Genomic DNA, 111394 nt, shown 5'->3' on the forward strand with positions numbered 1-111394 from the left:
AGTTAGCTTGTAGGAAGATGGTAACACCAGCTGGTAAGATGGGCAGTGCAATGGCAGATGGAAGTGCCCATTGCAGGACAGACACAATGAATGGTAGAGCTGTCGGGAATATTCAGGAAGAGACCAAAGATACCAGAGGAACAAGATAGACCACTCAACCCTAAAAACCGTAGTATGTCACGGCGCCATTTTAGTAGGCAGAAACTTGCAGAAAGATTAAAAAAGAATGATACTAAGCTGGGGGGTAGTGTGAATTGTGAGGAAGATGCAATAAGGCTGCAGGGTGACTTGAACAGGTTGTGTGAGTGGGCGGATACATGGCAGATGCAGTTTAATGTAGATAAGTGTGAGGTTATTCACTTTGGAGGTAAGAATAGAAAGGCAGATTATTATTTGGATGGTGTCAAGTAAGGAAAAGGGGACGTACAACGTGATCTGGGTGTCTTAGTGCATCAGTCACTGAAAGGAAGCATGCAGTTACAGCAGGCAGTGAAGAAAGCCAATGGAATGTTGGCCTTCATAACAAGAGGAGTTGAGTATAGGAGCAAAGAGGTCCTTCTACAGTTGTACCGGGCCCTGGTGAGACCGCACCTGGAGTACTGTGTGCAGTTTTGGTCTCCAAATTTGAGGAAGGATATTCTTGCTATTGAGGGCGTGCAGCGTAGGTTCACTAGGTTAATTCCCGGAATGGCGGGACTGTCGTATGTTGAAAGGCTGGAGCAATTAGGCTTGTATACACTGGAATTTAGAAGGATGAGGGGGGATCTTATTGAAACATATAAGATAATTAGGGGATTGGACACATTAGAGGCAGGAAACATGTTCCCAATGTTGGGGGAGTCCAGAACAAGGGGCCACAGTTTAAGAATAAGGGGTAGGCCATTTAGAACGGAGATGAGGAAGAACTTTTTCAGTCAGAGAGTGGTGAAGGTGTGGAATTCTCTGCCTCAGAAGGCAGTGGAGGCCAGTTCGTTGGAAGCTTTCAAGAGAGAGCTGGATAGAGCTCTTAAGGATAGCGGAGTGAGGGGGTATGGGGAGAAGGCAGGAACGGGGTACTGATTGAGAGTGATCAGCCATGATCGCATTGAATGGCGGTGCTGGCTCGAAGGGCTGAATGGCCTACTCCTGCACCTATTGTCTATTGTCTATTGTCTAAAAATAACAAAAATCTGTGAATTGATAGATGAGATATATTCTGCATTTTAATGGTATCATCACACATACTGTTCCCCCACAACACTGATTACACTGCGAGAGGCATAGCGAACGGTGGGTTTAGCTTACTAAAATGGCTCCTTTGCGTACTACACTTCAGTATAGGCAATTTCAATGGAGTGGTCCATCTTGTTCCTCTAGTATCTTTGGAAGAGACGGACCTTGGTGTACGAGAATCACTACAGGTGACAGAACGTTAAAGCAGACATGTGGGTACTTGCCTTTGTTAACCGGGGCATTGAATGTAAGAGCAGGGAGGTTGTGGTACAGATTTATAAAATTGGCTCAGGCTGCTGTGTGTTCCAGTCACCATACTGCAGGGAGGTGTAATGGCACTGGAGAGGATGCACAGAAAAGCCAGAAGCATGATCCTTCCGTTGAAACATTTTACTTACAAGAAAAGACTAGGATTTTTTTCCCCTTGGATGTAAGGAGGCCAAAGAGGAATGCAAAATTGTGAGGAGCACAGACAAGGTAGTTCTAGTACAGCCCCACGATATGGAGAGTTTGCATTCCTAGAATCTGTCCGTGTTGTGATTTTCCGCAACGCAAGCCCTTGATAAAAATTAACATTTGTCGTTTTTATCAACACATTCATGATTGAATGGAGGAGCAGACTTGGTGGGCCGAATGGCCTAATTCTGCTTCTGTCGATTACGATTCCTTTTATTTCTATGGCGGTAGAGCGGTGGATGTTGTCTACATTAATTGTAGTAACGCATTTGATAAAGTTCCTTATGGTAGGCTGATCCAAAAGATTAAGATGCACAGGATGAACAGTGATTTTGTCATTTGCAATCAGAACTGGCTTACTGATTGAAGACTGAGGTTTATGGTCAAAGGACAATATTCAGGCTGGAGGTCAGCAACCAGTAGAGTTCGGCAGAAATCTCTGCTGGGACCTCTGTTGTTTGTGACATGTATAAATGACTAGGATATAAACATAGATGTGTTGATTAGTAGATGACACTGAGAATGCTGAGGGCTTAGGCTGTGAGGAAGGCTGTCAAAGTATACGGTGCGATAAGGATCAACTACAGAAAAGGGCACGGTGGCGCAGCGGAAGAGTTGCTGCCTTACAGCGAATGCAGCGCCGGAGACTCAGGTTCGATCCTGACTACGGGTGCTGTCTGTACGGAGTTTGTACGTTCTCCCCGTGACCTGCGTGGGTTTTCTCCGAGATCTTCGGTTTCCTCCCACAGTCCAAAGACGTGCAGGTTTGTAGGTTAATTGGCTGGGCAAATGTAAAAATTGTCCCTAGTGGGTGTAGGGTAGTGTTAATGTGCGGGGATCGCTGGGCGGCGCGGACTCGGTGGGCCGAAGAGCCTGTTTCTGCGCTGTATCTCTAAAAAAAAAACGAATCCGAGCAAGTGTGAGGTGCTGCATTTTGGGAGGTCAAATTAAGGGAAAATATACAATTACCGACAAGACCCTTAACAGCATTGATGTACAAAGGGATGTTGGGGTCCAAGCCCATAACTTTCTGAAGGTGGCAACGTAAGTGGATGGAGTGGCAAAGAAGGCATGTGGTGTGCTTGGCTTCATGTGCCGGGGCATTGAGTTATGACGCAGCTTCACAGTAAGTGTGAGGTTATCCACTTTGGTGGTAAGAATAGGAAGGCAGATTATTATTTGAATGGTGTCAAGTAAGGAAAAGGGGACGTACAACGTGATCTGGGTGTCTTAGTGCATCAGTCACTGAAAGGAAGCATGCAGGTACAGCAGGCAGTGAAGAAAGCCAATGGAATGTTGGCCTTCATAACAAGAGGAGTTGAGTATAGGAGCAAAGAGGTCCTTCTGCAGTTGTACAGGGCCCTAGTGAGACCGCACCTGGAGTACTGTGTGCAGTTTTGGTCTCCAAATTTGAGGAAGGATATTCTTGCTATTGAGGGCGTGCAGCATAGGTTTACTAGGTTAATTCCCGGAATGGCGGGACTGTCATATGTTGAAAGACTGGAGCGACTAGGTTTTGTATACACTGGAATTTAGAAGGATGAGAGGGGATCTTATCGAAACGTATAAGATTATTAAGGGGTTGGACATGTTAGAGGCAGGAAACATGTTCCCAATGTTGGGGGAGTCCAGAACCAGGGGCCACAGTTTAAGAATAAGGGGTAGGCCATTCAGAACAGAGATGAGGAAAAACGTTTTTAGTCAGAGAGTTGTGAATCTGTGGAATTCTCTGCCTCAGAGGGCAGTGGAGGCCAATTCTCTGAATACATTCAAGAGAGAGCTAGATAGAGCTCTTAAGGATAGCAGAGTCAGGGGGTATGGGGAGAAAGCAGGAATGGGGTACTGATTGAGAATGATCAGCCATGATCACATTGAATGGCGGTGCTGGCTCGATGAGCCGAATGGCCTCCTCCTGCACCTATTGTCTATTGATTTATAGGACTTTGCTTAGGGTTACCTTGACCCATGGGTTATCTCTGGCTGCCCTGGATTCCTCCTACACTCCAAAGACGTACATATTTGTAGGTTAATTGGCTTTGGTAAGTTGTAAACTTGTCCCTAGTGGGTTAGTGTGCAGGATGATCGATGGTCGCCATGGACTCGGTGGGCCGAAGGGCCTGTTTCCACGCTGTATAACAATGCTTACACATGAGAGATAGACACAAAATGCTTGGGTAACTTAGCGGGTCAGGCTGTGTCTCTGGAGAGAAGGAATAGGTGATGTTTTGGGTCGTGACCTTCCGTCAGACTGCTTACACACAATTCTGGTGCTGGCTCGAAGGGCCGAATGGCCTACTCCTGCACCTATTGTCTATTGTCTTACACTGTTCATAATGCTCACACATAACTGACTGTGTCTCTTTTTGTTGATTCTCCTCACGACAGAGTGCCCATTCACCATGGCCACGTACAATCGAAGGTTATCTGACCACGCCTTCCGGGTAAAGCAGGACAAAGTGCACCGTAATACCTTGGAACCAGAATGCTTCCCGCTTTCAAAGAGCTCCTCTGACACCCTGTTTCCTCGGAAGGAAGAGAGGCAAGTGACTAATCCGCATCGGAGGAAAACTATCAGCAGCGTTGTCTCTCCAGTGAACGCAGTTGAAACGGGCAGTGGGTACCCGTGTCAGTCTTCGTGTTTCATTCCACAGAAGAACTTCACTATCATCCCCTTGTGTGGCTGCTTCCACATGAAATCCATTCCAGATCCCAACCGGGTCTCGGAACCGGCAAAGCTTCAGGAGAATACAAAGCTCTACGCCCACAGTCACACCAACAGCAGCTCAGACATAAGAAGGGACGCGGAGACAATGTTATACAAAGACGCACACTTGGGGATACTGCAATCAAAGTTGGTGTACAGGAGTTGCTCAGACATCATCTGTGGTTACAGGGAGAACTGCTGCCAGGACAATATAGCGCCCAGACAGACCACGGCAGAACATCGAGTTACTGTGCCTGAGAGTGAGCCTGGTGAAATGATAACTAAAGATTCTGATCAAAGGATAGTGATAAATATTTCAAGCAGTGAGACTGACAATGAAGATCATGGAATCATGGGAGGTGATCCAAACACCCCTGAACATCAAGTGAAGAACATGGTCAATAATGTCTGCACTCCCATGCATCAGTGCCATTTCATGTTTACAGAGAGTTCCCACAGTTACCCAGGTATCGTGATTGTCCAAGAGTCTGGCAGGCAATGTGCAGATAATTGTATGAAAGGTGGGACCATCACCAGGGATCGGGACAAGGCGGCATCGAAGGAAGGAGATGGTTCAACGAGCACTCACAAGTGTGCTGGACATCAAAGCCGTGTGATTCCTGGCCTGAACATAGAAGAAACCACGCCAGCTTTGTGCCATCCTCTGCCAATCCCAGCCATTCATCTCATGCCAAGGCTAGTCAGTTCTGTCAGTGACTCTGGAAGAGGAGACGGCGATGCATTTTGCCAGTCGCTGCCAGTTTCAGACATTCTGGCATTCCCACGCTTGGTGTCTTCAGTGAGTGAATCTGGTTTGGACACAAGGTATCTTCGGAAATGCCATGAAACCCTGGGAGATAATGTGGTCCCCACTGCCACCGGCGGAATCCCTCAGAACGCTTCAGGTGCAATGAAAGCGGGACTGGATCCTTCTCACTCTTTTCAGCAAAAGAGTCCAAATACTAATATGGAAGTGAGAACACGAGACATGTGCACTATGACCTCTATACGGGATCTGACCCTTGGCTTCCACTATCGACTGAAGCTGAAAGACGCAGAGGTGCAGACGTCCTTTACAGCTGACTACACGTCGGTGGGCACCAGCCCAATGTCTCCAACTGATTGCTGCTTGGCTCATTCCTTCCCAGAAGTGGACTTTGAGGAGATTCAGAAGTCCCCGGTCTATGACGTGAAGTGGGATGACAAAGGGATGACGTGGGAAGTCTATGGGGCCTCCGTGGACCCTGAGGTCCTAGGGCTGGCCATACAGAAACATCTGGAGATCCAGATCAAGCAACATGAAAAGGACAGAGTGGCCGCTGCTGAGAAGACAGCCAGACACTCGGATCCTCAGTTGGACGCCACATGCGTGCTGGAACATCAACCAAAGGAGAAGAGACATTTGCCAGGTTTTAGGAAGATGCTATGCACACTGAGGCACCCTACGTGCTGTGTGAGAACCACTGCAGTGATAGACTAACTGCTGCACCCACTGTCAGGGGAGTAAATCACATTTTTATCTGGGACAATGTATAGAAGCTGCAGTCACAAAACGTAAATGCGTTTTCTGCTCTAGACCCAACCCCCCCCCCCCCCTCTCTCCCCAGCCCCTCTTCAAACACACATTCGTAAATTCAGAATAATTATTTAGCGAGAGTATTTTTTTTTATAAATAGTTTTGCTTTCAAGATATTTACGGCAGTAGCTGATTGAGAAGTTGTGCAGCTGTCAGAAATTATAGGTTCAGGTACTGAGATGGGTGTAGGGAAGGAGGGGGTGAACCTGGTTGTCCAGGTGGATGAAGATTACAAGTGTTGCTGCTGGATGAATATCGTGGCAGGGGCAAAAGGATGCCCTGGGTGCAATGTTTCTAGGTATCGTGCTTTTCAAGTTTGTCTTTTTGGTGCTGTGAAAGATTGATTAGTAGGACTGGCTGTTACAATCCCTAAGGTTTTGCACTACAATTGACTAGTGTTGTTCTTGGGGGTGAACACTAGGTGATGTTGCTACCATTCAGACACGTCTTCAGTTGTGTACCTCAACGTCACTGGGTGTTTCGGCCTTTTATCACAAGACACCCTCAGTCGAGGCATGCCCACTGCAGGGTGATCAGATCTGGGAGTGTATCTTATGGTTAGCCTCTAGATGGTCACATGGCAGCCCAAATAGTAATCTTGGAAGAATGACTGATCCTTGCAAAGATATTGTAATGTGAGTCAGTTAGTTGTTGTAACACATAACAGCGGCAGATCGGAAATCTAAATGATCAATGGTAAATCTCGAAATAAACAGGAAATCTGGGATGGGGGAAGAGAAAACTAACAACCCCATAGTAAGATCGTGTTAAACGTCAACAAAGGGGCAACTCATTCAAAACATCACTGGAACTCTGGCAGAGATTCCCATTCACTCCCACACCCACCTCATTTCCCACAGTCATCATTTTATTATTTTAATTATACGTTTATCTAACTCTTCATTAAAGATTACTGGCGAATCCATTATCACCAGCATTTAAGACAGAGCATTCACTGGGTAAAATAATATTTCCTCAGGTCACCTCAGGAAATTAGATTTTTTATTGTGTTTATCCAACTCTTTCAATGAAGGTTACTAATGAATTCACTATCACCTACCTTTGAGATGGAAGGATTCACTACGTAAAAGAATATTTCTTCAGGTTCACTCAGGATCTTAAATTTTGGTTGTTGATCTATCTGCCACTGGAAACGAAGGGCCTGTTTCCGCGCTGTATCTCTAAACTACACAAACCCTGTCAAATCTGTCCTAATCAGCTTCTTCAGCCACTCCACATTATTGAAATCTCTCATAGAAACATGGAAAATAGGTGCAGGAGTAGGCCATTCAGCCGGTTGAGCCAGCACCGCCATTCAATATAATCATGGCTGATCATCCAAAATCAGTACCCCGTTCCTGCTTTCTCCCCATACCCTTTGATTCCGTCAGCCCTAAGAGCTAAAAGCAAATGGTCATCTCTAGGACCGTTCTAATAAATCTGCCTTGTGCTCATATTAAGGCCTTGGTATCTGCACCAAAGTGTGGTAGTAAGAATTAAGCTTAAAATTCCCAGAAGGGGGTAAAACAATGTTTTATAATAATTTTCCAATTGCATTATATTAAGACTTAATATTTGCAAACTAGTTTTGACCTGGATTAAAGACAGGAATTTTAATTAAATAAAGTGGCACAGTGGTGCTGCTAGTAGATCTGCTGTCTCACAGCCCCAGAGATCCAACTTGGATCATGACCTTGGGTGCTCTCTGTGTGGAGTTTGCACGTTCTCCATATTTCATCTGGATGCTCATGAGGTTTTTGAGGAATATAAAGAATGTAAAAGGAATCTTAAAAAGGAAATTAGAAAAGCGAAAAAAAGATATGAGGCTGCTTTGGCAAGTAATGTAAAAGTAAACCCCAAGGGGTTCTACAGATATGTCAATAGCAAAAGGATAGTGAGGGATAAAATTGGTCCATTAGAGAGTCAGAGTGGACAGCTATGTGCTGAGCCGGAAGAAATGGGGGAGATATTAAACAATTTCTTTTCTTCGGTATTTACCGAGGAGAAGGATATTGAATTATGTGAGGTAAGCGAAACAAGTAGAGTAGTGATGGAAATTAGGAGGATTAAAGAAGAGGAGGTACGGACACTTTTGAAGAATATAAAAGTGGATAAGTCTCCAGGTCCTGATAGGATATTCCCTAGGACATTGAGGGAAGTTAGTGCAGAAATAGCAGGGGCTATGACGGAAATATTTCAAACGTCATTAGAAACAGGGATGGTGCCGGAAGATTGGCGCATTGCGCATGTTGTGCCTTTGTTTAAAAAAGGTTCTAAAAGTAAACCTAGCAATTATAGACCTATTAGTTTGACGTCTGTGGTGGGAAAATTAATAGAAAAGATACTTAGGGACAATATATATAATTATTTGGATAATCAAGGCCTGATTAGAAACAGTCAACATGGATTTGTGCCTGGAAGGTCATGTTTGACTAATCTTCTTGAATTTTTTGAAGAGGTTACCAGGGAAATTGATAAAGGCAAGGCTGTGGATGTTGTCTATATGGACTTCAGTAAGGCATTTGACAAGGTTCCACATGGAAGGTTGATTAAGAAGGTTAAATCGTTGGGTATTAATAGTGAGGTTGCAAGATGGATTCAACAATGGCTGAATGGGAGATACCAGAGGGTAATGGTTGACAATTGTATGTCAGGTTGGAGGCCAGTGTCTAGTGGAGTGCCCCAAGGATCTGTGTTGGGTCCACTGTTGTTTGTCATTTACATTAATGATCTGGATGATGGTGTGGCAAATTGGATTAGTAAATATGCAGATGATACTAAGATAGGTGGAGTAGTTGATAGTGAGGTAGATTTTCAAAGTCTACAGAGAGACTTGGGCCTTTTGGAAGGGTGGGCTGAAAGATGGCAGATGGAGTTTAATGCTGATAAGTGTGAGGTGCTGCATTTTGGTAGGACAAATCAAAATAGGACGTACAGGGTAAATGGTAGGGAATTGAGGAATGCAGTGGAACAGAGGGATCTGGGAATAACTGTGCATTGTTCCCTGAAGGTGGAATCTCATGTGGATAGGGTGGTGAAGAAGGCGTTTGGTATGCTTGCCTTTATAAATCAGAGCATCGAGTATAGAAGTTGGGATGTAATGTTGAAATTGTACAGGGCATTGGTGAGGCCGAATCTGGAGTATGGTGTGCAGTTCTGGTCGCCAAATTATAGGAAGGATGTCGACAAAATGGAGAGGGTACAGAGGAGATTTACTAGAATGTTGCCTGGGTTTCAGCACTTAGGCTACAGAGAGAGGTTGAATAGGTTGGGTCTTTATTCTTTGGAGCGTAGAAGGTTGAGGGGGGACTTGATAGAGGTTTTTAAAATTTTGAGAGGGACGGACAGAGTTGACGTGGGTAGGCTTTTCCCTTTGAGAGTGGGGAAGATTCCAACAAGGGGACATAGCTTCAGAATTGAGGGACAAAGGTTTAGGGGTAACATGAGGGGGAACTTCTTTACTCAGAGGGTTGTGGCTGTATGGAATGGGCTTCCGGTGGAAGTGGTGGAGGCTGGCTCGATTTTATTATTTAAGAGTAAATTGGATAGGTATATGGATAGGAGGGGATTGGAGGGTTATGGTCTGAGTGCAGGTAGATGAGACTAGGTCAGGGAGAATGGTCGGCGTGGACTGGTAGGGCCGGACAGGCCTGTTTCCATGCTGTAGTTGTTATATGTTGTTATATATATGTTTCCTCCCACATCCCAAAAACAAGTGGGTTTGTAGGTAAGATAGACACAAAATGCTGGAGTAACTCAGCGGGTCAGGCAGCATCTCTGGTGAAATGGAATAGATGACGTTTCGGGTCGGAAGAAGGGTTCTGACCTGCAACGTCACCAGTTCCTTTTCTCCAGAGATGCTGCCTGACCCGTTGGGTTACTCCAGCATCATCCAGCACTCCAGTCTATCTTCTGTATAAACCAACGTCTGCAGTTCAGGTTTGTTGGTATGTGTGTAGGAAGGAACTGCAGATGCTGGTTTAAACCGAAGATAGACACAAAATGCTGGAGTAACTCAGCGGGACAGGCAGCATCTCTGGAGAGAAGGAATGGGTGATGTTTCGGGTTGAGACCCTTCTTCAAACTAGTTGGGGATAAGGGAAACGAGAGAAATAGACAATGATGCAGAGAGATAAAGAACAATGAATGAAAGATATGCAAAAACGTAATGATGATAAAGGCCATTGTTAGCAGTTTGTTGGGTGAAACAGCAGCTGGTGCGACTTGGGTGGGGGAGGGATAGAGAGAGAGAGAGAGAGGGAATGCCCGGGTTACTTGAAGTTAGATAAATCAATATTCATACCACTGGGCTGCAAGCTGCCCAAGCAAAATATATATTGGCCTCTGTAAAAATTGCCTGTAGTGTATTGGGAATGAATGCAAAAGTGGGATCTCAGAACAAGGTAAATGGGTGATCGATCATGTACTCAATGGGCCAAAGGGCCTGTTTCATGTTGTATCTTTAATCAATCAATTAAAGTTTTGGTTCAAATAATAGGAGATTGAAAAGTTATTCCGGAAATGAAATTTGAAGCTCACAGTTATGGCAAAGCTAAGGCTTTGGTGAGGAAATAGTCCATTCTCAGGAGGCCAGTCAGTCGGTCGTTGAAGCCTTGAATTGAGTTGTTCACAAAAGACGGCTTCTGACTAATCCATCCTTAGTATGGCAATAACATTGAGCATCTAAAACAAGATCAGAAGGGAACAAGCATTGTTCCATCATGTGAAGGCACCAATAATTAAACTTTTCAGTCATTTTTTTTTCAGAAGTAGAAGTAAATATTAGAATGTTGAAAATAAATTAATGGAAAATTGGGTTTTGATGGTAGACAACAATGAGAATTATTAGATGCTCATGAAATAGGATGAAATTTAAGTACAAAATCTCTGTAAAGCGTCTTTGAGTATATGAAAAGCGCTATATAAATAAAATGCATTATTATTATTATTATTATAAAAGAACAAAGGTTGGAAAAAAGGATGGTTCACTGCTGATTTAGGAGATAATCAGATAAAAAGATAGGGAAATTAAGGAGCAGATTAGGAAGATTAAACGGGTCATAGGAATGTTTTTAGAGATTGTAGTTCATGGCAACAGTTGTTATGGCAGAAGCAAATATCAAAGAGAGCGATTCAGTCAGAATTTGGCTGCAGAGTAACTTTACTGGAAAATCCACAAATCTTGTTGATCAGAGACATACTGTAAATTAATGAACAGCAAGGCCATCGGTGATCACCAGGCCTTGGAAAAAACAGGCTACAAATATTTGAGGATCAAACAGATAAATCAAGGAATTCTAATGGGAAATTTCTTCAGGAAGATAATTGTAATCTTGGAGACAACGTTGACTGTGATGAATAAGAATTTCTGAGAGCCACTGAGGTCAGGCATAAAATCTTCAATTATGCATCTCTTGTGTCTGGGAAAAGTATTAATTTCATCTGAGACTGAATGCTTAGCCCAGGACTTGGGAAGAAACTTCAATGACTCAATAAATGTTTAGCAATTTTGGTTCAGTTAACCAAGATTTAAGGTCTGCACCATCCCGAACTGGCATGGTGCAGAGAGCTAGTCAGCTTATGGTTACGATCTCCTTAGACCTGAATATCCATACCATTGGATATCATTCGAGAATGTCAGGCTAGTCTTGAATATGGTCCACTTTAACATCAATCAGTGTGCAAAAGCTGCACACAAGACGCGTGGACTTCTTGAAAGATACCAGGATTTACAGAAACTGTTAAACATTCATGGACAAGGTTCATAAATGATAGGAGCAGAATTAGGCCACTTGTCCCATCAAGTCTACTCCACCATTCAATCATGGCTGATCTATCTCTCCCTCTCCCATTCTCCTGCCTTCTCCCCATAGTGCCTGACTCCAATACTAATTAAGGATCTGTCTATCTCTACCTTAAAAATATCCATTGACTTGGCCTTAATGGCTTTCTGTGTCAATGAATTCCACAGATTCATTAACCTTTGACTAAAGGAATTCCTCCTCATCTCCTTCCTAAAGGAACGACCGTTAATTCTGAGGCTGTGACCTCTGGTCCTAGACTCTCCCACTAGTGGAAACATCCTCCCCACATCCACTCTATCCAGGCCTTTCACCATTCGGGAAGTTTCAATGAGGTGCTCCACGAGGCCCTAATGGGGAGCTCCACAAACTAAACCAGATAAACAAGCTTCATGGTTTTACTTTTATGCTTGGGGTAAACGGAAATAAATCAATCAGGTCTGGGGAATCTTACAAGACCAGATACTAGAGGTTCATAGTGTACAAGGGCCATTAGGATGGGGAATTACAAGAGGAAAAATTGTAAATAAAAGGCACAATAAGAAGGGGATCTTTGTAAACAATAGACATTACAGATCTTTATGTTGTCGGAAAAGGGCCTTTATACTTAAGATTGCCCGAGTTATATAATCCTTATGACTTGACACTAGGCAAAACATAAATGGAAATTAGTCCGTATCTCTAAACCTGGAAGAGTTGAAATGAAATTAGATAAATTAATAAGCCTTCCGAACAGCCAAAGTTGACCTGACTAAGCAAGATAGTGTGAATGGTTATCAACTCTTGCACTTATAGACAAATAGAGAGAGAGACTGCTGAGAAGTCCATGGCTATCGACTGGGCTCCCTGGACTGGAAACTATTTTGGCATTACTCTATTTGTCATATCATCAGGAAGATAGTTAGAAGAAGCTTCTCTGACTGAATTCCATGACCCCTGACATCCGTGGTATTGGAGAGAGCAGTGGGAGACAGTTTACCTGCACCAGCAAGGTAATGCTAGGACTTGAGAAAGCACTGTTCACTTTAGTTTATTGTCATGTGCACCGAGGTACAGTGAAAAGCTTTTGTTGCGTGCGATCCAGTCAGCTGAAAAAGAATACATGATGACTATCGAGCCATTTACAGTGTATAGATATATGATCAGGGAATAACGTTTAGTGCAAGGTAAAGCCGGCAAAGTCCGAACAAGGATAGTCCAAGGGTCACCAATGAGGTAGATAGTAGTTCAGGACTGCTCTCTGGTTGTGGAAGGAACTACTCTACTGTGTAGGAAGGAACTTCAGATGCTGGTTTACACCGAAGATAGACACTTTGTTATCTTGAGAAACTACTCACATTCTCTTCCATTTTTGATGTGGGCATGTTCCCCAAAGACACACAGGTAATTTTCCTTTCAAGAAGGTCTCAAAAAAATACAAAGTACACGATTACAGAGTTGACTTTCATGTAAAAGCTAGGAATGTCCAATAACAAAGCCCCATTTCATTTGTAATCCCCTCCATGGGCGAAGGCATTGTCAGTTTAATAGTTATAGCTGAAAACATTAACTAGGATCCATAAAAAGTTTAGAGATACAGTGTGGAAACAGGCCCTTCAGCCCACTGAGTCTGTGCCGACCAGCGATCACCCCTTGCACTATCACTATCCTACATACTAGGGACAATTTACAATTTCACTGAAGCCAATCAACCTACAAACCTGCAGGTCTTTGGAGTGTGGGAGGTAAGCGGAGCACCCGGGGAAAACCCACGTGGACAAGTGGGGAACGTACAGACAGCGCCCGTAGTCAGGATCAAACCTGGGGCTCTGGCGCTGTAAGGCAGCAACTCTATTGCTGCACCACCGTGCCTCCCTTATTGATATGGTTCAGTTCAAGCAAATTATTCAATTTTTAAACTGTCTTGACAGCATTGTTACTTTCTAAAGGTACCTAGTCAAGGTGCAGCAGGATAACATGGCGTAAACATATATCTAGACAATAGGAAACAGAGAGAAAAATGACTTTAAGCTAAAATAGAAGCAGAGTAATGGCAACACAGCCAGGAGGATGAGTTTAAATCTGGGACAAAAGGGAATAACTGGGGGTTTGTGTGTAAGGAATAGCCGAGTGAATCTCAAGGGGAAGATCTCGGTAATCACTTAAGGCTCTTAAATGGTATAGACGGATCTTTCTATGAGACTATAATTATCACCATCTCCTGAAGGCAGTGCAGTGGAGATGAAGGCCATCTTAATTAAGGGGCTCTTTCGTAGTCAGATATCAATCCAACAAGCAGGGAACTTGATTTGGCTGTGGTACCATATACTTTTGATTCCTCCTTAAAGGCAAACAACTAATACATTTTCACTCTCTGCATATTTGTTCTGTATTGATATTAGTTTAGTTCAGTTTATTGTCACGTGTGCCGAGGTACAGGGAAAAGCGTTTTGTCGCGTGCTAACCAGCCAAAGGAATGGCTATCTGATTACAATCGAGCCGTCCACAGTGTACTGATGCGTGATAAAGGGAGTGATGTTTAGCACAAGATAAAGCCCAGTAAAGTCTGATTAAAGATAGTCTGAGGGTCTTCAATGAGGTAAAGTAAGAAATACTGCTGTTGGAGTAGAGGTTTAAAAGAGTGGAGCGATTGCAATGAGTGATTGCTGATCCACTTCTGGGACCGGCACGCAGAGAGTCGCCTGGATTGGGCGCCATCTTGGAATTTTGATATTGTGCATCAGCAAATGTTTGTGTGTTCATTAAAAAATTCATCATTGATTCCTATTTTTTCGTCATTCATCCAAATTCATTTCATTTTGGACATGGAGTGTTTTACAGATGGGGTTGCCAACTTTCTCATAGAAAATAAGTGCAGGAGGAGGCCATTCAGCCCTTCAAGCCAGCACCACCATTCATTGTGATCATGGCTGATCATCCACAATCAGTAACCTGTGTCTGCCTTCTCCCCATATCCCTTGATTCCACTAGCCCCCAGAGTTCTATCTCACTCCCAAATAAGGGACAAAAGGTGACGTCACTGCCTGCACCCCACGTGACCTCACCTAATCAGCGGCCACGTGCTCTCGCTCCACCAATGGCGGCCGCCCGGGCCGGGAGGCGGTTGCTATGCAACCCTCCATTAGGTGGCACCCGGGCCTCCGGACCTACACTGTCGGGGCCTGGCATGGCCCCTGGGCCTACACTGTCTGGGCCTACACTGTCTGGGCCTACACTGTCTGGGCCTACAGTGCCCCCTAGGCCTAATAAGGGAAAAAGGCAGTCCCGTAGGGGACAAACCAATTTAGCCCAATATATGGGATGTTCCGGCTAATACGGGACAGTTGGCAACCCTACTTACAGATCACGTGCAGTCCACCTATTTTACCCCTCACCACAGATCCTGCACCCAGTGATCTCACAGACCATTCAACGCCGCTATTCATTTATGCCTCCAATCGAATAAATAGTCGTCTTGGTTTTCGTAGAATTAAAGTTCTATTTTTATAGTAACTTTGAAAACGTCACAATGTCCCAAAGTATTTGCAACCACAGAGGTGTTTTTTGGTGGAACATTCGTTGCCCTAACGCAGAACACATCAGCCAACTTGTGCTCAGTTAAGTCCTAAAATGACACAAGTTCCAGGGATATTGGTTGAGGGATAAATATAGGTCAGGACACCAAGGGGAGCGCGACGGTGAATCTTTTATATCCACCTGTGAGGTCTAATGGGTCATTGATTACTATTTCCAAAAGACAGCATCCCTGGCAGTACCGCGCTGAATTATCAGTCTAATTTAACGAGCTCGGGTCCCCAGGGAGGAGTTAAGCCCACAACCTTCTGAAGGTTGAGCCAAATCGATCCGGTGTGATCACTGACCATGGCTCATTGCCAAAACCTAGCTGAACAGGTCTGAGTCCCATTGAAATATAGATCCAGAATTTCAATGAAAATTTAACCCACGGATATTTTTTCTTTCAAACAGGATGTGTTTTGAGCAGGATGAGCACAAGCTCGGGTTATACACCTGCAATGTGAAAGAAAGGTAGCAGCCACCTTTGTAACAGATGCAGAGATAGGCAGCAATGCACGTTATATTGGTGATCTGGGTTTTGATTCTACCATAGGGCAGGCACTTGGGCAGAGCTTGTGTAAAGATGTCCTTATCATGACAAATTAAAGTAGGAACCAGTAAAGTTTACTGATTGAGAATGATCAGCCATGATCACATTGAATGGCGGTGCTGGCACTCCTCCTGCACCTATTGTCTATTGTCTATTGAACCATTTCCACACGGCTTAGATGAAACTGTAAAGGACTGAGAATGGAGATTGGGGAGCCTTTCAGGATAAACACTGCGATCTATGTTTAAATCCAACATGAAGGATGGAACGGTGTTGCATGACATGGGTTTCTGCAGTTTAATTCCAATTCTCTGAGAGCTTAAGTCCCTTGCAAAAATAGCACAAAGCAACATAGTTGTACCTCAAACCTCACGGTACATGACACATACTATTTCCCCTAGTGTATTAGTGATCACCACAGGGCCGGAACAGCAGGCAGTATGAATGCACATGTTGCTGATAAGGACCTCTCCCACTGTACGACCAAACTCCATTATCAAACTCATGATCGAATGGCGGAACAGCCTCGATAGGCCAAATAGCCTAATTCTACTCCTATGTATTAAGAATATGAACTTTCCCACTTTACAATCAAACTCCTTTTGGGTGGGTTTCTGGAGGCTCCCTGCAAAACGGCCAGATTGTGACTCGAAGAATTTCCGTGTACAATGTAGAATAAGATTTTGATGCGTAGTTTTTCCTCTTCAGTCAGGCAGCATACATGATGGCTGTGATTTTGGCAATCGGTGTGATTTGCTTAACGTCTAAGCAAGACCCCGTAAACTGCACTGGCCAAAGTGGTCAAACTAAAGGACTTCTTTGTGAGCACAGTAAGACTCGGCTAATCTGACACGGTGGGAACTTTGGTGCTGCCAGACTGCAGATTTTCCAGAATATTGGTTGGCGTTTCTATTAATAATCCAGCAGACCTTAATTGATTTTTTGAATATGTTACACAGCAGTGCAGCTCAAGTTTAAAGAGAGAACTGGAAATGGGCTCCTTGGGATGAGAGAGTGGGAAACTATGGCCCTGTGCGTCTCACCTGCTCTCTCACTCAGCTACCCTCCCTCCTGTGTTTCAACGGGGGTGCTACAACCAGGGCCGTCTTAACGCATGTGCCTGATGGGCACTTGCCCGGGGCCCCACGAGCATAGGGGCCCCATGCTGATCTGTGTATGTTAAGTGACTTGCAATAAATAAATACTACTTTAAAAATGTAGGTTCAATAAGTGTTTTTTTCGCAACATTTTCGGTCCCTAAGTGCTTCTCACAGCGATCTGTTTCGCAACAATTAGCTCCCTAAATGCTTTGCTTTTCCATCCCTAAGTGCTTCTCACAGCGATCTGTAAGTGCTTTTCACAACAATGTAGCACCCTAAGTCCATCGCTAAGTGCTTTTCGGTAAGTGCTTTTCGCCGGCACGACAGGGGGGGGCTGGTAGGGAAAGGGGGGTGGGGGAGAGTAACGGTAGGGGCCCCAGTACACTGCTTTGCCCGGGGGCCCATTATGCTGTAAAAACGGCCCTGGTTACAACCAGTGTGTCGAGGAGCATACAGTGGGAACCACGGCCCAGGGAGGTTAAATGGAGTGTGGAAGCTGCAACCAGTGAACCAGATGAATCACGGGATGTCCAAACAGTGCGAGGGCAGATTAGCGGAGTTTTACTGTATCTTAGTTTTATAGGATGTTTAGCATTGGCAAAGTCTTTGATTGTCATTGATGATATCAGTCTATGTTTTGTCTGTTTTAAAGAAAGATGCCATCAATAAAAAAAACGTGAAAAGTGTGAAGTGCTGCACTGATACTAAGGAGCGGCAACGAACGGGTTTTGCACAGACGACCAGCAAGGAATAAAATGTGATACAAATGTTAGGAATCAACATGTAGGAACGGAAGAACTGGTGAATCAAACTTAACACTGAAACTTTGATTAACACCTATACATAACAATTCACACGTCCACCACCCTACATGTGATCCTGCTCAATGCTCACACACTGAGATACTCCCACTGCCTCCTAACATAAACCCATATCCACTTCCTCATGCACCCACCCCTCCACAAGCCCACCTGTCAAATGCTCATCTACTCTCCTGTTACAAAAACTGCCCACACAATAACCTACCTTCCACACTAGCACCCACTTGCTCTCCTGCTGATTTACCTATCTGCACACCTGACCCCTCCTGTCCACGCACCATTCACTTTGCCACACCCCTACATAATCTGCTCACACACTCATCTCTTCATTTGCCCATATACCACCTACTGCCCTGCCCACACATGCATCTGTTCACCTGTTCCCCCCCTCCCCTATCTTGTGTTCACACCTATGCACTGTCCTTCGGCCCAATGAGTCCGCGCCGACCAGCGATCCCCACACATTAACACTACCCTGCACACACTAGGGACAATTTTACATGTATACATTTATACCAAACCAATTAACCTACAAACCTGTAGGCATTTGGGGAGTGGGAGGAAACCAGAGCACCCGGAGGAAACCCACACAGGTCACAGGGAGAACGTACAAACTCCGTACAGACAAGCACCTGTAGTCAGGATCGAACTCGGGTCTCTGGCGCTGCAAGGCAGCAACTCTACCGCTGCGCCACCGTGCTGCCCTTTTGCTGAGTATTTTCAAGACATGCAATCAAAATAATTTGAGATTATCAGGTTGTACACTGGCACAGTGGTAGAGTTGCTGCCTTATAGCACCAGAGATCCAGGTTTGATCCTGATTACTGGTGCTGTCTGTACCGAGTTTGCACGTTCTCCCCGTGGCCTGCATGGGTTCTCTCTGGGTGCTCCGGTTTCCTCCCACATTCCAAAGAAGCATAGGTTTGTAGATTCATTGGCTTTGGTAAAGATTGTAAATTGTCGCTAGTGTGTAGGATAGTGGTGGTGCACAGGGATCGCTGGTCGGCAGGGATTCAGTGGACCGAAGGGCCTGTTTCCATGCTGTATCTCTAAACTAAACTAAACAAAACTAAAGTTGTAGGGCTAATGCAGGGGAGTGACTCTGAGGTGCATGATGGCGATCTCTATAGTAGGCACAACAAGCTGGCTTATTCCTGCTTCTTTTTTATTCTGCTCTAATGGCAGTGAAATGAGAACATCTTTTGGAACTCAGTCACTGAGGTCAAGCAGGCTACTCATTCATTAACACAACAAACACACACTTTTAAGAATGCTTTAAAAATGCTCTAAGGGCCTAATCTATCATAACTCTCAGCACAATTTTAAAAAAATGAACAACCAAAGACGTATCCTCAAAATGACCCAAGATAAATTTGGAATCCTGGTGAATGTTGCAGAGTGTAAAGTGACCTCTTTTTGCTTTCACTTTATACAAGTTTCCCCCCCCCCCCCTAAAATACCTTCCAGAATGCAATACATGATGTCTGAACCCGTTGTTTGTGCATGATCAGTCAACCCACGGCTGTAACTAATCTGACTGACTATGGGATCGGCTGACAAGCAGGTGAACAGACCACCCAGAAGAGTCTGGACCCATTCTAGTTCATGTTTTGATGTAGCGCTGTGGAGCAGGCTAATCCTGGAACAATGGAGTCACATGAAGGACTCCCCGTGAACTCTGCACATATAAATTGCGGACGGAGGCAGGGGGTGTTTGGAGTCACACGATGGATGGTTGCTGAACATGTCGGGTCAAAGTCTGCCTCTGATTGTCCTCCTACTGACTGTATCTCCTGCCTTTTATTTGGGGTATAGTCTTCAGCACAAAATTGGATACCTAGGTAAGAGTAGTGAAGTTGTCGTCTCGATGAAAAATAAACTAATTTCCGAACATAAATAATGCTAATGTGGATTAACGGTCAGGTAATGAACTTTGAGTGTTACTGCCGCTGGCTCACAGCTCCAGGAACTCCGGTTCGATTCTGACCCCCAAGTGCTATCCGTGTGGAAGGTACAAAATGCTGGAGTAACTCAGCGGGTCAGGCAGCATCTCGGGAGAGAAGGAATGGGTGACGTTTCGGGTCTCGACCCGAGACCCTTGGGTCTCGACCCGAAACGTCACCCATTCCTTCTCTCCCGAGATGCTGCCTGACCCGCTGAGTTACTCCAGCATTTTATACCTTTGATTTAAACCAGCATCTGCAGTTTTTTTTTCTTCAGAAGGGCCTCGACCCGAAACATCACCCATTCCTTCTCTCCTGAGATGCTGCCTGACCCGCTGAGTTACTCCAGCATTTTGTACCTTTGATTTAAACCAGCATCTGCCGGGTTTTTTCCTATGCTATCTGTGTGGAGTTTGCTTGTTCTCCCAGTCACCACACAGGATTCCTTCAGGTGCTCCAGTTTCTTCTCACATCCCAGAGAAGCTGGTTGGTCAAGTCAAGTGACTGCTGCGAATTGCCACTTAGTGGAGGTTAGTGGGAATGGAATTAAAAAGAAGGAAGTTGGTGGACATGTGAGAGAGAATATGTTGTAATGCTACAAGGGAATAAGATGAGGGGATAATTAACTGATGGGATTACTCTGTTTAATGTCTTGCATACGATGTGTCAATGGTCTTTCCTCTGTATGGTAATAAATATGTCAAAGAGAGATATGGTACAAACAGGCACGCTGCCCACCGAGTCCACACTAACCAGCAAACAGATGAATCTTATTCTAGCACATTGGATTCTCCTCACATTCCCATCAACTCCACTCCCATCTCCAAAGTCTACCACTCACCTACAGAATTGGAGGCAATTTATGGTGGCCAATTAACCGACCAACTACCATGCTTTTAGGATGTGAAGGGAAAACTGGAGCATCCAGAGATACTCATTTGTTCCCAGGGTGAATGTGCACAGACAGCTGAGTTACTCCAACTTTTTGTGATGCCTTCGATTTGTACCAGCATCTGCAGTTATTTTCCTACACAACTTGCCGCTCCACTGCGATTTCTCCTCAAGGTATGTCTACTTTGAAAAAGTTCTCCTCCTCTCTTCGACGAGAATTTAGCAACATGCTCTCTCACTGCTCCCCCTCTGTGATATCTCCTGCCCTCCTACTCTCTCCCACTCTCCTGTCTCCTACTACATCCTTTGTCCCGCCCCCTCCCCTGACATCAGTCTGAAGAAGGGTCTCGAGCCGAAACGTCACCCATTCCTTCTCTCCTAGATGCTGCCTGACCCGCTGAGTTACTCCAGCATTTTGTGATACCTCAGACAGAACTTGAGATCAGTATTGAACTTAGACTGCTGCAGCAATGAGGCAGCAACTCTACCAGCTGCACCATTGCGCGTAGAATTATTTCACGTTTACAGCACTACCAGGGGTAATGGTGGAAGCAGAAACAATATTGGTTTAAGACACTTTCAGAAGGACATGGTCGTAGGATGCAGGTGAGGTACTAAACGAGTACTCTGCATCTGCATTCACTGAGGAGAAGGACTTGGAGGACAGCAAGATCAGTGTATAAATATGCCAGGGCAGTTTGAGATCGAGAAGGAGGTGGTGCTGAGACGCTTGAAGAACACGAAGGTGGATAAGTCCCCAGGGCCTGATGGGATTTATCTCAGGTTATTGGGGAGGCAAGAGAGTCTCTTGCAGGAGCCATGACGAGGATCTTTGCTTCTTGTCTAGCCATTAACGAGGTCCTGGGTAACTGGAGAGTGGCCAATGTTTTTTCCCTTTATTTAAGAAAGGAAGCAGAGAGAATCCAGGGAACTATAGGCCGGTGAGCCTCAGGCCAATGGTAGGAAAAACTAATGGAGAGTATTCATTGAGATCATATTTAATATAATTTGGAAGAGAATGGGCTAATTAGGAATAGTCAGCATAGCTTAGTACGTGGCAGGTTGTGAATCATTAACGGTTGAGTTTTTTGAGGGGATAACGAGGGAGTATGTGAAGGTAAGGCAGTGGATGTTGTCTACATGGATTTTAGTAAAGCTTTTGTAAAGGTTCCTCATGGTGGGCTTATCCAGAAGATTAAGATATATGGGCATCTCGATGATTTGGTCAGAACTGGCTTATTCATAGATGACGGAGGGTTGTGGTGGGAAGTAGATATTGTGAATGGGGGTCTGACACCAGTGGAGTTCCACAGGGATGTGTGCTGGGACCTCAGCTGTTTGTGATATATAAATGATATATACTGTAAATGACCAAGATATAAATGTAGTTGGGTTGGTGAGTTGGTTTGCTGACAACATCAAAATTGGAGGAGTTGCAGTGAGGAATACTGTCAGATGATACAGTGAGATATAGACCATCTGCAGAAATGGGTGGAGAAATGGCAGACGGAGTTTAACCCGAGCAAGTGTGAGGTGTTAAACTTTGGGTGTTCGAATGGAATGAGAGTATTCTCTTAATGGCAAGACCCTCATCAGCAGTGATCTTGGAGTCCAAGTTCACAGCTCATTGAAGGTGGCAACACAAGTAGATAGGGTGGTTAAGAAGCCATATGGTGTGCATGTCTTCATTCCAAGGTGATTTGAGTATGAGATTCAGGAAGTCATGATGCAGCTCTAGAGGATTTAGGAAAAAAAACTGCAGATGCTGGTTTAAATCGAAGGTAGACACATAATGCTGGAGTAACTCAGCGGGTCAGGCAGCATCTCGGGAGAGAAGGAATGGGTGACATTTCGGGTCGAGACTGAAGACTGAGTCTGAAGAAGGGTCTTGACCTACAACGTCACCCATTCCTTCTCTCTATAGGAATTTAGGTTAGGCTGCATTTGGAGTATTGCGTGCTGTTCTGGTCGCCCCATTACAGGAACGATATGGTGGCTTTGGGGAGGGTCCAGAGGAGGTTTACAAGAATGATGCCTGGATTGGAGGGTTTCAGCTCAGGAAGAGGTTGGATAGACTTGGATTGTTTTCTCCGGAACATCAATGGTTGAGGGGAGACTTGATAGAAGTATATAAAATTATGAGGCATACATAGGGTAGACAGTAAGGACCTTTTGTGGAGGTTTGGTAGTGGCAGATCTGAAAGTGTGGCGTTGAAGAGGCTTTTGGAAGTGCAGGGAATAGAGGGATATGGATCTGTTTAACTTGGCATGATGTTTGGCACAAACATTGTGGGCCTGAATGGCCCATTCCTGGGCTGCACTGTTCTATCTTCTATATGACATATATGAATATGCAGAGAATGGAGGATTATGGATTATGTGCAGGCAGAAGGAATTTGTTTAAGTCAGCATCGTATTTGGCACAGATTTAGATTTAAAAAAAAGATTTACAGCGCAGAAACAGGCCCTTCGGCCCACCGGGTCCGCGCCGCCCAGTGATCCCAGCGGTCCCCGCACATTAACACTATCCTACACACACTCGGGACGATTTTTTTAAACATTTGCCCAGCTACGTCTTTGGAGTGTGGGAGGAAACCGAAGACCTCGGAGAAAACCCACGCAGGTCACGGGGAGAACGTACAAACTCCGTACAGACAGCACCCGTGGTCAGGATCGAACCTGAGTCTCCGGCGCTGCATTCGCTGTAAGGCAGCAACTCTACCGCTTTCCACGGCGGTAGGACGAAGGGCTTGTACTATCATATCATATCATATATATACAGCCGGAAACAGGCCTTTTCGGCCCTCCAAGTCCGTGCCGCCCAGTGATCCCCGTACATTTACACCCACTAGGGACAATTTAAAAAAAAAAATGTTTTACATTTACCGAGCCAATTAACCTACATACCTGTACGTCTTTGGAGTGTGGGAGGAAACCGAAGATCTCGGAGAAAACCCACGTAGGTCACGGGGAGAACGTACAAACTCCTTACAGTGCAGCACCCGTAGTCAGGATCGAACCTGAGTCTCCGGCGCTGCATTCGCTGTAAAGCAGCAACTCTACCGCTGCGCTACCGTGCCGTAATGAGCTGAACTGTTCTATATTCAATGTCACCGTGCTATTCACCTCAACTACTCAGTGTGATAGTGAGTGCCACATTCTTGCCAAACTCCAGGTCATTAAGTCTCTCTAGAATTTACTCGTGGGTTATTTAGTGACTGCCTTGTACTTTTGGCTCCAGCTTTGGGATCGTCCACAAATAGAAATACCTATGTTCTCCCTATCAAACCCGTTCACAATCTCAAAACCCTCGCCAGTTCCTTCTCTGCCTTTTATTACCTAGCGAAGAACCCCTGGCTGTTCAGTCATTCCAGTTTGGCATCATGTACACAGATCAACGGATTGATAAAGTATTAGTCAGACATTTTGAGCGGGTAGACACAAAATGCTGGAGTAACTCAGCGGGACAGGCAGCATCTCTGGAGGGAAGGAATGGGTGACGTTTCGGGTCGAGATCCTTCTCCTGTCCACAGGGTGCCTTGCTGATATCAATATTTATTGTTTTTTCAGATTGGCCAGGGGATTGCGGTGTCTCACTGTTCTCGCCCAATGTAGCTGGCAGGATCGTATCTGGGAACGAGGCACGCCCACATTCCTGGCCATGGCAGGTCTCTCTGCAGGTAAGCAACACAACAAGGCAAGGTGCCACACGGATATGGGATCTTCTTCCAGAGGCTGCTCTGGCTTTTATAACACCACCATTGAGCTCCCCATTGAGCTCATCAGATTCTCTTGCCTAGGTAGATACAAAATGCTGGAGTAACTCAGAGGGTCAGGCAGTATCCTGATGATTAGCCATGATCTCATTGAATGGCGGTGCTGGCTCGAAGGGCCGAATAGCCTACTCCTGCACCTATTGTCTATCTCTGGAGAGAAGGAATGGGTGACTTTTCGGTTCGACCCGAAACGTCACCCATTCCTTCTCTCCAGAGATGCTGCCTGACCCGCTGAGTTACTCCAGCATTTAGTGTCTACCTTCGATTTAAACAAGCATCTGCAGTTCTCTTTCCTAGATTCTCTTGCCTTTTATTTTTCAAATATTAATCCTTTTGAAAAGTTATAAATTCTGCTTCCAAAAGCATTTCTGATTATACTTTGGGGGGAAAAATCTCCTACACTCTCAAGTTCCTTCCGCGGATAATCAATTGGACTGTAGCCCTCAGGTTCCAATGTGGCAACTAGTAGAATTGGACTTTCACTCTTCACCTTAGCAAAACCCTTCATAATTTGGACGGCTTTCTTAATTCTCGTGAGAGACACAAGAAACTGCAGATGCTGGACTTGCTCCAGTTTTCTTAAGATTCTTTTTGTTCCAAGCAGGAGTTAGACAATAACAAATACCCTGAAATATATTTGAAGAGGAACTTGCAACAATGGTAGGTTGTTGTACGTGTTGCTGCATCTGTCGATATGGACCCCCACTCATCACAACCACAGGGCACAGAATCAGGAATACAATATCACCTAGGGATTAGAGGAGAGACATCCTATTTGTTTCTTTATTTCTGGAGCAGCCTTCAAATAGATCCAAGAATCAGAAGGCAAAGGTCTTCTTTGTGGCTTTTAAAGTCAATAGACAATAAACAATAGGTGCAGGAGGAGGCCATTCGGCCCTTCGAGCCAGCACCGCCATTCAATGTGATCATGGCTGATCATTCTCAATCAGTACCCCGTTCCTGCCTTCTCCCCATACCCCCTGACTCCGCTATCCTTAAGGGCTCTATCCAGCTCTCTCTTGAATGCATTCAGAGAATTGGCCTCCACTGCCTTCTGAGGCAGAGAATTCCACAGATTCACAACTCTCTGACTGAAAAAGGTTTTCCTCATCTCAGTTCTAAATGGCCTACCCCTTATTCTTAAACTGTGGCCCCTGGTTCTGGACTCCCCCAACATTGGGAACATGTTTCCTCCCTCTAACGTGTCCAACCCCTTAATAATCTTATACGTTTCGATAAGATCTCCTCTCATCCTTCTAAAGTCGTAGATGAAATAATGTTGTACAGCCTCACAAGAACATAAGAGAATAAGAACAGGAAGAGGGTACTTGGCCACTCAAACTGGTCTTCTTATCGAGTCCACATCACTAGATTAGAAATTGTTCAGCCAGCGTTGAACACACTTCTCGGCATCTGCGTACAATGCAATTCCATTAAAACATAGAGCGTAGAATATTATGACCATGTCTGATCTACCCCAGGCCTCATCTCCCCTCGTCCTTCTAAACAACAGCGAGTACATGCCTAGAGACACCAAACGCTCATCATATGTTAACCTAATCATCCCAGGATTCTGTAAGTGAGTCATTTGCTGAATGTTGACTAGCATTTGAACTGCTCTTGGGGCTGTGATTTATGCCATTGATTCAGTTGGAATTCTGGTCGGCAGTATTCCCAAAGATGTTATTGATGATGTCTCATGACAGTAATGCCATTGTGAGTCAAGGGTAAATGTTCATCAGTCACTTAAAGTTAGCATGCAGGTGCAGCAGGCAGTGAAGAAAGCTAATGGCATGTTGGCCTTTACAACAAGAGGAGTTGAGTATAGGAGCAAAGAGGTCCTTCTGCAGTTGTACAGGGCCCTAGTGAGACCGCACCTGGAGTACCGTGTGCAGTTTTGGTCTCCAGATTTGAGGAAGGATATTCTTGTTATTGAGGGCGTGCAGCGTAGGTTCACTAGGTTAATTCCCGGAATGGCGGGACTGTCGTATGTTGAAAGATTTGAGTGACTAGGCTTGTATGCGCTGGAATTTAGAAGGATGAGAGGGGAATCTTGTTGAAACATATAAGATTATTAAGGGATTGGACACGTTAGAGGCAGGAAACATGTTTCCAATGTTGGGGGAGTCCAGAACCAGGGGCCACAGTTTAAGAATAAGGGGTAGGCCATTTAGAACGGAGATGAGGGAAAGCTTTTTCAGTCAGAGAGTTGTAAGTCTGTGGAATTCTCTGCCTCAGAAGGCAGTGGAGGCCAATTCTCTGGATGCTTTCAAGAGAGCTAGATAGAGCTCTTAAAGATAGCGGGGTCAAGGGGTATGGGGAGAAGGCAGGAACGGGGTACTGATTGTGAATGATCAGCCATGATCACATTGAATGGCGGTGCTGGCTCGAAGGACCGAATGCACCTGCACCTATTGTCTATTGTCTAAATGTTTAGATTTTTTCATTGTTGATGGTCATGGGAGGAGTAAATATTGTTTGCAACTTATCATTCCTCTAATGCTGTAGTTACAAGCTTTTCTCTCTTGCTAGATGCGTGCTCGGGGGAGTCGGTCTTATACTCACGTCTGTGGTGGGACACTCATTCACAGTCACTGGATCCTGACTGCAGCACATTGCTTTCAAAAGTAAGCAAACAAAGGTTTGAGGCAAAGTGTTTGAATAACATACCGTAAAAAGGTCGGTGAAGATTGCCTGCATTATTCAATCAGGCAGAAGGGTGCAGGTAAACATACCCTTGGATTTAACTGCATGCAAAAACTGATTTTAGATGATCAGCCATGATCATATTGAATGGAGGTGCCAGCTCGAAGGGCCGAATGCCCTACTTCTGCACCTATTTTTCTATGTTTCTATGGATGCCCGTTGGTTTGGGAAGCCCAAATAATAATCGATCATTCTTCTGCAACTTCCATGTTGTAGGACAGTTTGTGGTTCTTGCATATGACTGGCCGAGGTTCTTATTTTGAGGAGTTACAGTTGGCTAGAGGAAACAGACAGTGGGGGCAAGAGGTTTCCAAGAATCCAGCATCCTACAAATGAATGTGACCGTACCACATTCAAAGGTCAACGTGACTGAGATACAGTGATCAATGTACAGAAGGTTCCATTTATATTTAGAAATGCAGGATAATTCAATAAAGCTCACTTTAAACTTTATCTTTGAAGCTTTGACTCTTGACTCAAACCATTGTCCGTTACAGAGGGAAAGGAGTGGATACTGCTAATTGGCGGATTGTCCTTGGTAAACACAACCTGCATCATTCAGAACATAACCAGAAGATTTATCGTGTGAAAAGAATTTACAGACATGAACGCTTCCGCTACCAGCTCCACAGTGAGATTGAGAATGACATTGCCGTGGTCAGGTCAGCAGAGGACATTTCACAAAGCAGCTACATCCGATATGCTTGCATGCCCAAGAAGAACAGCCAATTGCTACCTGGTCAACAGTGTTGGACTACAGGTTGGGGTGCCACCAGAGGTAAGCGAGCAGCTTAAGGAACTAGGATGAATGAGTGTCAACAAGATACAATTAATTTGCCTTAAGCAGAACTTCAAATCTACAACAGGGAGAGGAGGGTTTGAGTCATTAGTGTCATTGTGGTTTCCTGGAATTCGTCTAATGGCCCAGTGAGTCAAAGAGAATATTCTTGGATTTTTTTTTGTTCCATGTTGTTCGAGGTTTATTTTTCCCTGTTTATTTGCTTCTTTCAGAGAATGGAGCAGCTGGTTCGGTGGGCAATGTATTAAAGCAACACTATCACAGCACTGACCACGTTTGTTGGGTCTCCTCATGTTTTACCTTTCAATTATTTCCAGAGAGCTATCAACTAAAGAGGCATAATCTGCTGCAAATCAACCTAGAGGTCATTCCAAGTTTTCAAAAATATCCAGCACACATTATTTGATAGTATTACGTCTTTCATTTTTGTCTTTACAAGACTCATTGAAGTAAAAAAGTAAATTACAATTCCAAAGGAAAATTATCAGAATACAAGGCCGTCCCTCCTCCCACTGTCTGGTGGGTTGTAAACCCATCATGATGGGTAAAGTTTGGACAAAAATTATAACAGGGAGCCAATAGATTATGGCAAATGGTGAACAATGGAATTGCCCATTTTCTTCTTTCTGACTTCATTGCGTGATTGTCGTAAAAATCTGTGGAAAAGTGTGGATTTAGAAAACTCAACTTACTTATTAGGGGAAGCACAATGGACTATATATTCGGTATCAATGGATTGCAATTTTTCAGAGTAGAGAATTTCCATGTGGATGCAGACCATTTTGAAGATGTACCAAAAGCAGGCTGACTTGCAATGGGCTATCTTGTGCGAAACTCCAATCTCTTTGGCGTTCTAGATATGGCCATGACTGTTGGTCCACAGGGCAACAGTCCCCTCTTTAGCTAGTCCCCTCCATATAATCTACACGATTTTTCTTATCCAAATATCTTTAAGAAGAAAAACACCACCCATACCCACTTCACCCTCTCCACCACCCACCAACCTTTGATATTATACTAACTCAGCCCATTCCAGTGTTTCAAGCAGTCTAAGTTCAACACAATGTGTTAAAAAAAACATACTTATCACCACCCAAAATAATACTTTTGAATGGTTTATACCCGTGTATCAATCCAAAGGACTTTGTTTCTACATTTCAGATGTACATCATATTGACTGTGGACCATTCAGTCGTGCCAACTAAACACTGGGCTCCGTGAATGTCATAAACCCATCATCTAGTTTGTACGAATTTCTTCATTTCGTATTTTGGAGGTCTAGCGTTTGGGTATTTGAAACAAAAAATATAAAATTCTAGAAATGCTTAGCTGGTCAGGCAGTATCTGGAGCTGGTGAGGCGGGGTTTAGTTTAGTTTAGAGATGCCAGCGATCCCCGCACGTTAACACTATCCTATACCCACTAGGGACAATTTTTACATTTACCAAGCCAATTAACCTACATACCTGTACGTTTTTGGAGTGTGGGAGGAAACCGAAGATATCGGAGAAAACCCACGCAGGTCACGGGGAGAACGTAGAAACTCCGTACAGACAGCGCCCGTAGTCGGGATCGAACCCAGGTCTCCAGAGCTGCATTCGCTGTAAGGCAACAACTCTACTGCTGCGCCACCGTGCCGCCCAAAATAATACTTTTGGATGGTTTATACCCGTGTGTATCAATCCAAAGGACTGTTTGTTTCTACATTTCAGACATGCATCATATTGACTGTGGGCCATTTGGTCGAGCCAACTACATGCCACGCACTTAAGTTGAAAGTTAACCTTTCAAGTCAAAGATCTTTAGCAAATCTTCACAAAACAATGTTCTTTTCAGGTACAGAAAAGAGAGTGATTAAAAAGATGGTATGATGATGTGGATGATAAAGGAACCAGCAGAATCTAATCTGGTTATGGATTGTTGTTGTTGCAAAGACAGTACAAAGTTGCATTTTAACAGTACTTTATTTGTCACATGTACCAAGCTACAGTGAAATTTATTTTTGTATACAGTTCAGTACAGGTATCGCCATACATAAGCACTTAGATATATCTTTGATAAGCATCGCGGACACAGTACAAGTGTGTACTGGTAGTGCATTAAGACAGTATACAGAGTCGCCTGATTTGGCGCCATTTTTAAGTCCCAGTTGTTATAGGCGTAGAGACGTTACCCTGACCATGAAGGCCTGTGGTTCTGGCGGCGTTACGGGGTCGGCCTGGCCAAGCGTGGCCATTGATGTCCCCCACCGCACTCTGCCACTACTGGCCACATCCAGTCCACATGCTAGACCTCTTGGAACGGTGCCCGGTCGAACTGAGCCCCAGGGGACTGCAGGGCCTCCAGCGGCCCACTCCACCGCCAAGGCACCCCATTGCCTCTCGCAGCCGGTCTGCTTTATATATTATCGTTTGGGTTACAGGCGCTTGACAGCTAATGAAATATTTCTAAAGTGTAACCACTGCTGTAATGTAGGAAATGTGCCAACCATTTTACGCAATTATACTGACAATGACTGAGGGATACATTTTGCAGGGAGGCTATGGAGAATCCCCTGCTCTTTTTCAAAGATTTTCCTCCTGAGAAGGAAGGAATAGCCTCAATATAGACTGTGCAGCAAGAGACAGCACCTAACTATTGGCCTAGATTATATGTTGAAGGTCTGGAACAGGAATCGTCAGACCTTTCTTCTTTCTGAACAAGGCTAAATATTGATTTCAACATCAAAGCCCCATGACATAAGAAGGCAAGCCTTTGCAGATAGTCCACAAATTAGTCAGGTCTGATTTGCTCCTTTCTTTTCAGGACAAAGGGAAAATGTCACTTTATCTGAAGTGCTAAACCAAGCCAGACTTCCAATCATTGAACATCAGACCTGCAAAATGAAGAAGTTCTGGGGGGATCGAGTGCGTAGCACAATGATTTGTGCTGGTTTTAAAGATACAGAAGAACCTCCTGCAGCTTGCCAGGTAATTGGAAGGAATCAGGTTGTAGCTTAACATCACCTAATCCCTTCATCTGTGCCCCCTTTGTACTCTCTTATCATCCTTTTTAATGGACCAGACAGGCAAAGTTAATTTGAAGACACAAATTGCTGGAGTAAACTCTGCAGGTCAGGCAGCATCCTTGGAGAACATGGATAGATAACGTTTGGGGTTGAAACCATTCTTCAGTTCTTTGTTTCTACAGTTAAAACAAAAGACAAAGATGTTTTCCAGAGATCTTTTCAATAGATGTTCCTTCAATCTAGCATCGAGCTCTGGGGCCATAGGAATCCCTAGTTAGCTCCCCTGTATGACTAGTCCACTGGTTACCATCTGGGCAGTGTTGGAGAGTTCTCTTATTCTGAGGAGATTTCTTGAGATCAAGGATGACACCAGTTCTGCGCATTCTGGGGTGGTTGATAAGGTTAATGTGTGATCCGTACACTGCTACAGACAGGGCAGGAGATACTTGATGGGGTAGGCACATGGACATTTTGGGAGATGTTGCATTCCTTCTGACTTTTATACTGGGTTTCTGTGTGCTCCTGACAAATGGACTCAAGGCTCTCAATGGGATCTCTAATTCTCCATATCATCTTAAGCAGCCAGGCCCCAGGGGTTGAGAATACCTTTGATTATATTTCCCCAGTCACCTTGCAATCACTTTCTGTGACCAATTTCAGAATGGAGTGCTTGTTTTGGGAATCTGGTGATAAGCATCTGAACAACATGTCCTATTCTCTAGAGGTGACTGAATGTAACTAGGGCATCAATTAGGGTTGTTGACCTAATAAAGGTTGCTAATTTTTCTTGGTTTATCCCACCAATGGATTTGGAAGATTATACAGAGACGTTGGTGGCTATCTCTCCAGTGCTCTGAGGTGTCTGTTAGAGTCTGAGATCAACAAGTGGGTGTGGATCACTGCTGCCCAGTACAACATGAGCTTTGACGATGAAGTCTTGATCTTTTCTGTGATGAAACACTGAAAGCAATGGTGATTTTCATCATCAATGTCTACCTTTGTTGAAAGGTGGCTCGCAAGATATAAGGAGCAGTCCATGATTTACAGGGCCTCATCATGCACCTTTACTGTTAGAAGGAAATATTGTACAGCAGGGGCAGATTGACTTTAGAACATAGAACAGTGCAGGACCTTCAGTGTCTGTGCACAATGTCTGTGCCAAACATGATGCTAAGACCGACTCTTATCTACCTGCACATAGAACATAGAACAGGGCCTTCAGCCTACAAGGTTCACTGTATGCGATGATGGGCTACTGGGATTCACTGTGTATGATTGTGTTGTTCTGGGCTTCACCGCACTGTGTCTTGTGTTTCAGGGGGACTCTGGTGGCCCACTTCTCTGTCAGCATGGCTCGGATAGGTGGGAGGTTCATGGTGTGGTCAGCTTTGGGCCCACTGGCTGCATTGTTGAAAATAAGCCCAGTGTATTTACCAAAACCACTGCCTACTTCCCCTGGATTGAGAAAACAAGGATACGGGATTACTTCTTAGACTGGAGATAAGGCCAAAGGGCCTCCGTTCCCAACTCAACTTCATTCAGAAGAAAAAGAACTGTTTTACATAAAAATAAAAGCTTTTGAAGGAATCTGTGTTGGCTCTCTTTGAATGTATGCCCCAGTGAGCTGAGGGTGTATATTGAAAGCTTGAAGGAAGGGTGAATATAATGCTTCAAAAAGAGTAAAGGGGAAGAAAGACAAAGATGGTTCACAGCACTTACCAAATATGTGTTCAGAAATAGTCACATTTGTAATATTAGAAAGTTAACCAAAGGGACAAAGAATCAGTTGGTTGCAATTAATTTGGAGTACTTCAAACCAGCTCTTAATATTTGCAAACCAGTCGTCATAAAATTAGACTCTACCTCACACATGATCCAATTTAGATCTAATGCAAATATGATACAACACACACAACAAATTGCAAGAGAAGCCTTCTAAGTTTGGTGATAAAATGTTTTGTTATTAATGGCCACTAATAACGTTGCCTTCTTTTTATGTTGCTTTAAGCAGCAAATCTTTTTGCAGCAAATGCAAGGTTTTGTGTTTGGACCTCCAGAAATTATTAAAATCGATCTTGCAGCCACAAGATACGCCGACTAATAATGTAGGGATTGTAGTATGCTGTCAATCCATCGGTATTCATTGCAATACGACCTTCCTTCCCTGTTACCACATTGCATACATGAGCTGTAAGGTCGACTGTTTGAGTGCACACTACTTAAAGGCAGCCTGCAATTCTTAAATAGGTGGTGCAGTGCGGCTGCAATAAATGGTGAAAAGCTGCAGTAAATTGGGAAGTGAATTTGTGCTGAGATACTGAACAGTGATTGAACTCGCAAGTGTTCACTGATAGTGCATTAGGTGCAACATTTTGGAAGATGAGGGAACTTTTGTATCCACAGCAAGACAGATGTACAACTGAACAGCATTAGAAAAAGGTACCAGTGAAGCTCATTGGTGGTAATGTAGCTCCAAGTAACGGAATTCTCTTCAAGAAATTGTTAATAACCTTGCACAAACTGCCAAAGTTGGGGAGTTTAATTTAAAAGAGGCACATCCCACCAACTGCATCACTTACGATGAGTAAATTCACATTACCATCCACTAACAGTCAGTATCAAATCAGTAATTCATTAAATTCAAGACACAAGAAACAGCAGATGCTGGAATCAGGCGCAGAATTCAAATTACTGGAGTAACTCAGCAGATCAGGAAGCATCTCTGGGGGACATGGATAAGTATCATTTCGGGTCTGAGCCTGGAAGGGTCCCAATCTCAAGCATTGTCTATCCATGTCCATAAGAGATGCTGACAGACCTGCTGAGTTACTCCTGCACTTTGTATTCAATTCATTTGCGCAGCAGTAGAGTTGCTGCTTTACAGCGAATGCAGCGCCGGAGACTCAGGTTCGATCCTGACTACGGGTGCTGCACTGTAAGGAGTTTGTACGTTCTCCCCGTGACCTGCGTGGGTTTTCTCCGAGATCTTCGGTTTCCTCCCACACTCCAAAGACGTACAGGTATGTAGGTTAATTGGCTGGGTAAATGTAAAAATTGTCCCTAGTGGGTGTAGGATAGTGTTAATGTACGGGGATCGTTGGGCGGCACGGACTTGGTGGGCCGAAAAGGCCTGTTTCCGGCTGTATGTATATGATATGATGATATGAACTTGTTCTCATATAAAGCTCTGTTGCAAGCCTTGGACCTACAACTCAACACACAGACTATATGCCTTTGGTTGTTGCAGTAAATGTTGTACTTACTTTGCTCAGAGGATCTATGGTGCCTCTGGCAATCAGGATTCAGTGACAGGGCCTTGAGCTTGGAATTGTTTCCTGCAGGCACATGGGAAACATGGCTTTTCCCTCCTCGCCTATTCCCACTTTCCCTCCTCCTCCCTAATTCAATGTTTTTGTTTCAGTTTTCTCTGGTTTCTGTTCATTCTTCTGGTTATGTTCATATCCCCAGAGGAAACCCTTCCTCCTACAGACCAGCCTTGACTGGAAATAAAAATCAAAATATTGTAAATGCCGGCAAACAAATAAAAATAGAAAAAGCTGGAATCACTCAGCATGCCAGGTAGAATCTTAAGAGAGAGAAACAAGAGTTAATATTTTAGGTCAAATGCTCTTCTGTCAGGATCAGCCTGAAATGTTAACTCTGTTTCCTTTCCCACAGATGCTGCCTGACCTGTTGAGTGTTTCCAACATTTTCTGTCTTGATGCTTGTAAATAACTTGCTTCAAAGTTAGCCTTTAAAAATATTTCAAAATATATCCAATAGTACACTATCCAATTACAGAAAATTACCACCATTATGAATTGCACACAGCGACATCCCTACTTCACAAAAGAACATTATAATGGCCAAAGATCTGCAAATATTGATTTTGTTTTTAATCTACAGACACTTCAAAGGCAGAAGGGTCTGACCCAAAATGACATCTGTCCATTCCCTGCCTGACCTACTGAATTACTCCAGAACTTTGTGTTTTGCTCAAGATTCCAACATCTACATGTCTTTCAAATGGCAGAGAACCAAAATAGAGCAAGTAGTGTCCAATATACTGACTCTAAACTCGAAGAGGAATTGTTCACAAGATTTAGTGGCAACATCTCCAGAACAGCTTGATGTTTTTCTGCAGGCAGTGAGGCCTCAAATGAAGGGAAATTAAATGTTGCTTCCAATTTGCCTTTGATGTTGCAGTTGGTGTTTATTGTAAGCAACTTGGTTTTAATTGAGGCAGGGATGAACCTGCAAACTGCATTTTTTATGCTAATAATGAACTGCCTAGCAACGCACCAACGTCATCTGAATTGCTTTATTACGTAGTCAATGGTGAATGCAAATGTATTCAGCAACAAAGAGAATATACTGTACTCAAATAACCATATTTTAGTGTTCATGAAACATTTTGCTATTTTTATGACATTAATTTCTAACTTTTTTATGTCCAGATGCCCCGATCCAAAACGCTGATCATCCGTCAATCTCCAAAGATGCTGCCTGATCCGCTGAGTTCCTCCAGCAGTTTGATTTTTTGCTTCTGAAACTTTAATTTTGCTTCTCTCTCTGCAGATGCTGTTTGAACGACTCAGAATTCTGTAGCATAAAGACACATGATACTGCAGGCGTTGGAATTTGGAGCAAAATATTTATCGGACTTTATTTTTCTTCCAGCCTCCCTGCACCTTTCTTTGTATTTGGTCCTTCAGGTTTCATTTTATTTGTCCTGCTACAATTTTGGTCAGAAAATCTGAGTTTTCAAGTCCCAACTGAAGGGATGTGTGTGTTATTGTACAGAGTATCTTAAAAATTTAATCAAATCAAACACATCTTACAATTAAAAATAATTCACATTATTGTATATGGCTTCGGATTTTTTTAAAAACTTTCATAACATGAGTAAACAACTATTTGTTAAATAATGTGTAGGGACAAACTGCAGATGCTGGTTTAAACCAAAGACTGATACAAAAAGCTGGAGTAACTCAGCGGGTCAGGCAGCATCTCTGGAGAAACGGAATAGGTGTCGTTTGGGGTCAAGATCCTTCGTCAGGGGAAAGGGAAACGAGATATTGATGATACTTAGGACAAATTAATGGAAGATATGCAGAAAGCAACAATAATCAAGGATATGTAGAGCCTACAATGGTACATTGTTGGCTGTGGGATAGGTGATAACGAGTTATACAGATAGTGAAACTCAACAGGACGACCGGGAAACTGGTATGACGACTAGGGTGGTGGTGGGAGAGAGACGGTTACTTGAAGTTAGAGAGATAAATATTCATACTGTAGCGACCATAGAGAATGGTCCAGGTCGTCGAACCCTCGGATTGGCCAGCGAGGTCACGTGGGAACGCGACCATGGGGGATTGGTCCAGGGAGCGACATCGCTGATTGGCCAGCGATGTCATGTGCGCGTTTGGCGCCCGATTTAGTCAGTTCGGCGAAGTCTTCAAGGAAGACAGTAAGTTTGTAATGGTTGTCCTTTACCTTGTTGTTTAACTCTGTATTCGAATATTGCGGCTGCAATAAACTTCTTCTACAACCAACAAGTTTCGGACTCGCCATATTGGTGACCCCGACGTGATCTGGACGATCACCGACTGAGCAGGAACCCGACGCCTCGTTGACGATGACCGAGCCGGGCACACCGGAGTCAAGCGCCGGAAGCGTTCATCTTCCGTTGTTTTGGACGCACGCACCGCAAGCTTGGTTTATCCACACCGAGGCTCAATTTCATATAAAGAAGGTGTCGGACGAATCCACGAAGTACTACTACCTCGTCAGCGCTCTATCGCCGGACACAACCAAGCGCGTGATGCGGTTCATCGTGGATCCACCTGCGGAAAACAAGTACGAGGCCATGAAGAAAGTATTACTGCGAACCTTCGGGTTTAATAAGCATGGTGGTGCGGCAAAACTTCTGCACCTACCAGATCTTGGAGACCAACTGCCTTACGTCCTCATGGCCGAAATGATGATGCTAGCCGGTGAGCATACGGATTGCCCTATGTTCGAACAGGCATTCCGCGAGAAACATCCCGCGGATGTCCGACTGCTGCTCACGGATTGTTCTTTTAAGGACCCCGAAGCATATGCAGCGAAAGCGGACGCGCTCATAGCGGCAAAAAACAAGGCAAGTGGTTCGATCAACAAAGTCTCGACATCAGTGACCACGCCACAGCGACGGCAAGATGGCGCCACGTCTCCCGCCAATTCTCCGAAAGCCCGCCAAAAAGATCCACACAAGCGCGGCTGGTGCTATTATCACCTACGATGGGGTAACGAATCCCGCAACTGCCGTTTGCCTTGTACCTTCGCGGGAAATGCCTCGGCCAATCGTACATAGGGGCAGTTACGATTGGCCAGAACCGGCGCCTCTATGTCCATGATCGATTCACGGACACAGAATTTTTGGTAGACACGGGAGCCATCGTCAGCATAGTGCCGCCGACCGACCTCGAAACCAGATCGGGTAAGACAGGTCCCACCCTCATCGCGGTTAATGGCAGCCCAATTCGCACTTTCGGTACACGGAAGATGTCCCTTGTGTTAGGCCTCCGCACGTACGAATGGCCATTCATCATAGCCGACGTCAAACAAGCGATCCTGGGCGCAGATTTTCTCTGGGCTTTTTCACTGGTTCCTGATGTCCGCGGTAACGACCTCCAACCCTCCGCCGAAGATGAGCACGTCGCTCCGACAATCGCCTCCTCGCCCAGCCCTACTGTCCAGGCCGTCGTCGCGGCCCCCGACTCGTATGCTGCGATTCTGGCAGAGTTTCCGGAGCTGCTCGTCCAAGCTTTTGACACGCCTTCCGCTAAGCACGGTGTGGTCCATCACATCCGCACCGAAGGCCCTCCCGTTTTCGCTCGGGCCAGGAGACTACCGCCAGACAAACTGGTGGTGGCAAGGGCAGAGTTCAGGAAAATGGAGGAAATGGGAATTGTCCGTCAGTCTGACAGCCCGTGGGCCTCGCCGTTACACATGGTCTCCAAGGCATGTGGCGATTATCGGCGTCTCAATGCTGTCACCACGGCTGATCGCTACCCCATACCGCACCTACAGGATTTTTCATCTGGGCTGGAAGGAGCGGTGGTGTTTTCCAAAATCGATTTGGTGCGAGGATACCATCAGATTCCGGTGCGACCGGAGGACATACAGAAAACTGCAACAATTACTCCGTTCGGGTTGTTTGAACGGTTGCGTATGCCTTTCGGTTTAAAGAACGCGGCACAGGCTTTCCAGCGGCTGATGGACCGCGTGGGCCGGGGTTTACCGTTTGTGTTTATTTATTTAGACGACATCCTGGTCGCCAGCCCCTCCGTGCAGGAACACCAGGCCCATTTGCGGACCGTGTTCCAGCGGCTCCAAGACCACGGGCTCATAATCCAACCCTCCAAATGTCAATTCGGCCTTCCTGCTCTTGATTTTCTAGGGCACAGAATTACCCCTGCCGGCGCCTCCCCTTTGCCCGAAAAGGTGGAGGCTATCCGGGCATTTCCTAGGCCCACCACAGTAAAAGGGCTACAGGAGTTCGTAGGCATGGTTAATTTCTACCATAGGTTCGTTCCGGCAGCTGCGCGAGTCATGCGCCCACTCTTCCAATGCCTTGCAGGGAATCCGGTAGAGTTGTTGTGATCCCCGACCGCTGAGTCGGCTTTTACAGCAGCTAAGGCAGCCTTGGCAGACGCCACCATGTTGGTCCATCCGAGCCCCTCCGCCCCCACGGCCCTGACGGTTGACGCCTCTGACGTGGCGGTGGGCGGGGTTCTGGAGCAGCAGGTCGGTGGCCGTTGGCAGCCTTTAGCGTTTTTCAGCCGGCAACTAAATTCGGCCGAGCTGAAGTATAGCGCATTTGACCGAGAGCTTCTGGCTCTCTATTTAGCTGTTCGTCATTTCAGGTACTTCCTCGAGGGCCGCCCATTTGTGGCATTTACGGACCACAAGCCATTAACATTTGCTTTTTTGAAATTGTCTGACCCATGGTCGGCCCGCCAGCAGCGGCATCTGACTGCTATCTCCGAATTTACCACCGATGTCCGTCATGTCGCGGGTAAGCTTAATGCCGTTGCTGACGCCCTGTCTAGACCTGCTTTTCCCCCTATTTCGGCGGTGGACTGCGAGGTGGATCCCCAGGAGCTTGCGGAGGCACAGCTCCTAGCGGATACCGTTTCGACTTACCGGTCCACCACTTCGGGATTGAAGTTGGCCCAGGTAGCTTGTGGGTCGGAGGGCATGAAAGTCTGGTGCGATGTTTCTCTTCCCCGTCCCAGGCCGGTAGTACCGCCCTCCCTTCAGCGCCGGGTTTTCGATGCCATTCATGGGCTGGCGCACCCGTCTATCCGCTCCACCTCTGCCTTGGTAGCAGCGAGGTTTGTCTGGCATGGCCTGCGGAAACAGGTAGCGGGGTGGGCACGTTCCTGCGTGCCCTGTCAGACCGCTAAAGTCCAGCGCCACGTCCAGCCCCCCGTACAGGATTTCGAGGTCCCGGCTGTTCGTTTTTTCCACATCCACGTGGATTTGGTCGGGCCTTTACCTTCCTCCCGGGGCTACACCCACCTCCTCACGGTAGTGGATCGGTTCACCCGGTGGCCAGAGGCTTTCCCATTGTTTGATATTTCGTCCGCGTCTTGTGCTAGGGCTTTGGCCCTTCATTGGGTAGCTCGTTTCGGGGTCCCGGCAGTTATTACCACTGACAGAGGGCCACAGTTCACTTCGTCCCTCTGGGCCGCGCTGGCAGAACTGTACGGGTCCAAGTTACAACCCACGACTGCTTATCACCCCCAGGCAAATGGACTCGTAGAAAGGTTCCACCGCCAACTTAAGGCGTCCCTCAGTGCAAGGCTGGTAGGCCCGGACTGGGTAGACCAACTCCCTTGGGTTCTTTTGGGCATCCGGACTGCTCCTAAGCTAGATCTCGGTGCGTCGTCCGCAGAGCTAGTATATGGCTCGACACTTCGAGTACCCGGAGACCTGTTTCCTGTCCCTTCAGACCAGCTGCCTACCGTCCCATCAGTGTTAGCATCTCTCCGGGAACGGGTGGGCTCCCTGGCTCCAGTTCCGACTTCACGTCATGGGTGTCCCATGGTACATGAACCGTCTTCCCTGAAGGACTGTGAGATTGTTTTTTTGCGTAAAGATGCCCATCGCGCCCCGTTGCAGAGGGTCTATCAAGGGCCGTTCCGGGTTTTGCGTAAGGGAACGGCTACCTTCACCTTAGACATGTGCGGCAAGAGTGAGCTCGTCTCGGTGTCCCGGCTCAAACCTGCCCATTTGGATCCGGATCAACCAGTCCTGGTCGGTCAAACCCCTAGGAGAGGCCGACCTCCGTTAGTTCCGCTCAGTCCAGGACCCCCCGTTCCGACAGTTCCTCCAGGACCCCCCGTTCCGGCAGTTCCTCCTGGACCCCCCGTTCCGGTAGTTCCTCCAGAACCTCCCGTCCCGGCTGTTCCGCCAAGTCCGGAACCTCCGGCTCCTGTGGTTCAGGCTGTCCCTCTCCGTACCCGTTATGGTCGCGAAATCCGGCTCCCTGTTAGGTTCCGCACCTCGGGTTCTGGGGGGGGTCATGTAGCGACCATAGAGAATGGTCCAGGTCGTCGAACCCTCGGATTGGCCAGCGAGGTCACGTGGGAACGCGACCATGGGGATTGGTCCAGGGAGCGACATCGCTGATTGGCCAGCGATGTCATGTGCGCGTTTGGCGCCCGATTTAGTCAGTTCGGCGAAGTCTTCAAGGAAGACAGTAAGTTTGTAATGGTTGTCCTTTACCTTGTTGTTTAACTCTGTATTCGAATATTGCGGCTGCAATAAACTTCTTCTACAACCAACAAGTTTCGGACTCGCCATAATACCACTGGGTTTTAAATAATGTGTTGGAAGGAACTGCAGATGCCCGTTTAAATCAAAGGTGGACACAAAATGCTGGAGTAACTCAGCGGAACAGGTAGCATCTCTGGAGAAAAAGAATGGGTGACGTTTCGGGATGAGACCCTTCTTCAGACCGAGAGTCACGGGAGAGGGAGACTGGAGCTATGGACGGGTAAGGTGTGAAAACGACAGATCAAAGCAGTCGATGTTCATGGAAATGTACGATGGTTGTACAATTGTTGCCTGGGGGGTGGGGGTGGGGGGAGATGTCAACGAGGCATACAACCAGTAAAATTATTCAGGAGGACAGTGAAACTAGTCGAAGAACTAGCGTGGAGGAGGGATGGAGAGAAACCTAAAATGCAAGGGTTACTTGAAGTTAGAGAAATCAATGTTCATACCGCTGGGGTGTCCCGGTTGCCCAAGCGAAATGTGAGGTGCTGTTCCCCCAATTTGCGCTGAGCCTCACTCTGACAGCGGAGGAGGCCCATGACAGGAAAAGCCTAAGGTCAGTGGGAGGGGGAGTTAAAGTGTTTAACAGCAAAAACTGCAAGAACGAGTAGCAATCGATAAAAGGCTATAAATGTATTGCGTGAATATATATATATATATATATATATATATATATATATATGTACAGGGGGCATATCGACCCATGCATTGTATACTTGTTTTTATATTCATGCATTTTAAATATGTATGTTATGTTCTATACTTTGGCAATATAATGATGTATCTTATCATGCCAATAAAGTATTTTAAATTGAAATTGAATTGTGTTGAGCAACCGGGAGATCTTAGTATGAAAGTCTACTCCTCCTCCGATGTCCTTCAAACCTTCACCTTGTAATATGAGTTGTATAAGAAAATAACTGCAGATGCTGGTACAAATCGAAGGTATTTATTCACAAAATGCTGGAGTAACTCAGCAGGTCAGGCAGCATCTGAGGAGAGAAGGAATGGGAGACCCTTCTTCAGACTGATCCTTGTAATATGAGTTACTCGGAGTTAAAGTGTTTGGCAACCGGGGAGATCAGGCAGGTTTAGGCGGACAAAATGCTTTAACTAATAATAATGTGAGCTGATAACCTCACCGACATGGCGGCATCCAGCGGGACGGCAACGGTCGCGTCACGTGACGCGCGCCGTAAAGCGCGACCGCCGGGCTGCTGTAAAGTGTCGCGCGGACGCTGGTTGCCATGGTTTGACGGGCCGGTCGGGTGACAGTGCGGCCTCGGTAGCGGCTCTCACCCTCCCCTGACCCAACTCGACAAAAATGGACAACTCTGGAACCGGCGGAGGACTTCGGGCCGGCTTCGGCCTCTTCGGCGGCGGCGGAGGTGCGGGAGCGGCCGGCGGATCTGTGTCAGACTATTCGCAGCCCGACCTTTCCCGTGTCCCCTGTGAGTATGGCGCTGGCTAGGCCCGCGAGGCGCCGAGCACCAACCCGGCACCGTGTGCTCGCCCTCGCCTAAAGCAGGGGCATGTCACTTGTAAAAACGTTCAAACTATTTACAGCAAATAAATCAGTTATAATAAACTGCCTTTTGATCTTGACTAGCATTAAAAATACAGCTACTCACATTGGAGATAGACACAAAATGCCTTCATAACTAGAGGAGTTGAGTATAGAAGCAAAGAGGTCCTTCTGCAGTTGTACAGGGCCCTAGTGAGACCGCACCTGGAGTACTTATTGTGTGCAGTTTTGGTCTCCAAATTTGAGGAAGGACATTCTTGCTATTGAGGGCGTGCAGCGTAGGTTTACTAGGTTAATTCCCGGAATGGCGGGACTGTCAAATGTTGAAAGACTGGAGCGACTAGGCTTGTATACACTGGAATTTAGAAGCATGAGAGGGGATCTTATCGAAACGTATAAGATTATTAAGGGGTTGGACACGTTAGAGGCAGGAAACATGTTCCCAATGTTGGGGGAGTCCAGAACAAGGGGCCACAGTTTAAGAATAGGGGGTAGGCCATTTAGAACTGAGATGAGGAAAAACTTTTTCAGTCAGAGAGTTGTAAATCTGTGGAATTTTCTGGCTCAGAAGGCAGTGGAGGCCAATTCTCTGAATGCATCCAAGAGAGAGCTAGATAGAGCTCTTAAGGATAGCGGAGTCAGGGGGGTATGGGGAGAAGGCAGGAACGGGGTACTGATTGAGAATGATCAGCCATGATCACGTTGAATGGCCTCCTCCTACACCTATTGTCTATTGTAACTCCGCGGGACAGGCAGCATCTCCGGAGAAAAGGAATAGGTGATGTTTCGGGTCAAGACCCTTGTTCAGAAGAGCAGTCTCAAAGAGAAGGGTCTTGACCCGAAACGTCACCCATTCCTTCTCTCCAGAGATGCTGCCTGTCCCGCTGCATTACTCCAGCATTTTGTGTCTATCTTCGGTGTAAACCAGCATCTGTAATTCCTTCCTGCACATTTCAGTTACTCAATTGTAACTGCTTCTTTACTGTATGTTCTTTATCTTAAAAAAATACATCAACTCACATTGGCTACGAGTAGTTTGCACATGCCCTTGTGCAATTGATGAATTTTGCTAATTGTAAATGAAGGAATCTGGTCATTAACTTTGTATGTAGTTATATGGCAAAACTGTAGATTCATCTGATATTCATCCCTGAAGCCTGATACAAGAGAAATTACTCAAGTTTTCAAATTAATTGTTTTATTATGTTACATGCCTGTTCATCAGCACATCTAGACATGAGGAACTACAGATGTTGAAATCTTATGGATGAAGATGATGAGGCCCAGTACTTAAGGGCAATTGTTCTAAGAAATTGAAGTAGAGAGGTGGTCGAGACCATTTGACTAACCAGCAACAACTGATTTATAATGTGTGTTTTTCAGAGAGGGATGATTGGGGGGGGGGGGGGGGGGGTTGGGATTGATGGGGTTGAGAATAAGTTGTAGATGCAGAAGTGATTTGGAACAAAGTCGAAAGTAAATATAGAACACAGGAATAACAAAATATCCCACTTTTACGAGTATGTTGCCAAGACTAGAGGGTCTGAGCTATAGGCAGAGGTTGAGTAGGCTGGGGCTCTATTTCTTGGAGCGCAGGAGGATGAGAGGTAATCTTATAGAGGTGTATAAGATCATTAGAGGAATAGATCGGGTAGATGCACAAGAGTCTCTTGCCCAGAGTAGGTGAATCGATGACCAGAGGACATAGGTTTAAGGTGAAGGGGAAAATATTTAATAGGAATCTGAGGGGTAACTTTTTCACACAAAGGGTAGTGGATGTATGGAACAAGCTGCCAGAGGAGGTAGTTGAGGCTGGGACTATCCCAACATTTAAGAAGCAGTTGGACAGGTACATGGATAGGACAGGTTTGGAGGCATATGGACCAAATGCTGGCAGGTGGTAATAGTGTTGAGTAGCTTGGACATTTGGCCGGTGTAGGCATGTTGGGTTGAACAGCTTGTTTCCACACTGTATGACTATGGTCCTAGTATCTGAATCCCTGCCCCCTGCACCAATTCCTCAGTCATGCATTCATCAGTCCTATCCTATTGCCACTTTATTAGCAAGTGGCAGCAATAGTATTCCAGAGATTGTCACCCTCAAGGTCTTGCATTTTAACTTTTAGCTTAGCTCCCTATATTCACTGCACAGGACTTCATCCCATTTCCTATCTGTTGTTTGTGCCGACGTGCACAATGACTTCTGGCTGCTCTCCCTCCCCCTTGAGAATGTTCTGCAGCTGCTCAGAGACATCCTGGACCCTGGCATCATTGAGGCAACAGACCATCCTGGAGTCACGCTTTCTGTCTCAGAAATTCCTATCTGACCCCCTAACTATTGTGTCTCCTATCTCTATCGTTCTGCCTGTCCTCACCCTACCCTGCTGTGCCTCAGAGCCAGGCCGGATGCCAGGCCGGCTGCTGCTCTCCCCTGAATGGAAAACCCCCTGAATAATATCCAAAAGGGTATACCTGTTTTGCAGGGGAATGGCCATAGGTGATTCCTCTCTGCCTATTCCTTTTCCTGACCCATCTATTTTCTGTCTGCACCTGTGTGTAACCACCTCTCTAACCCCTATGTATGAACTTCCTCACTCTCCTGGACGAGTCTGAGGCCATCCAACTGCAGCTCCAGTTCCCTAACACGGTCTTTAAGGAGCTGCACCTGAATGCACCTCCTGCTGATGCAATCCTCGGGTACACTGGACATCTGCCTGCGTTACCACAGGCGAGCACCCCACTAGCTTCCATCTCGCACACACCAGTACCAAGTTGTACTCTGAAACAAACAAAAAATATTTGTTGCTTTATATTTTGCATGGTTCAATATCATATCATCATATATATACAGCGCGGAAACAGGCCTTTTCGGCCCACCAAGTCCGTGCCGCCCAGCGATCCCCGTACATTAACACTATCCTACACCCACTAGGGACAATTTTTACATTTACATTTACATTTACCCAGCCAATTAACCTACAAACCTGTACGTCTTTGGAGTGTGGGAGGAAACCGAAGATCTCGGAGAAAACCCACGCAGGTCACGGGGAGAACGTACAAACTCCTTACAGTGCAGCACCCGTAGTCAGGATCGAACCTGAGTCTCCGGCGCTGCATTCGCTGTAAAGCAGCAACTCTACCGCTGCGCCACCGTGCCGCCCTATGTGATTATAGAGGGGAAAAAGTCTTGAGGGAGGAAAGAAGTGTTGTAGAAGTTTCTATTTCTGTAAAATAAGCCTCAAGTGGTTAAGTTTAAAATGGAGCTGGTGCTTGAGTAATGCAGCTCAGAGCCAAGGACAAGGGTAACGTTATTGTTTTGTCGATGTGCAACCAGAACTTGCATTTTCAACAAGAGAATTCTTTTATATCCATAGACAGTCAATATTGAAAATGTATGCAATCGTTCTAAAGAGAATTCATGGTGCAAAAGATAAATGTCTATCTTAGTTTTCATTTAATGTTTTGTGGGTTGCAGTAAGTATAAGTATTATTTATAGAAAAAACCATCTCTGAATTATTTTTAGGAAGTATTGCTTGGTAGGCATAAAGCAGAAATTCTGGGAATAGTCAGCTCATTGGATAGTTTCCACACAGAGATTCAGAGTTTCAAATTGATGATCTTTCATTGCATCTGGGGAAAGTTAGAAATGCAACAGGTTTTGAGCTGCTGCCAAAGATGCTTCCTGTCCTTCAGTGTTTTATATTTTAATTTTTGATTTCCACCCTCTGGAGTATTTCACTTTTGGAATGTTGATAGGCAATTCTGGAAGATTTTGTTACTGGTCATTTTGTTTTCCAAATCCTAAGGAGTCTTTTGTACTGGTCTGGGGAGACCTGCAGTGTGTTGATTTAAACCACCCTCTCTGGTGCTGCACAGTCCACTAGTCCAGAGGCTTCTCTCCTGCCTCTCTGGCTTTTCATTGTTGTCAATGTTGATTTTTGCATGGTACCACAATTAGTGATAGGTTGCTTTGTTGATAAGCATTTGGATGAAACTGCTAACATCCAGGTAAGACGGACAGTAAATGCTAAATTAAACAATTTGGAGATAAAAGGCCAAATGCCAACTAAAAATATAAGGCCTTGGGGGCAGATGGTAGCACTAATTAAGTTTTAAAACTCAACAGTGGAGGATTATAGTCTATAGACTTTAGAGAGATTGCGTGGAAACAGGCCCTTCGGCCCACTGAGTCGAAATCACCCCATGCATGAGCACTATCCTACACACTAGTGACAATTTACAGAAGCCAATTAAGCTACAAACCTGTGTCTTTGAAATGTGGTGGAAACCGGAGCACCAAATTTGAGTGGTAACTCAAATTTCACTGTACCTTAATTGGTACATGTGACAATAAACTGACCTTGAAACCTGGAGAAAACCCATGCAGTCACAAGGAGAATGTACAAACTCCATACAGACTGCAGCATCAACCACCATACATGGCTCTTTTTGCTTATTTACCAGGTTTAAACAACCCTAACATTGTATTGAACTTTTTGCCAATTTTGCATTTTATTTTGCAGGCAACCAATTGAGCATTGGTGCTAAGTACATTTATTTATACTTTAGCACAGCAAAATGGGTGTCATTAAATTCCATTCAGAAATTAGCACAAAAGTGGGTCCTTGTCCAGTATGTCGAGATGATCTGGAAACCATTCTGGAAAAGTGGAAATTTTCAAAGGAAATGTGTGAAAGCTATGGATTATTTAAGTGAAATGTCATTCAACAATTTCTAGGTGTGAGTGTGAAAGAAATAAATACATGCGTTGGTGCAGAAAGGGAGGGTCAGGCTGTGCCTGAGAGGAAAAAGAGAATGAAGAATGATGCTGGGACTAATTGTTGCCGTTTTGTTGTTTTCAGTGACTGGAATGAGCCCTCTATCTCCATACCTGAACCTTGATCCTAGATATTTGATTCATGTGAGTAGAAAATGTTTTTTTGTGAGATATTTAAAGCTCTGCAATGATTGGAGCGGGATATGTGTTTTATGAGTGAGACAGATAGATTAGCGTATGCTTTCATACAGGATACAGCTCAGATTAGTTTGCAGCATGATTGTATAATTCTCAGTTCTATATTTCATTAATTCACTTTTATTCGGCTTTTGAAATGTGGGCAGTGCTGGGAAGGCCGGCCGTTTTAGTCTGTACCAGTTGGTCTTGAGAACGTGGTGCGAAGCCACCACCTTGAAACAGTGTAATCCTTCTGGCAAAGGTGCTGTTAGGTAGGGCATACTTGGATAGCCGGGGTGTGGAGTTGAGGGAGCTCCAACTAACAGGAGGTTGGTGTAGCTAGCTGCAGCCTCATAAGTTCATATGTGATAGGAGCAGAATTAGGCTGTTCGGCCCATCAAGTCTACTCTGCCATATAATCATGGCTGATCTATCTTTCCCTCTTAACCCAATTCTCCTGCCTTCTCCCCACAACTCCTGACACCTGTACTAATCAAGAATCTATCTCTGCCTACAAAATATCCATTGATTTGACCTTGTTCTCGTGATCCTCTGAACCCTCTCCAGCGCCAGCACATCCTTCCTCGGATATGGTGCCCGAAATTGCTGGCAATACTCGTAGCTCCAGCGACCCGGGTTCAATCCTGATCTAATTTCCATTGGAAGTGAACTGCTTGTCCAATGTCTCTCCTGCAAGCCACAGAGGAATGGTCTGTGTCATTTAAGCTGGCAATGGGAAAGTATTGGGAGATGGAAGATACAATACAGATTTTACTTTGATGCTAATGTACAGCGAGTGCTGTCAAATCCAGCAGTGGGAATGCCACTCCCAAGTTTTGTGAGGTTTTGTACAACTCTTTAAGACTGGATTCAACATTTTGATGGACCCAACCTCGATTTTAATCTCCTGTGTGTTGGGTGCCAGATGGAAGCTGGCCCCAAGTATGTTCTGTCAAAAAGCTTTCTAGTGCCATACATACCTAATTGGGTGGGCGCTATATCTTTTAAGAGAAGTTGGCTAATTCTGTTAGGCTGAGTATAAACTAGCTTAGCAGGGAATGGGAACCTGATGGCCATTGTGAAAGGGAGACAGAGACAAAATTGGTTGTGGAAGGTAGGGATTTAATAAATGAGTATAGTCGGGGGAATGAGTTGGCAAGTAAAGGACGAAAGACTGGAAAGTGCTTAATTATGTGTTTAATGCAGTCATGCGAAGAGAGGCAATGAACTGAACGCGCGGAAATACTGTGGGAATATGATCTAGCCACTTCTGAAACATGGATTAAAAATCAGTGGGGATTATAAGGTCTGAGGCAAGATGAAGGTTTCAGGAAAGGGGGGGGGGGGTCAGCAATATTGTTTAAGGAAAGTTACAGCTGTGAGATGAATGATCTGTTCTAAATCCACAAAAGAGACCACATGAGATGAGGAGAAATCATTGAGATCATATTAAGGCCACCAAACAGCAAGATGAAGATGGAACAATGCATATCTTTTTTTTCCATTGTTGTCCTAAGAAATGTAACACCAATTAGGCAGAAATTTCAACTACCTATAACGTTATTGGGGACATCGACAGAGTAAAAGATGTAAAAGGCACAGAATTCTTGAAATGCAGTCGAGAGTATTATCTTAAATCGGCAAGCAAGCCTATGGTGCTGGGTTTAATTTTAGATAAGCATTGGTCCTCCAAGTAGATAGTAATGTTAGAGTGAAGACTATGACTTGATGAGATTATCGTAAGGATATGATCATAATGAAGTCATGGTGAGATCTCATTTAGCACAATGCTGGTGCAGCATAACACCAAGATGCATGGCCTTTGAAGAAGTAAAATGTCATGAAGGACTTTGCAATATTTACTTTTGCCTATTGTGACCATATTTGTATTCAGAATGCAGATTGATGAGATCTAGGTTAAGTAATTTACCTATATGTTATTTCCCTTGACACCTGCCACAAATGCAGTCTGTGAGTAACCAGCTGTGTTCTTCAGGATTCAGCCAGTTCAATAACTGATGGTACTACCAGACTTATCTTAGCAAGTGTGCAGCCCTGACGCAGAGTAAAGCACTGTAACATAGAGTAGTACAGCACAGGAATATGCCATTTTGGCCCACGTGTCACTTCTGGTGCTTCTCCATGTTTAACGTCACCGTGACACATTATCTCCAATTGAGTGATGGTAGCAAACAGTCATCTACTTGATGACATAGTGCTCCATGGAGCCTGAAGGCAATGTTGAGAATTCCCCATGCCTGTAGAAATGACAGAGGTGAGACAGAGAAATGGAAGAATCCTGGAGAATGGCAGAAATAGTGCCAGTAAATCAGGACCACAGCTACATGAGGTGCTGAACTGTGTGACTTCACCATTAAATTGGATTTACAGTACCAGCAGCTGTTGTGTAAGAAGCTTAGAAAAATTTGTCACCAAAAAGAAGGTTCAAAGGAAATACTGAGAACAAGGAAAGAGGAAACATTTCTTCAATTCTCTATTATTTAATCAATAGTTTTTAATATAATCCAATCTCTACGCAACACTGAAGCAGTTTGGCAAAGAAATTCTTCTAACCTCATGGGGTTGCACAGTCATTTAGTCCCTTGGGTAATGTGCTTTATCTGATATTATGCATGCTAGCTAGAATGAGCTCTATTACACAAGCCTTTTTCTCCCCTACCTGTCATACTTCTGGGTATCCAATATTTTTAAAATCTAAACTGGTTTAGAGCACGCGAATTGCTTGTGTACCTGGGATTTTGAGGGACAGCTTTAGTTTAAAATAATTTTGCCAAATGGTGCATGTGTGAGATTTTTGTTTTGCTTATGCCCTTTTCTTGCCGGGGTAGGGGGAAAGGTGGTGAGGGCAAACTTATGTTTATTTGTAGGGAGGGAACATTTGTCTTTTGGGGTTTTTTTTGTTTGTGATCTGACATAACACGCCATCTAGTGCCAGAATATTGGAACAACTGTGCAAGTCACAAAAATCTGGCATCCTTAGGATTTTTTGGTCTGACTGGCAGATTTTCTGAATTTTTGGAAATTATTCTTATTAGTATTCCAACGTTCTTTTAATTTAAGATTTTGCATAGTTAGTAGTCAATACACTTTAAACCCAATGTGTTTAAAGGGAGCATTCGAAATGCCCGGCGTGCCGGGTGCTGAACCATCCGGATTTCCGAACAGTGATATCGTGGATTATCAATTTCGCTTTAATGGCCTTGTGATTGCCATTTCATCTCAGACAGTTTGGTTGATCTTGGTTCTTTCTGTTGTTTCCACAGCATTTGGTAGATATCTAAATGCATAGAATTGTTGCTATGCAAATGGTGGATAATTGCCTCAGTAAGTCTACGACAGATCTTTTCACTGTACGTCAGTACACTTAACAATAAACTAAACTGAACTTTTCCCATTCTCCTGCTCTTTGCATCAGAGCCCCACAACTGATTTTTCTTGAAATGCGTATCCAATTTTCTTGAAGTTTCTGTACCCGCTACGTCTACAGTCACTGTGTTTCAGATCACAACTACTGATGAAAATTACTTAAATCTGGCATTTTCAACACGTGATGCTGGGCGGGATGTGATGTCAGCATTATGGCAGATCAGAGAGAGAGATGCATCATAAGATTATATAAAGACCAATTCTCACACTTGTTTCTCTTTTTCAGGATAATGATGAATTTATATTACCAACAGGAGCAAATAAGACCAGAGGAAGATTTGAACTGGCATTTTTTACAATTGGTGGCTGCTGTATGACTGGTATGTTTGGATTCTTGTCATTACAATAATCATGCCGGTGCAAATTAAAGTTCAATAGACTCTAATTTTCACTGGTAGATGAGACCTTACAAGCAAGTTAAGATCCAGAATTGAGAGATTGGTGAGAGGGGATTGAGGGGAGATGGAAATGTAAGTCACGGGCAGATACAGGAAGATTGTTCCCGATGTTGGGGAAGTCCAGAACAAGGGGTCACAGTTTAAGGATAAGGGGGAAGTCTTTTGGGACCGAGATGAGAAAGTTTTTTTTCACACGGAGTGGTGAATCTGTGGAATTCTCTGCCACAGAAGGTAGTTGAGGCCAGTTCATTGGCTATATTTAGAGGGAGTTAGATGTGGCCCTTGTGGCTAAAGGGATCAGGTGGTATGGAGAGAAGGCAGGTACGGGATACTGAGTTGGATGATCAACCATGATCATATTGAATGGCGGTGCAGGCTCGAAGGGCCGAATGGCCTACTCCTGCACCTATTTTCTATGTTTCTATACAGAGTAGTGACAAACTTAATATTGTTGAGTTAGAACATAGAAGACTTTGATCAAATTGGACCTTTATTGAAACTAGGTGGTTCATGGTACATTGAGAGAACAATGGTATACTTGTGTGAGGATGCCTAGTAGATATTTGATTTACTTGGTGTTACTTGATCTGGAGCTGTGTTACTTGGTCAGTTACAATAGTTAATCTTATTCTTAATCAGGGGCTACGGACTATAATTAGCTACAGGTCCAGCACCCCCTCAACCGGAAGTGCCGGCTCTTCCTTAGCTGATGACCTGAACTCTTTTTATGCACGGTTTGAGACGGGTAACACCACCAGCTCGCCGTCTAAAAACAGCACCGAAGGGTCGCTGGCTAGCGAGGCTGGAGGGGGATCCACCCCCGAGGATGTGCACACATTCTCGGTGTCCGAGCATGAGGTGAGGTGGGCTCTGACGCGTGTGAACACGAGGAAAGCTGGAGGCCCAGATGGTATATCTGGGCGAGTACTAAAGTCTTGTGCTACTCAGCTTGCTCCAGTGCTCACCACAATATTCAACCTCTCCTTGGCAAAGTCCGTGGTCCCTGCATGCTTCAAAAGATCCATCATTGTACCGGTGCCAAAGAATGCCTCTCCAGCGTGTTTAAATGACTACCGACCGGTGGCCCTCACCTCGGTTGTCATGAAATGCTTTGAGAGGCTAGTCAAGAAGCACATCTGCGCCCTCCTTCCTCGCAACATGGACCCACTACAGTTCGCATACCGTCCGAACAGGTCCACGGATGATGCGGTCTCCCAGGTTCTACACACCGCTCTCTCTCATCTGGACAGCCAGGGGGGCTATGTGAGGATGCTGTTCATTGACTTTAGTTCAGCATTCAACACAATAGTCCCCAGCAGACTGGTTGAGAAGCTGCTGGAACTGGGGCTTAGCACACCTCTGTGTGCCTGGGTCCTGGACTTTCTCACTGCCAGGCCCCAACTGGTCAGGATGGGGGAACACACATCTAGCTCCCTCACCCTGAACATAGGTCTCCCCAGGGCTGCGTCCTTAGCCCCCTACTGTACTCCCTGTACACACATGACTGTGGGGCCAGGTTCAGCTCAAACTCCATCATCAAGTTTGCTGATGACACTGTGGTGGTGGGCTGGATCTCCAACAACGAGGGAGGAGGTGGCTGATCTGGCACTCTGGTGTCAGGATAATAGCCTCCTCTTGAATGTCACTAAAACAAAGGAGCTGATTGTGGACTTCAGAAGGGCTAAACATCCAAGGACGTACACGCCACTGGAGATAAATGGATCTACTGTGGATAGGGTGAGCAGTTTTAAATACTTGGGAGTTCGCATCACAGAGGATCTGACGTGGGCAACGCACATTGCCGCACTGGTGGGTAAGGCTAAGCAGCGCCTTTACCACCTTAGACAATTGAGGAAATTCAGAGTGTCTCTGAGGATCCTTCATTGCTTCTATTCTGGGGCTGTAGAGAGCATCCTGTCTGGCAACATTACAGTCTGGTTTGGGAACAGCTCTGCCCAGGACAGGATGGCCCTGCAGAGAGTAGTGCGTTCGGCAGAACGCACCATGGGAACTACACTCATCCCCCTGCAGGACCTATACATCAGGAGGTACAGATCCAGAGCAAGCAAGATCATGAGGGACCCCTGCCACCCCAGTAACGGACTGTTCCAGATGCTACGATCAGGCAAACGGCTCCGCTGTCACGCTGCGTAAACGGAGAGGATGAGACGGAGCTTCTTCCCACAGGCCATCAGGACTGTCAACTTTTATAACCCCTGAGACTAAATTTTTGTCGACACTAATAGTAACTTATTAACTTTATTTATATGCTGTAACTGTAATTCTTTTTTGTGCACAACCCGCAGGCATTGCCACTTTCATTTCACTGCACATCGTGTATGTGTATGTGACAAATAAATTTGACTTGACTTGACTAATCTTGAAGCATCTCCCTCTGTCTCCCAAACAAAACTGCTCAGGGAGGCAGAGGGAGATGCTTCAAGATTAAGAATAAGATTAACTATTGTAACTGACCAAGTAACACAGCTCCAGATCAAGGGAGGCACGGTGGTGCTGCGGTAGAGTTGCTGCCTTACAGTGCTTGCAGCTTCGAAGACCCGGGTTCGATCCCGACTGTGGGTGCTGTCTGTACGGGGTTTACGTTCTCCCCGTGACCGTGTGGGTTTCTTCAAGATCTTCGGTATCATCCCACACTGCAAAGACGTAGGTTAATTGGCTTGGTACAAGTGTAAAAATGTCCCTAATATGTGTAGGATTGCGCTAATGTGCGGGATCACTGGTTGGTGCGGTGGGCCGAAGGGCTTGTTTCCACGCTGTATCTTTAAACTAACCTAGTAATTTAATCTGTGCAGATAATTCATTTTGCAACACTTCCTACTGACTAATAGTAAGTTCAATTGGAGATGTCAGGTCACTGGAAGTGGAGGGAAATGTTTCAGCTCTGTCTGGAGCCTGGAAGAGATATGCATTTTTCTTGCAGGTATGGGTGGAAAAATGCTGATGAGCATTCCACTGTTTCTGACCAATATAGACAAGTTAATCAATGTAACCTTGATCCACTGGGAATTATTTCATAATGGCTCCTTATTTAGGCAATATTTAGGGTTACATACTGACTCCTTAACGTGGAAAGTATGCAATAGTAAAACAACAGATTGATATTTTTCATTGAATCTAACTATTTTAATGGAGCAATTAACATAGCCTGCTCACCAGTATTAAGACTAATTCATCATGTGTCTGTAATTCACTTCATATACATGTTATTAATTGAGAATTTGGCACCGTTTCTTCAGAAAAAGTCTGACGTTTTTTTTAAAACCTGGAATTTCCTTCTGTATATTTTGTTTCGTCAGGTGCTGCTATTGGTGCAGTAAATGGCTTGCGTCTGGGCTTGAAGGAAACTCGGGATATGAATTGGTCAAAACCTAGAAATGTCCAGTGAGTATTTGTTCAATGCAGACTCCTTTCCCAATTCTATAATGAGCAAGGAAGGCTACAGATATATAAACCATAGAGTTTTGTAATCAATGTTAAGCTAAATTGATAGAGTGTTGATACTATGAAACAGAGGGACCCGGAAGTGTTTTTCTCCCAAACTAGAAGGTCTGATGAACGCCCTTGACCCAAAATGTCACCTATTCCTTTTCTCCGGGGATTCTGCCTAACCCACTGAGTTACTCCAGCATTTTGTGTCTATCTAGAAGAAGCACATACCACATTCAGATTTTTTTTGGTGAAAATCCATTAGAAAATCAATAAAGGACATTGTGTGTGCATTTGTTTGGATATTTTCAAGATAAATATATCAATTGTGTTCCAGTGACTAAAAGTGGTTTCGGTGGCAAACCTCTATATATTTAAACACTTTGATAATGTAAAATCTATAATTATACATTTTAACCATGTACAATACCATGTCCTATTCATGTAGATGCAATCGTGTATAAGTTGTAGATTTTAGATACTTTATAAATCTGTAACCTATACCTGTTGCATGTATGTACAAGTCTGCCATTTTGAGGATAGCTGTTTTACATAAAAGCCTTCCTTGAATTGAAAATGCACCCAACTTTCTTACCTCGTCCCCACCCATAAGATTTCGATTGACAGTGTGTGTTTGGGGATGGGGCAACAAAATGTAAATTCCCACAGGGCAGAAGGGATAAATGTGAAAGCTACAGGCAGGTGAGCCTTGCATTAGTGGTAGGGAAGTTGTTGCCTGTTACGTATTACTCCATGAGGGGGAGCTGCATTTGTGTGCTGTCATTCTCACAGCTGGTGAATCTGGGTTCCTCTCTAAATCTTAAAGCTCTGAGCCAGAGGAAATGCCTTGCATGGATTTCAAGGGCGCGAATTCCATACTACGCACAGATTTTCTGTGGGGCATGAAGTTGTGATTATTATTATTGGAGTAAATCGGTGTCATGGAGCTAAGTTCTATTACGTGACCTATTGGGTTTGCAAACTGTTCCCAAAGTACTAATCACAATCACTATAAATGTAACCGTAAAGTTTCCCTCGCATATCCTCCCATCTCCATAGTGGAGATGGAAATGTTATAGTGAAATTAGGCAGTTTAAAACACTTGCATCTGAGTGTATTACGGCCTTTTTTTACGTATTCCAAATTCAAGTTTATTTTTGTATCAGCAGGGGTTGTTGTATGCGTTCCATTGCCGATGAATTAGTTTTGAAAAGTAATAACTAGTTGGAGTAGGGAAATATATATAACAACTGCGGTAAACAGGCATATCATTATTTATTATTAGATATGGGTTGTCGGCCAGATTGGCAGAATTCCCAATGACTGAGCCGTCTTGAATGATCACTTGAACCACAGCAACCAGCAAATCTTTGTTTGAGGTTTATCATTTGGTACTGAAAGATTATAGGTTGAGCAATGCAACCTTTTCACTGCATAGTATTAACCTAAATCACACAGTCCAAATTCTATTGGATCCAAAATCATCTGGCACAAAGGCCAACGTTTTTGCTTTTTGGCATACAACATTTGTTCCTTCAATAACATTCGATGGCACCTGTGACATTATAGTGAGAACTGAATCAACTTGGCCATGCTTTTGGCCAATTTAAATATATTCCACATTTCCGACTTTTTGAAGCGTGGATTGAAGTGCATTTTTTATTTTTCATATTGCCGACACTGATAATATCGTTATATATTGCACTTAAAATACCACAGTGTGCTGGGTTCTGGTTTCGCCAAGGTCTGCATACCAAGGATGCAGGTGACATAAATAATAAGGTTATGTTTCAATCATTGATGACTGAGAACAGCTTACTCTGTGTTTTGTGCTGAGAGGCCCTTGGGGTGGGAGAAACAATGCATGTAGTGTGTGAGAGGAAAAACATGAAGGTTGGAGCAAATGATTTTTGAGATGTTTTAGTAGAACTTTGATCAGTATATTTTTTTGTACTTTGATCTCTTTCTTGCAGCGTTGCTGAGTTGACAGGTTCTTTTTTGATTAGATTAGCAGTTAATTGTGACACAAGCACAAGATGTTTCATTAAAAATAACTCCCACCTTCATAAGAAAGCTGGCAAATCCATTCAGCTGAAACTAGGGGAGACTTGTGACTTCTGAGTAGAGGCTAAAGTCCATTCTAGCTAAGTGCAGGAGTCAGGTTAACTCCACTAGGCTCGAGAGTTCAAATTGGCAGCATTGACTGCTTCCCAGCAAGGCAGAGAAATGTGACCACTGATACATATGGAGCAAGTCTTCAGTTCCATTGACATTGGAAGAAAATGAATATGTGGGGGGGAGGGGGGGGGGGGGGGGGGTGTTGGAAGCATAGATTTCCTTTCTCTTTGGTTTAATTCAGTTGATGTTTCCAGTTTTTGTTTTTTAATTTCTACCATTGCCCAAATGTTGTACAAGGGTCAACATTTGCATGCATTGAATCTAGATGCTTTTGTCTTTTGCCAATGAGCCTGTGGGCCGGATCTTGAAGAACATCAAGACAATCTACCTGTGCTATGAGAAGCCTGGTGGTGCACTGGGCCTCTGGTCAGGCACAAGTAAACGTGTGCATGGGGAAACAATGAAATAAGGGGCCAGATGATTGGATTTGAGCAGCTTACTTCATTTCCCTGCCACCCCACTGAACACATTAATTTTCCTGTTTCTGCATTACATAGAATTGGACAAAAGGTGAATCCTGACACTAAGCTTGAAAATACAGTAAATGATTGGGGACGAGGCAGACATATTTGAATATTTGGGGGATAAAACTAAGGCAATACAAATTTAAAAACAAACTGTTGAAGGAATTCAGCAGATCGGGCAGCATCTGTGGAGGGAATAGACAGATAACACTATGGATCTGGGTCTTCCTCCAGATTGGAGGGGGGGGGGAAACTAGCCTGGAAATATGAGGTGGTGGTGGTGGAGTAAGACCTAGTAAGTGATAGATGTATACAGGTGAGGGGGGTGATTGGCAGATGGGTAGAGATAGTAACTAGCTCTGAAGAAAATCAACAATCTGAAACATTTACGCTCTTTTCCCCTCTCCACATTTGTGAGTGTTTTCACAATTCTCATCTGCAGTGTTTTGCTTCCGAGTTCTAGCGCTGTCTTTTGATGTCCATCTCTGCTTGCATTCCCTTTACGTACAACAAGGTCATCTGAAATTAACTGGTCAATCATCTTCCCCAAGTCAGCACTGCCACTACCACTTACCTCTCTTGACCTCCACCCTATCAGTCTCTCTTGACCTCAGGCATGTGCATTTTCCGCGGATTTCTGCGTTTTTTTAATCCATTTTTCCGCGCTTTTTGCATGGTTTCCGCGTTTTTCACTTTGCCAAATAAACGGAGAAATCGGATCGAAAAAGAAATAAAGAAACAATATATAGACTTGTAATGAACACTAGGGTTCTGCTAGAGGTCGCTAGGGGTTCCGCGAGAAATTCCACCCCCCTCCCCAGCGCGCGCTCTGGAAGTCTCCCTGAAAATGTGGCACCCAGGCTGGGCAAGGCAGCCAATCTCGACCTCATCAGGACTTCCATGGCCAATTTGTCAATTCGGTTGCTAGAGGTTCCATGAGAAATCCCCCCCGCGCGCCCTGGAAGTCTCCCACGAAATGTGGCACCTAGGCTGGGCAAGGCAGCCAATCTCGACCTCATCGGGACTTCCACACCCGATTGGTGGCTTGAATTTGCAACCTGCGGCTGGGGCTGTGGAACTCCAGCCGAGCTGGAGCCAGCAAATCTATCCCCATAGCCGACTTCCTTGGCCTGCTGGATAAACCAGCAAAGCTCTGGAACCAAGAGTGCCAGAATATCAGTGGTGGAACTGTAATGCGGTTCCTCGCCACATCTGCTGCGTGACTCAAGAGTATTTCCAACATTCTTCATCTTTGTCTCCCATTAATCTTCAATGCAATACCTCTTCCCTGCATGCTGCAAGACCCAATGTGGCTTTAGATGTCGATAAATACAATTAAAGCAAATGCCTCTTAGTCTGCTTGAAATTACTCCCACTGTCAATAATCCATTTTGTGTAGCTCACTTCAGACAGAACCTCAGTCTGGAAGGATTAATTGTATAATTACATTGCCTGGTACTTTTAATGGTCACATTGCTATAGCCCTATGGTTACATTAATTAAACCCTTTGATAATGACCTCCAATTTAATTTTGAAGGTATCACAAAATGCTGGAGTAACTCAGCAGGTCAGGCAGCATCTCAGGAGAGAAGGAATGGGTGACGTTTCGGGTCGAGACCCTTCCTCAGACAATTAATTCTAATTTTATTTTTGTGCAATATTAGCTCTTTTCAATGTTTTTCACAGCCTCAAGTTGTCCCAATGCATTTTACAACCATTGGGTACTTTTCTAGGAAGAGCAGTCACTATGGTATGTCGTAAATGATTTGTGTACAGGAGACTTCCATGAACAGTAATGCAAAATAGTTTTCATTCACTGCTGATCCATGATGTCTGTCTTTTTGGCTGCTCCTTTTGTGGATGCAAATTATGGTCAAAATTAAGTGCTCTGTTTGCTGTTTTGTTTTCCTCGTTCCACCCATCTCTATCTCTACTGGCTTCCAGTAGAACAAGAGCAACAATCCAATAGACAACAGTGCAGGCTCTTGTAGAGAAGTACCTGATGAGATATTTTGGGGGGGAGCTGATTTCTCCTCGCTAAACATTTGGAACAACACTACTTTGGGAACGAGTTTAGTAAATGTTGACCACCACAGATACTGACTTTTCATTATCTGCAATTTCCCCAAGGTCGCCTAACTTTTCATCATGTCTTATCAATAGTTGTACAGCTGTTTCAGCGAGTATGTGGTATTAGTCTGATCCACCAAGCCTAAAAGATCACTTATCTTTTTTTTTCAGGAATGCTGCATTTATTTTAGAAATATTTTGTTTGTCCCTTTTTTCTCCCAACTGAATTTCATCCTAATTTATTACAGTTGTAGAAATTTAATGGTACTGCAGTGATGAGCATTTGATATTCAATGTTGAAACATCAATTAATAATCCCTCATTAACAAACATGTTAATCCACAGCATTGGTGAATCGATTTTTTAAAAAAATGTTGTAAACACTTTAAAAATACGATTCTCTACTAATTGTGGTACTATTACCCCATTTTCTACTACATCAGTTTAACATTTTCATTTAAATAACTATTGTATTTACTTCAATTTACTCAAGCTGATGATTCCAAGTATTTGGAAATTTTGTTCTGATAACTTTATTTTGCAATGGTCAGTGTTTGTGCAGCTGTGTTGGTTTGTGTACTGCTCATTTTATCAGTTTGAATGATACAATTGGAAATAATTATTTGAACCAAATGTATGGGTTCTATGCTGTGACCCTACATTTTACACGTTTGCTGTGACCCTATGATGTGACCCTACTTGTTACACGTCCCAATGTGTGTGCTGAGCATCTGAGTGATGCAACAGTGAGGAAGGTATTTGACCAAATAAGCTGTTTCTAAAAATAAAAAAAATTCCACCGTCCTCACCCATACTACTGCAAAGGCCACAAGATAAAATTAAAACCACAGCATACTTTAAAATCCTATTAGATTTAATGTTGAATAATTGTGTTCAGAGGAAGCACAATGTTTTGTTTAGTTAATTATATAACAAGTCATATAACTTCCAAAGATGTACAAAGTTGTAGGTTAATTTGGCTTTGGTAAAATTGTCCCTGTCGTGTAGGATAGTTCTAGTGTACTAGGGGTCTGTATGGACTTAGTTGGCTGAAGGGCCTGTTTCCGTGCTGTATCTAAATTAAAAAATATATTATAATTTCAATGAGTGGGTTTAAACTTAAATCACTCTGGAAGTCTGAGTTTTTTTATCTCAATATTTTTTCAGTAATACAATGTGTCTACTTCAGATCATGTGCAGATGTAACTTGGATTGGTAAAACAGAACAAATGTGCTTTGACATTCTATTTTTTGGAAAATATAACTAGATCCTGGGGCTTATTTAGCCCTTGATGTAAAAAAAGGTCCATCTCTGAAGCTTTGGAGAGGATGCTGATTCCCGGAGGCTTCAGTTCCTCCTGGCTTTGGTAAAATTGTCCCTATTGTGTAGGATAATGCTAGTGTACAGGCCTCCTCCTTTAGCTACTGATTGAGTGAAGTGGTTCTGGTTCACAATGTACTTGCTGCAAGGACCTTATCTCCAACTGTGAGTTATCGGAATCAAGTGGCAGCTAATTTTTTTTAAAATTTGATTTGGAACCTAGAAAGTATGTACTTTGTTTTGCAGCCTGTTTAAAGTGGATTTCTTGACAGTGAAGTTAATGATATTATTTCCCTGTAGCCTTAAGCCCATTAATGTGCTGATAAATGCTCATTATTTTATATAAAGTTGGGACAAAACACATTTGTATTTCTTAGCATATCAACAGTCCCACTGTGGAGATTTGGGCAGAAAATGTAGGTGGACGGCTTGTAGCAGTGCTAAAGAAAAACTAGCACTAGTCTCGTTGGTATGCTTTTGTTTTGTTGACACTTCAAAAACAAAAGAGCATTTGTGTGCTCTTTTGGTTCTGGGCAAAGTAAAAACTCAGCACTATTTTGCCTATTCTGTTTCCTACATAATGTTTACACAATTGAAAATTTCAGTGATTGCTAAGTGTTTTGGGATATTTGGTCACAAAGAACATTACGGAAATACATCTGTTTGTACCATTACATTTGCTGTAGGAAATATGAGGGCACAGAATTAATTTTAGTAGCCAGGGTGTATTAATTCCAAGAAACATGGATGAAACGGTTTCAACAGCACTGCAGTTAATTGTGCCTGGGTGTGTGACAAGTTTTGGGAAAAGGCCATTAATCCTGGAAGTCTATTCCTGCCTGATTAAGTTGAACCTGAGCTTTCCAATTATACTCCTCCAATCCATTTTTTCTTTTATTAGTTGCACTTGGAACTCATTGTTACTGCCTGTTTCAGTGACCTTGATATTTTGCCTATAATCTCCATCAGCATTTTAGATAGCGGAGTGAGGGGGTATGGGGAGAAGGCAGGAACGGGGTACTGATTGAGAGTGATCAGCCATGATCGCATTGAATGGCGGTGCTGGCTCGAAGGGCTGAATGGCCTACTCCTGCACCTATTGTCTATTGTCTATTGTCTATTATTCCTTTGATATGATCTTTTTTTTTAAATGCCATGCCCTGCCTACCTCACGCTGTATAAAATTTAGTGTATTCACTTATCAGAATTATTTTATCAGAATAATTGCTGCCAGTTTTACTGCTGCCTTTAGAAATATTTTTTAATTACTTGATGCAGCCTTGTTTTATTTCTCTGGCTTGTCCATAATCAAGACAATTTCAACAGCTCCATTGCAGTGTTTTTTTAATGGACTTTGTTTCCAAACCCAACCCATGCAAATCTTTGCTTTGCTAACACCCCCAGCTTATGACTCTGGACAATTGTTTCAAAGAATCATATTTCAATCTTTCCCACAGTCTTGCTCCACTGTTTTGCACCACCTTCACACAGCTCTGTGACCTCCATGATCCCTCAGCTCCTCATTCCCGCTTTCCTCAGTCAGGTTTTGTCAGCAATCCCCAAAGAAAATTATGTACAAAGAAGCTGCAGATGCTGGTTTACACTGAAGATAGACACAATGCTGGAGTATTTCAGCGGGACAGGCAGCATCTCTGGAGAGGATTGGGTGACGTTTCTGGTCAAGGCCCTTCTTCAGACGACTTAGTCATGGAGTGATAGTGTGGAAACGGGCCCTTCGGCCCAACTTGCCCGCACCGGCCAACAATGTCCCAGCTACACTAGTCCCACTTGCCCTCTCTTGGTCCATATCCCTCCAAACCTGTCCTTTCCATGTACCCGTCTGTCTCTTAATAGCCTCAACTACCTCATCTGGCAACTTGTTCCATACACATTGCTTCAGCACTATGTGTCTACCCAAGGAAAATTACTTGGCCACATTTCCCATCTTCCACTGATCCCCTCTTCTTGATTGAGCTGGATCCCACCTTCTAAAATGTGATGGAAATCCTGCGAAGTTTCAATGTTTTTAAAGACATAATTCCAATATTTATAAATGAGTGCTCTCAAAGCTTGTCTTATTTTACAGAATTCTGAACATGGTCACGAGGCAAGGAGCTTTGTGGGCCAACACATTGGGCTCCTTGGGTAAGTGTGTACTTGTGTTTGTGAACAGTTAGTTCAGATATTGGTGGGGGGGGGGGGAAGGGGGAACAGTTTCAATTCTTCCCCAATAAGCATTTCTTGGCAGAATTGATAGTTTGTTCAATGGTACTTTATTGTCAAATGTACTGAGGTACAAAAGGCAGCATTCATTTTTCTCTGCATCAATTCTTTTGAAAACTTTCACTACTAAGAATAATGTATCCTTGAATCACACAATTATGGTTAATTCATCCACCCACTTTTATACAAATCCACACACTTGAGGGTGAGAGGTTTGGCTGTTTTTTGATTCATACTGAAATCTTTTGCTTTATTTTCCAATTGTGACTGCGAAGTGTCAACTTTTAGAGCAGGATTCTGCAGGTAGCAGTGACGCTCCAGTACTTTCCCGAGAGGCAGCGAGTCTTGGTCTGTGTTGCCTTGCTAGGGGTTGCTGACATGCCACTGTGCAGTGGACTCTGATCCCATCAAGTAACCTCAGCCTCACGGCACCTGTAATCAGGAGCAAGGTCTTTATTCCATCTGACCTTTCCTTCTCTATCGTACCTTGCTCTGCTGCCACATCAGTCTGACAAGACTTATTCGAGGAGGAAATGAAATTGAAACATAAAATAGTCGGCACAGAGCTAGTTAGGCAGAGAAAAACAATGTTTCGGGTCAATCATCATTTGAGACGCCGATGAAGGGTCAGATCATTGACCTGAAAAGTTGACTCTTTCAGTTAATATTAGTAAAACGAAGTGCTGATGGTATTCATTGCACTGAAAGCTGATGAAATCCCCAGGGCAAGTTCGTTGTCCATCCCTGGGACTGGGATTCATGCCAGGTAACTAGAATGAGGAGTCAACCTCCTTGATGAGGAGCTGGAATTGCACACAAGGTGATGAAATGAACAATAATACATTATAGTGCCTAAGGAACATCAGTGAATGTGTTCTGTGCAATTATTTGGAGGAGTAAAAGCTTTTATTTTTTAACTTTTCCAATATTTCTTTAACTGATTTGAAGTACAAAGGTTGCAAAAGAATTCCATGCAGGAGTGCCATTATTCCTTGAACTTACTAAACCAAGTCTCTGACTTGGCCTCACAACTACTACCCCAGAGCAGTGAGATTTGTACTGCTTTGTGTTTGTATTGCCCATGGATCAACTTGTGATTTGTGTACCACGACGTGTTGTTTTTAATGCCTCGAGCAACTATGTTTAAATCTCAGGTAGACACAAAAAGTTGGAGTATCTCAGCGGGACAGGCAGCATCTTTGGAGAGAAAGAATGGGTGACATTTTGGGTCCCGAAACGTCACCCATTCCTTCTCTCCAGAGATGCTGCCTGTCTCGTTGAGATACTCCAGCTTTTTGTGTCTATCTGGGGTTTAAACCAGCATCTGCAGTTCCTTCTTCCACATTTTGTATGTTTAAACCTCACTGTATGACCACATCACTTACACCTGACTTGTTTATACAGCACTCCTGTACAGCACATTTGGTGTTGTGATCGAAAAGGTTCGAGGTGCAGAGGATGACCTGAACACAATGGCAGCGGGGTCCTTAACTGGTTTGCTGTACAAATCTACAGGTAAATCCAATGGGATTCAAGGTTTCATTAGTCTAAAACTTTGCTTCCCTACTGATCAGAAGTCTGGTTATTGATAGTAATTTATTACTGTCACATGTACTCGGATAGTGAAAATCTTTGCATGTTCAACTCAGCCTATACATGAGCACTATCGATACATACTTGAATACAACAGGTAGTGCAAAGAAAAATATACCCGAGTGCAGAATATAGTGCTACAGTGTTGTAGCATTACTGTCATAGAAGTGCAATTTTCTTTTTAAACTACAAGGTCCACGATGAAGTAGGTTGAGAGATCATGACGACACCCTAATTTATGGGAGAAGGACTATACTCTAGCTTGTGAGAGGACTATTCCATTAGTTATGTGTCTAAAGAAGGGTCTCGACCTGAAATGTCACCTATTCCTTTTCTCCAGTGATGTTGCCTGACCCATTGAGTTACTCCAGCATTTTGTCTATCTTCTTCTGTTCCATTAGATACTGCTTCAAATTTATTATTGGAGATATGTCTGTGTAGATTGGGGTTTTAAAAAGGCAAACTGAAATAGTTAAATGAAAAATGACAGAACGTGCTTAATGGTCTGATTATCCTGAACTGTTTATGTACACACTGAAGTGTTTCATTTAGTTTGAAAGAAGTTTTAAGTACATTGCATAATTTAGTTTTTGTGGTCGCAAAATATTGCTAGGTAAGTCCAGCTAGTTATTTTGGACCAGTTTCAAACACACTGTAATTCTCCTGACACTCAACCATCTATTCTTCAAAATGTTTGAGGACTAGTTTGACTATATTAGGCTACACTTTTATTTTAAGCTCCTTTCTTCACAGCTTATGTTCACTGATAATATTATTGATCTGCCATGGTGTAGTTTAGCTGAAGAGCTATTATATCAGAAAACTCTGCAAAGACGTTCTGTACACTACGTGGAGTGTAACCTTTTTCTCCCCTTGTTTCTTTACCCCAGCTGGGCTTCGTGGAGCTGCACGGGGAGGACTTATCGGTTTAACTCTGACTGGACTCTACGCTCTCTATAACAACTGGGACCATATAAAGGGCACGTCTGTGCGACACTCTCTCTGAGGTTACACTTTGGAATTTGTGTGGGAAGAATCAAGGTGACATTAGAATAGGAAATACGTGAATGAGACCTAACATCTGAGTTGCATCAGCTTTTTAATTATTTTTTTTACTTTATCCTTAATTTTTGGGGGGGTGATTTTATTTGGAAAGCACTCGCACATTGTGAGTGGATCACATTGTTGTATTGGCTGATTCATCCCAATTTCATTGTGACAGTGAAATGAGCAGAATCAGAACAAGTTCCAAATTCCACCAGACACGGCTTTTGAGATTAGCAGCAATCCCAAATAGAATGGATCAATGTAGAATGACGCTCCATTGGCAGAAATTGGAGACTACACTAGCAATGAGCAGAATGATGCATCAAATATTGGATTGGAATCTCCATGCCATTATAACTGTTGGGCCATTGCCATTAGACCCTCGACTGTTTTCATTGGCCAATTTTGTACTTTAGTTGGAGATATCAATTTCTCATGGACTGCTCTTGCTGTACATTCTATATTAAATTCTGGCATTGGGCATCTCTCAACCTCTGCAGTGGTATAGACCTGACAGCACTGGTGCCGTTACCCAGACCAGCGTGTCTGATTATATATGAGCAGCAACCTCATGGGCTGCACCGATTGTCCACACACTGTTCTGTTGGTCTCTGACACTGCCAATTTGTCTGCTCTGACATAATTATGGCAAAGGAGCTGATCAGATGGTTTCCTCTCACTTCCTCTACTGTGTAGCACTTGCTGGGAATGGACTAGGTAACCTCTTGCCTTTGTACAGTTCAGCCCAGTTCTGTCTCGTGTTGTGGCTTAGTGGAATGTTTCACTCGTCAGCATTTATGATTGTGTTGTGGGGGTGACAAAGTGCCACAGCTTCCCCTACCTACTTGGTTTTTTTTCTTATCACTTCAGAATCAGGTTTCTTCCCAATAAAACAGCAAATGTGCATGTAATGTTTTATTGGTGTACTTCCCTTTAAATAAAGCTGTGCAAGTACTCAGTGATTATGTATATGGATATGCTTTAGAAAAAAAATGAGCAATAGTTGTGAAGAAAATTGTGACCTGGAATGGGAAAACCAAGGTTAACAACTGAAAATAAAGACGTTGAGAATGGATGTCAAAGAGGGAAATTGTCTTCTGATCTGTTGATCACTTGTAAAATATTGGAGGAATCCAGAGAAAGGTGCACAGGGACTCTGCACTCAACACCTTGTTACTAGTTATTTGAATCAAAGACTCCAACCCTTTTTAACTGTTCTATTTGTACGTTTTGTTTTAATCAAATGTATTCTATCAAGAGGAATCTAGTCACAAACTTTGTCAGGCACAGCACAGAATAAAGGAAAGCTATTTATTGTGTAAAAAATGTTCTGGTTCTACTTAATGTTGTTCACAGATGCCTGCCGCTTAGTTCAAAAACTATTTGTTTAAACCATCTCAAACTGTCAGAGGACCTGTTGAATTGCTTTGGGAGATAGAGGTATACATGAAGACAAAACAGGGTAACCATTCTGCGACCGTGGTCCTGTACTGTGCGTAGTTTTCCTGATTGTAAAGACAGCAAGAGATTTTTCAATAGTGAGGTAATTGAGGGCTATGGGTTTAATGCAGGCAAGTGGTACTGAGGTGAAAGATCAGCTCTGCTCTTAAATTGTGGTGCAGGCATACAGGAGCAATGCCTGCTTCCATGTCTTTATGTGCTTATCAAAACATTTTCAGGTCTTCCCATAGTCACATACCTCCCTTCAGTTTTGGTCATCCTTGATCCAGCTGATCTTACAAATCAATTATGTTTGATGGAATTACTGCAGCATAGAGGAAGACTTCATTCAGCCCAACTGATATTGCTGAGTCCTAGTTGAGCAATCTGCTCGGATCTTCCATTCCCCGCAGAATACTTTCCCTTGCTCTCCAGTTCTCTTTCAAAATATTTTCCACCACCCTTATTTTCTACATAAAAGGACATTTTTCATCATAGCTCGTTTCATGGTTTGAATTATTTGACATTTCTGGTCCTTGAATTATTTATTAATGGCACAACTTCCCTTTCTTTACCTTGCTCTGCTCTTCTACACCTCTTTCTCAAACTTCTCTCAACCGTTAATATTCAAAGGATGAAAATGCCAGTGCAGCCCAATGACTTTCACAAATTGATGGGGTGACCAGGGGAATAATGTGATCTATTTGTGTGATTGCTTTGATAGTTAACATTTGATTGTTTTGCTAGGTTAGCTCATTTTAGGTACACCAGTGCTGCTGTTGCCATGTCCTTTGACATGAATAAACTAGAATTAGTTCCTTGCCATGACAGAGCAAGGGAGGTTCAGGACCACGCAGTAGAGTGCAGTTGCTGCTACTGATGGCTTGCATGCTTCCAGGCTACTCAATTTATAGCCAGCATACTGGGTGTGAAGCTCCTATGAAGTCCTCACTGGTGGTTGTCATTAAAGGACTGCAACACAAACAATTTTCACTTGTTTGTTCATTTGGCACCTGCTGCAAACCAGAAGCACCAGGTGATGGACATCCAAATTCCCAACCCAGCATGTACCTTATCATGCAACCTTGCAGGAGTCATGCAGCAGTTGAGGACCGATCAACCATTTGATGTGTCAATACCCACATCTGGCTATCTTTTAATTAAGGCAGATGTTTTAAGCTGGTCCCATAAACCAGAATGGGCAAAGATCGTGAATCAAATGCGCATTCCCAACTCACTGGCAGCTTCCTGTTTTAATTTCCAACTTAAATTCCACAGCTGTCATGGTTGGATTTTCAAGGGACAGTGCTGGTTGTGGAGTTGGAGAAACAGAGCACTGCTGCAAATGTCAATTGAAACAGACACCAGAGTAGTCACGAAATGCTGGAGTAACTCAGCAGGACAGGCAGCATCTCTGGAGAGAAAGAATGGGTGACATTTTGTGTCTAAACCCTTCTTCAGGTATCAGGGTAAAAATGAGCAGCCAGAGGTTCAATGGGAATAGTCACAGCCCAGAAATGTTGAGTGTGTCATTGTTTTTGAACAAAAAATTAACAGCCCCTAGACAGAGAACTTGATTACACACAATTTTATCAGAGCTTAATATAAAAACAGAGGCACTTAGTTTTGCTGCAGCATTTTATTAAGATGATTACATTTAGAAACAAAATCCATAAATAAGAATGATTGCTGAAGCAATGTCATGGTAGATTTTCAATGGAGAAGAAAATAAAAGTAACTTGGTTCAGTGGAGCTTCCATTTATTTTGATTACACAAAAGCAGTGGTGGTCGCAATAATGAAACAAAGAAGTTAATACTTAGGGACCAGAAAGGTTTGAAGAATCCCCTAAAATCGTTTCACTGTAATTTAAGGACTTGATAATGACCCATTATCCAGATCTTTACAATTTAAATTAAAACATTATGCCATCAGCAAAGTGAACAAATGTGGGAAAGAGAAAAGTTGATCATCATACTGAAATTGGGAACCATTTCATTAAACATGTCAGGACAAATCTTTTGTTTGTTTTTATGTCTTGTTTGCTCTGTAAAGTGTCTTTGAGGATTCTGAAAAGCGCTATATAAAATAAATGTATTATTATTATTAAATTAAAAACTGAATGAGTTATAAAAAGCCGTACAGGAAGGACATGCCCACTGATGGTGAGTTTTCTCAAGACCCTCAATGGCAACCTGATACTTTCCCATTTCGCACACAAATTCACATTCCACTGGCCTGCAGCAAGGCAGCAGAGCTGTGCCTTCCATCACCAGCAGTCACCATCAAGCACATCCATTCATTAGCCCACAGCATATTACAGATCCATCCAGAGCCTTTATGCAAGGGTCCTGATCTAAACATCAGGAGCAAACAGCACCTGAAAGAGGCCACACGCTGCACTGGAGATGTCAAATGCAGTGTAAATGCTAAGCATGTAGGCAGATCATGACTGGCCTCGGTGAAACCAATAGATCAATTGGTTGGTTCCAACAATGCAAGAGATGTTTTTCCTCTCTCTTTCCTCCCTGGGTGCTCCCTGATAATTCATCCGTTAGTGCCAAAATATTACTGAATAGCACTAATTACTTTGTTAAAGATTACATTGAATTGTTTTCGACAAAATCAGTGACAGGAGACATCAACCCAAGATGGCACTTTGGAATAGATTATCCCATGCTCTTTACTTCCACACACACAAGACTAAAGCTTTGAAGGTAACTGGTCAACTTGTATTATTTAGACTGGTTTTGCAATTTTTTTCCCAAAACATCCCATTTTTTAGGAAGGAACTCAAACTGTGAAGCATTGATCTAGAAATGTCCAAACAACAGATCCAAAATATTTCAACTTCACCTAATGCCAACATCTACTGCAAGTGAACTGTTTAACTGGACTGAAGAACTCCACCAAACTCAAAGGCTGGCAAGGCAACTTTGATATAAACACACCAGCCTCAGAACAAAGTGTGTACTGAGCTTCTCTGAGCACAGTAGCATACTGCAGCTGTTTTACAGTCAATCACTGGATCAGCTTACTATCTTGTATGTTAATTCAAAGAGCCAGCTAAATACCTCAAAAAACATTAAATCCATTGCTTGATGAAATGTTAAATTTAGACTTGGCCTGTCCATACAGACTGGTGTACTATGTTTTCTGCTGCCAGCACCTGCTGTAACAATTCAAATGCCTAATGCAAGGCAATGAGCCCAAGGTTTCCAGTAGGGATTAATGTGTCAATTTAATTCACCGCTCCCTTTTCTAACACCGTAACCAGTAGTACTGCTAACTAAATCAACTAGAAATCCTCCAATACAGGTCAAATCTAATGAACCTAATTCACCTCACCTGTAGCTATAATCTGTCCTGGAGGGTGTTAGCAATGAGACAAGTTGCATGATGCCTAGATTGAAAGTGGTCAATGTGGGGAGGAGGGGTGGGAATGAAGGAATCTCAATAAAGATTTCCATAGCATGTTGATGCCACTCAGTTTCACAGTACAACTCACACACAAAGGATTTGAACACAAGAGTGGTCTTCAAGGCAGAAGCAAGGAATTAATTCAGCAGAATTTCAGGTGGTAAATGTATCTGACGCGAGTCAGCCAATTCTTCCGTGACGCCAATGGTTCAAAGCTACAAAGAGAGAAAAACAACATTTAAATCAAAGATAAAATACAGATGACCTTTACTAGAAAGAAAACACTCAGCAACCTTCAACTACTCTGTTCCAGCTGATTTATTTTCCTCCGTTACCTTCCTTGTCATTCACAACACACTGAGAACATTTTCTGGGACCAGTGTAAAGGTCTGTGCCAAAACAAACAGATTGGGGCAGAAGGAAGGGTTGTTGGCCAACATGTTAACCTGCAATGATGTCAATCAGCTGCTATTCAAGCTTTAATTATTAAAAGACCACAAAACACATTTCAGGACGAGGGCATCCCGAAGATTAGCTTAAACAAGTAAAAACTTGGACTGAAATGTAATATGGACTTTCACCTGCTTGCTCATTAACTGAAAATTAAGGATAGAAAAAGGCTGAAAATTGGGGATAGTTGGAAATGGTTTTAGATCTTGTACAAAGTACCACAGCAAATGTAAAAGTGAAGGTGTTCATTTTTCAACACCAACTTGGGAGAGATCAGCACCGAGTCAAAATGTGGCAGCTACACCTGTGCTGTAGAGAGATAACCCGTCGTACAGATGAGAGATAAAGTAAAAGACTCGGGAAAAGCAGCAAAGTTGGAAACTTGGGCTGTGAAATTCCAGGTAATTCCTTCATGGGCAACATCTTCACTTTCCAGAATTTCACCAATGCATTTCAAAAACAGTCCGACATACAAGGTAGCAAACCAAATGAATGTGAATAATATACTAAGTTGATCAACCAAGATAATGGTCAAAGGGGCAGATTTAAGTGCGAGGAACATGGTAAAAGATTTGTTTCACTGGCATGGACCCCAATATGCAATTTAGTCAAAATCCTTACTTTGAAGAGCACTATTTATTGATGGCCCCTACTTCAGCTAGAATGCAACAAAAACTGAACAAAAAAACCCAAAATGCTGCAACTCAGCAGGCCAAGCAGCATTTGTGGAGGCAAAGGGCCAATCCTTCAGTTCTATACCCTGTATCAGCACTGAGAATGTAGGCAGGAAGATAGCCGGGTGAGAGATTGGAGACTGATAGGGGATTGCTTTGTACCAGCTAGCCCCTCCCTTCTATACACCAGCAATCTTCCCTCTACACTCACTGCCCTGATGCTAGGTGTTGACCTGAAACTCCAAGCACCATTCCTTTGCCTCCCCAGATGCTCCTTTTTGCTCTAGACTTCAGCATCTGCAGTCTCTTGCCTCTCCAGAAACCGGGGATCTGATTTACACATTGGTTAGACGAAGGTATGCACTTCCTCTCACTGCATTACTTCTTTCAAATGTTTGGCAGAATATTTATTAGTTTCACCAACTCCAGGTAGCTGAGATTGACTCAATTCTGGTTCAAACCCACAGAATACTGGTGCATAGGATTCCCATCATACCATTAACTCAAGAAGTTCCATATAAACCTTCTGCTCTACTTTAGATTACAGAAAAGCATTGCAAAGAAAATACCAACCTAACTAAAGGGCTTCCAAATTCAGATCTAATTTGCCACCCTTCCATGGATTTACCTTTTTGACCAGTCCGTCATTAGGTCATAAGTGATAGGAGCAGAATTAGGCCATTCGGTCCATCAAGTCTACCCCGCCATTCAATCATGGCTTATCTATATCCCCTTCCTAACCCCATTCTCCTGCCTTCTCCCCATAACCTCTGCCACATCTCACAATCCCAGGCAGACTGCATCACGCTGCCCTCTACAACTCTCTTGTTACCTGCTCTAAAACCTCAGTCAAATTAATCAGTCACACCAACCTTCCTTAAATTCACAGCGCCCTTGATTTATGCCTTTTCAAACTGGCTTGTACTGTCAATCAGAATGGATTCCAATAATTTACAGCCCGGCCCCAGCATGTTTTTTAAAAAAAATCTTTATTTTTCAGGGTCCGTGAACTTTGGACAAAACCAACATTTATTGCCTATCCCTGGATGTCCTTGCCAAAGAAGGGAGGAGCCAACACCTTGAATCACTGCAGTCTTTTGGGGACTTATTTGCCACTTCTCAATCCATGCCTGCATGTTATTTAGGGGTTCCTCCATGCAGGCATGGTCTCCAACATTTGCTGAAAAATGTGAATGGAAATGTGTACGGCTCAATTGGCAAATATCGCCAGTTCGGACCCTCTGATGTAAGGAAGGTCATTTATGAAGCAGCAACAGATGCCTGGTCCTACAATTCTGCTCTGACCAACACCTCTAGTTAGAATATTTAGAGTCATACAGCACGGAAATAGGCCCTTTGGCCCAACTTGCCAATGCCAACCAAGATATCCCATCTATGCTAGTCTCACTTGCTCGCATTGTCCCTCTAAACCTTTCCCAGCCACGTACCTGCCCAAATGTCTCTTAAATATGCCCCTTGGGTTCCAATTAAAGAAATAGGAATCCCCAGCAAGCAGCCTTTTGGTAGGCATGTCCCCAACCATTTAAGTGATTTCCCCTTGATATCCACTGACTTCAGTTTTACCAGGGTGCCTTGATGTCAAGGGCAGTCACTCTCATCCAGAATTCAGCTCTCCAGCCCATGGTTGGACCAAGAATGTGAAGGGGAATGGAGCCAAGTAAAACTATACTACTCGACACCACTGTTTTACTGCTTTATCCCGTCTTTCCTAGTTAAACAGTACAGGGTAGCAGTGCTCCCATTTTCTGACCACTACTGCAACCTGGGAAGATTGAAAAAATTCATGGTCAATAATGTTTCACACAAGCAGTAGGTTAGCCCAAAGCTATCACATTATTTAAGTATATCACTGAGTGTTTTCTTCATTTACCACCCTGATTCCATAATCACAGCTCCCTTGCTAAACAATAGACCCATTGGTGCACTGCCTCCATTGAGCCACAAGCTGTCTTTTACTGTGATCTGCATGTGCCCATAATCACTGCCCACTTGCTGACAGTCCCAGCCTCTCTGGGCTGACCAGAATCAGTGCCCGCGCAAGATAATGCAGTAGAAATCTATATTGCATTGGTAATGAGGGGCACCTACTCGAAGAGTTCGTGCTGTGGTTTATATTCCACAAAATGCTCTCATCATTGATCAATTCACATTCCTCTACTGACCTGGTGAGAACTTTTGAATAGCCATTTCTCTGGAACAAAGGGCTCATTATAAGGAGAAAACAGATCTTCAAATAGTTTGGATTGATCCTACATGGAAAAGAAAAAATGCCCAAATCAGAATGTGTTGTCAAGCTTACACAATTTAAGTGACAAGATTGCACTCCAACTCTTATTGGGTGCATCTACCTACACCAGATCCAATTCCTCCTAACTACAATGACAAAAAACAGACGGCATACCCCATCAAAGCATTGGAAGGCAGGACTTCCTTCCTCACCCCCCCCCCCCTCAAAGGAGCATGAAGTTGCCAGAGATTGTGCATTTTACAGATCAAGTATAAGTTAAAGATTCCTTTATACTAAAAGAAACCCAAATGCTAGTTTTCTTGTTTCATAATAAACCACAACTATGAGGTGAGATAACTTTAGCAAGGTTTTCAGACACACAAAACAAGTAGCAGCAGCACATGTATCAGTCTAGACTGGTTACAAACCCAAGCAAGCTAACACCCATACTGCAAATGTTCCTAGCAGTAGATTCACAGTGAGATCGCAATGCACCCACACCACTATACAAATCACTGCGATGTTACCCAGTGTTTAATGTTGGGAGATAAGTAGGTCAAGAGCAAAGGTAGCACCTCAATTTACTGGGAAGCTTTTTTTCTGCAAGCTTGCAGCAAATCAATGAAAGATTTGTTGCACGGTGGAGGGTTTAGGTAAGCAAAGTTAGGCAGTCCATTTGCAGGAGTAACACTATATCACAGATACTGACCTTCACTGGAATCTTCTCCCGACCAACAGAAAGATTTAGATTAGAGAAAAGATTGGACACTTCAGGAATACCATTCAGTCCCTATGAACAAAAACAGTCAATGGTTTATGAAACATCAGGGAACGTTGATTATTGAATGCTGTGACTTAGAAAGATAATTTCCACTGGACTGCTAAAGCTGCACTGCACTAAAGGCATGTTAACTGAACAGAGAATAGGTAAAACAGCCAACGTGGTTAGATACCTACGTGGCGAGACTAGGTGACTGTTTCACTAAACACGCGGCCTGCCAATGCCTATTGGATCTCCCGGTTGCCAACCATTTGACCTTTCTGTCCTGGGCCTTCAGAAACCAATGTCATCTTACTGGATCAGAATGACAAAAAAAATTGTACTGGGATACATCAGCCTCTTCTAAACCAGTTCAACTCCAAGGTCGAAAGTACAGAATCTCTGGAATCACCTATTGACTGTAGAAAAACAAACTGATCGATGACATCTCCAACCATGGTTTGTTTAATGCTCCATCAGCAATGTGCAGTATGGAATGACGCATTCAATGTTTACATGCATGGCCTTGAAAAGGGCCATTGAGTGAATGCGATGGAAAGCGACAAATACATCACAAAAAACTCATTGATTGAAACAGAGGTTAAGATCCAAGGTAAATCATATCTAAGCAAAGGTCAACTTCTAACCAAAGCTGTTCCCACATCAAGAAAGCTTTAGCTCAATTAAAATAAAAACAAAGCCAAATTTGCACAGCTGACAAGCAATAAGAACCATCATTCCTCGCATCATCATTCCTGTGGGTTTCAAGCTCAATTATTTAATAAGCTCAGCTTTCAATCATTGACCTGTAAAAAGGATACTAGTATTGTTATCAACAACCTATTACCCATTTAATGGTTAAACAATGCCAGATAACTATAAAGCCTTCATAACCTTTTTGCAAATGTTAAACTAGAAATATAATGGCATATTATGTATATTAAATATACAATGCCAATGCTTACGTGCCAATGATCAGAACAATTTCCATTGTTCATTGTCTTATTTTGGGACACTTTTTTCCCCCAATGGCTTTTTCGCAATTGGGGAATGAAAACATTAAAGTCTTATTTTCACAACCTGGGGTCTTTAGTTTACAACCCCAAAAAGTAATTTCTTCTTGAAATCCCTCCTCTTCATAATAGTTTTAAATATAGATCTCACCTATCCTGACATCACTCAATGTATCTCAGTAACGATGCTTGTGAACTGGATCAGAATGTTTTACCACATTAAAAGGGTTTTGTTTAAGTGCAACCTGGTGGGGATACCAAGATGGGAAGAGGGGAGCAGAATTAGTTCAGCAAAAATAAAATCTTGAATCATTCGAGTCAAACAGCTCCCATCACATTTAAGACCGAAGATAAGACACAAAATGCTGGAGTAACTCAGAATGGTCAGACAGCATCTCCGGAGAAAAGGAATCGGTGACGATTCGGATCGAGACTCTTCTTCAGACTGAGAGCCGGGCAGAGGGAAACTAATATGAAAAGGTATAAAGAACAAATGAATATCCATTAATATATGTTTGGCTTAAGATTCTAGCATCTGCCGTTCCTTGTGTCTCCATCAATATCCACTAGAGTAGTAGGTCTCTTTCGTATAGTGGGGCCCAATGAATGACCTGTTTCAGCAGTGGGCTTTTCAGAAAGAGTCAATGACAAGACAAATAGGGCAGTGCTCTTTGTTTTGTACTGGCTATTGCTTTTCTCGCCCAATATTGAATTAGTTACCTGCACAACCAAGTGACAAATATGAATAAATCTATAGCAATGTTAACAACTAGTGACGGCATTACCATAACTCAAGCTAGTTTCTGGAGCAGGAAGGGAGTGGAGAGATTCTTACTTGTGCTTTCTTGCGCAACAAAAATTTATTTTCCACTTCAAGCTCCGCTCCCTTCTCAGGACCCGCGGGGATTTTGTGCATCCACTTATCCAGATTCATGGGAGTGTTGACTGGAGTGTTAGACTTCAGGTCTTCTAGTGACTTCACGGGAACGTTGATAGAAGACTCCAGGGGTGGTAGCTCTCTTGCCGATTTTGTCAGGGGGTGCAGCCACTGGTCTAACTCGGTCTTCTCTAGCGCTGCGATGTCTTTGTTCGGCTGACCCGTCTGCACTCCATTCTTGTCCTTCCCTCCTTGCTTGAGTAGCCACTCGTTGATGGCTTCCTTCTCGCAGCTCCGTCCACACACGCACGCAGAGAAGCTGCTGCAGGGCTCGTTAGCCTTGCACACGTCTGCAACTTGAATTGGCAGCAGGGACAGCTGAGGGCGCCGTACTTCATTTGGTGTTGCCGGTGGTGACTTCTTGGCAATCTGGTGCTCACTCAGGCACTTCAGCTTCCCAAGATTTTCGATTTCGATGGCTTTTGTTTGAACTCCACAGCAACTAATACAGGATTCAGACTTGGATTTCAAAAGCCACTCACTGGCAATAAACCTCTCTCTGAATGGCTGGGTTATGGATTTCCACTTGCCTTTATCGCTGCTGTTATCGCTCATTTTCTCAGCACGTGCGTGCTTCACATTGGAGCCACTGGTCTTTGCAGTAGGTGGCCTCTGCTCTTTCTCCTCTTGGTCCACAACCTCCATGTCAAATTGCTCTACTACCTCAAAGGTGGAAGAACTACTGGATGACTCAACACGCTCACAAACAGGAGCTTCCTTGGAAGGATCAGATTTCTTCTCAACAGGAATGAGCCAGTGCTCAAGGCCCTGAAGATGCCCCCACGCCTGCAACCTGTAGTAATTCATGTCGGTGTAGGTCTCACGGGATGAATTAAAGTATCGTCGTACAGTTGGTTTCTCCGTTGTGTCATTCTTCTGCTTGCTGGGAAGCAGCCAGTGCTCCAGGCCCTGCCGATTACCCCAGGCCTGTTCTCTATAATAGCCTGGGTCCTTTGGTCCCAGGTTGCAGCTGGTGGTGGTTTGAGTGGATCGTTGAGTCGTGATGTTCTCAGTTGGGTTGTTCTTTTGGTTACTGGGACACAGCCAGTGGTCAAGGCCCTGTTGACATTCCCAAGCCCTCATGTTTGTCGATGAACCCTGCGGGAAAATTAAATACCAGAGTCAATTTCAGACAATTCCAACTGCTGTACACCATACAATGAATCTTAACACCACTCTACAATCAATTACATTAAACTGATCAGGGATGAACTAAGGTTCAAATGCCAAATACAGTAAAACTCCATTACTTTGCATCGCGACTTGTGGGCCTGGATGGGCAGATTTTCATTCTAACGAATGTTGTTTTATTTATTCTAAAATATATTTACAATTTTTTTAAAAGAATGTTACACAACATTTCAGTAACGTTGAGGAGCACAGGAACTGGGGCCCAGGTGAGTGGTAAGTGCCTGGTGAGGCTGATAATAACCAAATGTATCTCCAAATGATCAGACAGCAGATTTTCAGTGCTTTACTGTACACCAACTGTCCCACAACTCAATGCCATAATATGGTCTGTTTTTCTTCTAGTGCTTCCTCCAACAAGCATCGTTGATTTACCTATCGTTTTAGTGGATTCATTCTCCACTATTTGAAGTTCCAACAGTTACCAATCTGATTGCCCCCCCCCCCCCCCCTCTGCAATGGAAAACATGATAAATTCATTACAAAGAGATGTAGCCCACTTTACAAACCATCAAACATACATTTTTATAACAAAAAATATCGAAATAACAAGCCGGCTACCCAATTATGAATTCACGATGTTTGGCGTGGCTAGATCCACATGAGTTTAGTGTGATCTAATTAACATCTAGATTTGATAAAATGTATTGGGAATTAATAACTAGATGGGTTAGAATTCAATTATAATCATTTTTTATTATAGTTTTTTTAAATTGTATGCTGATTACTATTTGAAATACTTGAACTCTGGCCTATGCAGTCATTAATTACAAATACTTTTATCAAATTACAATGTTACTTCATCTCTTCCTACGTTGACTAAGAGTGAAACTTGGTTTCATGCCATATGCATGCCATTGATATCAAGTTAAATCCAGTTTTACCAGTACCAATGCCAAAGCAAAAATATTAGGACAATGGTCCTCAATAGTTTTAAGTTATGCAATATAATAGCTGCCTCCTTCGTTCAAATGACTGACAGAGGTTGCTCAACAATCATAAACAGTTTCCTCAAAGTTATACCTCTAAATTTGTGAATAATTTGCACTGAATTGGAGAGATTACAAAACACTCCACTTCAATATCAACACAGGGAACTACTGGTTCGGGTCTCAAACCCTAAACAACACCCATCCACGTCTTCCAGATATGCTACCTGACCTGTTGAAATGCTCCAACACACTGTGACTCAATTTCAATACCCAGTAGAGAGACAAACTAAACCACACATTAACCCAAGCCTGAAAATGCCTTCAGACAAAAATGGAAACATTCCCATCATTACTGTCCTATGGTTAAAAGATCAAGATGCCACATACCGAATTATTCATAACTAGGCAGAGTCACGAAAGAATGTGTATACCAAGTGTTACATAAATGAAATGCCACGGCACGGTAGCGCAGCGGTAGAGTTGCTGCTTTACAGCGAATGCAGCGCCAGTGACTCAGGTTCGATCCTGACTACGGGTGCTGCACTGTAAGGAGTTTGTACGTTCTCCCCGTGACCTGCGTGGGTTTACTCCGAGATCTTCGGTTTCCTCCCACACTCCAAAGACGTACAGGTATGTAGGTTAATTGGCTGGGTAAATGTAAAAATTGTCCCTAGTGGGTGTAGGATAGTGTTAATGTACGGGGATCACTGGGCGGCACGGACTTGGAGGGCCGAAAAGGCCTGTTTCCGGCTGTATGTATATGATATGATATGATAATAAATGTCATCTCTTAAGAATCAGGATGTTGTTAGAATATATTTCCCTTTCAGCATTCAAAGGGAAAGTTTGCTTCACTCGAATTTCCGTAGAACATTCTTGTATAACCACAAAACATCCAATTGATGCCTTTTTACAACTTCCTATCTGGAGCACCAATTCTCATTCCAGGTGAAATGCCAATCAACTAGTATTTGTAATTTAGTGTATCTGATTGCTCATAATGTCATCTCTACATGGGGGAAGCAACGAGGAAACTGGGCAACTGTTTGGCAACCATGAATCCTGAACTTCAAATCAACCACCACTTTAAAACTTTATACCACTCTCCTCAGCCTCCTGGGCACTCCAATGAAGCTCAAACCACAACTGTGCTTAATTGAAAAGTGGGTTGCACAGGTTCCCGGAGCTACAAGAACAGATCCGGGAGTAAAATCAAAACTGGGGGAACTCAGCAGGAAAGGTCGCATTTGTGGAGGGAATGGGTTGGTTGGTGTTTCAAGTCAAGACCCTGCAGGAGTGCAGACAGGAGTTGAGACAGTACAAGGAGATGATTGTGAGGACGAGGCAGGCGATAGGTGGAAGTGGGTGAGGAATAAGGCAGTGTACAGATAGAGCCAGGTGGGAGAGAGGAACGTGGTGGAGTTGGGAGAAAGCAGCAGGCGGGTGATCGGTGTAGACAACGAGAAAGAAAAAAAGTAGGGTCAGATAGAACCGGAAATTGGAAGGTGGCAAGTGGAGACAAGAGGCTGTCCATGCCAGAAAATGATAAGTGAGGCGATAGAGGTTTAGAACACCTAGAATGTATTGTGCTGCGTAATGGGCAGATGCATCCTGGTGAAGGAAGGGAGAACTTGAGTACACCAGGAAAGAGAAAGGAGCACAGGGAGTAGTGAGTCAGTCACAGGAAAAACCCAGTGTTCATACCCTTCGATTGTAGACAGTCCAGGCAGAATATACGGTGTTGGTCTTCTAGTTTGTGTTTGGCCTTGTGGTGGAAGCTGAGGTCAGTGTGGGAATGGAATGGGGAGTTGCAGTAACATTGGACAAGCAGCAGAGGATGACTATTGCAAACAGAGTGCAGATGTTCTGTAATATGATCACTTAGGCCGAGGAAGCCGTATCCAGAGCATCAAATGCAGAGGATATGGCTGTTGGAGGTGTGTGTGAATCTGTGCATGTGAAACAGACTTGAAAGGGCTGTTTAGGTCTCTGGATGGTGGTGGCTGAGATGAGGATGAGGTAGGGACAAGTGTTGAACTTCCTACAGTTGCAGGGCAAAGAGCCAGGGAACAGGGAGGGGCAGGTGAGGGATGAATGAGCAAACCTGGGAGTCACGGAGAGTGGTCCTTGCAGAAAGTAGAAAGGGGTGGGATGGAGAAGATGTGATAGGTGGTATCCCCAAAGAGCAAGAGATTTCTTGAACTGCTGAATTACACCTGCACTTTGTGTCTGTTTTTGTCAACCAGCATTTGCAGTTCTGCGTTTCTCCTTTAACAATGTTAAACAACTGCACAGATCTTCCTTTACAAAAAGCTTGTCCAAGCTTTCCTCGCCTTGTAAAAAAAGTGCTATTGGAATGGGTAGCCAAGCACAACAGCCCTTCCTCAGGCTGTACTGTCAGAACAGGCTGACCCAACTCCCAGCCCATTAATCCCTGCCCTCGTTCTACCATTCAAACACACCAAAGCATCAATACCATTGATACCAATCTTCAAGTAGGACTATTTAAAAACAGAAAATAAAACTGCCCATGGACACATTTCAATGACTAGGCGTGCTGTATTTGCAACAGCACAGGTTCAGCAGACACAATTTCCAAACAAAATCTGCAAGAGTGGCAATCAGCTGTACAAACATTTGTTTGGGAGATCCACACATTTGCAGCTACACAGACACAGGTTAGTAGTTCTGAAAGGAGCTGCACTTTTTTGACAGAATACGCAGGTTACAAATACTGCTGCTTCTACTTATGCCTTCCCTTTTTTACACTATACTCTCGTGCCCTGCACAACCATCCCTTTTGGTATTTCCCTTCTCCTCCTCTCTCACTGTATCTTAAAACTCTAGTTTTAATCTTGTCCTGACGAAAGGCCATCCTGAGATTATTTTTCCCCACTACCCAGATACTGCCCACCCTCCTAAGCATTTCCACCAATTTATTTTCCAGATTTGCAACAACCACACCTTTTATTTCAAAGAATATTGAACTATTGAAAGTTATTTCATTGCAACACAGAGTTGGTGGTTGATGAACTCAAACTGCTTCGTCATGACTGACATGATTAACGAGCTGTTTAGAGACAGCATCAACATTTCTACCTCAAATAGAAATTTATAATGAATTCTCGCTTAACAGAATTTTGTACCACCGGTGTGGAGTTTGCAAGTCCTCCCGCCTTGACCTTGTAGGCTAACTTCACCTTAAAAAGTCACATGTAACGATTGGCAGGTTAATTGGCCATGGTATTACCCCTGGTAAGTAGTAGGAGTGGGACGGTGGGAGGAGCAGGGTGGCAGACTCAGAATAGAAGGGAGTCCTTTTCCGGGTTTATAACTCGATGAACCTACAGCTACGTTAGCGGGCGTGCAGCGTGGGTTTACTAGGTTAACTCCCGGAATCGCGGGACCGTCATATGTTGAAAGACTGGAGCGACTAGGCTTGTATACACTGGAATATAGAAGGATGAGAGGAGATCTTATCGAAACGTATAAGATTATTAAGGGGTTGGATACATTAGAGGCAGGAAACATGTTGCCAATGTTGGGGGAGTCCAGAACAAGGGGCCACAGTTTAAGAATAAGAGGTAGGCCATTTAGAACTGAGATGAGGAAAAACTTTTTCAGTCAGAGTTGTGAATCTGTGGAATTCTCTGCCTCAGAAGGCAGTGGAGGACAATTCTCTGAATGCATTCAAGAGAGAGCAAGATAGAGCTCTTAAGGATAGCGGAGTCAGAGGGTATGGGGAGAAGGCAGGAACGGGGTACTGATTGAGAATGATCAGCCATGATCACATTGAATGGCGGTGCTGGCTCGAAGGGCCGAATGGCCTCCTCCTGCACCTATTGTCTACTGTCTAAACTGATACCCACCTGGCCGGGCTGCTTGAGTGGGCAATCTTGCATGTTAATGAATGGCATCCGCACAGCAGGTGGGCTGCACAGCCAGTCAGCGAGCGGGCACTCGTTTCCATTGGGGTTCGCCTTCTGCAAGAAAAGAGCCACGGTAAATGCTTAGATGCATTAATGTACAAGCAAAATAACGTCGGTGCTGCAAATACTGAAGTCAGCAATACTGAATGTTAAGCAAAATATAAAGTACTGGAGGAACTTAGCGGGTCAGGCAGCATCTTGGGAGGAAGTGGAGAGATGACATTTTGGGTCAGCACTTTTCTTAAGACTGGTTTTAGTATTCAGATTTCAGTACTGTTAACATCAATGATATTTCATTGAACATAGAACAGTGCAGCACAGTAAATAGGCCCTTCAGCCCACAATGTGCCGAACATGATACCAAGTTAAACTGATTTAATCTGCCTATACGTGATCCATATCCCTCCATTCCCTGCACTTCCATATGCTTATCTATAAACCTCTTAAACGTCACTATTGTATCTGCTTTCACCACCACTCTTGGCACTGTGTTCCATGCCCCCACCACTCTCTTGTATAAAACAAAACCTGCCCTGCACATCGCCAATAACCCCCCCCCCCCCCCCCCTCACACCTCTCTCTCCTTATAGCTATGCCCTCGAGTGCTGGACATTTCCACCCTTGGAAAAAGATTCTGATTGTCTATCTATCTATGCCTCATAATTTTATGTACTTTTATCACATCTCCCCTCAACCTCGAACATTCTAGGAAGAACAATCCAAGTCTATCCATCAAATATAAATCAATAGCACACTTCAAATGTAAAGATATTCACAGTGTACCTCTCTTACAATATGAACACATACTTATTATAAATTTATTAATACCGTTCACATAACTGATAGTTTCATGATTTTAGTTTCAAAGAGATCACAAAGTGCAAAGTTACAACTAATAGCAGCCAAAATTAAGGTACATGATAATCAAGAGCAGATAAGATTTATAATATTCAAGTAATAACTGCGATCATTATGAATTATAACTCAATGTCCAATTCACTTATGAATCAGCTTATACCTCAGAAAAGGCCACTTCACGTTTGGACTTGAATTAATTTATATGTTCAGTGATGGTCCTATTGGAATTTAGAATTTGAACCTTTGAGACCCACAAAGTGTCTGAAAATCAAGGCTGTAATCTCCAACTCAAGTTTATACTCAAATCCTGATGGAATACTTTCCAGTATCTGTGCATTCCTGATGAGTTCAGTAGCATTTAGTAACTACGCCAATCCCAGGGTAATTTGCAGTATTCATTCAATAATTGTATAATTAATGTGGTTTGCACTTTGTGTGCACATACCAGCAAATAAACAATGAAAGAAGACAGCTTTTAAGCACAGATGAATCAAGATCAATAGAATCAACCCACTAGAAATGCAAACAATGCAATGGGGCGCTCTGTATGTAAAAAGACAGTTTACCTTGGTCAGCATCGGTACCAAGCAGTAATCCAGGTCAGCTGCCATGGTGCAAGAATTCCTGCAATCTCTTTCTGAACCCTACATAAGATCAGAAATTCATTTAATCAGTTGATTTACGCAGCCAAAACATGTCAATCAGCATTGGTCACTGCTACCAATCTTAGACCCTGGGTTATACGTGGCACGAACACCAACTGATTCGCTATCCAAAAACTTGGAACTCTATTTGGTCATCTGCCTTTTCCTTGAAAACAATTCAGCCCCAGAATCCAGATTGTTACCTCTGTTACGATAAACATGGTGTAATTTCTCAATCAGGTTTAGAATAGAAGCCAAATATCTCAGAATTCATTAAAAAAACTATTATGAGCATAGGCACAGTCACAATTTCTCCCCTATCACCTTGGTGATCAAAGTAGCTTTTGTATGGCAGAGATTATACTTCTCAAGTAACAGTGTCACTAAGCCAATGCCTATTGAAACCCTTTAACTCGGGTATGAAAGAAGAATATTTCTTTGGGAATAACATAACAAATGTGCACAATCTAACCATACAAAGTTACAGTCTGATAGCAAGGAAAAAAAGCTGTCGAGGAACTCAGCAAGTCAGGTAGCATGGGGATGAGACCCTTCCTCTGGGCTTACAAGAGACAGGATCTAGGTAGCTGTGGGAGTCGGTGGGATTGTCGTAAATGTCAGTGGATAGTTTGTCTACTGAGGAGTAAAGGGGAGAGAATTGGTTCAATTAAATTTGAGGGCGACTGGAAGTTAGTGGTAAAGATGAAAAAAAATTAAAGAGTTGCAAATCCTACAAAGGTTAAATTTATGATAATAGTTGGTGGTTTTATTATACAAAATCTTGTTGGACCCAACCTGCACACTTACAACATCCAGTACAGAGAAGCAACTTTTCTCAAAGATACCACAATGGTAACTTGGCAGTAAAGGCCTGAAGTATTGTGAAATAACACTTCCTTCAAGTAGTGAACAGAAAATAAAAGGATCTTTTCTCATCTAAATCTATCCATTTATAATCAAAAAATTTAAGATGCTTTGCACCACTAATTTATTACATAGATAAACTTCTCCTAGTTTAGTTTAGAAAACTCTTATTGCAAGAAAGTTTAAGACTGTTACCAGAGTTTTGATGGCCCCAAAGCTCGTGATGGCTTGGCGGAGTGAAGGGATATCGGCTTCAAAATTCAGGTCGGGAGATTCCTCTGGTTTTAGGGTCAGGTCCTTCAATCTGGAAATGGAGTGAAGTGTCAATATCAATGAAAGGAGGTCTTTCAGCCTCTTTTCAGAAGCACGGAAATATGTCCTTCGGCCCACTGAATCCGCGCCAAACAGCAATCACCCCCCTAGCTTACACACGAGGGACAGTTTACAATTTTATCAAAGCCAACTAACCTACAAACCTGTAAGTCTTTTGGAGTATGGGAGAAAACCCACGTGCTCACAGGGAGAACGTTCAAACTCGGTACAGATAACGCCGGTAGTCAGGATTGAACCCGGGTCTCCAGCGATGTAAGGCAGCAGCTCTACCGCTGTGCCTCCTGCATATCTTTTTGATTATTTATTTAATATTTAATGACGTGCCATTATTTACGTAATTGAATGGAGATCCCTTAAGTCACAGAATCCCACTTTTCAGTTGTACCCAACTGAGCGCTGAACCGAGCTTGCTTTCTTCGACACAACTCCCAACGGTCCCATTAGCTTTCTCCATTCCCTGCAATTTATTCCCACTCACAAATTCATCAACACCCCTTTGATTCTTCTTCCGCTTCCCACTTGCCAGTTAAAGTAACAATTAATCTAACATACCAGTTAATTACCATTTTTGCCTCTGGGATGTGGAGTGAAACTAAGGGGCTGGCCGCTGCATGCAAACTTCATTCAGACAGTAGGAGCCAGATCCCTGGAGTGGAGAGACAACAGCACCACTGTGCTGCTCCTGACAGCTACAAGTATTAAGCCCAAGAGAAAGGCCTACACTCCTCACTAGAGATTGCTTTAGATAAATTTCTATTTAAATATCAATAGCAAAGAAAAGTTGCCAACATTTAAATCAACTCACCTCTCCAGGCAGGCTGTAATTTGATTGATTGGCTGGTTATTCTGGGGATATTCCAATTGATGAATAAGGCAATTGAACTGACCAAGCAGCTAAAGGGAAATGAAAACTGCATTTACACAACATAAATTTGCATCAACATGAATCAAAAATTAATTTATAGGATCAATTGGTAGCTCAATGATTATATTGAAGGACTGGTAATTCAGAGTTCTGTCCAAATTATTTGGATAAGAGTTCAAGGTGCACCATAGTTAGCTAATAAATGTTGCATCTAAATTTATTGTCTGTTATATGAAAGTACAGGATTTGCATAAACTGAATGGGTGCATTAATCTCAATTTGAAACAAAAGGCAATTACTTGACCTCACACTGTCTTGTCTAGCTGCACACACTCTTTACACCCTTTGCACTAAAATGTCATCAACCCTTAAGGTCATTTCATTCCTCAGCAATAAATAGGCAAACCAGTCTGTTCAAAGGCAATTTGTTATGAACAACAAATGCCAGAGGTGCCCATTCCCCATGAATTATATTTTAAAATATATTTTGTGCACACGGACCAAAAGAGGTTGCCTGCTTGCAGCAACAGTAACCTACAATTAACAAAGAGAAAGAGGAAGCACTGACTGAATGGAGAAGGTCCAGCACAGAGAAAGGACTTCCCCTTCGAATGGGGGAGTGGGGTTCATGGCATAAAGGACCACAATTTAATGTCTCTTTTCAATGGTCTCATCAGCAATAAGGCAGCACCATCTCACTACATTCCAGCCAAATTGATGCACGCACACATGATGGAACTCCAGTCCAACTGTTGATTCATAGGAAAGAACACTAATCAATTGGACAAGCTGCAAGGGGAAGATTTGGTGTAGTTTCGCTCAGTGGCAAAGGCACATTTTCAATATCACTACGAAACTCGATTTTTAGTTGCATCAAACCAAAGAGATTCTAAGTGGCCACTCACATGATCAAACTCAGTAATCACAGTAATAACATACATTTTGAAATTCAAAAACAAAGTAAAACCAGGCATGGCAGAACTCCATCTCCATTAAGATGCTATCAATGCAAAGAATAAACAATTGAGGCCAGGGGTCAATTAGTCACCAAACGATAAAGCTGAGATCAAATGGGCTTTAATAAAGAGGTGCAAAACATGATTTAAAGGGGGGTTTTAATGAAGAGCGAAAACACAAATGGTTACAACACTAAACAGGGTTAAATATGAAAACTGCAAAAATGTGGTGCACGGGATCATGTAGGGATATGGGAATAAGAACAAAGATGTGTAAAATTCCAATGTTGGACCGACTTGGGAGTTAGTATTGGTCAATGGATGGTAAAATTGAATTTTCTGCCAGACAGGAGATGGTCAGCTATTTTGCACCAGATCATGTCCTGTGGAGAAAGGATAGATCAGACAAAAAATAAGGCAATATAATACGTGGAAGGTGAACACAGGAGGAAGACAATGGGGGGAAACTGAACCATTTAATGGAGGATCAGGCACTGCAGTCTGAAATAATCATTAGATTTAGCTTTTGATTTACCCACTGGCTTGATTTATTATTACTAGTTGGACCTATAAGACCTTTAATGTAAGAGTCATCTTATATAATGCAGCATCTGGATTGGATTGGACATGCTAGATGCAGGAAACATGTTCCCAATGTTGCGGGAGTCCAGAACCAGGGGCCACAGTTTAAGAATAAGGATAGGCCATTTAGAACCGAGATGAGGAAAAACTTTTTCACACAGAGTTACGAATTTGTGGAACTCAGAAGGCAGTGGAGGTCGATTCACTGGAAGCATTCAAAAGAGAGTTAGATAGAGCTCTTGGGGCTAGCGGAATCAAGGGATATGGGGAGAAGGCAGGAACGGGGTACTGATTGCGGATGATCAGCCAGGATCACATTGAATGGCGGTGCTGGCTCGAAGGGCTGAATGGCCTCCTCCTGCACCTATTTTCTATGTATCTTATCTTATACACTACTGAATGCAAAAGTTTACAATGAACAAAACTTTGCATGGCCCCTCAAATACATTCAGCTCTTACCCAATAAAGCTGCTGAATTTGTTGGTGCAAGGATTCTTCTTTCAGCTGTTGAACAAGATCAATCTGCTCCTGGAGACAAACCTCTCTACTCCGCAGGCACTCCATGTGACGGCTGATACAACTATGAATTTGAAATTTTACCTATAAAAGAACCAGAAACCAAACCATGGCATTCATTTCTCAAAAAATGTCATACGTCTATAATACAATGAAATGCTACAGACTAGAGATAGGGTATGTGGATGGGGAATAGACTGGGTAAATGCGCAGTTGGGGAATTGAGAACCAGGGGACATAGGTTGAAGGAGAGGTGGGGAGAAAGATTTATTGGGAACCTGAGGAGCAATATTTTTATTTCAACACACAAAAGATGGTAGGTGTATGGAACAAGCTGCCGGAAGAGGTAGTTGAGACAACTATTATCACACTGTTTAAGAAGCATTGAAGACGGGTACATGGATGGGATGGGTTAGAGGGATATGGGCCAAGCGCAGGCAGGTGGGACTAGTGCAGATGGGGCATTTTGGTCAGCTTGGGCTAGTTGGGCCGATTTCATGTTGTATGACTATGACTATTGATTTACTTTGTGAAATTAACCTTATTGCATTTGCCAGTTAGTTGTTGCCCACCACTTTTTATAGTACAAGTTACTTTACCTCATGACTGTTTGCTTTCATTTCTTGTTCGGCCTGAAAGATGGTGTTAATGGCCATTTCCAGATCTCGTTTGGCCTGCATACAGTTAGTTAACGAATCCTTGAATTGGAAGTTGGTAGTTTCCCCACCTTGGGCGTGTGTTGGGTTCATCTTGGTCTTAGCTGAAAAAAGAGGAAGTCATGAAAAATTCAACTGCGGACATGGGTGTGCAAGATTAGCAGGGAGGGTCACACACTGAATAAACCCTCACCAAATTACTGAACTTTAAAAGCAACTCTAGGTTAATCAGTCAACTTACAAATTGCACGGCCATGGTATTCCAAATTTTGTGCACGCAGGTTTATTTTCCAAAATGTGTGTCAAAAATCAAATACCTCAGAAAATGTTGCTATTCAACTGCAGATGCTGGTTTAAACCAAAGATAGACACAAAACGCTGGAGTAACTCAGCAGGACAGGCAGCATCTCTGGAGAGAAGGAATGGGTGACATTTCGGGTCTGAAGAAGGGCCTCGACCCGAAACATCACCCATTCCTTCTCTCCAGTGATGCTGCCTGCCCCACTGAGTTACTGCAGCTTTTTGTATCTATCCTCATTGAACAACCCTGTTGTAAAGTTTTGGATCATAAAATGTTGTCACAAACTCATTGATTAACTTGAGGAACATTGAGGCTGACATTTGCATGCAAATGCTCGTAGGAATTCCAATAATTCTGCATTTTAAATATCTTAAATTTGCAGATCATTTACTATACAGTCATCCCTCTGAAAATGACTGAAACTCAATTCTAAAATGTTTTAATTGACACAAAATCGCAGCAGTTGAAGGATTACTGTACGGTTTATCACTCAATAGCACTGGCAGATTCTAAACATTTTCCGATACATTAGCACCTAACTGTAAACTTAATATCTATACTGATAGAATATTAAAAGGTCTAAAAAAGGTTCTTGACCCAAAACATCACCCATTCCTTCTCTCCAGAGATGCTGCCTGTCCTGCTAAGTTACTCCAGCATTTTCTGTCTATCTTTGAATATTAAAACACTGCAGGTTTGAGGGTTCGCAACTAAGTTATTAAGCTAAATCCTAGCATGCACACAAACTGCCTCAGTACAAATATTCAGAATAAATTTTCATCAATACTTCTGGAGCCTGAACAGTTGTTTATAGTTCCTTTACTGTGACAGAATCCTGCAGAGGGTAATCATATGAAGATAAGAATAACCTAGATTAAAATCTTTTGAAGAATCTAAAAAGTATACTCGTCTAGAGAGACAACAAGCAATCTGCTATAGAAATTCCGTGGGACAAGAGCATTGAGGGGGTGGGGGAGAAGAGGGGAGGAATGCAACTTTTCGGATCAAACCCTGCATCTGTCCAGACCAGCCGAGTTCTTCCGGCAGTAAAATGGAGACACAATAAACCGCAGATACTGGAATCTTGAGCAGAAAACAAAGAACTGGAGGAACTCCGCAGATTGTTTGCTGCTCCACATACCAACATCTGAAGTCTCTTGCGTCTTTATCTTCAGACTTGTTTTTCCATGCAAATAAAATATTTAGGTGGATTGGGACAACACTTAAAATTCCTTATGCTGCTGCACAAAGCTGGTGGGGTGGCATTCTTGTCCAACTCTCGTCTAACCCCCAGGCCCAGCTTCTTAACTCCAACTCACTTCCTTGACTTCAACCCACTGTCTGCTAGTATACATTGAACACTTTAGGATACTGTGGACAATGCACGCCTAGTTGGAAGTAGCTTCTGCTGGGAAGGAAGTCAGATCCCTTCGCCGATCTGTGCAGACACAATGTACTGCATGCAACCCGGCAAAGCAAATGTGTGGCGTTCCCAGTTGTCGAGTGGACGGGCTCCTCTCTGGAGGAACTGTTTCAGTCAAGAGGGTGGAGCAGCACAATTCCTCGACCGACAGGGTGAGGGAAGCGGTGGGGGGACCCGGCGGTAACGGGGCCGTCGAACGTGGCACCGGGAGCGGGCGGGCGCAGTGGGCCCGGGCCGGGTGTAGGAGTCACTCCGGTTCCACAGCCTGGGAAGGGGGCGGAAGAAAGGGCTGAAAGTCCCTCCGAGCGCTGCGCTCGACCAAGGCCAACACCGTACCGGTGAGCATGACGCCAGCGGTTACCCCGGTCACAGACGCTCACTCCGCCGCCCTCACCTCCGTCGTCGCCGCTCCTCAGCCGGGCCGCCGCGGCTATTTATACCAGCACGCTGGCCTGCGCGCTGACGTCACGCAGACCCGGGCCACGCACACAGCCCGCCACAAGCTGGTCGCCGGCGTGCACGTACACAGGAGGCAGACTGCAGCAAGCGTATGTATCTCCAGCACACAAGCCCGCTGTATCACTGGCATACAGGGCTGGGAGTGAGTGCACAGCTGCTCAGATAAGATTGACCAACTTTGCAAACATTTCCAAAGAGGCAACTTCTACGATGCACAATGCCACTTCCACAAAAAAGTATTTGAGATTTAAATATACCAGGTTAAGGCGAACAAAATATCTCATGAAGTGTAGGAAAGAACTGCAGAGTTACTCCAGCATTTTGTGAATAAATACCTTCGATTTGTACCAGCATCTGCAGTTATTTTCTTAAAGAACTGCAGATATTGGTTTACACCGAAGATAGACACAAAATGCTGGAGTAACTCAGCAGGACAGGCAGCATCTTTGCCGATGAGGAATGGGTGACGTTTCGGGTCGAGGCCCTTCTTCAGACTGAAGGGTCCCATTCCTCATCTCCAGAGATGGTGCCAGTCCCGCTGAGTTACTCCAGCAAGTCTCATGAATTTATTCACTCACCCTTTGTATCATCAATAACACAAAGGGAATAAGCACTATTTTAAGCAGCATTTGTAAACATTTAAAAGTAAGTCTGAGAAACATGAGCGTTAAAGTGCAAGAACCAAGAAAAAGGCAGGTGCTGGCAAACGACCTAAAATTTTAATTTATCTGCATTCATCACAAATCCCAACTTGCCGTGAACGTTTCCTTGTTTTTTGCTTTCATTCTGATGGTGCAAGAAGCTGTGGGTGATGCAAGCTTGCTGAGAGATAAGAGGTTTCAGAAACAGGAACTACAGATGCTGGTTTACTAGAAAAAAAACCCAAAGGGTTAGATGGATAGGTGACGTTTGGGGCTTCTTCAGACTGGGACGAGTTGGATACGAGATTGTAGTTGTTCATATGGCCGCTTGCAGAGGCAACAAGCCAAGTAGATGTTTGTCTTCTCATCCAAATGAAACACAGGCGACCGACGGTACTTAGTAGCACCAACCTGCATTGTTCAACAACATCATGGGAGGAAATTGAATGCTTCCTCTGGCAACAATGGGAAGGACTTTAATTTTGAGTTGCAAGTTAGAAACAGGCCAAATGAGGTTTACCAGAACACTGCCTGGATTGTTCTTTACAATTAACTATCTGACTGTGTACTCTCCTCCAAGTTTGGAGTCAATGCCATGTCCAGCACTTACTTTTTTGCTCGATCCGTTATTCCTTCGTATTTGCTTGCAATGCCCGAACACTAACATTTTTCGTAAAGAACACTCTTTTCTCTCTGAAAACCAACATATAATTCTCTTATTTTATCTCTGTACTGCCCTGACATGTCTGAAGAGTCTCGACCCAAAACATTACCTTTCCTTCTCTCCAGAGATGCTGCCTGTCCCGTTGAGTTACTCCAGCATTTTGTGTCTATCTTCGATTTAAACCGGCATCTGCAGTTTTCTTACACATCTAATTCTCTCCTGCTATCTAAATATTGCCCCACTTCTCCATTCTTCTTACCAAAGTGGATAATCTCACATTTCCCATCATTTTACAAACTCATTTAACCTTCAAGTTTGCCATATATAAAATGAGAGGCATTGGTAGACTAGACTGGCAGAACCTTTAGGCTGGGTGGGAAAAAAACTAGAGGGCACAGCTTTAAGGCAAGAGGGGTAAAGTTCACAGTGGATGTGTGGAGCCTTTTTTTTTTAAACACAGAGTGGTAGTACCTGGAACGAGCTGCCACCGATGGTGGAGGCAGATATAATAGTGACATTTATGAGGCCTTCAGGTAGACACATGGATGTACAAGGAATGGAGGGATATCGATCATATGCAGGCAGAGATTAGCTTAATTTGTTGTCATGCTTGGCACGAATAGCATGGGCTGAAGGGCCTGCTCCCGTGCTGTACTGTTTTGTGTTCTATCTTGCATTGCAGACTGCTGGTGCAGCTGACCTCCAAGTTCTGCAGTAGATGGGTTCCTAGAAAACGTTTAGTGGTATGCCGTACTCTGAGCAGGCACCAAGAAAAAGAGTTGGAAGAAAATAAACTTGTTTACATTCATTCAAATAAATTCCATGGGATTGAATCCTATATCCATCTCAAATTTGGGGTAATGATTTGTGAATTCAGTAAGGGTGAAATTCCATTATCAGTATGTCCTATTATAGAGGTAATCTGAACTAACTTGCTAACGATATTTCTTTACCAATATTAATTCCCAAACCTCTTCATTCTCTTTGCTCTTGTTTACCTGTTATTAAAAGTTTTAAAGAGTTTTTACAACAAGATATTTGACTTAATTCCTTACAATCTGTTAGGTTACTAGCATTTTATTTACACTACCTTTATCAATACTTCTAAATTCTCCCAAAATGTAGTTTTTTTGCAACTTCAATCTAATACCATCAATAACTTTTAATTGACCAATGATTGGGGCAGTCATTGAGAGTTGCTATATAGTTAGATGTTTACCACTATTTAACAATGTCATATATTTTAATCAACATTTCCCAATTTACCATCGGCAACTCACATGCCCCCAACATCCAAACATCTGCTTAATTGTCTTTATTTAAATTTGACTTGTTTTGGAGAGGTTTGTCACTTTTGAGTAGCATAGTTTACTTCAAGGTATATTCATCTTTGGCCTTCAATCTCTTTGCAGAGATTATGCCTTTTTTTGACTAATACCTTTTGTATCGTTTATTATTGCCACATGTACCGAGATAGAGTGAAAAGTTTTGTTTGCATGCCAATAGATAACAGGGATGCGATTTTGCTGGCTCTCCATTGGACCACTTAGACAATAAGAACACTTACATCAGGCTGTTCAACACCTTCATCACTTCCAAACTTGTTATCCAACTGAGTGAACTAGGTGTAGGAAGGAACTGCAGATGGTGTTTTAAACTAAAGATATACACAAAATGCTGGAATAACTCAGCGGAACAGACAGCATCTCTAGAGAGAAGGAATGGGTGACGTTTCTGGTCGAGTCCCTTCCTTGGACTGATCGGAACTAGGTCTCTCAGTCCTTTGCAACTGGATCCTCGATTTCCTCATTGATAGACTATAATCAAAATGAATCGGCAACAATACTTTCTCCTTGATAACGAGCACTTCACCACAGCAGGGCTGTGTGATCAGTCCCCTGCTCTACTCACTCTATACACATCCACAGTTCCAACACCATCTTTAAATTCACCATTGTTGGATAAATAACAGGTAACAATGAGTATAGGAGGGAGATTGAAAGGTGCAAGAACAATCAGCAAGACCAAGGAGCTGTTGACTTTAGAAGACTTTAGAACCTGTCTTCATTGACGGGTTGACGGTGGAGAGACCACTTCAAGTTCCTGGGTGTGTAAATCTCTGAGAATCTGCCCTGGTCCCCGCACAGTTATACAAGCAGAAGAAAGCCCATCAACCCCTTTATTTCCTTAGAAGATTGAGGAGATTCGGTACATCTGCAAAAACTCTCTTGAACTTTGTCAGGGTCTATGATACAGAGCATATTGACTGGTTGCATCACGGCCTGGTTCGGCAGCTTTAAAATCCAGAAACAAAGGAGATTACAAAAAGTGCTGGACACTGACCATCATAGATACCAACTCCCCACCATCAAAGGGATCTACAGGAGACACTGCCTCAATAAGGCAGCCAGTATCAAAGACACAACCCACCCTGGCCATGTTCTTATTTTACTCCGACCATCGGGAAGATGATAAGAGTTGAAAACCGTGACCACCAGGAATTGCTTCTTCCCAACAACCATCAGTTTCGTGAACACTACACAACGCTAACATCAGCTGCAAACAATGGACTGCCTATGGTTGCACCGAGGACATTAAAAAAAAATTGCATTAGTATTGAGATTATTAATTTATTGAATTTTTGTTCATAATGCAGTAAATTGAAATACAGGACTATGCCCTAGCTTATGGGAGGTCTGTTCAGTGGTCTGATAACAGCAGGGAAGAAGCTGCTGGTATGTGCTTTACCTGATTATAGTACAAGACTTTTCAAAGAGAAACAACTACAACTGAAACTATTATTCAGTCCAAATAATGGACAATGGAGTTTAAACTCCACACAACCCGGTTTCCATCTGAAAACATCTAATCTGTCAGCATATGTCTCTAATCCATTTTCTCTCATGTTTATTTCTACTGCCCATTAAATGTATCTAAAATAATCACCTCAACCAGTCACATGGTAGGAAGGTCCATATTTCTGCAATTTCTTCATGGAATTTGTGACTACATTACATGTATAGGTCTGGGCCCCATGAGGAAAATCAGATTTAAAACCACCTTATTGAATACCTTCATAGTTTTTCAAACTGCTAATTGGGTGAACCGACAGTCTTCTCTTCTCCGTAGAAAGAAACCCATCCGTTTTAGGCTTAGGTACAACTAACTATTACATTTTTGATGTAGTAATGTGAGTGATAACAGACAATTTTTCTCATCTATAATTGCAAATCGTTGTTTGATCTAAATATTGTAAAAACATCTGAACCCCCCCACCCAAGCATTTAACTGCAAAAATACAGAGTTTCTCAACAAAAGGAGTAGGTGGCATGACACAATCAGTAAATAACACAAGATCCCTTCCAGCTGGAAGGTAAAAGTTTATTTTTAAGACACGATCAGCAAATTACTTGGATTTTGCCCTCATCCACAATCTCCATTAGATTTAAAAGTTAATATTGTACAAAACAATCACTGTTAACAACATGTAACAATCCTTGTAAATAAAACAACAGATATGCATTTTCACAGTCTGCTCCAGAAGGAGGAAAGCATCAAGAAAACTTCATTTTATACATTTTGAAATGCAGATGATTCATTAGATTGTGTCTATTCATTATTTTGCATAGCCCAAATAAGTAACACAATGTGAAAATTCAGCACTAAATGGAAGCATTCTTCTGTACATCATGAATGGTGAAAAGCTCATGTATAAACCATGCATCAGAAGCTTTTTAGTTGAGATTATAGATTAGTGGAACATTAAACCTCCAACATTTAATGTTCCACTCTGTTATCAGGCTAGAATACCATTCAATTCACCTCTACCCCACTGCAGACATTGGACTTTGTCTCTGGAACTAGTGCGCCACAATGCTGAGAACTACATTCAGCACTCTTTATCTTCACATTGCTCTATCTATTGTACTTGAGTTTGGCTTGACTGCATTTATGTATGTTATAATCTGATTTGGTAGAATGCAAAACAAAGCTTTTCACTATACCTCAGTACATGTAACAATAATAATAAACCTAAACCCAAACCTAATGTACAGCCAAATATATACTGAAATAATCAAAGTCCTGGAACTTACAGCCAGCGGCAATGTTCACCAAAGCCCTCAAAGAAAGCAGCAGCTTACAAAGATCTGTTAATCTGTAATGCCCCTCCTTTCCCAAAATCAACTTCCATCGATCATCAACCAAACGGGATTGATTGCACTCAGTAACATTTGATATCATCTGACGAAAGGTTCCGACCCAAAACATTACCCATCCTCTTTCTCCAGCAATGCTGCCTGACCAGCTGAGTTACTCCAGCACTTTGTGTCTATCTTTGATATCATCAAGCAGGCTGAGCAACAATGGAGAATGTTTAATGACCACGGAATTTGGAATGTTATAAGATCATAAGAGATAGGAGTAGAATTAGGCCATTCGGCCCATCAAGTCTACTCTGCCATTCAATCATGGCTGATCCATCTCTCCCTTCTAACTCCATTTAAAAAAAAAAATCTTTAGGCTGCACCGTACATTCTCCTGCCTTCTCCCCATAACCTCTGACACCCGTTATTGAGCAAAGTAACCCACAATATTATGGTCCAGGAAATGTTCAGAAAGACTTATGAATAAGGGCAGCATTGTTTCACTCATTCAAACCTGGCACAGGATACTTTGTAACTTTGTCAGCACCCTTTACATGGTAACTATTTGCATACCTTGGGTATGCAAGCAAAGAATTTCACTGTGACTTGGCACATGTGACAATAAAGTATTCAATTCAATTCAGAAATGACTATTTAAAAAAAGACTTTAACAGGAAGAATAAGTTGATGTTCTGGGATTTCAAAAAACGGGTTTCCATTTACAAGGACCTAAACAACACATCTTGTACAGGAGCAGTCTAATACTGAGAGCAGCTTCTGAATGTTCACAATTAAGAGTCTGCTCTCAGTTTCAGTGTAGAGACAATAATTTCACGTCATAACCACCTATTATGCTATTTGTGCTATTATTTTTTAATAGAGACCGGGCGTCAGTTCGTTAAACAGGTTGTGTCTGGGATTTATATCGATCAACAAGGAAATCAGGTCTGTTCAGTTTCACGTTTGTTACTAAATTTCCTTCATCTTACTTGGCACCAATTTTTAAAAAATGATCACATTTCATATACTAATAGTCACAGAGCACTAAAACAGACCCTTTGGCCCAACTCGATTTAGTGCATTTATTTGTTCCCAGTATAGCATTCTACAACTGTGCCCTCAAGCTAATAGTAAATTCCCAGAATAAAGCTGCCAGACTTTGTGAATCTACATATTTGCTGCCATCCTGATGAGCCAATTTCCTTTCGCAACTTTACATAAGATTCATTGCTGACTGGTTTCTGGGAAATAAAGACCAACTACCAGGTGTACTGAAGATCAATTAGTTCTATCCATGGTTCTACCCAGCCAAATTAGATTCAATGCACTTGCACTTTAGACAATACTCCTGAAGAAACCTTCATTTGAAATTTATACATACAAAAAAGTCAAGCAAAATCTCCATGATGTATAGATTTTCACTGAGTAATCATGGGTTTTATGTCATTTTCAATGGATGACAGCCACAAGCACTCTCTGAATTCTAAAATGTTAAATGCAAAGCAGGACACAGAAACAATAGTCACACTTTTTTTCAACATGGTGTAAATACTAGAGGGCATATGTTTAAGGTGAGAGAGAGAGAGAGAGAGAGAGGGAGAATGTTTGAAGGAGATGGGAGATGCAAGTTTACACACGCATGCATGCACAGTGGTGGATACCTGGATTATGCTGCCACGGTTGGTGGTAGAAACAGCTAGAACAGCAACAATTAAAAAATATGTAGACAGGCACCTGAACAAGCTGGGAATAGAGGGATGCGGACCACATGCAAGCACTAGATTAGTTTAAATCAACATCATGATCAGTACAAGCAGGGTGGGCCAGAGGCCCTGTTCAACTGCTGTACTTTGCTATGTTTCTATGTAGATGCAGCAGGAAAACTGTAAAACTGGTATTTCAGAATCTTTAATAATTGATAATGATTCACGATCAACGACATGATCTGAGCTATGAGCTGTGGAGGGTGAAAATTACTTTGTAGATACAAGACTTTGGAAAACAAATGAACTTTAGTCCCTCTGCAATTAACATTTACTTGACAACACCATAGGTGCTTGTATCATTACAATAGGAATTGAAAATACTCCATATTCAAAAATTAAATAACTGGTTGGTGATACCAGGCATTTCAAGTCAATTGATTGAAGATATTGCATGGAAAAGGCCGTATAAAAACATGCCACTTGACCAAAAGCCACCTATATAATGATTATGTACCTAGAGGAAGTCCATGAATAAAATGGCACCACATTAAAAGTTGTGAGAACTTCTACAGGGTTGCATTGCTGCAGGCTCCTATGAAAGTACTTCCAATACAGTTGATTGAATTGATTGATTCGTGCTTGCTTTCTAATTGCCCAGCAGATAACTTTATCAATAGCTTTTCTCCATGGCCACCTTGGTGTCTCCCATCATAAAAATCCTATCTATCCCTCTTCCACTCTCTTGAAACTAACCTGTTTTCCCTTCCTATTTTGAAGATAGTTACTTGACCTAGCACAGTAATCCTATTTCTCTTTCAGTGACACCATTCCTCTTTTGGTCTAACCTACCAAATAAGTGGGAGTGGTGCAGCAGGTGCACTGCTGCCTCACAGCTTCAGGGACCAGAGTTCAAATCTAACCCATGGTGCTGCCTGGTACAAGCTCTCTACAAGACTGATTGGGTTTCCCACATACTCCAGATTTTTCTACTTCCAAGAGCTGTGCTGATAGGTAGGTAGGTCAGTGGATGTGGGCAAGCTTTAGGAGAATCAGGGACAAGCTGCTGAGTATCTGTGAGAGAACAAGTTACAGGAAAATAGCAGGGGAAATTGGATTTTGACAGGACAGCTCCGAGAGCCAGCATAGCGTTAAGGGGCCAAATGTCCTCTTTGTATGATTTGAGGAAACACAAATCTTTCCTGCATTCTCTATTTTTATGTCAGATTTCTGGAGTATTTTTAGTTTTATCCCACTCCCGCAAGTATGATAATAGTGTGTACGGTAGATCTTAGACAAGTCTTATTGTCTCCTTATTAAGGAGCTAGGAGAGATGGTGTTGTGCTCAAATTGGCTGCCTCCTTTCCCTGTATAACAGTGATTAATGAAGTATAACTAATGAAGAATTTTTGAAAAGAAAAGGGGTTAATGATGTCCAACGGATATGAAATATGTTACGTAAAGGCAAGTTGTTTCCTTCTGCCTAACCAGGTTCCTGGCAATCTGCCACAGGCATGAGCAATGGAAATGTCTCAGCAGCTGATATTCAACGTGTTACTTGTTTAATATTTCCATTAAATCAGCAGAGCTCAATTGTCCTGTTATGATTATTACAGGCTGTGTGAGGTACCATAAGACATAGGAGCAGAATTAAGCCATTCGACCTATCGTAACTACTCTGCCATTCGATCATGGCCAATCTATTTTTATCTCTCAACCCCATTCTCTTGTCTTCTCCCCCTAACCGTGACTCCCTTACTAATCAAGAACCTATCGATGTCCACTTTAAAAATACCCAATGTCTTGGTCTTCACATCTGTCTGTGGCAATAAATTCCACAGCATCATCACCCTCTGGCTAAAGAAATTCCTGCTCATCTCCAGTCCCACAAAAAAAGCCACATAATAAAACCCGCTGAACTAAAAAATCAAAAGGCAAGTCAGTTCATAAGGTTTGAACTAAATGCAATTAACAGGAATCTTGCATCTTAATACAAAACAAAACCCACTGTGAGATAATATTCTCCTAAAGGATTATGTACTCAGTGATATTGTCATCATCATCTATCACTTTTCCATAGAAGAACACACACTCCACCCTTTCTGGGCTGTAACATTCTAATCCTAAAGGAATAAACCAGGTTCAACTCGTCTGCTGGGAGTACAATTCTGTTGCTTACACACAGAAGCTCTATGGGAGAGGGACCATTTGCAAGGGAGAGGGCCTGGTGAGTGGTTGAGGACAGAGGCCCAAGGACAATTTAAACATAAGATTCATCTGACAGAACTTGGAACAGTGGACTTGTCAGCTGATGGCTTAAGGATGTTGATTAGCCGAGTTCTCGCACCAGACTGGAATTAAGTAAATGGCTAATAATAGTATGCAAGATAAATATTGTATGCCAGACAAGTTTTGTTTTTGATATTTTCCTCCTTTTTGACTTCTCTCCCTATAGATTATACAAGCATGTTTGGGGATTTTACTTTCAAGGTACAGGCCATTACACACAGATCCTTTCTCATCTATCACTATACTTTAACAATGGTGACAATTACAATTACAGCACAGAGAAAACAAACATGGAACAGGTGGGTCAAACTCCTAAACCAGTTTATGTCCAAGTTAATGTTAGACACGTGTTACTTGAACCCCACTTCATATTAACCAATTAACTGGGTTTACAATAACTTGTTTTCTGCCTTGTCAAGTACCATCTACAATTTTGTTCTTAACTACTTAACATAGAGTGCAGTAGGATGGCTGGACTATAATATTTGAGGAACTTAATAAACACAACCTTTATTTCCGAGAGCCCCCTCGTCCAACACCAATGCCTCACCTGTTGGCCCACATGACCCTTCACTGCCATCACCTCTTCTCTTCCACCCACCCCCTGCCTTCCCTCCCTCATTCAGCCACCCACACCCCCCTCTTCATCTCTCTCTCCCCCCCAATTCCTTACCTGCCACCTCCCATCCAACCCCCCATCCCAATCATTCACCGAGGCACTCCCCTGTACCTCCATTCCACACCTGGCACTTTACTCATCCCCTGGCCCCCACCAATCATTCACCTGGCCCCCACCCCGCATTTATCAACCCCCCACCCACACCTGTCACCTCCCCTTCTACACACCCAATTGTCACCATTTCTGCCCCCACCCCACTATTCTCCACCTGCCTCCTTCCCCACCCCACGATCTTTCCCCCTTCACCCAGCCCCCCCCACTCCTCACCCAGCCCTCCCCACTCCTCACCCAGCCCCCCCCCACTCCTCACCCAGCCCCCCCCACTCCTCACCCAGCCCCCCCCCCACTCCTCACCCAGCCCCCCCCCCCACTCCTCACCCAGCCCCCCCCCACTCCTCACCCAGCCCCCCCCCCCCACTCCTCACCCAGCCCCCCCCCACTCCTCACCCAGCCCCCCCCCCACTCCACACCCAGCCCCCCCACTCCTCACCCAGCCCCCCCACTCCTCACCCAGCCCCACTCCTCACCCGGCTCCACCACACCGGTCCCTCACTCCCCCCCGCCATCTTTAAAACCCTCCACCCCCCCCCCCTGCGACCATGTCCGCAGGTTCCCCGCGCCCGGTGACGCTCCCCATCCCCATCCCCATCCCCATTCCCATTCCCATCTCCATCCCCATCCCCATCCCGCCGGCTGACAGCGCGGCTCCCACCGCGAATCCCCGGCTACTCACCCGCCGTCCCCTTTACCCGCCGTCCTGTCCCGTCCCGCCCGGCGCCGCTTCACCTTCAGCCGCCCGCCGGCACCAAGTCTCGCGAGATCCGGGGGCCACTCCGGACCCACCCACCCTGCAAAGCCCGAGGGGGTGCTGGTCTGCCCACTGTAATCAATGGAGATCAACATCCCTACAATTAACAAGAAATCAGAATGTTATTACATCATAGCATTATATACAGTATTTTACAACTAACAACCACGTTTATATCAGTCCAAGAATCTACTATAACTTTTATTCTTTTACAGGATGGTAAAACCCCCCTATCATTCCGGAATGGTTTGGTCCTCAACATTCGCATTGATGTCGTCGCTCCCGCTGGTCCTCCCAGTATGCCGCCCCCCAGCGTCCGGGTGGCCACACTGCACGATGCCTCTGTTCGGTCCGCATGGTGGTCCTGGGTCTGCAGTCTGGGTTTACAATCAGCTGTGTAGAAAGGGACTGCAGATGCTGGTTTACACAAAGTGTAATGATAGACACAAGGTGCTGGGACGGGGCAGCATCTCTTAGAGAAGGAATGGCTGACGTTTCGGGTCGAGTCCTCGAGACTCTTCTTCAGACTGAGAGTCAGGGAGATATAGAGATATGGAAGGGTAAGGTGTGAAAACGAGATATCAAAGGGGATGCGTTTCAAGGAAAATGTAGAATAGATCGTTGTTAGCTGAGAGGAAGGTGACAACGAGGCATACAATCAGTAAAATTTAATCAGGAGGACAGTTAAACTAGTTGGAGAACTAGGATGGGGAAGGGACAGAGAGAGAGGGAAAGCAAGAGTTACTTGCAGTTGGAATAGTCAATATTCATACCACTGGGGTGTAAGCTGCCCAAGCGAAATATGAGGGGCTGTTCCTCCAATTTGCTTTGGGCCTCACACTGACAATGGAGGCCCAGGACAGAAAGTTCAGTATGGGAATGGGAGGGGAGTTAAAGTGTTTAGCAACCAGAAGATCAGGTAGGTCGAGGGGGACTGAGCGAAGGTGTTCAACGAAATGATCGTGGAGCCTGCCCTTGATCTCGCCCTTGATATAGGAGTCCACACCTGGAACAGCGGATACAGTAGATGAGGTTGGAGAAGGTGCAAGTGAACTTCTGCCTCACCTGAAAAGACTGTCGGGGTTCTTGGATGGAGGAGGTATCAGGACAGGTTTTGCATCTCCTGCGCTTGCAGGGGAAAGTACCTGGGGAGGGGGTGGTTTAGGTGGGAAGGGACGAGTTAACCAGGAAGTTGCAGAGGGAACAGTCTCTGACGAAAAGGATGGAGATGGAAAGATGTGGCTAGTGGTGGGATCCTGTTGGAGGTGGTGAAAATGTTGGAGGATTATGTGTGGTATGTGACTTATAAACCTACTGACTCCCACAGCTATCTAGCTTACTGTCTCCATCACAAGAGATAGACAATCAACTGTCATCTCTTATAAACCTACTCCCTCCCACAGCCATCTAGGTTGCATACAACACATACAGCACAGATAACTTGTGTCTCATTGAGAGGAAACGCTTAGTTTGCAATGAAAGAGAAGGCAGGGATAAGCAAAACAGAGAAAATATCTCTGACATGGTGAGACAAAATGAGTACATGTGGCAGTTAGCATCAGACTATTCTGCTTTGACTTTGTCATGTGTTGGGAGCAAAAGCCCAGCCTAAACGGAAGAAGTACACCATCTTACAAACTACTGATAATGATGAGGAAAAATTTCGTTCTGCAGTTTTGTGAATCATAAAGTCATTTCAAGAGAAATTCATCCCTGACATATGAGAGATCATTTCAAGAAACATAGAAACATAGAAAATAGGTGCAGGAGTAGGCCATTTGGCCCTTCGAGCCTGCACCGCCATTCAATATGATCATGGCTGATCATCCAGCTCAGTAACCTGTACCTGCCTTCTCTCCATACCCCCTGATCCCTTTAGCAAAAAGGGCCACATCTAACTCCCTCTTAAATATAGTCAATGAACTGGCCTCAACTACCTTCTGTGGCAGAGAATTCCACAGACTCACCACTCTCTGTGTGAAGAAATGTTTTCTCATCTCGGTCCTAAAAGACTTCCCCCTTATCCTTAAGCTGTGACCCCTGGTTCTGGACTCCCCCAACATCGGGAACAATCTTCCCGCATCTAGCCTCTCTAACCCCTTAAGAATTTTATATGTTTCGATAAGATCCCCCCTCAGTCTTCTAAATTCCAGTGAGTACAAGCCTAGTCTATCCAGTCTTTCTTCATATGAAAGTCCCGCCATCCCAGGGATCAATCTAGTGAACCTTCTCTGTACTCCCTCTAAGGCAAGAACGTCTTTCCTCAGATTAGGAGACCAAAACTGCACACAATACTACAGGTGCGGTCTCACCAAGGCCCTGTACAACTGCAGTAGAACCTCCCTGCTCCTAAACTCAAATCCTCTTGCTATGAATGCCAACATACCATTCGCTTTCTTCACTGCCTGCTGCACCTGCACGCTTGCTTTCAATGACTGGTGCACCATGACACCCAGGTCACGTTGCATCTCCCCTTCTCCTAATCGTTCACCATTCAGGTAATACTCTGCTTTCCTGTTCTTGCCGCCAAAGTGGATAACCTCACATTTATCCACATTATATTGCATCTGCCATGCATTTGCCCACTCGCCTAATCTATCCTAGTCACTCTGCAGCCTCCTAGCATCCTCCTCGCAGCTAACACTGCCACCCAGCTTCGTGTCATCCGCAAACTTAGAGATGTTGCATTCAATTCCCTCGTCCAAATCATTAATATACACTGTAAATAACTGGGGTCCCAGCACTGAGCCTTGCGGTACCCCACTAGTCACTGCCTGCCATTCCGAAAAGGACCCGTTTATTCCTACTCTTTGCTTCCTGTCCGCCAACCAATTTTCTATCCACCTTAACACTGAACCCTCAATACCGTGTGCTTTAAGTTTGTACATCAATCTCCTATGTGGGACCTTGTCAAAGGCCTTCTGAAAGTCCAGATATAACACATCGACTGGTTCTCCCTTATCCACTCTACTAGTTACATCCTCGAAAAATTCTATAAGATTCGTCAGACATGATTTGTCTTTTGTAAATCCATGCTGACTTTGTCCGATGATTTCACCACTTTCCAAATGTGATGCTATCACATCTTTAATAACTGACTCTAGCATTTTCCCCACTACCGATAGGCTAACTGGTCTATAATTCTCCGTTTTCTCTCTCCCTCCCTTTTTAAAAAGTGGGGTTACATTAGCTACCCTCCAGTCCTCAGGAACTACTCCAGAATCTAATGAGTTTTGAAAAATTATCACTAATGCATCCACTATTTCTGAGGCTACTTCCTTAAGCACTCTGGGATGCAGCCTATCTGGCCCTGGGGATTTATCTGCCTTTAATCCATTTAATTTACCTAACACCACTTCCCGACTAACCTGGATTTCCCTCAGTTCCTCCATCTGATTAGACCCCCGGTCCCCCGCTATTTCCCGCAGACGGTTTATGTCTTCCTTAGTGAAGACAGAACCAAAGTATTTGTTCAATTGGTCTGCCATCTCCTTGTTCCCTATGATCAATTCACCTGTTTCCGACTGCAAGGGACCTACATTTGTCTTAACTAATCTTTTTCTCTTCACATATCTATAAAAGCTTTTGCAGTCAATTTTTATGTTCCTTGCCAGTTTTCCCTCATAATTTATTTTCCCTTTCCTAATTAAGCCCTTTGTCCTTCTCTGCTGGACTCTGAATTTCTCCCAGTCCTCTGGTATGCTACTTTTTCTGGCTAATCTGTATGCTTCATCTTTTGTTTTAATACTATCCTTGATTTCCCTTGTTAGCCACGGATGCACTACCTTTCCTGGTTTGTTCTTTTGCCAAACTGGGATGAACACTTGTTGTAGTTCATCCATGCGACCTTTAAATGCCTTCCATTGCATGTCCACCGTCAACCCTTTCAGCATCAATTGCCAGTCTATCTTGGACAATTCACACCTCATACCCTCAAAGTTACCTTTCTTTAAGTTCAGAACACTTGTTTCTGTATTGACTTTGTCACTCTCCATCCTAATGAAGAACTCCACCATATTATGATCACTCTTGCCCAAGGGGCCTCGCACAACAAGACTGCTAACTAACCCTTCCTCTGTCTGATAACAGCAGGGGAAAAATTGTCCTTGATTGGATGCATTGGGCAGGCACATGAGAGATGAAATTTACAGAGAAATGCAAACTGTCACAATTTGGTTAGAAAAATGAGGAGACCTAATAAAGTTTAAAGGGCAATTTTTTTTTTTAAAGTTCAGTATCAGAGATCTGGAGATAGAGATAAATAAGATAGAAAGTAGCAGGGCCAGTTTTGTTGCATTTTAAAAGCTACAACATTTTTATTGTAAAATGCGGCTGCCATTTATTACACACAGTTTTATTGCACTATTTTTGTTCAAATCATAGTTATATAATTGAGAGGAGATTTGACTACACTGGTGTTGCTTTCTTTGATCAAAGGAGATGTGCAGAGATTTAATTGAACAGGAAGTAACTTAGCAGGAGGAATGCAATCAGGGTATATATAGTTAAAATAATCAGTGTAACATTTACACGAAGATTGAGAGCACAATTTCCCCAAGTAGTCTTTGTCCAACCATCTATTAAATACCCTCCCCACCTGTGTCCACCTATTATCTGCCAGGCTTTGGCCTGTCAGCTGTGTTTCATTTGGATGAGATGACAAACATCTATCTGGCTTGTTACCTCTGCAGGCGCCCACATGAACAACGATCTCTTATGCAGCTCTTCCAGCTCTTCCCCCCTCACACCTACAATCAGTCTGAAGGTGGGTCCCAACCTGAAACGTCACATATCCATGTTCCCCGGATATGCTGTCGGACCTGCTGTGTTACTCCAGCACTTTATCTCTTTTGTAAACCAGCATCTGCAGTTCCTTGTTTCTCCAAACTGGACAATGTAGCTTCCCCTTTCTAGATGCTCTTCCGAGTGTGTGTCAATATGACCAAGGTTTCTGCTTCTGCCACCCATTCAGGCATGACTTCCAGGCTCCAACTGCCCATTGAGTGAAAATGTATGCCCTCAATCCTCCTGTAAACTTTATACCAATTAATTTAAGCATATATATCCTGGTTATTATTTCTTCCGCAGTTCCTCCTAGAAATGCAAAGGAATACTCTGTTATTAGTAACGGACCTCCTAAAGTTTTGAAAGGATTTTTAAAAAAACCCTTCCTTCCAATGTTTCAATCTCAATCTCTTGTAAAAAGATGCAGCCTATTTAAAGTTACAACATGGAAACATTGGTCCATGGTCCTTCGGTCCTTCAGCCCACCGAGTCCACGCCAACCATTGATCATCTGCTCTCACTAGTCCTGTTATCTCATTTGCACATCCATTCCCTACACACTAGGGACAATTGACAGAATTAACCTACAAACCCATACGTCTTTGGGATGTGGGAGGAAATCGGAGGAAACCCAGATAGGTAACGGGGAGAACATACAACTCCATAAAGAGATAGACACAAAATACTGGAGTAACTCAGCAGGGCAGGCAGCATCTCTGGAGAGAAGGAATTCCGTGGGCGGCACGGTGGTGCAGCGGTAGAGTTGCTGCCTTACAGCGAATGCAGCGCCGGAGACTCAGGTTCGATCCTGACTACGGGCCCCATCTGTATGAAGTTTGTACATTCTCCCCGTGACCAGCGTGGGTTTTCTCCGAGATCTTCAGTTTCCTCCCACACTCCAAAGACGTACAGATATGTAGGTTAATTGACTGGGTAAATGTAAACATTGTTCATAGTGTGTGTAGGATAGTGTTAATGTGCAGGGATCGCTGGGCGGCGCGGACTCGGTGGGCCGAAGGGCCTGTTTCCGCGCTGTATCTCTAAATCTAAAAAAAATCTAAATGATGCCTGTCCCGCTGAGTTACTCCAGCATTTTGTGTCTATCTTCGGTTTAAACCAGCATCTGAAGTTCCTTCTTACACAAACTCCATACAGAGAGTACCCGAGGTCAGGATCAAACCTAGATCTCTGGCGCTGTGAGGCAGCAGCTCTACCAGCTGCATCAATGTGCTGCCCTGACCTCTCCATGGTATTTGCATGGGATATGCAAACTCTTTGCAGTTGTTCCCTGCCTGCCTCTGATCAGAATGTGATGAATGTAGCAGGCAGGGGGCAACAGCTAGAATGTAGCAACAAAGAACTGCGGATGCTGATTTATACCAAAGATAGACACAAATTGCTGCAGTATCTCAACGGGTCAGGCAACCTCCCTGGAGAAAAAGGATGGGTGACGTTTTGGGTTGGGATCCTCCTTCAGACTGAAAGTAAGGGAATGGGAGTGGGAGGGAAGAGCTGGAGGCGAGGAAAGATCAAGACAAATCAGGGCCACAACAAATGACCTCAGGCAGGGTGGTGCCCTGGTAGATCCATTGTTGGCTAAGGAAGGCGTGATCTCAAGAGGGATAAGATGTGGTGAACTGTGGAACTGGTTGAACGACGAGCATGGAGGAAGGGGGCAAGGGGGAGAGGGGAGGAGTGTGTTAGTAGAAGTTATTTAAAATTAGAGAATTCATCATTCAAACCGCAGTTTTGTAAGCTACCCAAGTGAAATAGGAGGTGCTAATTTTCCAATTTGCTTGTGGCCTCATTCTGGCAATGGAAGAGGCTCAGGAAGGAAAGGTCAGTGTGAGAATGGGTTGGGGAATTGAAATGGTTGGTAACCAGGAGATGGCGTAGGCTGAGATGAACCAGCTGTTCTCTGCAAAACTGCAGGGATCTACACACATGACACCATAGGGATCGACACGCATGGTTTTAATTTTGACATTCCTTTTCTGCTCTGAAAGTATTGATTGGCTTGCCAACTTTCTCAGCATAGCAACCAGAAAATGTTTTTTGAAACACAGAGACGTTTTACGTGAAGTTTCATTTTTCTGAGTTGAGACGTCCCTCGCCGAGATAAGGTGCAGCCCGTGAATAGAGGTCTTCATCTTTCCATTTTTCGGCTGAATTCAAAGGGCGATTCCTTTATACTGCTTTGGTTTCCAGTCACTGGATCCCCATGTTGATGGGACACAATCCAGACCCCTTCTGACAGAATTGTTATAACCAGAAGCTGGGTCTAATCAGAGAGTGGTCTTGAGCTACTATCTACCTCATTAAAGACCCTCAGACTGTCTTTAATCAAACTTTACGATACGATAGAACTTCATTTATCGCCGGAGGGACATTGATCTGCCTACAGTCATAAAAGCACAAAGTACATGAAACATTAAATTAAAGTGAAGAGTGGAAAGGATTGGGGATGTGCAAAGATTGGGGGGGGGGGGGGTCAGACTCAGTCCACCCCACGACAGTAAGGGGAAGAGTTGTACAGTTTGATAGCCACAGGGAAGAAGGATCTCCTGTGGCGTTCTGTGCTGCATCTTGGTGGAACCAGTCTGTTGCTGAAGGTGCTCCTTAGGTTGACCTGTGTGTCATGGACTTTACCTTGCACTAAACGTTATTCCCTTTATCATGTATCTGTACGCTATGGTCGGCTTGATTGTAATCATTTATTGTCTTTCCGCTGACTGGTTAGCGCACAACAAAGCTTTTCACTGCACATGGTACAGTTTGTACACGTGACAATAAACTCAACTCAACTCAACCACGAGTCAGCTGCTGGGACACAGGAACAACACACACAAGATGAAAGTTTTCATTCTTGTTCAGCACATTCCCTGACCGGGTAATCTAAATTCTCTTTGCAACCGGTGAAGCATTTTGCCTACACTCGCTACTGTCCTGTAGGACTAATTGGTACACAACAAGATCTCATGAGCAAAATCAAGACGATTGACTCAATAAGGTTTGGGGGAGCGGGGCTTCAGGAGGATGTTGGTTGACGGATGATGTTGACTAGGCCAAGAGGGAAGACATTCTTCCTCATCAAAGACTCCTCATCTTTGCGAAATCCTGTGTGATGTACTCGATCCAGCCAAGAAAAAAAGGCATTGATTAGACTTATCAGTTTTATCTGAAAGATACTCCCACCAATTTTCTCTGTCAACTGACATTTAACATTTAAGAATCCACGGTGGGTATTGGACCGACAAAGCCTAACTTGCATGAGATGATGTTGGGTCAAAGCTGATCGCTGTAATGTTTAGGGTTAGGTTGATTATTGTCATGAGTGTCGAGGTGAATTGAAAAGCTTTGTTTTGCCTGCTGTCCAATCATCATGTCACACATCCGTTTTGTTCAAAGATGCTGCCTGACCTGCTGAGTTACTCTAACACTTTGTGTCTATCTTATACATGTACAATCAGATTAAATGAGAGATACAGCTTGGAAACAGGCCCTTTAGCCCAACGAGTCCACGCCGACCAGCGATTCCCGCACATTAACACTATTCAACATGCACAAGGGCCAATTTTACATTTATATCACGCCAATTCACCTACAAACCTGTACGTCTTTGGAGTGTGGGAGGAAACCAAAGATCTCAGAGAAAACTGACAGGCCACGGGGAGAACGTACAAACTCCATACAGACCGCACCTCCAGACTCAGGAACAGCTTCATCCCCAGGGCCATAGCTGCTATGAACCGGTCCTGCTGAGCCGGATGGTCACATCGCACAGTGAACCGGCACAGATCTACTTGCACTTTATTCTGTTTTAAAACTGTTCCAATTTGTTTCATTGGGTTGTTTAAATTAATACTGACTAGCTAATTATTTTATTGCATCGTATGGGAGGCGCATTCCCAATCTCGTTGTACCCCTGTACAATGACAATAAAGATATATTGTATTGTATTGTGTTGTAGTCAGGATCGAACCCGGGTCTCTGGCACTGTAAGGCAACAACTCAACCGCTACGCCACCGTGCCACCCGACTGGTTGAGAAACGGAGGACTACAGTCACTTATAAGATAAATGAAGATACATCAGGAGCTGCAGAGTCTGCTGAAGAAGTCTGAAGAGGGGTCTCGACCCAAAACGTCACCCATTCCTTCTCTCCCGAGATGCTGCCTGAGTTACTCCAGCATTTTGTGAATAAATACCTACTCACTAGGGACAATTTTACAGAGGCCAATCAACCTATAAACCCCAAAGTCTTTAGAAGTGCCTTCAAGGCGGCAGGAGGCGCCAGCCCTGGGCAGGAGACGCCAGCCCTGGCCAGGAGGCGCCAGCCCTGGGCAGGAGGCGCCAGCCCTGGGCAGGAGGCGCCAGCCCTGGGACACAGAGACGCCAGCCCTGGGTAGGAGGCACCAGCCCTGGGCAGGAGGCGCCAGCCCTGGGCAGGAGGCGCCAGCCCTGGGCAGGAGGCACCAGCCCTGCGACACAGAGTCACCAGCCTTGGGCAGGAGGCACCAGCCCTGGGCAGGTGGCACCAGCCCTGGGCAGGAGGCGCCAGCCCTGGGACACAGAGGCGGGCGAGGAGAGGGACGTCGGTTGGTGGGCTGAGCCGGTCGAGGGTTTAGTTTAGAGATACAGCGCAGAAACAGGCCCTTCGGCCCACCGAGTCCGCACCGACCAGCGATCCCCGCACATTAACACTATCCTGCACCCACTAGGGACAATTTTTACATGTACCCAAGCCAATTAACTTACAAACCTGTACGTCTTTGGAGTCTGTGAGGAAACCGAAGATCTCGGGGAAAACCCACGCAGGTCACGGGAAGAAAGTACAA

At 43.7% G+C, this 111394-nt stretch overlaps 4 protein-coding genes across 6 annotated transcripts; 3 read left to right on the forward strand and 1 right to left on the reverse strand.

Moving 5' to 3' along the window:
- Nucleotides 1-4057: 4057 nt before the first annotated feature.
- On the forward strand, nt 4058-7763 carry LOC144609922 (uncharacterized). The gene has a single exon (XM_078428326.1). It carries the CDS (start codon nt 4068-4070, stop codon nt 5850-5852), a length of 1785 nt encoding a protein of 594 aa, XP_078284452.1. The 5' UTR covers nt 4058-4067; the 3' UTR covers nt 5853-7763.
- An 11741-nt stretch (nt 7764-19504) lies between these two features.
- LOC144609939 (chymotrypsin-C) lies at nt 19505-32400 on the forward strand. The gene is made up of 6 exons (XM_078428345.1): nt 19505-19616; nt 24180-24289; nt 26918-27012; nt 27589-27869; nt 30695-30858; nt 32215-32400. Exons 1-6 carry the CDS (start codon nt 19520-19522, stop codon nt 32398-32400), a joined length of 933 nt encoding a protein of 310 aa, XP_078284471.1. The 5' UTR covers nt 19505-19519.
- Nucleotides 32401-41945: 9545 nt separating this feature from the next.
- On the forward strand, nt 41946-68911 carry timm23a (translocase of inner mitochondrial membrane 23 homolog a (yeast)). Its single transcript, XM_078428485.1, has 7 exons — nt 41946-42178; nt 47116-47174; nt 50881-50974; nt 54370-54454; nt 62620-62678; nt 64161-64271; nt 65240-68911. Exons 1-7 carry the CDS (start codon nt 42052-42054, stop codon nt 65353-65355), a joined length of 651 nt encoding a protein of 216 aa, XP_078284611.1. The 5' UTR covers nt 41946-42051; the 3' UTR covers nt 65356-68911.
- Nucleotides 68457-101774, reverse strand: ncoa4 (nuclear receptor coactivator 4). Of its 3 annotated transcripts, none has more exons than XM_078428483.1 (11): nt 101698-101774; nt 88604-88764; nt 87948-88088; nt 85891-85979; nt 84948-85056; nt 83811-83888; nt 82327-82440; nt 76236-77435; nt 74337-74417; nt 73563-73649; nt 68457-70470 (listed from the first exon to the last, which is right to left on the reverse strand). In XM_078428483.1, the coding sequence occupies exons 2-11, from the start codon at nt 88751-88753 to the stop codon at nt 70465-70467; spliced, it is 2055 nt and encodes a 684-aa protein (XP_078284609.1). In that variant the 5' UTR covers nt 88754-88764; nt 101698-101774; the 3' UTR covers nt 68457-70464. The 3 variants fall into 3 exon arrangements, with proteins under 3 accessions (XP_078284609.1, XP_078284610.1, XP_078284608.1); XM_078428484.1 differs by lacking the exon at nt 101698-101774 and adding an exon at nt 90779-90856; XM_078428482.1 differs by lacking the exon at nt 101698-101774 and adding an exon at nt 90721-90849.
- Between the last annotated feature and the right edge of the window lie 9620 nt (nt 101775-111394).

The sequence above is a fragment of the Rhinoraja longicauda genome, chromosome 35, assembly GCF_053455715.1.
Source record: "Rhinoraja longicauda isolate Sanriku21f chromosome 35, sRhiLon1.1, whole genome shotgun sequence".
NCBI lineage: Eukaryota > Metazoa > Chordata > Chondrichthyes > Rajiformes > Arhynchobatidae > Rhinoraja > Rhinoraja longicauda.

What these genes read in the sequence shown, in the direction of transcription:
- timm23a (XM_078428485.1), top strand. Translation starts at nt 42,052, where the DNA reads ATGGACAACTCTGGAACCGGCGGAGGACTTCGGGCCGGCTTCGGCCTC. An exon ending in ATCCTAGATATTTGATTCAT is followed by an intron (nt 47,175 to 50,880) that starts GTGAGTAGAAAA and finishes TCTCTTTTTCAG; the next exon opens with GATAATGATGAATTTATATT. An exon ending in CAACACATTGGGCTCCTTGG is followed by an intron (nt 62,679 to 64,160) that starts GTAAGTGTGTAC and finishes TTGTTTATACAG; the next exon opens with CACTCCTGTACAGCACATTT.
- LOC144609939 (XM_078428345.1), top strand. Translation starts at nt 19,520, where the DNA reads ATGTCGGGTCAAAGTCTGCCTCTGATTGTCCTCCTACTGACTGTATCT. An exon ending in GCACAAAATTGGATACCTAG is followed by an intron (nt 19,617 to 24,179) that starts GTAAGAGTAGTG and finishes TTGTTTTTTCAG; the next exon opens with ATTGGCCAGGGGATTGCGGT. An exon ending in CATGGCAGGTCTCTCTGCAG is followed by an intron (nt 24,290 to 26,917) that starts GTAAGCAACACA and finishes CTCTCTTGCTAG; the next exon opens with ATGCGTGCTCGGGGGAGTCG.
- ncoa4 (XM_078428482.1), bottom strand. An exon ending in AAATTCAGCAGCTTTATTGG is followed by an intron (nt 85,980 to 87,947) that starts GTAAGAGCTGAA and finishes ATTTCCCTTTAG; the next exon opens with CTGCTTGGTCAGTTCAATTG. An exon ending in CACTCAAGCAGCCCGGCCAG is followed by an intron (nt 77,436 to 82,326) that starts GTGGGTATCAGT and finishes ATTTTCCCGCAG; the next exon opens with GGTTCATCGACAAACATGAG.
- LOC144609922 (XM_078428326.1), top strand. Translation starts at nt 4,068, where the DNA reads ATGGCCACGTACAATCGAAGGTTATCTGACCACGCCTTCCGGGTAAAG.